General features: G+C 35.6%; 17 protein-coding genes, 1 long non-coding RNA gene and 1 pseudogene across 26 annotated transcripts in view; 7 read left to right on the forward strand and 12 right to left on the reverse strand.

Annotated features, from left to right (window-relative positions):
• Nucleotides 1–1,477: 1,477 nt before the first annotated feature.
• On the reverse strand, nt 1,478–4,024 carry LOC132166897 (probable L-type lectin-domain containing receptor kinase I.6; annotated as a pseudogene).
• Nucleotides 4,025–9,017: 4,993 nt separating this feature from the next.
• Nucleotides 9,018–10,263, reverse strand: LOC132165635 (protein yippee-like At4g27745). Its single transcript, XM_059576281.1, has 3 exons — nt 9,996–10,263; nt 9,773–9,894; nt 9,018–9,431 (listed from the first exon to the last, which is right to left on the reverse strand). The coding sequence occupies exons 2-3, from the start codon at nt 9,863–9,865 to the stop codon at nt 9,204–9,206; spliced, it is 321 nt and encodes a 106-aa protein (XP_059432264.1). The 5' UTR covers nt 9,866–9,894; nt 9,996–10,263; the 3' UTR covers nt 9,018–9,203.
• Nucleotides 10,264–11,693: 1,430 nt separating this feature from the next.
• On the reverse strand, nt 11,694–14,109 carry LOC132186847 (protein yippee-like At4g27740). Of its 3 annotated transcripts, none has more exons than XM_059600948.1 (3): nt 13,735–14,109; nt 13,540–13,643; nt 11,694–12,138 (listed from the first exon to the last, which is right to left on the reverse strand). In XM_059600948.1, exons 2-3 carry the CDS (start codon nt 13,630–13,632, stop codon nt 11,914–11,916), a joined length of 318 nt encoding a protein of 105 aa, XP_059456931.1. In that variant the 5' UTR covers nt 13,633–13,643; nt 13,735–14,109; the 3' UTR covers nt 11,694–11,913. The 3 variants fall into 3 exon arrangements, with proteins under 3 accessions (XP_059456931.1, XP_059456939.1, XP_059456947.1); XM_059600956.1 differs by having other exon boundaries at nt 13,731–14,109; XM_059600964.1 differs by lacking the exons at nt 13,540–13,643; nt 13,735–14,109 and adding an exon at nt 12,822–13,532.
• Nucleotides 14,110–16,914: 2,805 nt separating this feature from the next.
• Nucleotides 16,915–25,603, forward strand: LOC132180823 (RNA-binding protein 1-like). Of its 2 annotated transcripts, XM_059593801.1 has the most exons (7): nt 16,916–17,127; nt 21,068–21,189; nt 21,293–21,530; nt 21,640–21,701; nt 21,778–21,859; nt 23,263–23,383; nt 23,505–24,945. In XM_059593801.1, the coding sequence occupies exons 1-6, from the start codon at nt 17,034–17,036 to the stop codon at nt 23,364–23,366; spliced, it is 702 nt and encodes a 233-aa protein (XP_059449784.1). In that variant the 5' UTR covers nt 16,916–17,033; the 3' UTR covers nt 23,367–23,383; nt 23,505–24,945. The 2 variants fall into 2 exon arrangements, with proteins under 2 accessions (XP_059449777.1, XP_059449784.1); XM_059593794.1 differs by lacking the exon at nt 23,263–23,383 and having other exon boundaries at nt 16,915–17,127; nt 24,939–25,603.
• A 3,081-nt stretch (nt 25,604–28,684) lies between these two features.
• Nucleotides 28,685–32,621, forward strand: LOC132184492 (oligopeptide transporter 6). The gene is made up of 6 exons (XM_059598146.1): nt 28,685–29,340; nt 30,023–30,120; nt 30,213–30,782; nt 31,299–31,557; nt 31,652–31,834; nt 31,921–32,621. Exons 1-6 carry the CDS (start codon nt 28,864–28,866, stop codon nt 32,530–32,532), a joined length of 2,199 nt encoding a protein of 732 aa, XP_059454129.1. The 5' UTR covers nt 28,685–28,863; the 3' UTR covers nt 32,533–32,621.
• Nucleotides 32,622–32,955: 334 nt separating this feature from the next.
• Nucleotides 32,956–33,614, reverse strand: LOC132184502 (uncharacterized). Its single transcript, XR_009440566.1, has 2 exons — nt 33,390–33,614; nt 32,956–33,269 (listed from the first exon to the last, which is right to left on the reverse strand). It is a non-coding gene; the product is annotated as an uncharacterized LOC132184502 (long non-coding RNA).
• A 277-nt stretch (nt 33,615–33,891) lies between these two features.
• LOC132167131 (U-box domain-containing protein 44-like) lies at nt 33,892–40,501 on the reverse strand. 2 transcript variants are annotated; one of them, XM_059578031.1, is made up of 5 exons: nt 40,284–40,501; nt 38,097–39,331; nt 37,537–37,840; nt 35,586–36,076; nt 33,892–35,294 (listed from the first exon to the last, which is right to left on the reverse strand). In XM_059578031.1, exons 1-5 carry the CDS (start codon nt 40,474–40,476, stop codon nt 34,299–34,301), a joined length of 3,219 nt encoding a protein of 1,072 aa, XP_059434014.1. In that variant the 5' UTR covers nt 40,477–40,501; the 3' UTR covers nt 33,892–34,298. The 2 variants fall into 2 exon arrangements, with proteins under 2 accessions (XP_059434014.1, XP_059434015.1); XM_059578032.1 differs by having other exon boundaries at nt 38,097–39,406; nt 40,284–40,374.
• A 14,812-nt stretch (nt 40,502–55,313) lies between these two features.
• Nucleotides 55,314–70,595, forward strand: LOC132176371 (MAG2-interacting protein 2). Of its 2 annotated transcripts, none has more exons than XM_059588563.1 (12): nt 55,314–55,513; nt 55,635–55,683; nt 56,665–56,838; nt 57,624–57,825; nt 58,002–58,225; nt 58,808–59,810; nt 60,689–61,695; nt 64,048–64,136; nt 64,531–64,890; nt 66,001–67,240; nt 67,421–67,686; nt 67,791–70,595. In XM_059588563.1, exons 1-12 carry the CDS (start codon nt 55,427–55,429, stop codon nt 70,380–70,382), a joined length of 7,293 nt encoding a protein of 2,430 aa, XP_059444546.1. In that variant the 5' UTR covers nt 55,314–55,426; the 3' UTR covers nt 70,383–70,595. The 2 variants fall into 2 exon arrangements, with proteins under 2 accessions (XP_059444546.1, XP_059444553.1); XM_059588570.1 differs by having other exon boundaries at nt 67,424–67,686.
• A 1,172-nt stretch (nt 70,596–71,767) lies between these two features.
• On the forward strand, nt 71,768–74,778 carry LOC132162294 (uncharacterized). The gene is made up of 3 exons (XM_059572548.1): nt 71,768–71,997; nt 73,564–73,723; nt 74,396–74,778. Exons 1-3 carry the CDS (start codon nt 71,919–71,921, stop codon nt 74,640–74,642), a joined length of 486 nt encoding a protein of 161 aa, XP_059428531.1. The 5' UTR covers nt 71,768–71,918; the 3' UTR covers nt 74,643–74,778.
• Nucleotides 74,779–76,188: 1,410 nt separating this feature from the next.
• Nucleotides 76,189–82,456, reverse strand: LOC132183179 (uncharacterized). The gene is made up of 8 exons (XM_059596588.1): nt 82,187–82,456; nt 81,060–81,204; nt 80,803–80,971; nt 78,122–78,392; nt 77,306–77,571; nt 77,004–77,219; nt 76,807–76,909; nt 76,189–76,553 (listed from the first exon to the last, which is right to left on the reverse strand). Exons 1-8 carry the CDS (start codon nt 82,335–82,337, stop codon nt 76,492–76,494), a joined length of 1,383 nt encoding a protein of 460 aa, XP_059452571.1. The 5' UTR covers nt 82,338–82,456; the 3' UTR covers nt 76,189–76,491.
• A 3,989-nt stretch (nt 82,457–86,445) lies between these two features.
• On the forward strand, nt 86,446–89,145 carry LOC132167955 (rhodanese-like domain-containing protein 14, chloroplastic). The gene is made up of 6 exons (XM_059579008.1): nt 86,446–86,826; nt 86,943–86,989; nt 87,653–87,745; nt 87,980–88,118; nt 88,222–88,324; nt 88,722–89,145. The coding sequence occupies exons 1-6, from the start codon at nt 86,619–86,621 to the stop codon at nt 88,834–88,836; spliced, it is 705 nt and encodes a 234-aa protein (XP_059434991.1). The 5' UTR covers nt 86,446–86,618; the 3' UTR covers nt 88,837–89,145.
• Nucleotides 89,146–89,500: 355 nt separating this feature from the next.
• On the reverse strand, nt 89,501–96,170 carry LOC132167954 (vacuolar protein sorting-associated protein 26A). 2 transcript variants are annotated; one of them, XM_059579006.1, is made up of 12 exons: nt 95,984–96,170; nt 95,282–95,330; nt 95,070–95,144; nt 94,425–94,499; nt 94,214–94,286; nt 93,121–93,165; nt 92,801–92,912; nt 91,855–91,921; nt 91,336–91,380; nt 90,785–90,840; nt 90,359–90,534; nt 89,501–90,071 (listed from the first exon to the last, which is right to left on the reverse strand). In XM_059579006.1, the coding sequence occupies exons 2-12, from the start codon at nt 95,282–95,284 to the stop codon at nt 89,890–89,892; spliced, it is 909 nt and encodes a 302-aa protein (XP_059434989.1). In that variant the 5' UTR covers nt 95,285–95,330; nt 95,984–96,170; the 3' UTR covers nt 89,501–89,889. The 2 variants fall into 2 exon arrangements, with proteins under 2 accessions (XP_059434989.1, XP_059434990.1); XM_059579007.1 differs by having other exon boundaries at nt 95,070–95,170.
• Nucleotides 96,171–97,632: 1,462 nt separating this feature from the next.
• LOC132167956 (AAA-ATPase At2g46620-like) lies at nt 97,633–99,792 on the reverse strand. Its single transcript, XM_059579010.1, has one exon. The coding sequence runs from the start codon at nt 99,278–99,280 to the stop codon at nt 97,835–97,837; it is 1,446 nt and encodes a 481-aa protein (XP_059434993.1). The 5' UTR covers nt 99,281–99,792; the 3' UTR covers nt 97,633–97,834.
• A 4,871-nt stretch (nt 99,793–104,663) lies between these two features.
• Nucleotides 104,664–108,930, reverse strand: LOC132167957 (uncharacterized). The gene is made up of 5 exons (XM_059579011.1): nt 108,607–108,930; nt 107,274–107,574; nt 106,287–106,445; nt 105,817–106,112; nt 104,664–105,066 (listed from the first exon to the last, which is right to left on the reverse strand). Exons 1-5 carry the CDS (start codon nt 108,802–108,804, stop codon nt 104,845–104,847), a joined length of 1,176 nt encoding a protein of 391 aa, XP_059434994.1. The 5' UTR covers nt 108,805–108,930; the 3' UTR covers nt 104,664–104,844.
• Nucleotides 108,931–111,405: 2,475 nt separating this feature from the next.
• On the forward strand, nt 111,406–115,329 carry LOC132167958 (metal-nicotianamine transporter YSL3). Its single transcript, XM_059579012.1, has 8 exons — nt 111,406–112,233; nt 112,323–112,710; nt 112,842–113,014; nt 113,205–113,302; nt 113,395–113,529; nt 113,627–113,816; nt 113,911–114,022; nt 114,103–115,329. Exons 2-8 carry the CDS (start codon nt 112,344–112,346, stop codon nt 115,038–115,040), a joined length of 2,013 nt encoding a protein of 670 aa, XP_059434995.1. The 5' UTR covers nt 111,406–112,233; nt 112,323–112,343; the 3' UTR covers nt 115,041–115,329.
• Nucleotides 115,330–119,599: 4,270 nt separating this feature from the next.
• LOC132167959 (cytochrome b5) lies at nt 119,600–121,506 on the forward strand. 2 transcript variants are annotated; one of them, XM_059579014.1, is made up of 4 exons: nt 119,600–119,708; nt 119,975–120,067; nt 120,886–120,952; nt 121,048–121,506. In XM_059579014.1, exons 2-4 carry the CDS (start codon nt 119,981–119,983, stop codon nt 121,296–121,298), a joined length of 405 nt encoding a protein of 134 aa, XP_059434997.1. In that variant the 5' UTR covers nt 119,600–119,708; nt 119,975–119,980; the 3' UTR covers nt 121,299–121,506. The 2 variants fall into 2 exon arrangements, with proteins under 2 accessions (XP_059434997.1, XP_059434996.1); XM_059579013.1 differs by having other exon boundaries at nt 119,606–119,713.
• A 2,306-nt stretch (nt 121,507–123,812) lies between these two features.
• LOC132186291 (rab GTPase-activating protein 22-like) lies at nt 123,813–129,071 on the reverse strand. Of its 2 annotated transcripts, none has more exons than XM_059600187.1 (5): nt 128,745–129,071; nt 127,214–127,349; nt 127,042–127,091; nt 125,507–125,560; nt 123,813–125,349 (listed from the first exon to the last, which is right to left on the reverse strand). In XM_059600187.1, the coding sequence occupies exons 1-5, from the start codon at nt 128,906–128,908 to the stop codon at nt 124,107–124,109; spliced, it is 1,647 nt and encodes a 548-aa protein (XP_059456170.1). In that variant the 5' UTR covers nt 128,909–129,071; the 3' UTR covers nt 123,813–124,106. The 2 variants fall into 2 exon arrangements, with proteins under 2 accessions (XP_059456170.1, XP_059456178.1); XM_059600195.1 differs by having other exon boundaries at nt 128,464–128,832.
• A 5,313-nt stretch (nt 129,072–134,384) lies between these two features.
• Nucleotides 134,385–136,840, reverse strand: LOC132176044 (probable 6-phosphogluconolactonase 4, chloroplastic). The gene is made up of 3 exons (XM_059588160.1): nt 136,412–136,840; nt 135,740–135,875; nt 134,385–135,036 (listed from the first exon to the last, which is right to left on the reverse strand). Exons 1-3 carry the CDS (start codon nt 136,774–136,776, stop codon nt 134,572–134,574), a joined length of 966 nt encoding a protein of 321 aa, XP_059444143.1. The 5' UTR covers nt 136,777–136,840; the 3' UTR covers nt 134,385–134,571.
• Nucleotides 136,841–137,764: 924 nt separating this feature from the next.
• Nucleotides 137,765–139,042, reverse strand: part of LOC132176064 (probable 6-phosphogluconolactonase 4, chloroplastic) — a 1,380-nt gene continuing 102 nt past the window's right edge. Inside the window, exons 1-3 of the mRNA XM_059588183.1 lie at nt 138,958–139,042; nt 138,578–138,713; nt 137,765–138,418 (exon numbers count right to left, since the gene is read on the reverse strand). The exon at nt 138,958–139,042 is cut by the window's right edge and continues 102 nt beyond it. Of these exons, the coding sequence (XP_059444166.1) occupies nt 137,909–138,418; nt 138,578–138,713; nt 138,958–139,042 (731 nt within the window). The 3' untranslated portion in view covers nt 137,765–137,908. The remainder of the gene's footprint in view (nt 138,419–138,577; nt 138,714–138,957) is intronic.

A 139,042-nucleotide genomic window follows, 5' to 3' on the forward strand; every position in this document is an offset into this window, starting at 1 on the left:
TATTGGAATAACTGCATGTCAGAGGCGTTCGGGAGAACAGAGTGAGGAGAGAGGTATGAGAAAGAAGTTTGCTTTAAAAAAAAAAAACTAAACGCTTATTTTACACTTAAACATGGCCATTGTCAGCATAAAAGAGCGCCACATGTCACGATATTAGTCTCTCTTGTCTAAAACTCCCCTATTATATATATATATATATATAAGATAAACGGAACCCTTTTTTTCTCTCAAGAAGCACAAAAAATAATAATAATAATAATAATAATAATAATAAAATTGAAGAACCTTAGTCACATGTACAACTACGCCCTATCCCCAAGCCATCTTCATCCACATGCCATTGGAGAAACAGAGTGAGGAGAGATGTATGGAAAAGAAGTTTGCTTTAATTAATGTTTATTGGATACACTGTTTTATTAGAAAAATTATTTTTAAAAAATAACTAAAGGCACAATGTTTAACCAGAAAAATAAAATAAAATAAACACTTGTTTTACACTTAAATATGGATAGATGATATGTATATTAGATTAGATTAGATATTAGATTAGATTAGATACTTGTTTTATTAGAAACGTTGTTTTGAAAAAAATAACTAAAGGCACAATGTTTCAGCATAAAAGAACGCCACATATCACGATATTAGCATCTCCTGTTTAAAACTCCATTATATATATATATATATATATATATATATATATATGAGATATTAGATATGATTAGATTAGATATACACTTAAATATGAACATATGATATATATATATATATATATATATATATATATATATATTAGATTAGATATACACTTAAATATGAACAGATGATATATATATTAGATTAGATTAGATATTAGATATGATTAGATTAGATAGTTGTTTTATTAGAAACAACATTTTAGCATAAAACAACGCCACATGTCACGATATTAGGCTCTCTTGTTTAAAACTCCACTATAAGTTTTATCTCACACGCATTCGAACGAGTCTATGTTCTGTTGGAACGAGCAACACAGCTTTGTTAAACCGACTTATTTACTATTACTACTAGGGTTAGGAGTTTGAAACCTATAAATACATGTTTTATTGACCAAAACATAGCTTTGTAATAATTATCCAATTTTTTAATAAGAAAGCTCAGAGTTTTAGTTTCTTTTATGTTTTGTCCGTGCATCCTTAGTAGACTCAATATTTTTAAGAAAAATTGTTACTTGCTTATTGATTGTCTTTGCGACTTACGATGTCATGTTGCATCAGGGAGCAGCACCCCAAGAAGTTTAGGATGTGGGATTCACCAGTTTAGGACAAGTGAGCCCCGCAACCTCTTCTCGCTGCCTAAATTTCACAATTCAATGGAAGTTTTCTGGATGCTTGAATAGAGGAATTATCCTCAAGGTGTGCCATAGTGTAACGAATTGGGGGTTGAAATATGCTAGTGTTAAGAGGGGCCTTCAGATAAGTAATTTTTTTTTTTTTTTCCTTTGATTAAAAAAAACGAAAAACTTGTACAGAGTAATAATAAAACTTGATGAACCACTCAATCTGGTTTCAGCAAACACTACCCAAAAATGATCTACCGACTTATTGGATAAACATAAAGCAGACGTGATCAACAGAAACAGAGCAATAAATGATAAGAAGCAGACATGTTTTCCTTAAGCAGCAGACTAAGGGATAAGGAAATAAGGAAAACAATTGATAACACGATACTCTTGACATCAACAAGCTTCATTATATATTGATAATCCAGAACTTTGATGGTGATGCACTTTGACTTCGTCTACCCAAAGCATGAGACACCCTATTCAACGGCCACTTTTCAGGATTGAATCAGTTGTAGACATGGAAGGAGCAGAAGCCTGGGTAAAAGGAAATGACATGAAATCAGATGATCCATAACTTGAAAATGCACCAAAAGCACTGTCATGTGGTAATTCCGGCAGTTTAGCATCACCATCCAAAAACTGCATCACTTGCCTCATGCTAGGCCTAGCTTCTGGCATTGAATGTGAGCAAAACAGGCCTAGTTTCAAAACCAATTCCATTTCCTCAACCACATAATTATCTTCCAATCTGGGATCACTAGCATTAAGGATAACTTCTTTTCTCCAGCACTCAGAGACCCAATCAACCGAACCAACCCGTCCAGGCAGTTCCCGTACCTCTATAGGCCTCCTCCCACAAGCCACCTCGAGCATGAAAGCCCCGAAAGCAAACACATCAGTGCCAGTGGTTGCCTTTCCTATTTTAGTAAGCTCCGGAGCCAAATAACCCACAGTCCCAACCAAATGGGTTGTTTGGGGATTGGTGCCGTGGTCGTATAATCTTGCAAGGCCAAAGTCTCCTAGCCTTCCATTTAATTCAGCATCCAATAGAACATTGCTTGCTTTTACATCTCGGTGTAGAACAACCTGCTCCCACTCCTCATGGAGGTAAAGAAGGCCAGACGCTACTCCTCTGATGATTCTAAATCGTTTAACCCAGTTAAGGTTTGGATTTTCATTGCTATATAAGAACTTGTCAAGGCTTCCGTTGGGCATATAATCATACACCAAGAGGAGTTCCCCCCTTCGCCGGCACTAGCCAAGAAGCTGCACCAAGTTCCTATGCCTCAACCTTCCCATGCTAACGATCTCAGCCACAAATTCCTTTATCCCTTGTCTGGAATCATGGGAGATTCTCTTTACTGCAATTAGTATATTAGACGAAGGAAGTATTCCTCTGTAAACCTTTCCAAAACCTCCTTCTCCTAGAACCTCCGTGTCTTTGAAACCTTTGGTTGCTTTGTGGAGATTCTTGTAGCTGAACCTGTGGGGGCCATACTCCTCTTCCCAATCTTCTCGTATTTCTTCATATTTCTTCCTTCTCCAAATGTAAGCAGCTCCAAGGACCGTTATCAGAAAAACTGCTACTGCTATGAGAAAAGCCAAGATCATCGGTTCTGGTTTCGCTTTCATTTTCCTCTGTCGTGGAATTTGAGGAAGGCTTAAAACATCAAGGCTTTGTGCTGACCCACTTCTATTAAAGCTCCATCCAAGAATGTACTGGTAACTTGAAACTACACCCGTGGATGCAGAGAAACCAACATACATGGATTCCAAAAGAATTTGAGACAGATCAATGGGTGTTGACAAGAGAGGCCGGTCCGGTTTTGAAATTGTTGTCGGGGCGAGTGTTACATTGAGTAACTTTTCCGCTTCATCATAATCTATCCAAAGATGCATTGGATTCCCACTCAGGAGATCCAAGCTTATATTCTTCACTTCCTTATTGGAAAAATACATTGCAGGAGCTGATTCATTTGATTTTATGCCGTTCACATCGATTCCCACATGATTCTCTTTAATATCTCCCAATTGTGGGTTCGAACTAGGATCAAGCTCGATTGCCAAGATGTGGTTTGCAGGAAGGCCGTTACTTGAGGCATTGAAGAGCCCCAGATACCAATTTTCTCCAGAATGGGTGAAGTTCCTCGAGGGACTGATGGTGAAGGCGATGCCTAAACCACCTTCAGTTGGGAATTTAGGAACCATGGCAAACACAAAGTTGGTAGAAAATGAAAGAGATGAAGCTGTGTTGAATTTTATAGGAACTTGGTAGAAAGCATGACCAACTTGGTTGTTTGAAAGGTCGGTTAGCTGCAGCAGGCCATTGGGGTGGATTTCTGCGATCTTGGCTTGGTTGAAGCCATTGTAGATGAATTGGTCTTCATCTTGAGCCAGGCCCAACAGAGTATTGGAAACATAGAGAAGCATCAGAAAATGAAGAAGCGATCTGAGAACTGTAGCCATTGGGAGAAAAGGGAAAAGCTTTCTTTTTGTGAAGTTTCTCAAGCTCATGTGAAGTGAGCCTTTTGTCCTCTGTCGATGGGTTAATGTTTCCGTGTGTGGCAGCCAGCAATGTTGCATTAAATCCACCTGCTTTTGTTTCGGTGTTATGCATTTGATGCACCTGTATTTTTGTCGCTTTACAATTTACCGTGCCAACCAACTACTGGTTTTGCTTCCAGAGTTTGTCTGGTCAAAGAATTTAAATTGGTCTATATTTTCAAATGAGGAGGAGGTCGGAGGAAAAGCTTGATGCCCCAAAAGGCAACTTTGATCATCCTTATCTTTTTATCAGTACAATGAAAAAAATGATTCTTGAGCAACACATGGAGGAATATTGCAGGTCTACTGTTTTTTTTTTTCTTTGTAAGTCTACTGGCTGCTTACCTTAGTCAATATATGTTGAAAAATGTTTGAAGTATTGCAATTTTTACTAGAAAATCATTTACAAATTGATAGGGGTCATATGAAAGTTCATAATTGGTGAATAATAAAGAGTTTATGCTTGATTTTATAGTCTGCTACACATATTATAAAAACTAGCTTAGAACCCGCGCTATGCGCGAGATTATTCATTATAATTTGATTTTAAAACTTTTTGATAAGTAAACGAATATAAAAAGAATAATTTGATTTTAAAACTTAAAACACGTTTTCATTGTATTTTTTATTATAGGTCAAATCTATTATGCCTATTTCAATATAAAAAAAATAAAAACACAAAAGGTTATTCAACAGCATATTGTTGAACATAGTGACACAATTACACAGAAGTTTGCATGAATATATAAATCAGATAAAAATATACTATCATAAGAACCATATATAATTTTAGTTTTAATCCATATAAATTAAAACATATTAAAAAATTCTCATATGTGTAATTTAAAACCAGCTAGAATGAGTTAAAACATAATACCCTTAAATCATAAGACCCATAAAACATATTAAAATATTTTTTCTCATAGGAGTAGTTTTATTTATTTCATCAAAGAAAGAGATAAAAAATCGTAGAAGGAATATTGGAACACAAAAAAACATAATGAACAACAAAGTCAATTAAATTTACAAAAGAACAATAAGAAATTTGAATGAAAAATAATATATAAATTAGAACAGTAACCTTAAATCCTAAATCCTAAATCCTATAACAATATATTGAGAATGGTAGCAAAATTGAGAGTAACCCTAAACCCAATAGGTTTTTGTGTAATACCTATTATATTTCAAAACAAATAAAACTCAAAAAATTCTGGACATTTAAAAAATAATACAAAGCAAAATAAAAAATCTTTTATTTATTTATTTATTTTATGGATACAAAAATAACAAAATCTTTCACTCAATATTTAATGCAGTCAAATAAATCATTTCAATCTTCCCTTAATCTAAAAAATAAATTAAAACAACCTAAAATTCGTCGCATATGTGTAGTTTAAAATGAAAAGCATAAAGAAAAAATAAAATAAAATAAAGGAAGGCAAGAAACCATGAATTTTGATTATCAAAGTATTAATATAAAATTAGCATAAAATTTTAATATTTTTGGTGTAATACCTATTATATTTTAATACAAATAAAACTCATAATTCTGAACATTCAAAAAAGCAAAGCGGAAATATATTCTACATAATCTCTAATTTAAAACGGTGTTTGGTACAAAAAAAATTCTCAAGAAACAAACTAAAGATCATCAATTCACAATTGCTAAAAATTTATACATAAAAGTACAAAGATACATTCATCTCGAATATCTCATACTTTAAATTATAGTTCGGAGTCACATATATTTTCATAAAACTGATCAAATAAACTTTCAATCTTATTGGAAGAAAAGAAAAACAGAGAGCATACCTTAGAGAGAACGTTGTTTCCGTCGTTAGAGAGAAGGAAGAAACGGCGTCAAACTGAACCGGTTCAATTTTTTTAACCGGTTCCGGTTCATACATACTGAACAAAAAATACAAAATTTTGAAATTAATGATACAAAAGAAAATAAATAAAATTTTGAACCTGAAGAAATAGTTGAATCGGTTCAATTTTTTTAACTGGTTTCAGTTCATACATATTGAACAAAAAAAACAAAATTTTGAACCCGCAAATCTTTTAATAAATTAATGATACAAAATAAAATAAATAAAATTTTGAACCTGCAAATCTTTTAATAAATTAATGTCGCAAATCTTTTAATAAATTTCCGGTTTATACATACTAAACAAAAAAAAAAAAAAAATTGAACTCGCAAATCTTTTAATAAATTAATGATACAAAAGAAAATAAATAAAATTTTGAACCTGCAAATCTTTTAATAAATTAATGTCGCAAATCTTTTAATAAATTAATGATACAAAATAAAACAGCAATTAAAAGATATGGACACGACAAATCTTTTAATTTATTAAAAGATAAGCTTTAGGTTGAACTGCAGATTTCCAGTTTTGCAAGCATCTTAATACAAGTTTGCTCAATTACTGTTTAGGCAGTACTTATCAAAAAGAAAAAAAAGAAAAAAAGGTGAATGATTGCTTGCTCAATTGCATGAGAGAAAGGTTGTTCAATTAATTGCATAAGTTAAATATGTGTGTGATTCCTTTTCCTTTAAACTGATGGTAGAGTTCTTTTGTTTTTCTGTTTTTGTTGATCCATTTTTATCCAAAATATAAGGTTATCATAATTTTACTTTACTGGTAATAGGATGGCATCACAGATATGGAAAGCACTGCAAAGCTTTCTTCTGATCACGAGTTCATTATCCAGCTAGGAGTTATGTCGCTTGAAGTTCACGAAGGACTAAGTCATAGATTTAATATTACTGGTTCATGACGCACCAAATGAAAATGAATAAATTTATGATTTCAGAATGAGGTTGGAAAGTGGTATCACTTATGTAAGAATTTAAATGTGCTCATGTAAGGATTTAGATATTAAATTTTGCTAGAAATGATTTTTATATATGACATTGAGTTTTTAATGTTAAATATTGCATAGATATATTTTTTACCATCAAACACAGGGAATCAAGCACGTGCCTTCCCACTAGTAGCGTTAAAAATACAATTCATGTGAATGGGGTTTGGTGTTACAGTAAAAAAAAAAGAAAAAAAAAAAAAACAGAAATTACTTTTGTTAAAAAAAAAAAAATAAGAAAAGAATAATTAGGGTCGAATAGAAAAAATATGAATATATATATGCGGTAGTTTGCACTACCGCATTGAAGCCAGTCCCACTAAAGAATATAATTATAAAACAATTCAAATTTATTAATTGTAATATTTATATAGAAAGGAAATCTATTGAGAAAAACGTACACAAACAACATTAAGCAATTAATGCTACAAAACAAAATAAAGGTATTAAATAAAAATTCAAGAAGAAAAATTAGGATAATTTGAAAAATAAAATAAAATCAAGACAAATATTACTATAGTTTCAGAGACATTGTTTTTCGAACAGTTTGTGTAAATATTGTAGCCTCCCTTGAGATGCTCAATATTGGAATAACTGCATGTCAGAGGCGTTCGGGAGAACAGAGTGAGGAGAGAGGTATGAGAAAGAAGTTTGCTTTAAAAAAAAAAGAACTAAAAAAAAAAAAAACTAAACGCTTATTTTACACTTAAACATGGCCATTGTCAGCATAAAAGAGCGCCACATGTCACGATATTAGCCTCTCTTGTCTAAAACTCCCCTATTATATATATATATATATATAAGATAAACGGAACCCTTTTTTTCTCTCAAGAAGCACAAAAAATAATAATAATAATAATAAAATTGAAGAACCTTAGTCACATGTACAACTACGCCCTATCCCCAAGCCATCTTCATCCACATGCCATTGGAGAAACAGAGTGAGGAGAGATGTATGGAAAAGAAGTTTGCTTTAATTAATGTTTATTGGATACACTGTTTTATTAGAAAAATTATTTTTAAAAAATAACTAAAGGCACAATGTTTCACCAGAAAAATAAAATAAAATAAACACTTGTTTTACACTTAAATATGGATAGATGATATGTATATTAGATTAGATTAGATATTAGATTAGATTAGATACTTGTTTTATTAGAAACGTTGTTTTGAAAAAAATAACTAAAGGCACAATGTTTCAGCATAAAAGAACGCCACATATCACGATATTAGTATCTCCTGTTTAAAACTCCATTATATATATATATATATATATATATATATATATATGAGATATTAGATATGATTAGATTAGATATACACTTAAATATGAACAGATGATATATATATCAGATTAGATTAGATATTAGATATGATTAGATTAGATAGTTGTTTTATTAGAAACAACATTTTAGCATAAAAGAACGCCACATGTCACGATATTAGGCTCTCTTGTTTAAAACTCCACTATTATATATATATATATATATATGATAAGATAAGATACGTTAGCTTCCATTTTTTTTTTTTTTTTTTAAGGAAAAAAATCAAATTCCTCCAATTAATGTCACGCCACTCTTGTTTTATTTTATTTGACATGTCCACACAAGGGAAGGGGCTGAGAGATTCGAACTAGTAACCTCTGCTTCATAAGGCGTGGTCCACAGCCGATTGAGCTACCCCTTAAAGACCACACGACTCTTATTTGACATATCATGTACCAACTATATATGTCACGTGACACAATTATTTTAAATTATAAATACACCCAAATGTCCCCAAGAGTAGCTCAATCGGCTATGAACTACGCTTAATGAAGCTGAGGTCACTAGTTCGAATCCTCCTCCCTCTTCCCTTGTGTGAAGTAAAAATAAATACACCCAAATTAGTGCGGGTACCTCTGTCTAGATGAGGGGCGGCGACCCCTCTCCTAGGAGGGGTAATTATTATTTGTTTTTAGTGATCTGTTAAAATGAACCACGTCAAGAAACATCAGAGAATAAATCAAAAGACCAAAAAGAAATGGGTAGTTTTGGAGGGATCGGGATCGGGATTGGATGCAATTCGTGCCGACGCAAGACTGCAAATGAAAGATGACTCTTATAGTTTCAACCATATCACATGGGGTTCAATCTTGTAATCTTTCATTGCTATAAATCTTCATCACAATCCAAATCTGATGTTATTTACTGCATTACCTTACCTGAAAAGATATCTACCAATTGACCCCAACCCAAACATTTGGAATGCATATTTGAGCAACTAAACAGACATGAAAATGCCATACTTTTGAGGAATACCACAATTTTATTAACATGGAAATTGAATATTCAAATTACAACTTCCAGACAGAAGTATTTTGCAAGAATGAACAATGAGAAACAATGACAAATTTCCAAATGGGTGAGAGCTTCCTTTACAAGAAGAACTTGATGAAACATTACAAAGTTACCTTAACTTCATGAATGTATTGCTACCAGTTCTCCTTAACTATCTTTGATTTCTCAAGTATGAACTTTCCTTCCTTGTACTTCTGGGATGCCTCGTAAGCTCGTTCATACTTCCACCCCAACACCTCATTGCAATCAGAACAATGGATATCAGCAACAGTGTGAAGGCCAGTAATGAGATGTCTGTCTTCTCTTGGCCCTGCCACGATGTTCATTGCGTGGGAGAACAAAAAGGCTCGGCCATGTCTTCCCTAATTAACACAATTATGGAAAATAATGTTGGAATCAAAATCTGCCCAAAACTTATTAGCAAAACCAACATCGCCTTCAACACAACCAGTCAAGAACAAAACAACCCATTTTTTTTTTGTTCTTTCTTTTTATTTGGGTCTGAATTCAACAAATATAGATGCTTGGGGATATAGGTTCCCCAATCAAGAATTGGTATATGTATAATTTGAGAGTTTTCCATTCATGGGTACCTCATAATTTCCAAGAACAATCTGCTACACTTGAATCTCTCTACTGGGGATTTTCCTATTACCAAAAGGTCAAAAAAGAAAACAATATGCTGGAGATTAACAAGCCTCACCTGGAAAGCCTTGGAAATTATATCATCGTGAAGCGAAATATGGTTCCCACAATTACCACAGCTGTACAATCGAGGCCCTATGAATTCCGCCATCAACAAACGATTCAGCTCCAAACACCAATCTGCCAACCCAAGAAAGAAAAAATCAATAAGAGAGAACAGAAAGCTTAAAAAGCTGAAACCCAAAATATGGATGAAGAACAGGAGAAGATAACTTCTTTACCTACAACAAACTCAGCGATGACTCAAAAGTCTGAAACAAAAAAGATAAGAACACCAAAGGTTGTTAGCGTGCAGGATTATACCAAAAAAGTGGGTTAGAAGGTTGAGTAAAAGATTCCACAAAATAAAATTGAGTTTGAATAAAGAAATGGGTATGAGAGAGACAGAATTCTTATTAAAAGGAAACAACAAGGACTTGAAAAGTACACTAAATAATTATTGGATATAGAATAAAGTTGAAAATATTATTAAGAACCCATTGCATTTTTAGATAAAAAAAAAAAACCATGGAAAGAGAAGGGAGAGAGGAGAAGCCTTCTTTGAATGAATAATGAATATGATAGTGCAAAATGGATAAGAACCTGAGCTGTAAAATCAAGTATTATTGAATTGACTTGAGAAAGTGTTGTTCTTTGCTTACAGAATGAAAATTATAACTTTTATTGCTTAATTACCAGTTAACCAATAAAAGAAACTGATTAAGAAAATAAATAAATATAAAATTAACTTTTCCAATTTTTATTTTATTTTCAGTGCTAACCTGACCACTCTGACTCAGATTCATTGTATTTGTGGCTATCCCCCCATGATTTATAGCCGGTTTGTTAACCATTTATTTTCTTTTTTATATTAACAAACAATTTTCTTTCATTTAAAATTCAAAACTTCATTTATCTTTATATTACATCAATCAATTCTTCTCTCCATTTTCCTCCTATGCAATGAGTAAAGCTATCCTCCTATGCAATGAGTAATGCTATAAATGATATTTTGACGTGTCAACTTTGAAGTTCCTGTGGGCAGATACCATGGTCGAAGTTTTGCTCTTTTGGTTTGGTAAAAAAAATAAAAACTATGGGCACACACAATTGACTTCATAGACATAGAAAGGAGTAAAAAAAAGACAAAAAGGATATCGTTCTCCCTTATCAATCTTTTTAGTTCAATAGCTGCATAATTATTTTCACATTGTATTATTATCAAGTCAAAAATTTAAATTTTTAGTATTATATTAAATTACTAATTTTTTTTTAAAAAAAAGTTACTTATTAGGATAATGACATTATCACGTCAGTTTAATAAGATAAAAATATTATCTCAAAAATTTTAAATAATAAGAAAAGATAAATTTAATTATATTATATGAAAGTTGATGATATTGACATCAAACAAACACCAAGGTAAAAATCATATCAGGGACAAACTTTCAACCTAAATTGCCAATCTACTACAGTGGATTGAATTTGTTCAACCAAGTAATCTGTTTCTTCAACAAAACTGCATACTAGTCAGACACCACATCAATCCAATCTTGGAAAAACTTCCACCAATAAAAAGGATGAAATTATTGTTCATGATGTGACTGGTGTCAATGTCCTGTACCATAGAAATTCCAAAGCAATGCCCTGCCAAAAGAGGAGGGGGAAGGGGAATTGTAGAAAACATGTGTGAAAGGACGGTGAGCTTCCTCCTCAGACAGAGAGACTTTGACTGGGGAGGGGATCAAATTATATAGGGTGATCCAAGGGGAATTGGGGGGATGACAATTATAAGGAATTCTTGTCAAAAAGATGATAGGAAAATGTTAATGGAAGAACAAAATGAAGGATTCTTTCACCAGATTTTAAAAACCACCATCCAACTAGGAAATCAAGTTCCCTTCCTGAGATCTTTCTGGTACCATCTAGCAATCCTCACATGGGAATAAGAGTATTCTTATTGATTTTAGTACAAAGGAGCCACAAGAGTTTACAGTATCCAACACAACTTTCAAGTTTCAAATACAGGCATGTATATAGTAACTTAACAGCAGAACATGAGGAACTAACATGCTTAATTACATTTTACTGGGACAAATGAAACAAGGGTCTTTCTCATAATGGAATTATTATTGATATTGAGTTATAATAGTGGGATTATTAATATTCCTTGGCAATCTTCGCTCTCTCTATTATGAACTTCCCTTCCTTGAACTTGTCTCTGACCTCATAAGCCCGAACATATTTCCAGCCTAATGTCTCACCACAATTGCTGCAATAGATGTCTGCAACAGTGTACAGACCAGTCAAGAGCTTCCTGTCTACTTTTTGCCCCACAATGATGTTCATTGCATGTACAAACATATACGCTGGCCCACTTTTTCCCTGAACAAAGTAATGGGAAAAAAGTTGGGGACATATCAACTGAACATATAGATATAGACCAATATACATGAAGAAATGTAACCACAAATTTAGCAGGTGATTCAATTTCAGAAAATTCAGCCTGACTTGAATAAATCATTGTAGACAACATGCAATCTCTAAACCAATTTTCTGTACAAATGCATATCAAGAGAAGAGTGTGGTTCTAGCAAAGGAGCAGTCCAAATAAATATCACTACAAGAATGATTAATCAAAGAGTAGGACTGTGCAGGCGAAGGCAATTCCGACCACTGATCCGCCACTGACCCGCACGGATTGGCTTCCGGTGGCAGGCAGAGGTAGGGGAGGTCTATTAGTGTTTCCAACGAAAGTTGGAGGCCGGAGTGGAGGTTGGTATCCGTTTCCAACGGAATTTAGATAACAGTAATCCATTCTTTTGCAGCCTCTTACATTTTGCTCTAGGCTTTATAGTATTCAAGATGATATAGAGTTTGAGACAAAAAGATCACTGAATGCTTTTCTAGGAGAAATCTAAACCAGTATGGCCATCAACTACTTACTACTTTCAATATATTATCCATAAACTAAACTATGCAACAGATTTGAGACTATAAAGATTAAACATAACATCATATTGATATAATCATATATATTGAAAGACAAGATCTACATTACTATTCACCAAAAAATCTTTGGAAAGCAGGTCTCTGCGCAGGGCAAGAGGATTTCCGCAATTTCTACAGCTGAACAAGGGTTGATCACCAAGTTCTGCCATCGAACTGAGAACTTCGAACCAGAATATCAAACGTGCTAGATGATTGTTAGGAATAAGAAATGGAATAGGACTATGGACTCATCAGAGATGAATGATGACCCAAAGTTCTGCTCCCAAAGAGAAAGCTGGAGATCTCTGGGCAGGGCTTGATCAAAAGCCAAGGTTAGACAGTTGACTAACAAAGAATTGGAAAATGAATGGAACTTTTTTTAAAAAAAGAGGACAGATCACCAAAGAGATTCCAAACGACAATAAAAAAGTTAACCTTTTTTAATGCATTATTTGATTGACTAAGATCTCTCTCTTCCTCTCTCCCTCCTACCCTCCCCCAGTTTGGTTACTTGGCACATAAGCATGCCAAGAATTTCTCTGGGTCATAGGTTTCAGATGATTTTGGCACCAAGAAGAACAAAACCTCTGCTATTGGCTATTGCCATGGTTTTCTTTCCATTAAGGAAAAGTTCTCTTGGAGACCAAATAACTAGTGTGGCAAATGGCAATCAAAGACTGACTGCTTCGAACATATTGATCAATAGCTCATTTCACATGAAAAATTAGAGACATTTACAAAAAGATGATACAAAATGTCACCAACAAAATTTAAGTAGAATGAGTAGTAATTTACAATAAAATTTTTGGAGAGAAGGTCAGTGCGAAGGGCGATAGGATTTTGGCAGTTCCTGCAGCTGTATAAGGGACGACCAGTATAGTCCTCCATTGAACTGACAACTGAGGACCCAAGAAACAAAAAACAAAATCAAATAATAAGCGAATGAAATAGAAGAAACTTTTCTTAGAAAAGTGTATCAAATTCACCTACTTGAAGGATGATTTCTGCTCTCAGAGATAAGAAATTACAGCGTGGGGTGAAAGCTATAAGAAGGGTATGATCAGAGTAACAATTTCAAATGGCTGACGTATCCAGAAGAAGATAGTGTTAGGCGTGGGAAGACCAATGAGGTTGATAAAGACAAGGCTAGGTGGGGGAAGAAACAGCAGAGAAAAAGAGGTGACAAGTTTTTAGAAGTGGCAGCCATTGAACCACGGATCTAATTGGAGATGAAAATGGAATTCAAAATTTCTTGTCTTGTTATAAACTATCTACTCTAACCTAACGAATTTGGATATGATCTACAGCTTCCTTATTCTCTCAAGGCTCCAAACTTTCTTCCCTTAGAACCCTAATTTCTTGCTCAGAAAAAAAAAAAAAAAGACAAAAACAAAAAAACACCCTAATTCTCTCTTCTTTTTGCGCTTTTTGATGAAGGGACTGAACTATATATATATGGGTACTGGATCAGCCAAATAACAATGAAAGCCCCTTTAATTAAGAAATACAGTTCAGGCCCATGAAGACAAGGCCCATATAAAAATATTTGTACAAGCCCGTGAGAATATGATTGATGTCCAGTTGTTAGAAGGATAAAAGCCACGTGCTGAGTGAATGTGGCCGAGCATGAAACGCCACTAGCACACGGCTGCTACAACAGCCACAACCGACGATCCCACAACAGTCACGATCCATGAATCATGATCTTAGCATCATATGAATCGGACTCCTCGGGAACGTGAGTGCCGACAATTTAGGGGATGATACATGACGGTTGAGCAGTGATATGCAGCATATTGGTGTGCATGAGCATGTTAATGTTGTAAATTTTTTATTTTAAAACCGACGTGACTGTTTATGCACGTCCATGTGATATATATCACTAGTTCATGACGGTTACCGTCTATACCTATAAAAGGTAAATTCCTACAAGGTATATGAGTAAATTACTCTCTAAGAAAACTTCACATTTCATATATGCAAAGACTCTTATAACTTGTTTGAAATTGTGTTTGAGGAGTCTAACAGTGCTTTTAACACTCAAAAAGTCCGTTTAAAAAAAAAAAGTAGTTATTTGGTAAAAAAAAATTAAAATCTATTTTAAGGGTTCAAAAAACCTAAAAATAACCAAAACGCACTTTTGGCAAAAACTTAAAAATGAAACTTTTGCTCAAAAACTCTTTTTGACTTAAAAGCTCTATTTCTCAAATTTAATCCCAAACATGCTCTTACTGACTTAGGTATCAGAGCTATCCGCTTACACACCCGACAAACTCTTATTCTATCTTCTTCCTATTTTGCATTTATTGTCACTCTCGGATCACTTACATCGCCCATCTCGAAAACTATTATAACAACTACCCTGTTGTGTATATACATATACATGTCTTCGTCATAATGGAAAGTTGTTATAACTATGTGAACATACCTAATTAAGATTAATCAAGTAAATATTTGAAGTAATTTCACTTTAAACTCATAAATTACTACGTAATTTGATAAGCATTTCTCAAACTTCAAAATTTTAAAATTTTGATCATTGAGCTTTCAATTGCAGTCAATTTGAAACCATCCGTTAAATTTACCCCTAAAAATACCAAAATATCCTTGTTTTTTCTTTAACTTTATTTTTTATTATTTTTTAATTTATAATTAATGGTAAATTTGGAATTTTATAAAAAAGTTGGGTATAAACGTCATTGTCTCACTTTTAAACGTTTAAAATCTGATGAACGGGTTCAAATTGATTGCAATTGAAAGTTCAGTAATTCAAATTGAGAAGTTTTGAAATAAGGAAACTTCTTAAATCGCTTGATAATTTAGGAGTTTAAAATGAAATTACCCCTAAATAGTTTGTTCCATGTTTTGTTTATTTCTTCTGTTTCATTTTCTATAACACCACGTGTAAATTGTGTAATGAACTACCTCAGCCACATAAACAAAATCTAGCAACTACACCAAAAGAGAATATGGTATGATGTTGATGATCTACACCTGCTTTAATTGAATAAAACTACGCTAGAACAGCAATTGTTGTTCCTTATTGCTTCAAATAAAATTATAAAATAGCCTATTGCCTTTTTCCTCGACAAGGCACCAAAGATAAAAATATTTTTTTTTTAAAAAAAAAAAAAACCACACAGATCATATATGGACAAATTTTACGCTCGATCTATTTCATATATTTTTAACATCTATTAAGGATTATATGTGAAAATACCAAGTTTTAATAATAAATATGAGTCTAATAAACTGAATTAAAGGAAAATATTGTCCAAGACATACCTTTCTTCTTCTTTTTTTTTTTTTTGTCCATGACACATTCTTTCAAGGCACGGTTGCTTTGTGTACACATTTTTGTCAAGCAAATCCCATAACTTGTGCAAAGTGCCCGCTCTACATAAACCGAATAAGACTCCGATTTAAGCTGCGGATGTGACCCTAAAGAATTGTTTACATCTAAGAAATTTTGAACCTTAGACTTGACCGCGTGACTCCAAAAAAATTGCTTACAAATAAGGAGATTCGAACATTTAGACAACCCCAGTTTACGTGAGACATACTTATCGCATTTTTCATTTTTCCTATTTGCTATGTTCAAAATTTATTTTCCTTCCTCTAACAACTATAATAGAAAATTATTTTCTAAAAAGACATGACACTAAAAATAACCTTATTTTGAAGCACCCGAAATTAAATATAAGAATTTTCTAACCCTCATGGATTTAAATTGACTCGATTAAAATGTTGCTATATAAATATTTATAGCCTTTGTTTGTCAAAGCTTTTTTTTTTTTTTTTTTGTATTTTTTTTTTTCTAAAGCTTGACACATAATTTAATACGAGTAATGCTATGAATCATCTTTTTATCCTCTAAAACTGATATGGTTTCTAAAATTATTATTAAATTTTAGATGAATCATACTTAAATTTTGATCAAATGGTAATTTTAAAAATTATATCAGATTTAAGAGAATAAAAAAAAAGTTCATAACATTACTCATTTAATACACGAAACTATGACGGTAGAACACTTTTTTTGAAAAATAAAAATACAAATACCAGTTTAATTTAAAAATAAAAGTTCGATTATTTGAAAAAGTTTACTTAATCGATATTTATTAAATAAAAAACAAAGGGAAAGTACAACCTTATAAAGAAGAAACAAAATCTGTAGGCTTGGTTGTCTTCTCTACGCTTTGCCGCTTCTCCCTTCTCTGATATTGTTCGTGAAAAACATTTCTTCATCTCTTTCTCTCTCTTAGGGTTTCTCTTTCTCTCTCTAACACATGGCGGACGCTTATTGGAGGTACAGCGACTCACGGCAGCCTCCGTCGCAGTCGATCTCTCAGCTTGTCGGAAAACGCTCTCGCGCAGACTACGGTAAAACTAATTACCTCCGATTCACCTTTTCTTGCTCTTGTATTGCTGTGTTATGAAATTAGGGTTTCGGTAATTCCGGTTTACTCTGTTTGGTGGCCAAAAAAGCGGGAGAAAAGAAAATAAAAGACGATAAAACGGGGGATTTATGCGAACGTTTGATTTATGTAGAAAATAGGAGTTCTTAGCTGAAGAAAACCATTGGGGGTTGACAAAACTGGAAGTTTTTGATAAGAACATTTATAACTTTCATTTTCTTACATTTTTTGGGCTACTATGCAATTGGTGGAATGGGTTTCTTTTATTATTTTAGATATCGTCATTTAAAAAAAAATAAAAATTCATAGGTTTCTATGTGGTTCACTTTTTTCGAAGTTTCATTTTTGTTGTGCTGTCATGTCCGAGGTTATGCTCTTCTATGGTTGCGTAAAGAACAGTATGAGAGCATTGTTTTAATGGTGTGTATGATATTGGAGGATTAAGTACTAGTGCTAATTTCCGTTTATGGTAAGAAATATATCTTTTAAGGCGTAAATGAGTAATATGCTATGATTTCTTGCATTCTTATCTATATGGGGATAGATGAATCCTGTTAATATTGGAAATCCATCATTGGTCGAAGGACTGCCACTTTGTGTAAATTTTTGGGCTATGTATTGTCTAGTCTTGACTGCTAGATTATCTCTGTTGTCAATTATTTTCAAAGGATCAATATTGGGCTTTGTGTTATTTAGACTTAATGACAGCTCTGCACTGCTTACTTGCTTTTTTAATTGAATGAATTCCTTTGTCTACTTGGTTGAATTGTTATTGGATGAGAGTTAAAATTTTGGAGATGGTGATGGGATTGTTGTGGATAAGGGAAGTGGATATAGTTTTTTGCGAGGTTGATGATTTTGATTGATTATGAAGAAACAGATTGTTTAGGTCTTACCTTTTATTATTCCTTTACTCCTTTCTTTTGGCTGGCAAGAAGGAATAATAAAAGTTAGTTGGAGTTATGTTGTTTTGTTGATTTGGAGTTGCTATAAACCAAGACTGCAAGAAGTTGTCAATACTTTTCTGTTCGTATTCTGGATCACATATTGTTTTGTGTATGTGTGTGTTTCCAAGTCATTGCATATGAAGTTAAAAGCAGTTTGACTGGTACCCAGAATAGTAAAATGGATGTTCTTGTCTATTACATGTTACTTGGAAAATAGATTAGAATTTCATACCCTGTGTAGTTTTGTTGGTAGGTTTTCTTCTGCAAATGCATTGCTTGCAATATTTCTCCAAAGAACATAGTTATTCTCCAAATAAACTAATCTCAAAGTGTCATAAGTATCCTCCAGTTTTGCCTTTTTGTAATATGAAAAAAATTCTCCAGTTTGTTCTTGTCCGAATAAACTGTGATAGAAAAGGAATGGAAGAAAAAAGGACTACTTACAAATGTAGTTGAACAAATACACTGCATACTTTTTGAACAAATGGAACCAGATGGAGAAACTGAAGAATTAAAGTATTAATAAGTGATTTGCCTTATGGAACTTGTATTTGGACTTGACTTTGTTTGGAATTATCTGCTTCAAGGGTATTTAATTCTTGATTGTGGAGATCATATCTAATGCCCTTTTCATGGAAGACATTTTAATCTGACTTGGAGCCTTCCAAGTTCCAACATAAAGTAGCTGGGGGAAGAATCATGCCTTCCCAATAATGATAAGAGAAAGAAAGTACAGAAGAGGAAACTAACTCAGTGAATGCATTGTCAAACTTACTTTCTAGGTACTCATGAGAGATTTTAACGTGTCTTTTTGTCTTGTAAAATTTTTGAAGTAGGTTATCGCACTGCGCCATACTGCCATTACCTGTACATTGTAAGTAATGTCAAGTCAGATCATAGATGTGCCTTATGAGCTGAAGGCCCCTTTTGTCCCATTTGTAATTTTATTACCTACCCACAGAATAAAAAATAAATAGAGAAAGGGATAGCAGTGGCAGTCAATTTTTGGAAGGGATGGGTGGCCTTAGATATGCTCTTCTTATAAACTGCTTTATATGGGATGACATATGTAACAGACCCTGCCACTAGTCAATTCTTTCTTTTTCTCTTGGTAGTATGAAGACAGTAGGCATACATATTAAAAGGCCATAACTTCGTAATTTGAGATACCTTATGTTTTTAAACAGTGTTGGGGATAAACTTGTCTAAGTCAAAGATTGTTCCCGTAGATGATATGGGGATGTGGAGGGTTTGGCTTGTATTCTTGGGTGTAGAGTGGCTTCGTTGCCGATGAAGTATTTGGGTCTTTCATTGGGTGATCACTATAAGGCTTCTATCATTTGGAGTGGCATTATTGAGAAGATGGAGCATATGTTGGCAAGTTGGAAGAGGCTTTATTTATCAAAGGGAGGTAGGTTAACTTTGATAAAAAGTACTCTTTCTAACTTATCAATGTATTATTTGTCCCTTTTCCCTATTCTGATAGAAGTGGCTAATCGACTAGAAAAACTTTAGAGGGGCTTTCTTTGTTTTGCAGAGGTATGCCACAAAGAGGGAGCCTTTGTGGAGAAAGGTGGTGGATATTAAATATGATAGTATGAGGAGAGGTTGGTGTTCTAAAGAGGTTGGTGTCGGAGTGTGGAAATGTATAAGGAGGGAATGTTGGGAGTTTTTTTATTTTTTTATTTTATTTTTTAACACGTGAGGTATGAGGTAGGAGATGGATCTAAAGTGCTGTTTTGGCATGGTGTTTGGTGTGGGGAGTAGCCTTTGAAGTTCTTATTTTTCGAAATGATTCACTATTGCTTGTGGTAATGATGCGTGGGTGGCGGATCATATACAGTTCCAGAATAAAAACATTAATTGGAATATTATTTTTACTAGACTTATGCATGATTGGGAGGTGGAAGGGGTTTCTGGGTTCTTTAAGTTGCCTTATTCTCAAAGAGTAAGACATGGAGGCGAGGATACAATTTGTTGGATTCCTTCTATAAGGAAATCATTTGAAGTTAAGTCTTACTATCAGATGTTAGCTAATCCGGTAAGGTCTCCTTTTCCTTGGAAGAGTATTTGGAAAGTTAAGACTCTCTTGAGAGTGGCTTTCTTTGTGTGGATGACGGCTTTAGGGAAATCTTTGTTTTGGATAATTTACAAAAGAATGTTATTGTGGTGGAGTGGTGTTGTATATGTAAGAAATGTGGGGATTCTATTGATCATCTACTCCTTCATTGTGAGGTTGTAACATAATTGTGGAGTGCGCTTTTTTAGTTGTCTGGTGTTGCTTGGGTTATGCCTCGAAGGGTGAGCAAGTTGTTGAGAAATTGGAGGGGACAATTGGGAAACTGTAATGCTTTGAAAATATGGAGGTTGGCTCCTTTGTGTTTAATATGATATCTTTAAAGAGAGCAAAACACAAAGAGCTTTGAAGATCATGAGAATGGATTGTTAGAGATGAAGAAGATGATATTACAATCCCTTTATACATGGAGAGTGCATGGAATAGTTTGCTTGTTTCTTTTTTTTTTTTTTGGAATTCTGTTCTTCTTTTTCTATTCTTTAGGGGTTTTCTTGTATACTTCTTGTGTACTAGGGTTGTGCTCCTCTACGCATTGGGTTCTTTCTTACTTTTTAAAACTTCATCTTCCCCTAATAATTTGGGTTTGTGCGTAATTGGTGATGCAAGTGGCCCTTAGCAATTTCCGTGACCTGATCATGAGTGATGCGGTAGTCTTTGGCAGTTGGGGCAATCACATTATATGAGAGATCAACAACTCTGTATTAGGTTATTCATAACGGTTACCAATTATTTTTTCTAGTACTAGACATATCTCTAGCAGATTGACTTCCCACACAAAGTAATGTGCTCTTCTTCTGCCTTTAGAATCATATGTCTTAACATATTGCTCCTTTCTTTTATCTTTTGTCTCATTTACTGAAAGTACATGCTTGATCTTGAAGATGTCCCTGGTGGTCATGAGCTGCCCAGTTATTATGCTCGTGATGATGACAGAGGAACACTTCGTGGAATTAGAGATACTGACTCCATTGGAGCATCTTATGATCGTTACCTACGCAGTGCGGTACCTATTTATTTCCAGTGTTTTTGCATCTCAGATACATTTTTTTTTTTCACTCTCAATTTAATTTTATGTTAGGTTCTAATGTTATGATGCTATATTTCAGCAAGTTTCATCTTATGGTGGGGGACAGTCTGCTAGATCCATTGGTGGGGGAATATCGAGTCGTGCTGTTGATGATCCGCGTATTGTGGGTATTGGGAGCATGGATCCAGGTACAACTGTGAAGGACAGAACTATGGGATATGGAGGTGGAAGGTCTGAGGTTCCCCTTCCTCCTGATGCTTCCAGTACACTGTTTGTGGAGGGATTGCCTGCCAACTGTACACGACGAGAAGTGGCTCGTATCCTTCTTTAGGCTTCTATTTTCTCAAGCATTGCTTGCACTTTTCTTTTATCTTCATTGCTTGTAGTTTTACATTCCTAGTCTTGTTCCTTCACTTGCTGTCATAGATATCTTTCGCCCTTTTGTTGGCTACAAAGAAGTGAGACTCGTAAGCAAGGAATCGAGACATGTAAGTTTATATTTGTTATAAGTGCATTGTCAATATTTAGTACATTGATGGATTCACTGATGATCAATCTGTTCAGCCTGGGGGAGATCCACTGGTACTTTGTTTTGTTGATTTTGTAAGTCCAGCCCATGCTGCCACTGCCATGGATGCCTTGCAAGGTGAGCTTATCTTACCCCTTAATTTATAATAACTTTAGCATCATGCATCTTTGCCAATCCATTATGTTGCTTATCTCTGCTTTCCTTTTGTTGTGCTATTAGTGGAGTTATTAAACATTTTCCTTGATTTTTTTTTCCGCTTTCCTATAAAGAGGGTCGGCTAGTTACACTACACGGTATACCAAAACAAAAACCTGTGTGACATTTCTGATTTACGTATGTGTGTGTCCAAGTGTTGGAGGGGCTGAGTTGTTGATGTCTAAACTTATGATTTGGCATGGTGTTAAAAGATATCTATTGAAGGGGGCTGGCACTAAGAGTTCGTCGCTACTGGGAAGTGAAATAGCAACTCTGTTAATTAAATCTTTGAATTATTGAATGATAAAAAATGGTGAAATGCTAATTTACAAAATCAAGCATTATTTTGTTGTTATGCGAGGAAAATGAATGTTTTCTATAGTGACAGTTGCATACATATTTCATGGGAAAAAACGTAAAGCGGATTTTCGCAATCTGAAAGCCTAAGCTTCCAAAGGTTTGCCAAAATTTTTAAAATTTCTCGAAAGCGCAGCAAAGCTTAGTTTGGTGGCTTATATATCTCAAATGAAGGTGAGAAACTTACTTTGGAGGGCTTGGAAGTTCTTTTCCTCTATGATAATCATATGATATTCGAACCGACCCTTATAGGCATTTGCCAAGGTCACCTTTACTGCTGGTGCCTATGTGTTTTATACTGCAGGTTTGCTCTTGTCTGTATCAGGTTTGTACTTAATAATTATGAGTGGCAAAACTTTGCGTTTTCTTGGGTTCAACTCTCCAGGCCAACAATTTAAAAAAAGAAAATTAAAACATTGGACCTGGTTGATTTAATTTACTTTATGGATTTTCTGCTCAACTGGCCAAATAGGCTACCTAGACCAGTTAAGGAGGCTGATCTAGTCACATGGCTGACCAACCATGCTAAGTAGTTCAGATGATGGTTCCATAAAGAGCTCGTGTTTTGGCTCACCTTTTCCTAATCCACTCTAGACCAATGGAAACCTCTGACTAACTAAAGTAGAAATAATTGAGGCAAAATATCCCTCCAGTTTCACTGTATCCGTAAGCCAGAGACTGGAATCTTGATGACTGAGCTTTACCTTGGGAAGGTGGCAGACTTTCTTTCTATGTCCTTATGGGGTGCTCTTTTAACCGTCAGGATATGAGTGGTCGATCTGCATCTGGTTTTTGGGTGTTATGGAAAGTGATTGACTGTTTGCCAGGTTTTTTTTTCGAGTTTGCTATGTGTTTAAGTTGAGCTAATGTTGCACGCGTCTTATATCATCTGTCTGCTGATGCCCCAATTAACCGTTCAAAACGTGGCTAGATGTTCAGCGTGAAATAGTAAAAGCTCGATTTTGCAGGTTATAAATTTGATGAGCATGACCGTGACTCGGTCAATCTAAGGTTGCAATTTGCTCGCTATCCTGGTGCGAGGTCAGGTGGCGGGCATCGTGGCAAGCGTTGAATTATGCGGGTTTGCAGGTGATTAACGCTATATTCCACCCGTTCGACTGTTTATGTTCATGACGTTAGGTGCTGACTAAGAAAACTTCATTATAAAACGATGAATCGCGCTAAATCATGGAACGCCACTTCTCTGTAGGATTCGCTCAAATTGGAGAGGTTATGATAATGAGGGGCGATACGACAGACTTGCGGTTTCGTGAATTACAGGCACTTTCGTTAGGAACAACTTGAACTGTGTGGATTTCATTAATTCGGGCACGATTGCTAGAGATTGGAGCGTGCTTTTCTTTTCGAGTACTGTGAATTATTTCTGCCTTTAGTCACTTCGGTTTGTTTCGCTCTGCATTTGACTATATTTATCCTTGGAGATGGTGTAAACTTATGCTTTTCCTACCTTTCGGCTTATTCTGTTTTCAAGATATATCTCTAGTGTAGTGAGAGTCGAAGTAGGTAGGATAAAGTTGACATATGTGGTGTATTATTCAGTTCAAAATTTTCCTCGAATAATTTCTTGGATCTCTATCGTAAAACCCTTTTTTATTGAGAAAGGAAGAAAACTGGTGTAGCATTCAGCCTATGCGTTGCATACTCTAGATCTTTGGTTTCTCAAGTTTTCACAGGCACTGAAGAAATATCTTTTTAGCCTGATCATTAATTGGATTGTTTTGGGGTCTTAGCAGCGAAACGCTATAATGCCTTCTTGTGGGTTGATTTTTTGAGCATTCTGGCTGTCTCTTTATTTTCGATAGGAGATGCTAGGAAGCCTGCTTTTGCTATGAGCCAAAAGCTAAAGCCACCTACCTCTCATGTTTATAATGTGAAAGTGCCAAAGCCTGCCGGCTATTGTTGCCTGAACTGTTGCCATTGTACCAGTAATGTTATGCCATGATAAATTGATGTCACGTACTAGGCCTGTAGTCTGTAGGTTGTTTTCATCTTCCTAGCGTGGGGGATGATTTTCCTTAGATATTTTCCATGCGACGGTGTCTCTGGATTCCCAGATTGCATAATGCATTCATAGGGTGGAAATTTCCCCACAAAAGAGCTGTTCTCTTAAGTCGAGATTTGGGCAGACCTTATTGCCTTTTGTTGAGCTATTGATGCCTGGTGTATTGCATATGTTTCTAGATTCATGGAGATATACAACAACATATATGTTATCATACGCTTGCATATATACACAACATTTTAGTCTCCAACAATTATTCCATTAATTACATATCCGATTGACCAATGGATGAATATGCAAGCATATGTTTAATACCTTGTTGAAGTAAATAGCAATGAAGATGATGCCATTCGATTGTTGAGGAATACTCTTTGACCCTTTTAAGCACCAACTGTTGGCCTCTTGAGGACTGCATGCTGTATTGCCCATATTATTGCTTCCAGTGCTTTGAATTAATTAATCATGCAGCTACTTGGATAGGGATAATTTTTCTTGTGTATTTGTAACCATCCTTTTAGTAGAAGGAACTTCCTGGGGCTGGCCTGCATATAATGAAATATGTGGAGTTTTGAGCTTCACATTTGTTGTTTGGATCATAAAATTTATTAGAAAGTGCTGTAGTTGTTCTTGGCCAGGGCTCCGTTTTACACTACGAGCATGCTGTAGAAAAGTGGATTAGCATGGCATCTTTCGGCGGATATGAGCATGGTTCCTTTATTTTTTGGGTCTTCAAACGGCTAGAAATATTGCATATTCTTTTTCTTTTCCGAGCAAAGATAACCATGACAGAAAAAGAAAAAAGAGCCATAAAATAGGAGGTGGTGGGAAGATGCGTTATTTGAAGGAAGAGCTGGATCTGGAAACCACCATAGGGGGGTGGCATGGGCCGCTTGTGGGCCTTATGCACCAGTGGAGAGGCTAGATGGCAAGTGGGTTGGGGGCGTGGAGGCTAGTGGAGGGTTGTGTGCGCAGCTGAAAAAAAAATAAATTGAAAGACTAAAAAAGAGGAAATTTTGAGGAGGGGGTTGATGAGAGGCCGACTTGTGGTGGGTCAAGGGGAGGGGAGTGTGCATGGTGCTGGTAAATGGGCCGCAGTAGATGTAGCTTCTCAGCTTTCACAAAAGAAGAGGAGGTAAAGATAAAAAGGATCTGGAATGGTTGTTTAGAAGCAGGCAACAACATGCACGGCAACCTACGAAATATTACATTTTCAGATGGCAAAATTCATGTACCAACACTTTGCAACTCTTTTAAGCCCTAAACAATGTGATTGGGGTCTTTAATTAGCTCTTGTTGCTGGCAAAATCTTGACTTTTTGACTTTTAATTTGAGCCACTCCCATCACTTCAAACGAATGCACAATAGAGTGCACAAAAAAAGATAAAGAGGGCACAAAGACCAAAGTGCGTTACATCATTAATTTGAAGTGCTTAAAGTTTGTCTTTCTCAATAACTCTGCTTTCCTCGTAATCACACATGTTTTGTCTTCTCATTTGGTTTATGCTCAAAGTTTTTTGGGTACTTTAAATAACACCTAAGACTTTTTTTCAGTTTTGATTTTTTTATTTATAATGAGAATGATATTATAGTCAAAGAGTTGGTTCGCAGCAACCCAAGACCTTTTTTTTCGGTTTTGATTTTTTATTTATAATGGGAATGATATAATAGTCCTTTCATGTTATTTTTGTTATTTATTTGAGAAAAAAAAAAAGGTCAGAATCACTCAACTTATTTTACAAATATTTTCAATCTCAAGATAACAAAAAAATTAGGTTGTTCGAATTTCTTAAAAGATGCTAAAGGTCCGTTTGGGATTACGATTTCAGTAAGTGTGATTTTAAGAATTGCGTTTTTAAAATTACGTTTTTGAAATTGCTATTTTTTATAATCGCAAAGATGTTTAGTAAAACATATTAAAAAGTTTTTTTTTTTTTAAAAAAAAAAAATTTATTATCAAATATTTGTTAAGCGAAATCGTGATTTTAATTTAAATTGGTGCCTTTTTCAAATAAGCATTTCGTAGCCTACTTATAGAAATTGTAGATTTTTTTTTTTTTTTTTTTAAAAAAAAATTTAAATTAAACGTAGATTATTTTTATAAGAGGGAAGTTGTCCTCAGTGTTGCTTTAAGCAGATATGCTCGAAGTAGGTCCTACAACTTGCTATTATAGATTGCATCAATACTTGGAATACTCCACTCACAAACTATTGTAAAATATTTTTAAGCTTACACTTGTTTTTCATTCTCATTTATCCACACCCTAACGAGGGAATGAGGTTGCACTGCCACATCATATTTTTATTACTTTCATTAAAAACAAAAACGAAAAAATTTGAAACCTACGTCAAAAGGGACTTAAACAGCATTTTATTTCTTGCTTGGGAATGATTACTTTTACTGTACTAAAATAGAAGGATTTGGTGATGTGAAAGCATTAAGCTTAAGCACCTTTCAGTAGCTCACACTCACATCGCATCTCCATAGGTGTCCCTCGTGTGGGTTTGGATAAGGTCCTGCAATAAGTGGAAACCACACCAGGATGTCTTGGAGTATTCACATCAAATTCCTAGCAATTTGAACAAAAAAAAATTATGCAAATTTTTCTAACTGATACAGTGTAAAGAGATGTGAATTCTTTTTCGAGTCTCAAGACATAACTTTTCTCCGGTTCTTTTCTCATTCTCCCAATTAGTGGCCGGATTAGGGTGTGTTGGTCCGGCCAGATCTCTAATGTGTGAAAAAAATATCACATAAGCCAAAAAAAGATTATGCAAATATTTCTATTTGAAACAGTGTAAAGACATGTGATTCAATTTTTCTCATTCTCCCAACCACTATTAAATGTGGAGTTTATGTAAATTTCGTATATGAGCCCACAAATTTATTGATGAATGACAAAATTGAAGAAAATGGGACAAAGACAAAGACAAAGAAAGGAAAGGAATACTTCTGCTTTTTTATTCCATATCCTCCTCGTAGCCTCTACTTATCTTCTCCTATTGATTGAAGACAAACATTGCCACTCACACTCACTTGGGGCCTTCCTATCTGCCCATATTTATTATAATAAGAGTTACAACACAGATTAAGGTCAGATTTTCCTCGCAGTCTCTACTTATCTTCTCCTTTTGATTGAAGACTTTGAAGTCAAACATTGCCACTCACACTCACTTGGGGCCTTCCTGTCTGCCCATATTTATTATAATAAGAGTTACAACACGGATTAAGGTCAGATTTTCCTCGCAGTCTCTACTTATCTTCTCCTTTTGATTGAAGACTTTGAAGTCAAACATTGCCACTCACACTCACTTGGGGCCTTCCTGTCTGCCCATATTTATTATAATAAGAGTTACAACACGGATTAAGGTCAGATTTTTCTCGCAGTCTCTACTTATCTTCTCCTTTTAATTGAAGACTTTAAAGTCAAACATTGCCACTTACACTTACTTGTGGCCTTCCTGTCTGCCCATATTTATTATAATAATAGTTACAGCACGAATTAAGGTCAGATTTTTTAAAATATAAAATTCTCGAATTTTAAAATTTAATCCTTCATTAGATTTAATGGTTTAAATAAATATAAAGATTTATGTTATCGAGAAATAAGTAATTTTAATTTTTAATATGTCAAATTTATCTGTCTCGATAAATATAGGATCCAGATCCTATATTTAATTAAAAAAATTTGAGAGGATCGGGGATGCGATGGTACATGAACCAATTCGTCAATGGATTGCATTTAAGGAAACGCCAACTGTGATTTGTAAAGACCCACAAAAAATAATTATAACGAGTTGAGAAACGAATCAAAAAATCCCATGACTAGTCTGTTTGCCTTCAATGCAAAAAACCCTTTACAGATTTCGTTTGGGTTTAGAATTGATGGCACCTTAGCTGTCTATTTCGCTTTTCTCGCTTTCTTTTAGATTTGCTTGGGTTGGTTTAAGAGTGCGTTTTTTTAAAAAAATAATTTATCTTTTTAAATTAAATTGTAATTTTGGTGTTTAGGATTATGATTTTAAAAACGTAAATTTTAAAATCATGAAAAAATTCATGATTTCTATAAGCTGATTAGAGAGTGTTTATTTGAAAAAGTGCGAATTTAAACCAAAATCACGCTTAAAACAATATTTGGCGTAATATTTACCTATTTGATCATGAAACCGCAATTATATATTAATGTTATCCAAATACTCAATTGATAAAAAAAGTACTTCTTAATCTGTTTTACCAAACGCCTATGCAGTTTTAAAAAGTAACAATTTAAAAATATAATTTTTAAAAACGCAATTATTAAAATCCCACGCAATCTCAAATATGCCCTTTAACTTCGACTGCACAAACATATAGGGAGTATCCTGGAATGCTGTTTGTTAGGATTCTATCTCCTCTTCTTTGAATCTCCCTCTCGGATTCCAACTCCTAAACATCTTTACTTCGAATCTCTCTCTCTCTCTCTCTCTCTCTATATATATATATATAAAACTCAGGTATTACTGGTGGAGTATCTGAGAGGAGGAGGATTGGGTTTGCAATATTATTGAAATGGGTGAAGTATATCAAGTTGAGAAGGTGGATTCCTCGGAGGTTAACGAGGAATGTCCTATTAAACAAGTCGATCTGACAGTGCCCAAAACGGATGATCCGACCATGCCAGTGCTCACATTCAGGATGTGGGTTCTGGGTCTTACTGCATGTGTCACACTCTCCTTTGTGAACCAGTTCTTTTGGTATAGGAGGCAGCCATTATCGGTCAGTTCAATATCTGCGCAGATTGCTGTGGTGCCCATTGGGCACTTTATGGCCAAGGTGTTGCCAAAGCGTCCCTTCTTTCAGGGCACATGGTTTGAGTTCACTATGAATCCGGGGCCCTTTAATATCAAGGAACACGTTTTAATCACGATTTTTGCAAATTCGGGTGCCGGATCGGTTTATGCTGCTCATGTTTTGTCTGCAGTTAAACTCTATTATAAAAGGGCCCTCACTTTTCTTCCAGCCTTGATTGTTATGCTTACAACTCAGGTTCTTTTCCCATGTTTCTTCTTTTGATTTTGGTTGGATTCTTGTTGACTTTTCAAGAGTTAGATGAAGGCTTATTTGATTATGTGATGATTATTATTATACATGCTGAATTTTGGAATATTTGACTATTGTAATTTTTTTATGCTTTATGGGGTACTATAATTCATATATACTAACACTTCAAAAATTGAGAGTTATGTGGAAGTACCTCGAATGAATCCAAAAAAAAAAAAAAAAATCCAAATCATAAGTCTGTGGGTTAGCAGAGTGATTTTATGGAAGAATAATGCATTCATGATTGTCACTCCATAACTGTCTTGGAATTATAAGGGAGATAATCTCTGAAATCTTTTGGGCTAGTCAATTTGATGAAAAAGAAAAACTTGGGATCCTTTGGGAAGAATAATTTTGTTCATGCTATTTTTGTCCTGTTGTCCATGCCTCTTTTCATACTACTATTGCAAGGTCAAAATAAAATATTAACATTAATTTTATTACATATATTGTGATATGCTTATTAAAATGCTACTTTTGAATCTTCAAATCCTGCACATCTTTAACAATGGATAACGTATCCAACATGTGATTTCCTACATGAGTATTGTCCTTGCTGACATATAGTTACCATTGGATTACTTACAAGCAGTCTCCAATGATGTAGTTTTTCTTTTTTAAATTGTAGGTGTTAGGGTTTGGTTGGGCTGGACTTTTTCGAAAATATCTGGTTGAGCCAGGGGAAATGTGGTGGCCTTCTAATCTGGTTCAGGTCGCATTGTTCAGGTAATTTTGCATTTGAAATATTCGTTCAATAAAACAAATAGGTACACTCAAACTTTGCCAGTACCCTGAATGATATAATATCAACATTACAGGGCTCTACATGAGAAGGAAAAAAGACCTAAAGGCGGCACTACGCGCACTCAGTTCTTTCTCTTGGTCTTGATCAGTAGCTTTGCTTACTATGTGTTACCTGGCTATCTTTTCATAATGTTAACAACTGTCTCTTGGGTCTGCTGGATCTCTCCTAAGTCTGTTTTTGTCCAACAACTGGGTTCTGGCTTACAAGGCCTTGGAATTGGTTCCTTTGGGATTGATTGGGCTACGATTTCCGCTTACCTTGGGAGTCCATTAGCTAGTCCATGGTTCGCCACTGCCAACACTGCTGTTGGATTCATCTTTGTAATGTATGTGATGACACCCCTAGCTTACTGGTACAACATCTACGGTGCCAAGACTTTCCCAATATATTCTAACAGCCTTTTCACATCAAATGGTTCTGAGTACGACATTTTGAGCATCATCAACTCCAAATTTCATCTTGACCGGACTACTTATGCACAGATGGGGTCTATACATCTCAGCACATTCTTTTCCATGACTTATGGTGTTGGATTTGCTACACTTACTGCTACACTTATGCATGTTCTGCTATTCAGTGGAAGGTAATAACTGCTTGAAGCATTCCATGAAAATTTCCCACTCCTCATCAAGGGATTAAAATATATAGATAATGCACAAAAATGATCATATTTTTGCTGATAGACTATACATTCTTTTTTCATTTGAATTTTTATATATGCGTGCGCATGTAGATATGCATGTTTCTTCTTTTAAACTTCTTATGATTATTTTGCCATATGTTTTTGAGCATATTTTCTTCCTCTCTCTTTGGAGATAGTAACGAAGTTAACAGTTGAATGTGGCAAGTTTCCTCTAATGAGAATTAATTGTATTGTTTCAACATTTATTCATCCTGTTACAGTAGAAGTTCCGCTTTTTTTAGTTCAAAGTAAGCACTGGATATCTCTCCTTTAAATTTACCCCCAGTGGTTGAAGTACATATCTTCGATCTTCTTTAAATGAGTTCTTAATTGTTGATCTATGTGGTGTAACATGGCACTGTTTAAGCTCTTATAAGACTTTCTTAGAACTTAACTTCATTTGCACCCCACTTGCAGTGACATATGGAAGCAAACCAGAAGTGCCTTTAGCGGGAATGGAAAAGAAGATATACATACCAAACTTATGAAGGTGTACAAATCCGTTCCTATGTGGTGGTTTCTTGTCATTCTTGTGACGAACATTGCTCTTATAATGTTTGCTTGTGAGTATTACAACGAGTCACTTCAACTGCCTTGGTGGGGTGTGCTGCTAGCTTGTGCCATTGCCGTTTTCTACACTCTCCCAATTGGTATCATTGCTGCCACCACAAACCAGGTAAATATATTTCAAATTATAAAATTTAATCCTTTGTTAAATGGAAGTTCTGCTAAAATGTATCACTCATGTGCATCTCTTGCTGGTGAATCAGATGCCAGGTTTGAACATTATAACAGAATACATTATCGGATACATGTACCCAGAGCGCCCTGTTGCTAACATGTGCTTCAAGGTGTATGGATACATCAGCATGACCCAAGCTCTAACCTTTCTGGCAGACTTTAAGCTTGGCCACTACATGAAGATTCCACCAAGGTCAATGTTCATGGCACAGGTCAGTTTTGTTTTCTGTCTCAAATTCATATATAAGAGCACAGTATAGTACTAAAATATTCAAAAGCTAAAATCGTGACATTGCAGGTGGTTGGAACTATCGTTTCGGTAATTGTATACACGGGAACTGCATGGTGGCTGATGGAAAGCATCCCACACCTTTGTGATACCTCCCTGCTACCAAAGGGCAGCCCCTGGACTTGCCCGATGGACCGTGTCTTCTTCGATGCATCCGTCATCTGGGGACTTGTCGGACCCCGTAGAATCTTTGGCAACCTAGGTGAATACGGGAATGTCAATTGGTTCTTTCTTGGTGGAGCAATTGCCCCTCTCCTAGTCTGGCTTGCACACAAGGCATTCCCTAACCAAAATTGGATTCGCATGATTCACATGCCTGTTTTGTTGGGTGCTACGTCAATGATGCCCCCAGCTAGTGCCGTAAACTACACTAGTTGGATCATCGTAGGGTTTCTCTCCGGATTTGTGTTCTTTAGGTACCGGCCAGAATGGTGGAAGCGCTACAATTATGTCCTTTCTGGTGGTCTTGATGCTGGAACTGCTTTCATGACGTTGTTGCTGTTTGTTTCCATGGGATCCACCGGAATTAGCTGGTGGGGAAACGATGTTGATGGGTGCCCCTTAGCTTCTTGCCCAACCGCAAAAGGAGTCATGGTTCAAGGTTGCCCAGTTGTCTCTTAAAACTCGTATGTTTTTCCTATATTTTTCAGGTTGTATGGAACCACTCTCTCATAACTTCATGCTTGTAAATAGATTTCAATATTTCTTTTGGTATTTGTTTTGGGATTTAGATCCCCACATTTTTTATAAAATATGAGATTTTTATATTCTAAAATTTGAGCCATCCATTTCGTATAACGATTTAAACAAATGCAGAAATTTGTGTTACTGAAGCAAGTGGGATTTGACATATTAAAAATTAAAATTAATTACCTCAGTAACACACAAATTTTTGTATTTGTTTAGATCATTAGATGAAATGGAGGGTTCAAATTTTAGAATATGAGAATCTCATATTTTAAAAAAATATGAAGGGATCTCAATCTTTTGCTTTGGGTTTAGATGATGCTCTTTGTGCTTTCCAAAATAATGATGCCATTATCATTCATTATAAAAGTTTAGTTGCATTGCCCCTAGTGGTAGATAATCAAATAAAACAGTAGAAAGACTGTTCACAAAAAGATCATTTAATCCATCACACTACTTTTCCTCTCAGATGGAAACGCAATACAGCTTCACTAGTTTGCTCAAGCGATTAGTACTTTCTTCAACTACTTTAGCGAAATGGCTGCATTATGCTTTGTCAAAGCCGCCACATAAAGCAGTGAGCGGACTGGCACTAATATAATGCTAGCTTCGATTGAGTAGATGGAGATTGAGTAGTCTAACCTGTTTAATCAGGGTTGATGGTTACGAATCTGAAACACGAATCCAACATATGAACTTAGCGGATTAGGATCGAGGGTTTGACTTGTTTAATTAAACCGATTGAATTAAGACTAATCTAATAAATCTGCACCCAGAGCATTGTCTCTCACCTGGGCAAAGCATGAAGAAGGCACAGACTCATTTGAAGGCTTGAGATCATGATACCCCTTTGCATCAGCAATCTTCTACACATGCACGCGCTTCTATGAATTTGCAGAAGAAACCTTTTCTCGCTCTACCCTTTTTCAAAAGGAACCTCGTTAAACGACATGGGAAGACCACTTTATTAAATCTTATCTCTACCTTCCCTTGCATTCATTTCAGTCCAAGTTGTTGGGTTGAGATAAGATTACGTTGACAAAGTCATGCTTGACGGCTTGAGCCAAAAGCCCTTTACACCAATGCCTATTTAAGGAATTTTAAAGGCTCTAAATATCTTTTTATCAATTTTGCATAGAAATTCCTGTTCACTTCTATTTTTTATTGCTAACAGAAATATTTTTTATTTGGGCTTCTTTAAATAATTATACCACTGTATTCATGGTCCAAATACATTTGCTCGGAGAGGCAGATAAATAGGCCGCGAATGGAGAACAGAAATTTGCCCGGAAATTTTAGTATGATTATGCAAGAATTTATAGTGAAAGCTTTGCTCACCTCTTTATACATCCTAAAAGAAAACTTCAATCATATTTTCTGACTACAACATGTCAACATACAACAAGAAAAGGGGGAGGGGAGTGGCGAATTTGTCCTCTCTTTCAAAAAATTGATCTGATTCAGAACCACAAAAATCTGTTCTTATATGCATGTTCAGCAGCTTCTGCACCTTAAATCTATTTAATTTCCGTGAGTAACTTTTGTGCAGCCTTCTGTAATGGTTGAGTAAAAAAGAATTACAGGAATATACTTCGCCATTTTTCTAGTTGTAATCGTCCTAGCTTAGATTGCATTCTACTGAGGACTGATGAACATCATATGCTTCTCCATTCACGGGCTATTGCAAATGAACAATGCCATCACCCAAAATAGGAAGACTGTTGACCAAGTAGATTCAACTGAACAAGTACCTTGGCAGCAAGAGATTTCAAATGGCTATTTTTCTTCTGAGCAATTTCCACCAATGACATCTGTGCTGAACTTCCATATTTTTGCTTTAACTCATCCAGCCGAAAAATTCTTTCTAAAGCAATTAGAGTTTTCTCCTGCAGTCTATCAGAAGGTGAACCCAATAACTTTATAATTGGAAGAATGGCATTTGCTTCTGCTAGCGCTTTAATGCCGCTCCGTCTTTCACCATCTATCAAAGTCAATAGTGCATCTAAAGAAGCTTCACAGGACCCAAGTTCGGACTCCCCAAGCATCCTTACCAGAGGTTCCAAAGCATTAGCCTCAAAAATGCAAAAAGAAGACTCAACTGTACACATGCCTAAGTGTGCAGGGCAGCCAGTATCAGGTGCAGCCGAGCAACACTGGAAGATCCCATGCCTCTTTATCGGCATGCTCAAGCCAAAGGAACTTTCTGAAAACTGCTTGAGTGCAATGGCTGCATTTTGTTTTGTCAAGGCAGTTCCAGATACCAGAAACTGAACAAGTACAGGGATAATGCCAGCGTCAGCTACTCTCTTCTGCCATTCCTGATTTGTTGAGACAGTGAAACGGCAAATAGCTCCAACAGCATTCTCTGTTACCTGCCTATTGTGTAAGGCATATTTACTTCCATCAGTGAGACATCCAAAAATGGTTTCAACTGCCCCTGCGTCTACAAGCCACTGATTGAGTTGTCTCTCCTTAGGAAGGTTAGAGATAATACCCATTGCAGCAGCAATCTCTTCTACATCATTAGAAGTTTTGATGATCCTGAGCAAAGTCTCAGTGCATCTCTGACCCACATGCTCCAAAAAGGTGCTTTCATCACCATCTTCTGTCAAGCAAAGGAATAGCTTCACAGCATTTGCCCGTACAATAGGGTTATCAGCCTCGCATAATTGAACCAATACTTGAACAGCAGAGAGCTGGGAATTACATAGACATTCCAGTTAGTGATTGCTTCCAATAAATCGCTTCAGCTAGAGATTCTGAAGTCAATAAAAAAGGATAAGAGATGTTCCATCTGGGAGGGTTAAGGGTAAAAATTCCTTAAATTCTAGTAGGGACCACTATACAAATGGGAAGACACGAGACATCAATATACGTACAATAAAATTTTAGTCCAACAAAAATAGTGATCATGTTTGAGCTGTATTTTGTTATGATGGTTTTTTCATTTTCCAATAGAATCCTAGGGATTTAACAAGGATTTTTACCTGCCTCAACTTCAACCTGATGTTAAAACCAGATGGAGATTGGCACATTGCGTGAAAGCTTTGGAGAATGCTTCTTTGTATGTCTGGTCCTGTTAAGGATATAAGTGAAAAAAGCTTAAAAATATCCTCCTCAGATTCCAACAAGAAAACCTGCTCCTTATCAGCTTCTTGGAGAGTGGTAGATGTTGCAAGGTGCATGATTGTGGCAGCTACCTGCTCACGCAAAGTTGGTGATGATAAACTGTGACGATACAGAAGTTCAAATAGTGGCCCAACTGCACCTTCTCTGATCATCTGGAGGCCATTTTCTGGTACATTAGAGAGGTGCAGAAGAGCTTTAACGGCCACTTTCTTCATCTCTAAATCACCATTTGAGAGCAATTGAAGAAGTGGCCTCAACGCCCCATCTTTCAATATGGACAATTTGTTGTGATCAGTCAATTCAATTTCTGACAAAGTTTTAACCATGATCATTCTAACATTTTCTGGTCCTGCATCAAGGCAGTAGTCATTACATAACTAGGTAGTAAGAACTTTATACACTTTCCTGCTTACAATATACAAGTTAAGTCAGATACCACAGGTTGTATGGATGGATATTCAAACTCATACAGACATTTGCGTATTGTAAATTCAAAGTCCACATAAAGCTTGACTCTAATGTCGGGCCAAACTACTGTCTATGTGTGAATTAAACTAATAACTCAATCAATATGTGTGAATTAAACTAATAATTCAAGCAACAAGTAGAAGAAATATCACACACAAGCAATTACTCAAACACCAAGAGAGCAACACAAAAACACGCAAAATTTACATGAAAAACACTACAGTATAGAAAGAAATACCATGGGGCAAATCCGATCAATCTACGATAATAAAATGAAGAATACAACACTCAAGTTTATGCCCACAACTTGAGGTCACAAAAAATAGGGAAAATACAACAATATCAACTCTTTAGGAAAAAATATAATCTCACCACAAACCACCTTAGTCTGGAAAAAACAACATTGCAGCAAGATTCCTAGTATTATTCATTCTCCAGAAGATTCCTGTGTCCAGCTAGCATACCACAATAACGACAACTGTTTTGTATTTTTTCTATATATTGTTTTGCATTCTGTCCATATATTATGTATTCTTTAGAGAAATGATAAAAATCATTCTCCATCCCATATTTCACCCATCTCCATATAGTGAATGGGTGAACCACCACTAAATTTTTGTGAGACCCACATGAGTCTACAAATCCAATAGTGGATCCATTAGATTTGCAAAAATAAATGGTTGAGAGAATGGTGTGTAATATGCCTCGATTCTTTATGTTTTGAATTCTTTCCTATTTTTCTGTTCTCTAACAACTTTTGTATGTATAGACATACTGGTGGTCAACATTTTCAGCCAAAATTGTCATGTTCAACTTCAGAATAAAAAAGCCTACATGGAAGGACATCTTGCCAAAACAAATAGGAAACAACAAGTTTGGCCCTACTATTCCCACCCTTCACTCTCTTCAGCCTGCATTTTAATTTGTGTCTTTTCTCCTTATCTCTCAGGGACCTTTTGTGATCTGATTTACATGTATATGAAGTTTTATACTGGCTTAAAGAAAAATTAAATAAATAAAGTGGGATTTAGGAGTATCTTCTTTCATTTGTATTCCTTGCTCATCCAAGTCACTTCATAGAGTTAATTGAAGAAAATGGTTCTAGATGATGACATATAATGAGTTCAAAGTTCAGAAATGTGGCATATTCCTTAGTCGGTATTTTTACTGGAAGGAAAAAGATCATCGAGACTATTACGCAATGTTAAACATTAAACTAGTTTTGAATTTGAACTTTTTCTGAGAAAATAATTGCATCAACTCACAAAGAAATTAATGCTAGTCAAACTTTAAGCTATACAAGTAACGCATCTAATGATCTGATCAGAATTCCCAGCATACCTGAAGAAAGACGCTGCAACAAAGGTTTAAAATGATTTGCCTTTGCCATCTGTATAACGTTCTGATCAAGAACATACAAGTTCTCCAGAAGCTCTTGGGCATCATTGGAAGCTTGAATATCATCACTGCCTAAATTGGTCACCAAGAGAAGTATGCAGCCCTGAACTGCTCCAAGAGAATCTCGTATGCCATTATTTCTAGACAGTTCCAATAACAACTGCAATGCCAACTTAATTTCACCAATTTGGCGTGCAAGTAAGTGAACTATGGATTCAAGTGCATTCTCCACTTTAGCAATTCTTTCCTGCCAGAAGAGGATGATTAATTTAAACAGAAAAAGTGTCCCTCTCATCCCTAACTAATAGAAACCAGGAGATAAGCTCATCTCCATTGTAAAAACGCTATGTACAGAAAGCAGCACTCTAAACCCGACATATTGAAGCATTTCAAACCAAATCCATGCATGTCTATATCATATCCAGATAAATTACTATAGCATGAGGAATAAATTAATCTGTTTAGCCCCATTAACCACAAAAGAAACTGGAGTTTGAAGGTACCTTATTGTCTTCACTATCTTTTGCAAGCATAAATAAGATGAAGAGAGCTTGAGTTCTTATTTCACGATTATTGGCACTGAGAAGTCCAATTAGAACTGGAATGTAGCCCTCCATTGTCATCCACTCCCGGTGTAACTCTCTTTGTATGCAAATATCTCGCAGTTTGCATAAGGGTTGAAGCATTTCTTGCTCTTCACTTGACTGGAGTCTGGGTTTGATAGAGGCAATGGTAATGATGGTGTTCCTGTTCTTCCATTCTTCAATTGATTGTCGAAGACTTTTGTTGGGCCGGAGAACCGAAGTGTCCAAGGGGATGTGGGTCGAGGGACAAAGATCATTCCCTTGAGCAAACCACTTCTCTATGGCACTCCTCTCAAATGTCCGACCAGATGAAGCTTCCACGGGGTCAACCATAACATCCATATTGATGGGGCAATAAAATGAATGCAGAGGTTCCAATGGTTTTCGACCTAAAGAGTTCCTCTTTTCAAAATATTCCTTCTCCCTGTCCTCGGGAGGTGTTGTGACATCAGTCTTTTCAAGCAATGCAATGATCTGTTCCATTTGTAAAGCTTCTGGGAAGTCATTGTGCAGTGTGGCATCTTCTCTTTCCCTTTTGAATTCTTCAAATTCTTTCTTCAGTTCAGACTGCTCAGTGGATATCCCAACAGCCTCAGCAATTTGAACTAACAAGTTATTTGCATATGATCGATCACCATTCCTCTCTTGTATCCCTAACTGAATCTTTGCCAAAATTTCTTCCTCGGTTACAGCTGCCCGATACTCAGAATCCAGCATATCCTTGGTGAGCTTGCTAACCTGGCTTTTTATACCTGACGAAACGTCCAAAGAGGCCAAAGGGATGAGGCTTACCGCTCGACTAATATCTTTTGTACTGTCCTCTAAAAGTTTAACAATCTTCCTGCAATTGATTAAGAGATAAACCTTGTTTCTGTTTCTGCAGTCAAGTGCTAGCTGCTTAGCAACTTTAATCTCTCGGTTAAGAACCTCCAGAGCATTTTCTAAGCCCTTGGAGTGGTCTATGTTTAGCTCCGACAATTCTTTTAAGATAAATGCAATCCTGTCCAAATAAGTCGAGAATTTCAAGAAATTCTCCTTCTGAATGACGACTTCCTTGGCAGCATGTACAGTATCAAATATGGGAAGGACAGTCTGGGAGAGTAACTCAGATAATGGAACCACTGAGGTACTAATAATCACGTCCTTCGACATCTCTTTACTCGGAGAAAAATTTATAAACAATGCTAATCAGCTCCATTAACCACATAACAACCACGACATACAGATGCCTGCCCAAATTAGTTGGAAAACAAGACACATACCCAATTAAACCCGGTTACAGTGCCTAATTATTTCGACTTATAAAAAGAAAGAATCAATTAGATGCTATTAATTGTCAATGACCTACGACTTGTGATGATATAGATTAAACAGATAAAACTACAGCAACCGTTATAAGCAGATGAGATTACCTATCTATGGTTGCTGAGTAGTATTGCGGAAATATAAGAAAACAAAAAATTAAATTTCATGTCCTATGTGTTGTAATGTCCTATTTGTTCTATTTTTTGCTCAGCAAACTAAACCAGGCCAACTGAGTAAACATTCTATTATTATCAGGTCCAAGAAAATAAAAAGAAATAGAATCTTAGAGATTCAATTTCTTTTCTTTATCAGCAACCAAACATGTAAGTTAGAACCGCTAAATCACTATTTATCCCAAAAGCTTAAGCTTAGAGGAAATGATTGATTCAATCATTTAATTATTATTCGAAGAGGAGCCAATCAAAAGAACGACAAAAATTAAGGGTGGTCAAACCACCATTAGCGTGATGAGCAAAAAGGAAAAATGAAGCTTAGAAAAATACCCTATCTAAATTCCAATATATTTCTTCATGTTATATACTTATATTCCGTTTGGTTACTGAGAAAATGCAGGAAAATAAAAAATCAAATAGACTCATATCCCAAAGCATCATTACGCTGACTAAGCTGAGTGTTCATTGTTTAGAAACCAAAACAACATACAGAATAAATTCTAATATTTCATTCTGTTTTAATTTTCCTCATTCTTCCCAGCAATACAGAGTGAAATCATATATTGCTTAACAAAATTCAACAATCCAAATTCCAAATTATGCAAATGGTAGAGAGAGAGAGATCGACCTGACGCAGGAGTCAACGAGTCTCCATGTTTCGGTAGGTTTCCCAGGAAATAAGCAAAACTTTCGCGGGAAATGTACCCGTTTGGCTCCTGAGAAAAATGAGAATAAAATGCTACTTTTCTAAGAAAGTGAGGAAATTTAAAAGTCTTTTCTTGTCTTTTGAGTTCCGTCTCCCACTCGGTCTTGTTGAACATGCCGGCTACAGTGGACGTGACGGTACCGTTTTCGGAAAATACAGTGATTATCGACTAAAAAAAAGAAAGAAAATACTGGCTATAGAATAGTCTTGAACCAACTGTGCTACGGCTCAGTATGGTGATTAATGTACACAGCCTTTTTTTTTTTCCGCCACGTCATCTCTATGCGTATAATTAGTCTTAGTGTCCACGTGGTGGAGTTCTGACCAGGTAGTGCACAAAGGACGGTACTCTGACGGAGTACCGTACTTGGACCCGCAAGTCTTGAGAACTTAAGGTGAAAATGGCGCCAATTTAACGGTTAAAAACATTAATAGGCTTATTTGAACATGGCAGTGCCATATCCATGTTAATAATTGCACGTTCTCTTCTATTTTTATTTCGTTATACTTTTGCTTTTTAATACTTAGGTTTTTAGGCTTTTATGTTTTTTTTTTTTTTTTTTTTTAGGTCCCAATTCGTATCACAGATAGTATATAACTTATGAGTAAATACCAATTTAGCACTTTCATCATTATTATGTCAGCAAAACTAACGAACTACAATAAAGGTGGTTTCAGCCACCCTCTTCGGCCAATCTGGTTGTGGTTCAACCACTCCTATAACTTCTGGGGGTGACTCGGCTACCTTCAAGGCTTTTGAGAGTGCTTTGGCCGTCCCTTTTTGGCCATTAAGGACTTTAGAAGTGGTTTGACCAACCCCAAACAGGCCACATAGGTGACCGAAACCACCCTTATAGCAATCCATTAATTTGTTTGGCCGAATGGTGACAGAGATATTAAACTGGTATTTACCCATAAGTCAAATACCATCTCTGATACAAATTGAAACTTATATAAAAAAAATTTAAAAAAAAAAAGGTGAAATCTTAAGTACTAGAAAGGTAATAACCTTTTTTTCTTATTGAACTTTTTGTTTCATTCAAGCTGTGGCAAATCTAAAAGGTTATCTTTTGAATTACCAAAAAATAAGAAAGTTATATCTCTCTTTCAATAATCGAATGGTATTTCTCATCCCCTCAAAAAGAAATTTTCAGGTTTGATTCTTTATAGATAGATGGAAGGTTGTAGGGGTGAGTATAAGTGAAATCGGTAGCGGTAGAGGGATTTTTGCCCACCATTCCGTTAGAGTCAATAAAGTTGGTAATTTTACTTCCTTTATCTCGACCGTCACCGTCACTGCCGTCTGCCAAGTTGGTGGCGGTGACAGTTCGTAGGCGATGACCGTTGGGCTTTTTTTTGGGCCATTTTTTTGCCAAGGTCCATCCTTCCATAAAACTTTTGGGTAAAAATTTGTTGGTGTCCAGTCCACTGCCCCAATTAGCTTAGCTATAGGGCCAAAAACGTATTATAAGGTCCTGAGATCAGAATACCTTTCGCACTATGAGCCAATTTGTTGACTGTTTACTTTTCCTTGAAAGATTTGGGCACCAATTAGCTTAGCTATAGGGCAGAAAACGTATTATAAGGTCCTGATATCAGAATACCTTTCGCACTATATATGAGCCAATTTGTTGACTGTTTACTTTTCCTTGAAAGATTTGGGCATCAATTAAATTTACAGTGACCCATTTCCACACGCTCCCACAAAGCATTACTGTCTTCTCAAGTAAAACTGGAATAATATTCTAGGAGACAATTCAGACAAGAATGGAAGAAGACAGACAGAAACATTAGTTGAAACTTTCAAGGCGGCACTATAGGGATTGTGAATTCAATTTTCCAGAAGACTGGTTCAACTTTCAAGTAATTCTACAAATTCCTTATTTTTGTGTTTCTTAAAAAAATGATATAACTCTTAAACTGTTAAGGGATATTGATACTTCAAAGACTTAAGATTTTTTTTGTGATTGAAATGAAAAAGAACATAAGGGATGAGAATTGTTTCAAATCTTAAACAGTTAAACAGGTAATTAAACAATTAACACAGTAATGACTACACACAGGTAGTCTCAAAAACAATAATTAGCCCATAAAGGTCAACACAACTGTCAACTGCACAAAACAAAACAACTAAATCGAAAGTTCGAAGCCAATCACCATTCCATGAGCCACCAACAAATTACTGATCCTTCAATTTAATCCCTTCAATATATAGCCAAATAAATCAAAATATAAACATAGTGATCAATCAAAAATATAAGGTGTATACGGCTACGGGTCTCAACTATTATGCTTAATCCAATATTTAAGCCTCAGCTTTCGAGTTTTGGGCCTTTTTCTTCTTTTGGCTCATACAAACATTCATAATAAGCGCTGCAACTTTGGTGTAGCGTGATGTAGTGGACCGTTAAACAAATCAACACACAATTCATTATTCTTTCAAAACTAAGAATAAATTTTTTTTAAAAAAAAAAGTACGAAAGTGTTTCTTTTCTGAAAACCAATGAATAATGAAAAAAACAAAAAAAAAAACAAAATTGCGGCTACAATTGCCCATAACAAGTATTTACAATAATCAAACTCTCAAACCTACTAAAACATTAAAATAAGATCAGTTTGGCCATTTCGCGCAATCTTGTTCGGGCAAAGCCTACTTTTATATATATATATATATATATGAACAATTCTCATCATAATGTCTTACTCGTTCAGACAAGAATATGATAAAAGCTGAAAAAAAAAAAAAAATGGACATTTTGGTCCGAACATGTTACCAAATGAATTTTTTTATCAAACTTTTTGAGTAATATTTTTGTTTTTTCCCTGGATCACTCATTTTGACTTAATAAATGTTGAAATTAGAAGGAAAACCTAGAAGCCGTCTCTCACCGCTTCTCCGAAGAAAACATATTTGAGACATGTTCAAGGACGTTTCTGAGAAACAGGAAATGTCAGAAGTACTAGATCCAAATTGTCTACAGTGTACAATGACAAAAGACATGTTCTTTGTATAAAATATATGTTTTCAAGGCTCAGAAAACTTCCAGTGAACTTCCTCTTCATTTCAAGGACGTTTCTGAGCCTTGAAAACATATATTTTATACTAGAGAAACAGGAAATGTCAGAAGTACTAGATCCAAATTGTCTATAGTGTACAATGACAAAAGACATGTTCTTTGTAATAGTTCTAGACTTCATTCAATTTGAAAAGTTCACATATAATAATAATAATAATTTGTGTGCCGGTGACAGCAAGGATTTGGAAGATCTCCTCTCCACCAACCTTCGAAGCCCTAGGAAGATTGGTAGAGATGGCCGGTGGATCTTCAAAATCCTTGCTGCCTCTAACGACCACACAAATTATTAATTAATATCAAGGACTTTGACCTTATAGTGAGAAAAAAGGTGAACCTAGCTTCTTTCTTGCTTAGATTCACTATTGATCGATGTTATCATGTTAATATATATATATATATATAAACATTGAGATTCTTCTCAAAGTTTCGTGGAAGTTTTGTGGATCGGAATTCTCCATCAACTTAGGATACATATGTTGACGATAAAGAATTTATAGAGGTGAAGGAAAATTTTATTTTCGAAGAGGAAGAAATAGTTCATTTTTGAGAAATTTATATGCCGCATGAATGGGAGAAGATAATAAACGAATACCATGTAACAATTGAAGTATCTTAATATGATATGAAGAGTATATATATATATTAATTCCCTTATAAATTTCAGTATGATCAATAATATACCTGCTGGCTTTACATGGAAGGGAAATTTGAGATAAAAGGGTGTCACCAACATCGCTGACTTTGCAAGAAACTTCTTGTGATGAAGACAAATTCCAATTATTTATCCTTCCACTTCCACATAATTTAATAGTTTTGGTTGAAACAAATTAAAGGGTAGAAATAAAATCTGAATCCTGGAACAAATGAAAGTTGGATCTGCAAGTGTGTTGCCAGGGGCAAACTGTATAACTGTGACTAAAATTGTATAAAATTCATTGCGCTGTGCATGTCCCAAAGCAAACACAGGCTTAGTTATTATATTATGAGTAAAATCAGCAGGTTTTCTATCCCTCCTCGTACATGTTTTATTTTTTATTGGTGTGGACCTATACCGTTTCAACTGCATTATTAGAATTCAACTCTTTTATTTGGTACATAGAATTTAACCCCCTTTGGCTTCAATCAATTATATTCATCAAATCTAGATGTAGATCGATTTAATGGTATTTTATGTTTCTTGAAAGCATGCATAACGTTAAACTTAATCCATTACAGTATTGCTTCTTTTTTCTTCTTTTCTTTTTCTGATCAGCAAATAACAATTACAAAAAAAAAAAAAAAAATGGTCTTAGCTTGCATCTACCATATTGGTGACTAAAGGGATGGAAGGAGAGAGCAAATGGGATTTTCTGCATGTACACCTTTTTGGCCAAGAGAAATTAACTTGAAATGAGGGAGTTAACTACTTATGTTTGTGATGATCAGTTTGATCTTCAATTCCACAGAGATAGTCTGGTCATGTATGACTTTTATGATCACGTACCCTTTTATTTCAAGATTGTTCTTCAATCATATGGAAGCTGGGAGAATGCCCAATTGTGCAGAAAACATATATGGCAGGTTTACTATACTATATATATATATCCTTGAAAGCTTCAATTAGGATTAGAATGCAAATATAAGTAGTCAAAACAAGTCTTTATAAACAAACTGATTGAAAGAAACTTTAGCTTGGATGCATTGCCAGCAATCCTAGGTGAATTTACGTAATATATATGACATCAGGACAGAGGAGTACTGGCAACAAATTAAGTGATGTAGGTGAGGTTTTTAATTTTCTTTTCTCTTCTTTTTTCTAAGATGATGAACAGATGCTGATTATTAATATACAAGAAGATGACTATGACAATAACAACATAATTGCAGCATATATATGCAATATTGAACAATGGAATTAAGCATTATGCATAACCTGCGTACTTTTAGGAAAGATGAAATTTGAATTTGGCTTCATGCAGCGTATGTTTTTAGGAAGAAATTAAAATAAAATCAGACATGTTTATAGTTTAAACAACGACAAAGATAATTAAGGATGAGAAAATTATAAACTGATCATGAGAATCATCCAACAGAAAGGACAAAATGAATGAAAATTAATAAAAGAGGGTATAGTTGACTCTAGAGGGTACCATGATCATCAAGCATATATACGCCTGCAGGTTAAAACGAAGAGCAATGCAGAGAATTGAAGCTAGCATACAAGAGTGATATTGGTTCGGCTAGCTCATCAGATCATCTCATATCTTTGCAATTTGATCGAGACGAGCCGAACCAATATCACACCATGTCTACTTCTCCAAATATGGCTTCTTAGAGCTAGCTTCCTTGTGCAGCAAACTTCAATGAGATATTGGTGCCAAGAAGGCTCGGAGCTTCTGCCTATAAATATGAGTTTTGAGTCTCATAATTGCTGCAAAAAATGACTAAGGATAAACAAGGAAATTAATTAATTAATAAATAATCATATATATAAAACATTATCATAATGAAGCTATACGAATCCCACTAGCAGTCCCTTTCATTGTTTAGGAAACCTGTACAGTTCTCGCATGTGATTAGTACGATTTGCAAGCCTCACCACCAATGGTGGAAGCATGCACGTGTCGGCTAGTGGAGCATTGAATCATTCAGCCAAAATAACCATAGTACGTTAACATTATCATCATGTCTTGTATTATTTCAGACTGTTAAACCATACCCATTAATTAATTAATTACTTGAAAGATTAAGGAAAAGAGAAGTCTACATATTGAAAAAAGAAAAAAGAAAAAAGAAAAAGACATAAATAGATCGACCATAGGATTAGTTACTTTTATGAAAATGCTGCTGCAGTACCAGCTTGCTGTTGCATATATATTTATTAGTCCTAATTACAAGCAAGGTTATCTTAATTGGTGGATATTTTAATTTTGTATAAACCCTAGAAAGCATGTAGAATAAACAATTAATAGGATTGATTTTAGGATAACATTGTGACTTACAATGTTGTCTTATACGCTCAGGCATCACGAGCAATTAATGTTGGTCTTTATGCGCTCGGTAAAATACAGCACTTTTTATTTATTTTTTAAAATTTTATTATTATAAGTTTTTTCAAATTTCAACTATGTGGATTTGATTCCAATTTTTTCATGAGAAAAAAGAGAAGAACTGGTAAATTTGGATAGTTAAAAACATTATAAAAGATTTATAGGTTTAATTCACCCATTTAATTAAATTAGAGATAACTTATATATTCCTATATCCATGCATCGATGTCAACATAACTTAAACTTGACATACGATATTTATCGCTGACAATTTTTTATACAATCTGTAATTTAAGATGAAATTAACCTGTTATGATTGAGAAGTTTGACTTATTTAATTAAATGAATCGAATTATAATTGATCTATATATTCCTATAACAATATTTCAACATAACCCGACACACAAACATGAGTTACCGCTAGCTAATTAAGCCTCATTTTTTATGCAGTTTTTCTTTTGTATTTCTTCACTCACTTTCTCCCACTATGAGTCTATGGCTGAGAGGGATGTGCGTAATTTTCTTCAATATAAAAAAGAACAGGGAAATCTAATCCACTGGACCTATTGAGGGGAGGATAATAGAATCTTCTGCTACCTATCATGGATATTCGAAGGTCCCTCTGTTTGTTTATTCATTTCCATTGAGATATTAACAATTGACTCAATCAAATAACAAATCCATGTATGTGTGTTGAAAGGTCCCTAGTCTTTCTTTACTTACTTTATTGTTTTTTAAGGTACTAGATTCCTTAAGGATATTAATAACATTTATTCGAGCACGTTTCCACATTAACTGCCATGCCTCTAGCTTGACAATATTAATGGAGATCGAGAGACTCAGTTTTTTTTTTTTTTTTTTTTTTTTTTTTTTCAGATTGTTAATAATTCCATCTAAGAGAGTTTTTATAATGTCCACTTGTCCGAACAAGTCTCAAACGAAATAGGATCCTTTCCAATTCGAATGAACTGGATAATATATAGTTAGTTATAGTTGATGGACATTTTTGTCTTTTCACTTTTTGAGAGGACAAAAATACTCATTCACTATAACTAACTGGATATTTTCCAGTTCAAATGAAATTGAGAGGATTCTACAACTGCTCACTTATTAGGACATGTGAATTCTACCATTTATTATTCAGATTGTGAGCAATTCAGACAGCAAATTAATGAGAATCTGAATCCCACTATATATAATAATAGCATAGGTCAAAACCATTCTCGGGCGTAGGGCATAAATGGTTTCTTATAAAGAAAAAAACTTTAAATTGGGTTTGAGAAATTTCGTCAAATTCAATTGTGTACGTATTTAAAATGTATATGATTCTTATATTAATAGACTGAATTAAAAAAATAAAATTTTAACTCAATTTAGAGAAAACTGTCCTAATTAAAGAAAGTAAATCATTGAGAAAGTTGCTCTAGCAGCAAGCATGTTACTGCATACTGTTGTAATATTCTAATTAACTTGGTAAAGTTAGTTTTTTTTTTTTTTTTCAATTTAAAAGGTGGGAATGGGCGACCAGGGTAGTTTCCCCCCTTGGACGTTACCATCGGAGTTCCCACCCGCTGTGGAATGTTCGGTTTGAGCCATAGCTACTGCTTGGGAAGGCGAGCCCGTCACCACAATCCCACAAAGATGTGAGCCAGTAAAGCCCCTTCAAAGTAGCATCTGGTTCACGCATCTACTACCACAAGCGGATTCGAACTAATTTAAAGTTAGTTGAATGCTTGAAAGTAATCATTTTGTCATTAATGGTAGAGTTTGACTCCAAATTAAACTAGGATAGATACTCATCCTACAGGGATGCTATAATTCTTAGTATCCAGCAAAAGTTAGTTTAACCTAATCAAAGCTAGAAGAGTCATGGGCTTTTCATCCAAGGGAAGGTGAAACTTGTTTAATTACTTTGATGTAAAAGTTGTTGTAATATATGTGTGTTACAAACAAATTGTTTTCTTGTTTTCTTTTTCCATAAGCTCTTTTATTCTTTGTTTGATATTTGCTAGTGGCTTCTTTGAGAAATAATTTTTTGTGACCGTTTGGTCATTAAGGGCATTGAGTTTCTCCATACGTTGATTTTCACTTTTATTGTTTCTATTGATTTTCACTTTTATTGTTTCTAGCCGTTGGCCATTAACAATTCCATGGTTTTAATTGTTCAACAGTTTTGACCTTTGACATTAACAAGGTCTAATGATTTTTTTTATGGTTTCCAAGCATTTTTTACCGTTTGGTCATGAAGTCATTCAAGGCTTTGGATATTAAAAGATTCTCTTTAAGAAGGAAAACGTGAGCTTCATTTCTATATATTAAGCCAACCTTCTTGTCAATATAACATACACAAAAGAGCATTTGAGATATATATATATATATTATTTCTATGTTTTCAATTATGTATTTGTTGTTCTACAAGAAAAGATTTGGGTTGTTCTATTACTCTTCGTTATTGGAAGTGCGTCCTTAACGAAGGTAGACGCTATAGTCTAATCCTGGGAGGTTGCGTGTCAAATGATCCGATCGCACCGAGTTATTCACTCCGGGAGGCACGAATCAACCTTTAAGGACAACGCTCTTGCGTGATTCTATAGCATTGTGAGATCTTTCCATACTCTATTTTCATCTATTGTATTTTATTTATTTTATTGTTAATATTCATATTGTAATTATTTTATATCAATGAGAATTTGTGCACCATCCAAAATTATTTCCAACAATCTTAAAGGTTGATCATGATGGTTGCACAAATATTTTGATTAGTATCATAATAATAGTATTTAAACTTATAAGAAGGCAAATACTATAAGAGTTTGTAGTATGCAATTCGTATATGAGAAAGATGAAATCAAATATTTGAGTGGAAAGATTTTGTATTCATTTATCAAAAAAGAAAAAAAAAATTTAATTTCTTGTGTAGTTGTTGAAAATGAAAATATTTTGATTGTAAGAGTTTTCAATTATTTGAACTCAATTCATTGATTCTCAAATAATCTTTTGTTGTTGGGTTACTATTCTTACAATAAAAAGAGTTAAGCCTTTTATGGATTTTTTAGAACTTAGCATTTTTTGTTATGTTGTGCTAAGCTTGGCTAGAAAACATCAATGTAAATTAATAATAATAACTGTGAGTGATTATTCATTTTTGTGATGGAGAAAATACATAGACGTTGCTAATTGTGTGCAGAGAATACTACATTGCTAAAGATTCTTGCAGGAAAGCATATGATAGGAAAATGAGATATGGTGCGCGTATTGAGTTGATCGGTTCTCACGACACCTAATTGGTATGTAGTGGCGACAATCTATTTTGGAGGATATTGGTAAAATAGTTGGCTCCGCTGTGAGTTCTTAAATTATGATTCATAGATCTTGATTTATTTTTTTCAAGATATAATATACAATTTCATTTATTAAATAAAAAAAAAATTTTTGAAGTTATGATGGTCCTCCTTGATTGAATTAAAACTGGTGCAAAATTTTATAATTACATGAATTTGTATATGATAAGCGGTGGCTTCTATTGATTCATCTATTTCAAAAAAGAAATAGTATCTAGCATTTATGTTAGCTATGACATGCTATATTAGCATAAACACTATAAGTTATTTGGTAATTCCTCATATATATTATTTAGCTTTCAAATTTCTCTGATATGATGATTCAAAATAAAATATATGTGATTATTGATGTTCTTATTAAGGTTCATTTGGTATTTGAGAAATTTATCATGTCATAAGAATGATACCAATAACATATTTATGACAATGAGCCAATAATAGTTGATTATTATTTGGTTGGGCTTGATACTTTGCATATTTATTGGAGCTTTAGTTAAAAAGATTTTCTTTTAATATCTTGATAGAGCTTGTAATATGCAACTTCTATTTATAAGACTCATGTCTAAAAATCACAAGTGGTGATTACTATTTTTTTTAAATAGCTTTAAAAAACTGTCAATTGATAGAAAAAGAAATAAGAGTAAATGACATATCACACTTAGAGAAAAATGAGCTCATGGAAGTCATTTCTTAAAGCATTTGTGTGCTATTAATGAAAATCTATTTTATTGTGACTATTTGGTTTATTCCAAACTTTGGGCTATTCACCAAAGTGTGGGGGGAAGCCATTATTTTGTTTGTCACATTTATAAGCATTGTTTGGAGTACCTCGAAGTGTGGGGGTGTTTGGCAAATGTTATGTTACTCAAACTTAAAATGTAGAAACTTGGTTTTAAAAACCTATGATTGTGATTTTATTGGTTTTGGATGTAATAGTTCATGCTATAGATTCCTTATTATCAAAAGTGATGTTTTAGATTAAAATACTATTATTGAATCTAAAAATGCTATTTTTCTTGAGCATGTGTTTCCTTTGAAAAATAAGGAAAAATTATTTCATAAATTTTCTGTTGCTTCTAATAAATTGTTGATGATGTATAAGAATTGAGAAAAAGCAAATGAGCTAGAACGGAAGGAATCTCGGTAATGATTTTATTGTTTATATTATTGATGATGATCTGACATGTTATGATGAAACAATTAAATCTCTAGTTGATGCATTTTTTGGTTAGAAGCAATAAATAATAAATTGGAATAAATTATGTCTAACCATGTTTGGGAACTCGTTGAGTTACCTTCTAAGACCAAATCAATTGGTTATAAATAGGTGGTTAAGAATAAGCTTAAACCGGATGATACAATAGATAAGCATATGGTAGACTTGGTAGCTAAAAGCTACAAGTAAATGCATATGTTGATTATTTGATACTTATTTTCCGGTTACTAAAATTGCATGTATTAGAATGTTATTTGCCATTGCTTATATTTATAAACTTGTTGGACATCAAATGGATGTCAAAGTTATTTTTCTAAACAATGAAGAGATTTATATGGAGCTGCCCAAGGGACTAGTAATCCCCGGTATGGATTAAAAAAAGCTCCTAAACAATGGCATGAAAAGTTTGACAAGGTGATATTGTTTAATTTATATTTGATTAATGATGCAAGTAAATGCATAGCAAGTTTTACAATAATGAATGTGTCATTATTTGTTTATATTTATGACTTGCTTATTTTGTGAACTAACATTGATGTTGTGCATGAAGTTAAAAGATTTCTTGCATCTAATTTTGATAGGTAAGACATAGGTAAAGCGAATGTCATGTTGGACATTAAGGCTATTAGAGATAATTATTACATTATTTTATCTCAGATATATTATACTCGAAAGATGCTTAAAAGATATGAGCACTTTGATTATCCGCCTATGTTTACACCATATGATTTAAAAATATATTTGGTTAAGAATCACGGTGATTGTGTTTTGCAAGAAAAATATGCACAAATCATTAATAGCTTGATGTTTTGACAAACTGTATATGCCTTGATATATATTACATATATTGTTAGTAGATTGAGTAGATATACTCATAATCATGGTATTGAGCATTGAGATGTTATCTCTAAATTGTTGAGATACTTTAAAGGCACAATTAATTTTGGTTTGTCATGTTGTGATTATCCTGTTATTTTGAAAGGATATTGTGATGCTAACTGGATTTTTGATTCAGATAAGCAAAGCCTACTAGTGGCTATGTGTTTACTTTGGCTAAAAGAGTTATCTCTTGGAAGTCCTTAAAAAAGAATTGCATAGCAAGGTTTACTATGGAGTCAGAGTTAATTGCCTTGGAGAAGGCAGAAACTGAAGATGAATGGCTAAGAACCTATTGGTTAATTTATTTGTCTTTATAAGCTAACACAGTTCCACCTATGTGTTTATTGTGATTTTCAGGCTGCCAAAGCTCGAGCAAATAATTTATAATAAGAAAGTGCACAATATTGTGAGGCAGCTTATTGAGACCGGTATATGTCCATGGACTTTGTGAGGTCATAAAAGAATTCTGCAGATTCTTTGACCAAGCCACTAGCAAGAAGGCTAGTGAGAGAAGCATCGAGGGGGATAGGACTGATACCCAAATCATGACACTGTGATTGATACCCAACCTCTGCGATTGGAGATCCCATGAATGAGGTTTAATGGGAAACGAAGTCACAAGTGAAATGAGATATGGTACTGTCAATTTATGTTTATTAACTATCTTGTTGAAAAGATTAGTTATGAGTCCATCCCTATGGTGTAAGACAGTACAAGATGCAGAGTGATTAAGGATGAGCTTAAAGCTCTTAATGGATCCATAGTCCCTACCTGTTGGGATGGGGTGTTCCCTGCACACACTCTTGATGGATACCACCTATATGAGTGTGGAGTTGCTATCTCCTATGAGACTTGGGTAGGTCTCTAGAGCGCTCATGAAAGCCATTTTATGGTGTAATAACAAAAGATGCAGAGTGAGTAAGAATGAGTTTAAAACTCTTAATGGGTCCATAGTCCCTACTTCTTGGGATGGGATGTTCTCTGCACACATTCTTGATGGACGCCACCTATGTGAGTGTGGAGGTGGTGCCGCCTCCTATGAGACTTTGGCAAGTCTCTAGAGCACTCATGAAGCCCAGAGGCGCATGGCCTGTATAAGGCGCCAACCCGCTATAGAACAACCCAATTTTCTTGATTTGATTTGATTTGACTTTTGTTTATTTGATTTGATTTAATTTTTTGTTTTTGGAGAAAGTTATGTGGATGATAAGTTTGTTTAACTTGTGGATTTGGTTAAAAGAGTTTAACTCTACCATGATTCATTAAGTTCCTACTTATTTATCCTAGGTGCGGTTAAAACCTTCGGGTACCACATCGATGCATGCTTTCAATCTCCTTTATTTTATTGTTTGTAACATGTGGGGGATTGTTGTAATATATGTGTGTTACAAACAAATTGTTTTCTTGTTTTCTTTTTCCATAAGCTCTTTTATTCTTTGTTTGATATTTGCTAGTGGCTTCTTTGAGAAATAATTTTTTGTGACCGTTTGGTCATTAAGGGCATTGAGTTTCTCCATACGTTGATTTTCACTTTTATTGTTTCTATTGATTTTCACTTTTATTGTTTCTAGCCGTTGGCCATTAACAATTCCATGGTTTTAATTGTTCAACAGTTTTGACCTTTGACATTAACAAGGTCTAATGATTTTTTTTATGGTTTCCAAGCATTTTTTACCGTTTGGTCATGAAGTCATTCAAGGCTTTGGATATTAAAAGATTCTCTTTAAGAAGGAAAACGTGAGCTTCATTTCTATATATTAAGCCAACCTTCTTGTCAATATAACATACACAAAAGAGCATTTGAGATATATATATATATATTATCTATGTTTTCAATTATGTATTTGTTGTTCTACAAGAAAAGATTTGGGTTGTTCTATTACTCTTCGTTATTGGAAGTGCGTCCTTAACGAAGGTAGACGCTATAGTCTAATCCTGGGAGGTTGCGTGTCAAATGATCCGATCGCACCGAGTTATTCACTCCGGGAGGCACGAATCAACCTTTAAGGACAACGCTCTTGCGTAATTCTATAGCATTGTGAGATCTTTCCATACTCTATTTTCATCTATTGTATTTTATTTATTTTATTGTTAATATTCATATTGTAATTATTTTATATCAATGAGAATTTGTGCACCATCCAAAATTATTTCCAACAAAAGTTGTCCCCTTCAAGTTGTCTTCGTTAATATATATATATATATATATATATATATAGTAGAAGAACAATAGCATCCTCTATATGTAAATCCAAAATCACAGATGTTTTTTTATGACTGGTCCGACTAGAGCTAGCCTGCAATTTTTGTCTGAGGAATCTACATTAAACACTACTACTGTACTACAGTAAATTGTAGATTCTGTTTGTTTTAACACATGCATATAATATATGTTGATGGAAAATTTTCCTAGGAAAAATACTTTTCTGAAAGGCTCTATTTATGAATTATGAAGGGCGAAGAAAATGAATAATAATAGGGATCAGCTTAGAATAACTATTGGATCGAAATTTAACAATAATTCATCCCAAATCAAAATTGAATATGGCTAAAAGTTTTCCTGAGGGGCTACTTCGAGTTACCAATGCACCATCTTTGTTTGAATTCAACTCTTTGCTCGGTGCATTCATTAGCAATTATATGACCAACTCAACCAGGTTTGGCTTATGCAAATTGTGCACTATTATCCATCTTTATAAAATTTATATTCAATAATAATAATTATTTACCCAAAAAATAAAACTTTCATATTAGGCAAAAAAACAAAGAAAGAAAGTAATATATATATATTTTTTTTGTTTGTGTGTGTGTGTGTTTTTTTGTGAATATCCTTGTGTTGTATTAAGCAACAATGCACCATAACAAAGGCTCATCTTATAGCTAAAATAGAAGTAGAATTAAACTTCCAAGTCCATTTCCAGAAAACGCTTTACAACTAATACTCATTTTGAGCCGCCCTGTAATTTCGTAGGTTAAAAGTATTTTTTTTAACAAAATTCTGAAAAGTGTTTCGTTTAAAACTTAAAAGTGTGTTTTTAAAAAACAGTGGTTTAAAAATATAAAAAAAATTGACGTTTCCAAATCCCAGACAGATAAGCTTTCTTAAAAATGCACGATTATAAAAGCTGGACCCTTATTTTAAACACCCTAAAAATTTATAGAGATCTTTTGATCCAAAACACTTTATAAAAACTTTGGCAACTGAATTAACTGACATATCGAAATAAAATTTAAAAAACATAAAAATAGAATAGGGATCATTATGGGCCTCATCATTTCTTTTCATATGTTTCAAATGTTGGGTTAAGGCCCAGCTGAATTTTCCGCGGGCTACGGGTTCCAACCCGACCCAAAATTGTGAAAGAGTTTGGTTGTTGTCTGCCTGAACCAGTTCTCTCTCTCTCTCTCTCTCTCTCATTCTTGAAATGTGGATGCGTTGTGTATTTTGAGGTCTAGGGTTCGAGATCCGTGCGCGGGAAGACAAAGCACGCAGGCAGACGCAGAAGCAGTTTCACTTGGGACCATGGAAGAGCTAAGCGTACGGCAAGTGCTTTACGAGACGCGACATCACGCTTCGAGGCCGTACGCTCCCAATTACCCTCCTCAACAGGTTTTGTTCTTCGTTTTCCATTTTTTTTTCTTTGTCTTCGTATTTGAATGTACTTTTTATCTTATTTTTTATTTAAATTGTTTGATTTTTGTTTCTTTTTTAAATTTTACACTGAATTCAGGCAAATGATGGTGAGAGAGGGAGCTTCCTATCGTTGTTTTCGGTACAAGGTACGTCGATTTTTTGTTGTTGTTGCTGAGTTTTCTGTTAGTTAATTTTGGTTAAAATGTTTTACTGGTTACTCGTAGAGTGATAATACTTTATCGAGAATGTTTTACGAATTGGTCATTGATTATTATTTTTTTCTTTTCTTTATGTAATGCACATTGTTTACGTGCTTAATTGGTTGGAGGCATTGGCTTTCAGGGTTTTATAATGGATTATGATTTTTTTTAAATAATTTTTTACGGGGTTTTATCAAATTCGTTTCTGGATAGCTTATTAATTAAAATGAGAAATAGGCTCTAAGCGATAATATGTTATTTTGATTGTTAGGAATATTTGCAAGACTCTCTTAGGTACTTATAAGATTTATTTATTTATTTTTGAACTGTAAAGGTGTTGAATGAGTGGTTAGGAGTGAGCTAGAAGTGTCAAGAGTGTGAAGCTGTTTGCTTGTACTGAACTTCATTGCTTAATGGAATGATTTATTCATCCAAAAAAAAAGATTGTTAAAATTGGGTTTTTATATTGGCTATTGTTAAAAGGTTGTCTTGATTGATTATATAGCAAAACATATGGTTTGGAAGTAATGGGATGTTAGTAATACAAACATTTTAGTTATTTTCTAAGAGTTCAATGTGGATGGGTATCTGCCATCATCTGCTAGTTTTGGTTTATACCTTCCATATTTAACAGTAAATGTCGAGGTGGTACCATTATTGATTTGCTAATATTTTTGTAGAGAAGTGTTCTGTTCATGCTTTTGATGTTGTGATTTATCCTAGTTTATCGGAGGTAGTATTCATAAAGTGAAGTTGATTGTTCAGGTTGTGTCTTACAAGAAGAAGGACGTGCCTTGTTAAAGAATCATAATTACTATATAAAACAACAATGGTTTTTCTTTTTCATGATTTTTCAAATTTCACTCGGAAATTGGTAAAGTCTAGCAGTCTGTCAACTTTATGATTCTTTCCCTTAATACCTTGTAGGTGTAAGTCAACTCAAAGAGAAATGGAGTGATTACAAGCAACCGAAAAAATTGAAAAGATTGATATCCTTGTTTATCTCCCTGAGAGGCGAACGTGTGGCTGTCGCTGCTGGAAATCAGATAACAATTTTTCAGAAGGATGATGACTACATGGAGCCCTGTGGAACTTTTACTGGTAAGATCCATTTGTTGATTCATTTAGCTATGTTTGTGATATCTTGGTGTCAACTATCACATTGCATCATATGCTAAACGCTTTAAACTGACAAATTTGTTTCTATTTACTTTTTAGATCAACAATTTTTCAAATTCACTACAGTCACTAGCCTTGAAAATGGCAGTATCAGTGTAATATAAGTATAAGTTTTATATAAATACATGTTTATTTATATGTTTGTGGTGCCTATGTTGATTTAACTTAACTAAGAGATTTTGTTTTTGATAAGTAATGTTGTATATGACAAAAAGAGATTTTGAAGGCTTAATTCCTATTGATGTCAGCATGTAGGAGCATATGAAAATGTCAAGTAACGCATAATAACATATAATACAATGCTTATACTTTGCTGCATAGCTCTTTAACTATTTTATCGTGACTATTGAGGCATAACTCTCTGGTTCTTTTACAAATACAATGAAAACATAGACGTCTTACACGCTGCATGATGATATATAATCTTCTGTAAATATCTTAGTTTAATGGAGTAGCCCTGTCAGCCACCTAACGTTTGCATTGAAGCCTACTGTTTACCTTTTAGTCCTTTGATTCTAGATAAGGATAAAAAACCTCTGCAAGTAGAAGAGGGTGGGGGAGGAGTGGGGGAATTGATTGATCTTGATGGTATGATGTTAATACTATGAAATGCATTAGCTATATGAACTATACGCTTAATCTTTCTCAGGTTTGTATGTCACTGCATTTTTTCTCGCTGTTGTTTCTAATTTTGTTCCATGTATCAGCTGGAAGCCATGCTACATTCACCACGGGAACTTGGTCTGAGTGTCATGATGTTCTTGGAGTTGCTGATGATACTGGTACGCTATATTTTATCAAATTAAATGGGGAAGAGATAGCAAGAATTACAAGGAGACATTTGAAAATCTGTATGCCAATAGTGGGCCTGATTGCTGAGAATGATTCTGATGAACAGAGATCTTGCTTGTAAGTGTTTTTTTTTTTTTTCCTACAGCCTCTGCTTGAAATTTGACTAGAGAATTTTACAAAAAGCAGTTTCCTGTCAACATTGAGTTTAGGTTGGGGGTTATGGTTTTGTTGTTTGACCAGTCCTGAAGTTTAGGCAACTTGACATCTGTTTAAGTTAATGGAAATGTTTCCAGGTGCAGCTTCACTATTGTTACATCAGACGGTTCTTTTCAGCATATTGAGATTAGTCAGGAGCCAAGTGCCTCTATCTCCTCTGCACTCACCTCTGATAATGGCTTAACCCCGAAGAGGCAGTTTAATAACAATGTCTTCTGCTTTGATTACCATCCAGAACTTTCTTTGCTAGTTGTTGTTGATGGTTCTGACAGTATCTCATTAACCTCTGGTGGGAACTCCGGTATGTGTTTATGTACTATTTTTCCATTCAATTTTCCTACAGTGAAGATTTTGTGTATATGAGTCATCGTCTAACTCATATTGTTTCTTGTATCTTTGACATGCAACTATTAGATTGGAACCCTCACGCATGCACAAAAAGAAGAAAAAGTGTGTGTGTGTGTGTGTGGTTGGTGGTTGTTGAAGAACACCTACTATTTATCAAAAAAAGAAAGAAAAAGAGCAGCACCTACTAGTTCTGCATGGTAAAATGTCTAAGATGATAAGATGACAGTTGATCATTGCTTTAAATAGTGGGAAAAACCTTAAATCCTTTCATCCATTATGGTTCATCAGATTGTGCTGCCTTTGACATTCCATTCTTTAACATGTCCTCAATGTGTATGTCAGCCATATGAAAAAACCTAAGGATCCATGTTCTTGGTTTGGGGGTCATCATCAGGCAGAGTCTTATTCTGTCTAGTAAAAGTTGTTTAGATTCAATTATGAATTTTTATCACTTTCTAGAAACGTGGAAAACTATATTACAGATAAAGTTCATACATTAAGTATTTAATAATTGTTTTTGTAATATATTTTCCAGGATCCTGTAATATTTCTCTTTGGCGTAGAAGTAAAATTCAGGATATAGAGCAATTGTTCTCTACTCAGTTTGATGGCTTATATTCTAAACCAAAAGGTTATGTGGGTCAACTAGCATTTCCAAAGGTGGCAATCTCACCGCAAGTCAATTTTGTTGCTACACTAGATGTTAGAGGACGCTTGCACATTTTCAAGCTGGATAAAGAATGCTTTTCACTTTCAAGTTTTGCTTGCAGAGGGATATATGACTCACAAGTGACTGATAGTTTGTCAAATGGAGGTGGAAATTTTGTAAGCGATGTTGTGGACTTTACTTGGTGGTCTGACCATATCATTGCTTTTGCAAAAAGAAGTGGCATTGTCACCATGCTTGATATTCTAAGCGGTTCACACTTTCAGCAGGATGACACTGTATATTCCATGCTCATGTTAGAAAGGGTACAGAAGTTTCCAGGACACATTTTTCTTTTGGAGAGTACATTATCTGAAGAGAGATACAATGTATCAAATTCTGGGAAAACAAATGACTTGCATCGTGTGGAGCTGATTACTGAAGATAGATTTAATCAATTTGATATTTCTAGATTGCAATGGAGTTTGATATCATTTTCTGAGAGATCTGTCCCTGAAATGTACAATATTTTAATTAGCAAGCAAAAGTATCAGGCTGCCTTGGACTTTGCTGGTTGTCATGGGCTGGATAAAGATGAAGTTGTAAAGTCACAGTGGTTGCATTCTGGCCAAGGCATAAATGAAATAAATATGTTTTTGTCTAAAATTAAGGATCAAGTTTTTGTAGTTTCTGAATGTTTAGATAAAGTTGGGCCAACAGAAGATGCTGTAAGGGCTTTGCTTGCATATGGGTTGCGCCTAACTAACCAATATAGGTTTTCAGAAGCAGAAGATAATGAACGTAGTCAATTTTGGGATTCCCGCATGGCTAGACTTCAGTTACTGCAATTCAATGACAGGCTGGAAACATATCTTGGGATAAACATGGGCAGGTATTATGCTCTGCAGAATCTATGGTTATTGTTGTTTGCAGAAATAACATAATTTTTGAAGTATTAGAACCATATTCTATTAGGATAAAAAAGAAAAAAAGAGGAGAGAGAACAATTATTTAACCAAATATAGTGTCTATCGTAAATGTTTTTTTTTTTTTTTTGGTTTATTTCTTTTAATTGAAGTCTCACTTAACTTTATTATAGCATATTTAAGACAATACAATTGCCATGCAGTGTTATCGAAATGGTTGTTGTGATATATTTTGGTATCTATGTCTGAGCAAGATGTCTCCATAATCTGTGTGTATGCATGTATGTGCATAGAAAGGTTGCCTACTGATATGGGAGACAAGTATAATTTTTTTTTTGGTGATGAATAGGAGGCAGGATATATTTATTAGGCAATTTTCTTCATATAGTATTCCAACATCATTTTCATGAGCTAATCCTTGTTTGTGTTACTCATTCAACAATCTCATCAATCTGCAAGTTCTTTACCATAAGGATTTAATTCCTTTCGTACCTTTTGCAACATCTTAATATCTAGAGCAGTACAGCAGGATGTAAGCTCATATAAAAAAAAAATGAAAATATGGATTAGACATGATATCGGGCTCCTAGAGGCAAGAAATCGAAAATCACTTGCCAAAATTGATTGGATTTACTTTATATGACTATTGTGAAGAATTTCATTAATTTTATATTCTTTAATATCCCTGGAAAACCTTTTTTATGCTGCATAGAGATAAAAATGTAGATAATTTTTGCAATAATATTTAAGATTATCAGTGATAAATTGTTTTATGCTTTGATTTTTATTTATTTCTTCTGATTGTTTCTACTGACTCACAGTTTAATGACATAGTGTTGTGCAGGTTTTCTGTGCAGGAGTACAGAGAATTTCGTGTGATGCCTATTAATGAAGCTGGTGTTAGACTTGCTGAAAGTGGAAAAATTGGTGCCTTAAACCTCCTATTCAAGCGTCATCCTTATTCGCTGACTCCTTTCATGTTGGAGATTTTAGCTGCTATCCCTGAAACCATTCCTGTACAAACATATGGGCATCTTCTTCCCGGGAGGTTGCCTCCTACCAGTGTTGCTGTGAGGGAGGAAGATTGGGTTGAATGTGAGAAGATGGTGAGCTTTATAAACAAATTGCCCAAAAATCATGAGATTGGTATCCAGCTCAGAACGGAACCCATGGTCAAGCGATGCCTAGGATCTGTTTGGCCATCAACTGTTGAACTTTCGCGATGGTATAAGAATAGAGCTAGAGATATTGATAGTTTTACTGGTCAGCTAGATAATAGCCTCTGCTTGCTTGACTTTGCTCATAACAAAGGTATTTGTGAGTTGCAGCAGTTCCTTGATGATGTCTCATACTTGCACCAACTTATCTATTCGGATGACAGTGATGGCGAATTGAGTATCAGTATGAGTCTTGTGGACTGGGAACAATTATCTGACTATGATAAATTCAGGATGATGCTTAAAGGAGTTAAAGAACAAAATGTGGTTAAACGATTACGTGATAAAGCAATTCCATTCATGCAGAGTAGATTTAAGAATGCGGCCTCAGTTTCTCTAGGTCAGGTTCCAGATAACCATCTTTCTGCAGATGAGAATAACAATGAGTCATTTCTGGTTAGATGGATGAAGGAAATTGCTTTGGAGAAGAAATTGGACACATGCTTGATTGTAATTGAGGAGGGTTGCAGAGACATGGTAGTTGAGGAAGGGTGGGGAGAGTTCCAGAGTAATGGTTTTTTCAGGGATGAGGTTGAAGCTGTGGATTGTGCCCTGCAGTGCATATATATGTCCACAGAAACAGATAGGTGGAGTACCATGGCTGCCATATTTTCAAAGCTTCCACAAATACAAGGTGATTTATGCTTTATAAGCTTGAAAATTCTCATCTTGGTAAATGAGATCTTAATATTTGTCAGATTTTCTAATGGGCATGGTTAATTATCATATTCCACAGAGGCCTAAGCTTATTTGACTTGGAATTGAGTTATGGATATCTTTTTGGTTATCTCTATTTGATATCTAACTATGATTTTACTCTCTCACAACCAACGATTCTGCCTTTTTTTATTTGGTTGTTGAGCCCACTTTACTTGTGAACCCTGATCTTTCCATTTTTTACCCATTTCTTAGGGGGAGTCTCCCAACTATATTTGAAAATGAATTGGTTATCCATTAAGACAAAGAAAGCTTTCTTGTAGTTCTGCCTTTTGCTCTAAAAATTCAGAAAGACTTGTCGGAAATCGCTGGTTGGGTTGGTCCAACCAAGAAAGGCATAACAGAAATAATTGAATCTCCTCCATGTTGAATAGCTTAGGAGTAATTCAACATACTTTAATAGCTTAGGAGCAATTCAACATACTTTAATAGCTTTAGGAGCAATTCAACATACTTTAATAGCTTAGGAGCAATTCAACATACTTTAATAGCTTAGGAGCAATTCAACATACTTTGCTTAAGGGTGACTTAACATTTGATGGAGCAGGTCTGTGAGAGAGAGAGTTGCTGTCTTCTAAAATAGATACCTATGCATCAACTGGTATAAGAAAGGGTTTAGAGTTTGTATGTTGGATAGGTTTTGAAACGATTAAATCTTGAAGGCTATAGAAGCTGAAAACTGCGAATTCTGCTTGCTGGATGACAAGAATCAAGATCGTTCTTTTGAGGCTGATGGCTGAAAGTTGTTGGTAATTTTGGGGTTTTAGAGTTTCAAAATGTATAGGAGGGATGTGAATTGGGATTGTAAAGAGAGAAGTTTGTGGTTGTTCGAAGTAACAGCATGCAGTAGACAAACATGTCTCAATACTCAAAACACCTGATGTTACTATAGTCAAAGTCAAATGCCTCTAGTCCATTGAAGCATATTTGTAAGACCTTTTGACCTTCTTAATCTATTAGGATTAGGTCTCCTTATTGGACTGGTAAACCAAAGACCTAATAAAACCCTATAAAATAGTTTTAATAGTATTTGAATTTAGAATACTTACAGACCAAACGCAGTTATGAAATTCGTGATCTTCCTCTGTGCAAAAAAAAAAAATCTACAACTCTTAAAGTAATTACCCAAATTAAATACTAAATTAACCCTAGACTCTTAATCACTTGGCCTTCAAGAACAATATAAGACTCATCTCAATCTAATGTTGCACTTGATCCCCACACATGGAAGCTTTGAGTTTCCAAAATTGAAAATTACTCTGACAGCAATTTGACCATTGTTCCAAGGCTGCATCCTTGAAAACCAAGCATTACTACTTTGACTTTGTCGATATGTCTTTTTGGCAGTATGTTTTTTGTTTTTTTTCCTATGGACTAATTAACTTTAAATTTCACTCAAAACATGTGCACTTAAAATCAATTTTGATTATGCAGATGCATATAATCATATCATTTTTGGGTAACTCTATTTCCACAACTACTTTTGCTTGATTTACTGCATCCAAACAAAATTTTTTCACTTCTCTTGCTGATTTTGGCTTTAAAATTGAGTTTATTCACGGTGAGCATTTCATTAGAAACTACTTATATATATATATAAAATTTCATTAGAAACTACTTATAAAAAAAAGCATTTCATTAGAAACTCAAAAACTGACAATGTTATTGTAATGCACTGGCAGATTGAATTATGTGTGCAATGCTTCAATGTTTGAATGAGCTTGTCATCTTTCTGTACTTTGTTTGAGTGTCTGCTCACATGTGTGTTGTTAAGTTGGGATGAGCCATGTAGTAGGAGTCCAGTAGTCCATAATTGTGATGCAGTGTGCACCCAATTTTGTGTGTTCTAGAAAGCATGGCATGCAAGATATGTGTTTCTTATAACATCTTATCCCCCACCATAGGTCTTATATATATATATATATATATATATATAAAATTTTCTTTATTTATTTATTTATTTTTATGTATATTGAGATTTGTTTGAAAAGCTAGATAAAGAATTAGCAAAGTTATAACTATTAATATTCCATCCTTTCATTGACATCTTAAATTGAAATAATTGAGGGGTAATCAAGATAATCTGGTGGTAGATGCCAAATAGGAATCTTGGCTTCCTTAGTGGAATAGATATCTGTAATTGCAAGACTAAAATATACTTTCCTGCGCTGGTGTTTTTCACATTGTGCATTTTTGTTGGTGAGATTATTATGGTCATCTTACTGGAATTTTTTTTCTTGAGAATAATTGAAATATTTTGCCTGTGCAGATACCGGAACACGTGTTGAGGGCCTTAAGAGAAGACTCAAACTGGCAGAAGGCCATGTTGAAGCAGGGAGGCTTTTGGGGTTTTACCAGGTTTGTATTCTTTATTGCACAGAGAATGCTTTTGTGCTTTGATGACCTATCATGGGCATTAAACAGTTTGAGCTCTCCTAGGAACAAAAATAATGGAAGAAAAATGAAAGATAGAAATTAAGTTTCTGGAGGCCCCACCCCTTTCTTCTTGGTGGCCAAGGTTGGCAACTTGCTGTTTTGTTTACTAGGAAATATGTGGAAGCACTATGGATTATGAAATTTTTGGCCTTAATGAGCATAAGATTAAGATATGGAATTCTAGATTTTTTTCCAAAAGGAAGATTAAACTGATGATATTGACAGTAGATTGCTTCATTCCTTTTTCTTAATTTTTTTGCATTTAATTGATTGTGAGAGGTAAACTTAGATTTTAATGGTACATGTTTGTATTCAGGTCCCGAAGCCAATGAATTTTTTCCTGGAGGCTCATTCAGATGGAAAAGGTGTAAAACAGATTCTTCGCCTGATACTTTCGAAATTTGTTCGTCGACAGCCTGGTCGTTCTGATAATGATTGGGCAAACATGTGGCGTGATATGCAGTGTTTGAGAGAGAAGGCATTTCCTTTTCTGGACCTAGAGTATATGTTGATGGAATTCTGCAGAGGACTGCTGAAAGCTGGAAAATTTTCTCTTGCAAGGAATTATTTAAAAGGTACAAGTTCAGTTGCTTTGTCATCGGAGAAGGCAGAAAACCTTGTCATTCAAGCTGCAAGGGAATATTTTTTCTCAGCTTCAAGTCTTACTTGTCCTGAAGTAAGTATATGGAAAGCTTATGTTCTTTGATCAATTAAGAGTGAAGTAAGCATGTGGAAAGGTTTTGTTCTCTGATCAATTAAGATATCTAGGAGTGGATTAATTCATTCAAGATTCTTACTATACCCTATTAATGGCTAGCTACTTGATGTTCGTCCCTCCTTATGGCCCTTGTACGTTACAAAATGCATTGATCAGGTGACATCAAACATGATGTGAACTATTTGACATAATGTCAACAGTGAGGCGCAATGTTGATTTTATAATAACTTACACGTTCAAAAACATTTTTTGTTAGATGTCTAACACAAGCAGCATTAACATAGACAGGCATGAGAACTTGCTGCATATTATGTGGGGATCGAGAATTAGTAACTCAAGCTAATGTTATGAAATAACTTATCTTTTTTTGTTTTGTTACTACTACCACCCAAGGCAAGGGTGGGCAGTCTCCTTGCCAAACATTTGCCATCAACTACTCTAGTCCAGATTGGCTGGCAAATATGCTGCAATAAGCTTAAGGGTCCAGGTGGGCAGTGTAAACTAATATTTGAACCAACAATGTTTATAATCTCTTGATTTTTATATATAAATTTTGTTGTTTCAGTATATTTCTCTTTCTTATGTGATATTTTTTTTTGGTAAGAAATGAAAAACTTTATTGAAAGCATATACACAGGGAGCTCCCACAAGCCTGAAACCCAAAAAACAGCAAAAACACCCTCAACCCAACCCACCCAAAGAGCCCACAACCCCAACACCCACAAGACAACAAAGCCTAAAGCCCTCAAACACTAACAAGCGTGAGCCTTGCCTTTCGCATGCCTAGATGATGATCCCTTCGCATGAAATAATTAGATCATACGGTGACTATGTAATGATTTTGCTTTTTATTAACACACTCAAAGCCGAACTCGAGAACTTATAGTTGCTTCTCAACCAGAATGAACAAGGCCTTAATGCCTAGAATGGGTTGGCTGGCTATCTAAGAGTTTGCCATTAATATTAATTTGCGTATAATGCTTGATTATGTCCAAGTTCATTGTGGAAAACAGATTCTGTAATATTTGTATTTAAATCCATTGATTGCATTGTTGAAACTTGTTTCAGATCTGGAAGGCTAGGGAATGTCTGAATTTATATCCAAGCAGCGGAAATGTTAAAACAGAGGCTGATATTATTGATGCACTTACAGTTAAACTTCCAAACCTTGGAGTTACTCTTCTACCCGTGCAATTCAGGCAAATAAAAGACCCCTTGGAGATTATTAAAATGGCAATCACAAGTCAAACTGGTGCTTATTTACATGTTGACGAACTCATTGAGGTTGCCAAACTTCTTCGATTAAACTCTCCAGAAGACATATCAGCCGTTGAGGAAGCAATTGCTAGAGAAGCTGCAGTTGCAGGTGATCTTCAATTAGCGTTTGATCTCTGCCTTGTTTTGGCTAAAAAACGACATGGTCTCATTTGGGACTTATGTGCTGCAATAGCGAGGGGTCCGGCCCTTGAAAACATGGATATAAGTTCTCGAAAGCAGCTACTAGGTTTTGCTTTGAGCCATTGTGATGTGGACTCCATAGGTGAATTGCTCCATGCATGGAAAGATCTAGATATGCAAGGCCAATGTGAGACGTTAATGATGTTGACAGGGACAAATTCTCCTAGTTTTTCAGTTCAAGGTTCCTCAATTACTTCACTTCCAGTCCATAATATTCAAGATATTAATCACTTGAAAGATTGCTTTGAACTGGTTCAAGGGATTGGTGGTGATGATCGAGAAGTTCAATTTGACAGCATAAAAAATGTAGTATCTGCTGTTGCTAAAAGCCTGCCCATTGAGAATGGGAACAAGTGGGAATCTGGTCTGAGAGAAAATGGGAAATTTTTGTCTTTTGCTGCTTTACAGCTTCCATGGTTGCTTGAATTGAGTAGGAAAGCAGAATATGGTAAGAAATTGATTTCTGGCTTAATTCCTGGAAAGCAGTATGTTAGTATAAGAACACAGGCTGTGGTGACTATTCTGTCCTGGTTGGCGAGGAATGGATTTGCCCCTAGAGATAATGTGATTGCCTCTCTGGCAAAATCAATTATTGAAACTCCTGCTACTGAAGAGGAAGACATTGTGGGATGCTCTTTTCTCTTGAATCTTGTGGATGCATTTACTGGGGTTGAAGTTATAGAAGAGCAGTTGAGAACAAGGGAGGATTACCAAGAAATTTGTAGCCTCATGAACGTGGGAATGATGTATAGTTTATTACACAACTCTGGGCTCGAGTGTGTGGGGCCTGCAAAGAGGAGGGAGCTGCTACTGAGGAAATTTAAAGAAAAGCACACACCACCTAGTTCTGGTATTGGCAAACTTGGTTATTTGACTCCTAAACTGCATAGAATGCTGTTCTATTTATAATGTCATTTAAAATAAGAACTGCAAAAAATGTTTTTTCTTCTCTTTCAATTTTTTAGGGGTCAACTTCGTTTCTGTGTAATGAGGCTATTCCCTTGTTCTTGTTTTATTTTCTTACTTTCAGAAGAAATAGAAAAGATTGATAAAGTACAGTCCACATTTTGGAGAGAATGGAAACTGAAATTAGAAGAAGAAAAGCGTGTAGCAGACCATTCTAGAGCACTAGAGAAAATAATTCCTGGGGTTGAAACTGAACGGTTTTTGTCTGGGGACATCAAATACATTGAGGGTGTCATTGTCTCCCTAATTGAATCAGTAAAGTTGGTGAAGAAGAGCATTTTAAGTGGCGTATTGAAAATAGCTGATACCTATGGCTTGAATCGTACTGAGGTATGTGGATGTGCGTGCATTTCTCTTAAAAGCAGTAATATAGAAGGCAAATGTATGCCCACTGGACCTATTAGAATCTAATGTCTACCTCTTTTTCCTTGCAGGTGCTACTGCGGTGCCTAAGTTCTCTCCTTGTTTCTGAGGTTTGGACAAATGATGATATTATGGCTGAAATTGCAGCATTCAAGGGAGAACTTATTGATCATGCTGTAGAAACTATCAAAACTATTTCCTTGATTGTGTACCCTGCAGTTGATGGGTGTAACAAGTTGAGGCTTGCTTATGTGTACAGCCTGCTCTCTGACTGCTACTTGCAGCTGGAAGAAACCAAAGGTTCATTGTCGATGATACAAGCAGACCAAACAAATATTTCTAGTCTTGGGCTTGCTCATTTCTACAGGCTAATTGAGCAAGAATGCAGAAGAGTTTCATTTATTAAGAACTTGAACTTTAAAAATATTGCTGGATTAGGTGGTTTGAACTTGGAGTGCTTCAGCACTGAAGTTTACACACACATTGATGAAAGTAGCTTGGAAGCTCTGGCAAAAATGGTTGAGACCCTTGCCAGTATCTATACTGATCCAGTGCCTGAGGGTCTCATATCGTGGCAGGATGTCTACAAACATCATGTCTTGAGTTTGTTGACAGCCTTGGAAACTAGAGCTACAGCTGATTCTAAAATTAATGGCCTTGAAACCGTTCAGGGCTTCGTAAGTCAACTTGAGCAGAGCTATGATTTCTGCAGAATATATATCAAACTACTTGCTCCTTCTGATGCTTTGGACATTATGAAATGGTACTTCAGAGTAATCATCCCGATTTATGGTTCTTATGGGAATCTGCGAGATAACTCAGAATGGCAGAACTGCCTCATCATCCTTTTGAACTTTTGGATTAGATTGGCTGATGGAATGAAGGATATTGTAGCCCATGAGAGTTTGGGAGGAAATCTAATGTTCAATCCAGAATGCATAATGAGTTGTCTAAGGGTTTTTATGAGGTTGGTGATGGAGGACATTGTATCACCGAAACAGGGTTGGGGGACCATTATCAGCTATGTCAAATACGGTTTAATTGGTGATTTTGATGTTGATATTTTCACGTTCTGCAGAGCCATGGTTTTCTCTGGCTGTGGATTTGGAGCCATTGCAGAAGTGTTTTCTGTATTCATATCACTGCTGCCAAGTGGTTCCGCAGCAGCCAGTGACACTGAATGTCACGATCTTCCCTGTCTGTATTTAAATATCTTGGAACCCATCTTACAAGATTTGGTCAATGAATCCTATGAACATCAGATTTTGTTTCATCTATTATCTTCTCTGAGTAAACTAGAAGCTAATTTGGAGGACTTGAAGAGGGCCAGGTGTGCAGTCTGGGAAAGGATGGCCAAGTTTTCTGATAATCTGCAGCTGCCAAGTTCGGTTCGTGTTTATGCTCTAGAGCTTATGCAATTCATCACGGGCGGAAATATCAAGGGTTTCTCTCCTGAGATACAATCTAATGTTCTACCGTGGGAAGGGTGGGATGAGTTGCAATTTACATTTAAAAATAGTGAGACTACTACTAATCTGGGGTTGCCAGATCATAAGGATACTTCTAGCAGGTTTACAAGTACTTTGGTTGCCCTCAAATCATCTCAGCTTGCAGCAACCATCTCTCCTAGCATAGAAATTACCCCTGATGATCTCATGAATATGGAGACTACAGTTTCTTGCTTCTTAAATCTGTGTGGAGCTGCTACTACAGATTCCCATGTTGATGCTTTACTTTCCATTTTGGGGGAGTGGGAGGGGCTTTTCATCATTGGTAAAGATGAGGAAGCCTCTGCAGAAGCCTCTGATGCAGGAAATGACTGGAGCGGTGATAATTGGGATGAGGGATGGGAAAGCTTTCAAGAGGTAGAACCTCTTGAGAAGGAAGTGATAAAGAACCCCTCTATTCACCCTTTACATGCCTGTTGGATGGAGGCTTTCAAGAAACTTATAATGCTGTCCCGGCTACGAGATCTGCTAACTCTGATTGACCAGTCCTTATCAAAATCTAATGGATTATTTCTTGATGAAGACGATGCCAGGAGCTTGTGCCAGACCCTACTCGGAATAGATTGTTTTGCGGCTTTAAAGATGGTGCTGTTATTGCCTTATGAAGCATTATGGTCACCGTGCTTGGATGAAGTTGAGGACAAACTGAAACAGGGAGGCATCTCAGACACAATTGGCAGAGATCATGAACTTTTGATGCTTGTGTTATCTTCAGGGATCACATCAACTATCATCACCAAATCTTCCTATGGTACCATTTTCTCATATCTGTGCTATATGGTTGGAAATTTATCTCGCCATTGTCAAGAAGCTCAGTTGCCAAGGTTTGCACGGAAAGGATCAAACATCTCATTCCTCTTCAGAAAAATTATCTTCCCTGCATTCATATCAGAGCTTGTGAAGACGAGGCAGCAAATTCTAGCGGGGTTTCTTGTTACAAAATTTATGCACACAAATGCCTCACTCAGTTTCATCAACATAGCGGAGAGCAGTCTTGGTAGATATTTGGAGAGGCAGCTCAATGTATTAGAGCGTGAAAAGTTTGCTCTTGAGGAGACATCTGAAACATTAAGGAATACCGTTTGCAGTTTGAGAGGCAAGTTGGGAAATCTGATCCAATCTGCGTTGCCGTCGCTTTCTAGTAATGTTGGATGAGGATGTTTGAATTTTTTTTTTTTTACAGCGATGCAATTTAATTAGGAGTAGTTGTTGTATAAACTGTTATTTAATTACTTTTTGTTTAGTTGTGGAAAGAGGGAGACAGAATTGTATAGGGAGTACTCTTGATTTTTGATTTTACAGAAATATGTTTAACGTGGGTCAAAGCAACCCATATGGAAATCGATGTGCAGTTTTATTGCTTTGTAAGATCATTCCCAATGGAAGAGCTAAATGTTACTTTTATTCAAAATGGCTCTTCAAATGTTTAAAAAACTCCCTACATTAGATTAGCCAAAAGAAAATGTAAAATAGATATTTGATTAGAAGAGCTAAAAAAAAAGTTAAATGTAGCAGCACTTTTCAAGGAAGCTATTTTATTTTTGATTGTTTCTCACATATTCTCTTTTTCTTAAATATTTTCCTACTTTTTCTCTGCATGTTCTCTTTTTCCCATTTTTTCTCTCACATGTTCTCTTTTTTTCAAAACTTTTCTTACTTTTAATAATATTTTAATAGAATAAAAAGAAATATAGCTAATCGGATGTAGAGAGATTTAAAAATGGCTTAGCTAAACTAGATAAAAGTGAATTTTTAGAAGCTATTTTATATAAAAATATGACTCTTCTATTGAGAATGCTCTAAAGTGTTGAAGTATAGGTTATCTAGCAGAGATAATGGAAAATTTATGTGGACTTTACCAACTTACCTGAATGATTTCCTAGGCTTTGTGCAAATACTGAAACAGTGATGGGCTGGTTCTAAGGCCATGAAATAGTTAGTCAATCACAGGCCATTATGTACCTGTGTATTAATTTTGGTGGATTTTGACATGGGCTGAATTTAGATTTGAATTGGGTGCTGTGACAATTACAATTGAGGTGGTCGTCCCCCCTCCTAGAGCACTTGGAGGGTGGTCAGACCACTCCTTGAGGGCTTAGGGAGTGCCTGACCATCCCTTCCCTTCAAAGGTTGAAGAAGTGTTAGGTCTGCCTCAACAAAGCCTTAGTCAACCACAAGTGAGGAGGTGGTCAGCCACCCTCTCAAAGGGGGTGACTGACCACCTCAATGAGTGGCTCAATCATTCTTTTACTTTGTCTTCTGTAAGAATTTTTGGAATTGCATGGAACCTAATTCTATTTAGATTTGTTTTACCCACCTAAACCACTAAACCAGCTCCAAATTCATCACATTTTCATATTTGTTCAACTTTAGACACGTCGTTGGTTTTAACTGTAGCTGGACATTCCAATAAGTAATAACCGAAGCAGTAAAGGTACGGTAGTTAGACGCGTGGGCTTCAGTTCCCAGAGCAATTGGATATGTAGCGACTATACAACTTTTGCTTACTCGAGCGAAATTCATTTCGAAAATAACTAGATTTCAATCAACAAAGAAAGTGAACAAAAACTGTTCTTACAAAGAAGCGCTCTCTGTGTCTCTCTCTCTCTGATCACAACGCACACGCACACGCGCGCGCGATCCGACTTTTCCGAAAAGATGCATTGAATTGAAGTGAGGTTTGAACAAAATATGGAGAGTTTGCCTGTGGAAATCTGGCTTAAGATTTTCTGTTTCTTGGATTACCAGAACCTTGCAATTGCACACCAAGGTTGGTAACTTTTAAAGTTCCCTATCTCAGCTCTAATTTTCTTTATTTCCAACCAAGGTTTTGGTTTCTGTTTTTCCCTTTTTGCTGCTGAATTCTGAATTTTGGATTAAGATCTGAACTGGGTTCTTGAGAATTCAGCTCGAGCTATGCTTTTTTCCTCTTTTTCAAACTGAAACGTTATGTTTTGTCTGTGGGATTATTGATTCGTTATAAGATCTGCAGTGGGTTTGTTGAATTCACCTTTTGAGTTCTTATTTTCATAATATTTGTTCTTTTCTTTTTATCATGGGAATTGCTAATTGTCAACGAGGTGTGTGATAATATCATCTACCACCCTTTCGATTATATGCTCAGTGTGGATCAGTCTCAGAGCTTTTGCTTGTTAGTTGTGTTATTGATACTATGGTCATGGCTGATTGACCTTTTGCAGTTCTCATTTATGATGCCTGGGGCTCAATACCGAATTGGCAAAAGAAAAACTGAAACCTGGTTGTAATGTCAGATCGCAGATAGAGGAATTTGGCTAGTTCCAGTTACAGCTTTTCAGTTGCCATAAAGGACTGTTTTTGAATTGAAGTAAAAAAAAAAAAAAAAACTGTTCCTTTATTTTCCAAAAAAAAAAAAATGAAAAAGAAAAGAGAACCTTGTTAGATACTTCAATTATAATGTTTTGAGCCCAAATTTGAACAGTTTGAAAATAGTAACAGCTTCTGTTTTTCCAACTATGACATTGTTTAACCTTTAATCCATTATGTTTAGAAAGAGTAATGCTAGAAACTACATTTTTATCCTCCAATTATCCAACAATGCTGACGTTACAGTGCTAACCAACCCTCGGATCAATCATTGTTTTATAAAAAATAAAAAAAATAAGGGTTGGTTAGAATTGCCACATCAACATTGTAGGATGGATAGTTGTGAGATAAAAATATTGTATATAACATTACTCTTCTTATAGTAATAGTGTTGGACACTAAGCATGTAATTATTATTGTGTTGTAAACTAGACAACTATTTAGGTTAGGAGAACAACCATGTAAATCCCTTGACATGTCATATTGCTCTGATTCTATGGTACATTAACATTAGGCACTGCCTGACATTTTGTTCTTTGAACAAAGAAAATTTATTTAGTAACTGCATGGTGTGTGAGATGAGGCTAAACCTAATATAATAGTTGCAGGATTTTGATGGCATCATTATTGTATAAAGGATAATATATTACAAACGGTTTGGTATTAGATCAGATTTTTCTATAATTAGTTTCTCAGTCCTCCATGGTCCCTTTAATTGGTAATGGTGAACAAAATTGCAAGAATTGATTTACACGGATGTCTAAGTGCTTAGCTTAATATCATACAAATCACCCAATGCAGAATGCTTGATTACTCCCCTGAGATGAAGTAGAAGCATGAAAAAAAAAAAAAAAAAAGTGGTTAAAAGTGATTTAACAGATCAAGTTTATAGCTGTTGCCGGCTTTTGCTGCTCTTTTGCTTTTTCCCTTGATTCACAGCTTGAGTTACTATGTTTAATATGTTATGAAATGGGAATTTTCTGTTCTAAAGTTTGCAGGAAGTGGAAGGGCGTGGCCTCCGACAACAATCTATGGTCTAACCTATTCAAGGAAAGATGGGGAGAAGATCACGCCATGTTCTACGCCCCTGTTGGTTCAAAATCATGGAAAGATGTGTATGAGGTTCAAGATCGTTGTCATAGAGTTGGATTGTAAGTTATTAGCCCTCCTGGTTAATACGATTAATTTCTTGCAAATTCATCATCTTCACCCCTCATCCCTCTAAATCCCCCCCTCCCTTCTCTTTGCCATATGCACGGTGCACTCCAGCTTTCTTACCCTCCACTTTCTCACATGCCCACGTGCATTGGAAGGTTACACTCGATGTTACTGTGTTTGCATTGCCTGTAACTCAGAAGAGCTTCAAAAGTTGAAGTTCTAGAAAACAGACTATAAGTCTTGATACTTGGACAGGATTGTGTTCAGTATAGTAGAATTGACTAGAAGAGTAAACTATAGCCCTTGTTCATTCTAAAAGTCGTTTAAAGGCCGAGGTTCTATTGTACTTTGCATGATTATAAAGTGTCGATCATTTGTCAAATTCTTATCGATTAAAGTGCTCATGTTCTTAGTACGTCTTCAAAGGTAGGTAGATCATGCAAAAGCTCTAACCAGCAACTGTACATTGGTTGTGCTATAAGCAGATTCATTTAAAACGCAAAGCAAGCATCAAAATACTTAACAAAAAATAAAAAAAGCAAGCATCAAAATAGTTTGATCTTTTTTCGTGTTTTGTGCATATCTTCTTTGACACGATCTCAAGATTTGGTTAGATTGAGATTTGAGCATGTCTGACTTAAGAAAGTGCTTGTTTATGTTACCAGGGGCCTGAAGATAATAAGAGAAGGTGGTGACTATTATCTTGTTCACCAAGGTGAAATTCAACGCTATCTGGGTTCAAGGAGTCAAAGGAAAGGGACAAGTAGTTGTACTCTGAATACAAAAAGAGAGTTCAATGATGAAGAATCACAAGAAGAGGAATCCCGTAGAGGGATTTTAGACAAAATTCTTTTCTTCATTGGGGATTTGGAGGTTGCCTCCACAGATGCAAAACGTTGCCGGGAGCTATAAATGGATTTCAAGGCATCAACTCAGAACACTGTAAAATTTCTGTATGTATATATGTGTTGCTCTGGAACATAGTCATTGTGGTTTGAATAATAATAGGTTTGGAGGTAATGGAGGGTTCATATTTTATTCATTTTCACATTACATCTTATATGCGAAGGTCTGATATACATCCCTTTCTTTTTCTGTCTAATCATATACATATATTGTGAAATGCAACTTTGACGAAGTTCATCCTGCTGTCAAGTTAATGCAGAAGATAAAGCTGGAAGCTTCTGTCATTTATTAGAACACATCTTGTTGTCAGCTAACGTCTTAATGCCAATTTTTTGGGCCTTAAAAGTTTGGATCTGGATCCCCTCCAATTGGGGAGAAATTGGAGAAATTGGAGACTCTCCAATTGTTAATTGTTGCCCTTCATTTTAAATTCAATGGTCTATAAAATCATTTAAACCTCGGCAAAACAAAAGTCAGCATTTAATGTCTCGATTATACAAAAGTAGCTGGCATTTTATAGACCATTAAATTTAAAATGAAGAGCCACAATTAACAATTAGAGAATTTTCAATTTCTCCTCAATTGAAGAGGATCTCAATTCTAAAAGTTTCCTAGGCACTCGGAAAGATTATTTAGTAGGGCAGGCACTTTTTGACACTACTCGTGATCTCAACATGAAATTAATGGGTTATAGTTAACCTATATAGTCTTTATACCGATACCTTGATATGACTTGAATCCGACACACGATATTTAGAACTAACAATTTTTTTACATAACCATCGAACCCAATACAAAATTAGTGAATTAGAGTTTAGGAGTTCAACTCGTTTAATTAAATGTATTAAGTTGAGACTGACTTATATAGTCTTATACCCATATTTCAACATGACCCAAACTTGTCATGCAAATATAAATTGCCATCCCTAAATTATGCTATACTATTGCTCTTTCACAAAAGTACCCTTCACAACATAATTTCCAAATTTAATAAAGTGGCATCATAGTAAAAATAATAATAATAATAATAATTTTGTTTCACCTTTTTCTTTCCTTTCCTTTCCTTTCATTAGCCAAACAATGGATGACTAGTTAACATTCCATCATGAACATTTGAACAAGAAAAGAGGCATTCATTAAATATCATTTCCATTTCCTATAATAGGGCTTAACCTATCCATTCTTCTTGAAAATTTGCAAACAAAATGTAAGAAATCAGCATTTTCTCATATTTACATCTTTTGAATGCATCCTCCTGGTCCTTTTCCTACTGTTACCGTTGTACGTGCCGCGAAGGCCATCAAAGTATTAGATAATTAATTTCAGCATTTTTAAGCATTGAACTACTATTAGAGTTCATGAAATGTTTTTGGGCCAACCAGAAGCTTGTTAAGGTTTCATTTGACACTCCAATAATCCAATATCACATTTTGATATCTCTTCCACCTCCAAAAAAGAAAGTTATGTGCAATGCAAAAACGTATGGTATCTGACATAGAATTGAATCCATCTACACATTGTTCAAGGAAAAATAAAATTGAAAGCATCAAAATTCATGAATGCAGCTTCAATCTGTATTAAGAAAGCTGATCTTTTCTCCCAGAAGAATAGTTGAAGATATATCTAATGCACTACATTGTTGTTTTAATGGCAGCCAAAAAGCAATTACAGAAAAGATTAACTAGCCCTTCCCCTCGCCCTCAATCTTCCATTGTTGGGCAGACCACCATCTATCTTATACAATATAACCTTCTATTAAAATGAATACAGCCTGAATCAAATAGTATATGGAATGAACCCGGTGGCCGGTTTTGACCTCCCAAAAATTCCTAGTAGTCTGTCAGCTCTACATCAATTAGATGTTTAATGGCTCTGCCTCAGTATCCTTCTCCTTCGATGATGCCCAATCTACTGTCTCTGTAACATATACAAAGTCAACTATAAGCACCAAGACACCATGAAAAGAAATGGGTATCAGATGATCCAGGTGCATATCTTTAGAGTTTGGATAAGAATTCAGGTCATATTGTAATTTATGGATTGAAGTTCGATAATTAGAACCCTAGTTGTTTCCAATGCAATGGTACATAAACCTGAATCAAGTATAGTGAAATTCAATTCAATTCGAAAGCTGAATATAAGTAGCAAGACTATAGTTCAGGGATTATACTTGGCTTGTCTGAAATCACCATGAGCCGCCTCTGCAAGAAACATGCCACGAAGAGGAAAATTGAGCACATACCAAACATAATAGTGATTGGGAACGCATCAACCTTCAAAGACAAACCAAAAGAACTAATTAGTCTCAGACCAATAAAATCTCAAATTCAAGCAATTTACTTAAGTATTTAAAGGAATGCTACCTACATTGTACAACACAATGCACACAAAAATATTGAGAGGAATGCGGAAGAAGTTCATGATGGTACTCCTGGACTCCTCAGGAATGTACTGGGACCTCATTTTCATAATGGACGGCCAGAATAACCCCACACAAGCCTCAAAAACACAGAACCCAAGAAGTTGAATACAACCTGTAAATGAGATGCTTCGACTTTTCACCTTTGAAGGTGTTACCAAGAACTGTTCCAAATTAACAAGTTAGAAGAAACCAGAAGAATATAAGATTATATCAAATATCAACAAGGTATGAACAAAAACAATCATACATTGGACACAATGGGAAGCAGAAGAGAAGCAGCGGAAACTGCAAAAACAATCTGCATGTAGCTCTCTACTCTAGCTGATGAGCGGGCCATCAACCGAGATGCAAGGGAGCTTCCCAACATTGAAGCCAACATAAATGTCGCAAAGATGAAACCATGAGGGATCTCCTCATCATTTGGGCTCAAAGCTGGAGTCCAGAGAAACACAAAGGTGTACATTGAACCTTCAAACAGCGACTGTATTGCACCAAGCAATGCAATTTTCTCATCTGAACCACACAAAGGTAATATGAAATGAGGTGACAAACATAATGAAGCACAACAAAGAAAATTTTTTTCAAGGAAACAGATAAATACACAATAAGGATGGCAAAAGAACAAGCAACAGGAAGAAACCAAAATTGGCCTGCCAAATGCCACCCAAGAAATCTCCTTGGACAAATTAAACCTTGTAAGGGATTTACTGAGAATCAATTTCTATAATTCCCAATATCTTGGATCAAAGAGAAAGTGCACATTTCACGAAAAGTATTATGAAATGCATACACTTGCTGAACAACACCAACAGGAAAAAACAGCAAGCTAATTGCTGTCAAAGCCAGCATAATCGACACATTATACAGGACCATCATATCATGTTTAAGTATCAAAATTATAATGAATGGAATAGTAGATCGCTAGGTGGAATCACCAGAAGATAATTCCACCCTGATGCAGGCCTGAAGATATGTAATCTCAAAGGTCTATGTTTAAGCATCCACAGGCAGTGATATTATTCAAAAGAACGAAATAAATGTATGTTGGACATTGGGACTCTACCAGAAGCAATGGCAACAGCAGCACCCTTGAATTGGGTAAGCAAGTCCTTGCTCTCAGAAGTATCTCCATAGTTCTCTGTCCATGATGATAAAATGATGGCCATACCAATGGCAAGAAAGCAGGAAGCAGCGTCGAAGGGTGCCACAGGGCCAAGAGACAAGGTGTCAACAAGTAAATTACCAAACAACCCAGCAACAATGGCAACAAGGCCATTGCCAAGAAATACTGCCTTTGAGAATGTGATCGACAACCATTGTTGCTCAAAGCCCCTCTGCACAGATTATAGGGACAACACAATTAAGATTTATTAATATGAGGAGATAAAAAGTCATAGAAGATATCAATATTCCTCGTTTATTAATACTTCAGGTTGCTTTTAACAAAAACGAACTGAAAATGTGATAAACTCAGAAAATGTGCTTCACACACCTAAAGATAATTCGTAAAGTACATAGAATGGAAGCAGGACACAGTGGACACTTGCATTGAAAATGTGATATTCAGAAAGAGTTTCCAAATAACTACAAAAGTTATACATAAACCTAAAAAGAAAGAAGTATTCTGAAGTTCAAATTAGGACAGACGAAGCATTTAATTTTAAGAAACCATCAAATAGTCCCCTGTTCTATATAACAAAATTGTGTTTTACTTATAAAAAAAAATAGTCCCGTGTTCTAGGTTTCAGACACCCATGACAGAGAGCAACCTTTCTTTTTTATTCACTCCATTACTTGTTAAGTGCTAAAATATTCACATTTTCAGCCCTTAACTTGCATGTTTTAATCCTTTGGTTTTAGTTAATTAAGTCATTTTAATTCATTTTTGTGTTTTTCATACTTTTGTAGGCTTTTGGAAGAAAATGAAGTAAATCTGAAAGATTTTGGCTCAAAAAGAGAAAAATTGGAGCCCCTGACACTGCGATCGATCACAGGGAACCTGTGATCGAGCGCAGTACCAGAAGACAAAGCATGAAGCAGGCCACGAGCGCACAATAGAAGAGGCTCGATCGCAGACCTGCGATCGAGCGCACACGGGTTGCGATCGATCGCACCCGTGCGCAGGAGACACATCAAAGCTGCAGCCAGATTGTCATTCTTTCCATATTAGGGTTTTTCAATTCCCAATTGTAATAGGTTTTGAAACCTTACGAAAATCCTAGGTTTACTAGTTTGTCAAGGACTTCTAAAGCCTATAAATAGACCCTTAAGTCTCTAGAGTAGGAGACTTTGAGAAGGAGAAGAATTGGAGCTCTTCTAGTTCAAGTTTCGGGTTTATTCTTTTCTTTTCTTTTCTTTTATTTTATTTGATGAACATCAACTTTATGTGTAGCTAATTTATTTAGTAGGGTTAGATTGAAGCCTTAGTTATGTTTAGTTAATATTTCAATATTGGCGACTTTGTAATGATTTTGTTGTGCTATTTAACTTGATTAATACCTGCTTGCATGAATTCCTCATATGTGTATGCCTGATCAACATATGTGTGTGTAATGGACTAGTTAGTTAAATCAATTTGAATGGCCGAGTCCTGGGTTTAAAAAAAGTAACAAAAGAATCCACACAGCGGTTCTTGGGTTAATCAACATGGGGAACCGGGAGTATACGCCCATGCCCTAGGCCTCATGTGTTTGTCGATTTCCATAGAGTATATGCTCTCCTAAGGAACAACTTAGTATACACCATGCTAAATCCCTTAGAAAAGAAAAGAGTTAGAGTATACGCCAAGCCTAATTCGTTGCTTAGGAAAATCTATAGCTTAAGGAGTATATGCCATGCTCTTAGGTTGACAAACATTAGATATGCATAACATGATCAAAGCATTGACATATTGTTATATTAGCTGAATATAATTAGTGGTAAATATCAAAGCCCTACCTTTTATTATCATCACTTAAACAATCAATCTTTGTTTTACTTAAGAAATTTATTTTTAAGCAAAGTTCAGCAATCCTCGTGGGAATGATCTTGTACTTGCACCATATACTACTATGTTGACCTTGTGCACTTGCAGGTAAAACGTACAATTATTTACCTATTAATTTATGTAAATATTTGGACAACATTACTTTCTTTCCTTCTTCACAGAGTATTATTACTATTTCTTTTCCTTCTAACAAATACAATCTAGAGTAGAAAGCAACTAGAGGGCATATGGAATACTAATATAATTTTCTATGGAATGATTATAAGTTACATAAATATTTATTTTCTGCTAATTATATTGGATGAATCAAACTTTTCATTGATAATGTCTCTCTTTGGGAATTTTACTGCTGAGTACCTCATCTGGCCAGACACTTGGCTCAACTACAGACATGTTTTGTATAATCAAAATTTTATATCAACACAGGTTTTTGTTTCGAAAGGACACAAAAAGTACACTCCTACCCCCGCGGCCCACAACCCTTTCCGGGGTAAAAGTCTGTTACTCTATGCTTGGTCAGCTAATTATAAGTCTGTTGGTCAGCTGTAAGACCTGGAGACTTCAATTACATAGATTATCCTTTAGGTTATTAAATGCCTTCAAACGTAAAGAGACTATAATGACCGCACAGTACCAGTTGCCAGTGTCTAAAGACTCTAAACAGTCCCCAAGAACATTTATATCAATAACACTTCTGAATGTAAATTTGTCAATTAACAATAACTACTATAGTGAAGGTTAAAGCAACAATCACTCACCTTGTTGTGTTCTGCTACAAGCCATGACTCAAAAGCTGAAAATAGGAGAGAAGTGGCGATACCTCCCAAAACACGGCCCAACATCAAAATCTTGTATTGAGGAGAATGCTTTGTAATGCAGCTCAGTATGTATGCTATGCAGTATGTCACACATGCCCTCTTTCGACCCCTGCATCCAGTGCATGAAGGTAAAACAGTGAGGAAACTAATTCAATCAGCAAAGAACGATAAAATCACAGCTTCCGAGAAAATCTCACTGTTTGTCAGCCAGAGATCCAACAATTGTCCCAAACAACATGGAGGACCCAAACCCAGCAATGAAAAGCTGTCCAATGTCCCCTTTCCCAAAACCATACTGACTATAAAGATAGTAGACATAAGGACCCTGCAACCAATCCCCGGCTATTGCCGCATAAACAGAAAAAGTTAGACAAAGAATTACAACTATCACTAGTAACTTCATTATAAACAGCTTTTGCCCTTTCCAACTACAACCAGAATAAATGTCTATAATTACAGGAAAGATCAAGTTATCATTCACCTTGATTTCCATATTGATGAAGATACAGTTGTGGAATCTACCAATACAATTATAAGATGCAGTCTCAACAGTTTTGGTTAAAACTGAGTATACCGACGGAACCCAACTAGATCCAACCGACAGTATCAATCACAAATCACAACATAGTCCTCTGATTAGACACCACGCCTAACAGAGGATGTGAAACAACAGCACTCCTTTTGGCTGCCAAGAAAACAATAAAATAGAAAACAAATTCTGAATGTTTTGCTTCGCTCGTGTTTGTCCTTAGAACTGAAAAGATTAAACCATTAAACCACGTAGTCGTCCAAAGCTCACTTTGAGAAAGACCGTAAGCTCTCTCAGTTCTCAAATTATCAAACAACTAACATAAAACATTGATTTGTTTCCTTAATACACCAAATTCTATCTATTTCACGAATGCAATCCAGATCCACTGGTGTCAATCACTTCAATATCAAAGCAACAAACCTTTAATGAGTCACTTTTAACATCTAAAATCAATTCAAAGCATCCCTTTCACCTCTCTTCTAATCCTTTTTTTCAAAAGCAATCAAAGCACTCCCAAAATGGTCAATTAACAGAACCCAAATCAACAAAAACAAAACCAACATAACCATATCGAGAAAACAAAGCAAGATCCCAGGAAAACGCATTTCTCATTCCCCAGATATCAGATCAGATCTAAATTCACCAAACCCACATACACACAGACACACAATCAAACATACATATAGATAAAACCACACATTGAGAGTTCTAAAATAGATCCAAGGTGATATTATATTTGTACGAGTTGTTCAGTATTGTGGGGTTGGGTGGGGTTACAATATGGTAGCATACCCATCATGAGAGAGTAAACGAGAAGGTAATTGTTCTTGAAGGAATTGAAAGCAGATGAGGTGTTGGTTCGGTCCTTGCTTGTTTTGCTCAGCTCCAGCGCTGCCACCACCGCTCCCAAACCCCCAAACACCAAATAGTAGAACATCTCCATTTTCACCCTTCTCTGTTCCTTCTTTGGGTTTTTGCACTCAGTTAGAGGCAAAGAAATGAGAGACCAAAAGGGTCCTCTGCAATCTGAGATACTGTGAGGTACGTGCAGAGAGAGTGAAGCATATCTATATATATATATATATATTACACTGCCCTTTTTTTATCTTGTGCAAGTTTTTATCTTTTTCCGATACAGAAACTTTTTTGGTTGTTATTTTGGTTTTATTAAAAAATTGATTGAGCGTGACGTGTTTTTATTTATTTTATTTCATTAAAATTAATTATTTAAAAAATAAATAAAAGAAAAATCACCCCAAACACTTGTGTAAAATATGTATGAATAATAACATTATTCATATAAAAATAATAAAGTTTGAGGTCCTCATCAAGGTAGGAACCTATGATCAGGGTGAGTAAGTGAGAATGTTTTTAGTTAGGATAGAGATTTTTTTTTTTTTTAAGAGAAATGCTTCTTTACATTCTGGCATTAATTTTGTGTATATCTTCATTGAATTGACATGCTTAATCTACCCATAATTAAAAAGAAAAAAAACATTAATGGTTGATAGAACATATCAGCTCAGTAGAGATATATGCCAAAAAACGGACATCATAATGCAAATAAGCAATTGGTTGCTCGAATTACCATGTTTTCGATTAGGATAAAGATATTTTACAACTAGTTGTCTGAATAGCTAATTATAGAACATCTCAATTCTTCCGGTTTTTAAGGGGTTGGATTTGACCAATCTTGCCAACCAACGTATGGGAGTTTCCCTAAAATATGGTGAATGTCCTTGAATTTTTTTTTTTTTTTTTTTTTTTTTTTTTTTTTTTTTTTTTTTTTATGGCTAAAGAGTGACATTTAGTTCCTCAATTTAGAGTTAGGATCCTCAATGTTAATTTTATAAAATAAAAAATAAAAAACCCTTCAAAAAATTTTCCTAAACTTTCAAGCGTTTTGATAATCTTTGGTGTTACTTTTAGCTATATGCAAGTGAAACTATATATATATTAAGGTTTAATTATGTTAAATTAAGTTGATCTCTTGATGTGATTTTATCTAATCTACACATGAGATTTCATCATATGGTAGTAGAAAATTTAAGATTAGTTCAAAGTAAAAATTTTCTAGGACAACATTTTATCTCAAACTGAGTTGGACAAATTATTATTATTATTATTATTTTGTCGATTTATTAAATTAATGTGTGTCAATTTAATAGAGCCGCAAAATGACAACCGTCAGATGCACAGAATTGCATAAGTGAAAGGGAATGGCGAAGCAGACGATACGAGCACGAAGAACGCGGTTTCACCTTGCTGTAATCCAATTCGGCATTGGCGTGCCATGTGGCAAGATCTAGGTTATCTGATTCATTTATATAACGGTAGATAGTGTTGGTAGTTGATGGGCCAATACGAAATTCCAAAAATAGCACGTCTTAATGGAATTGAAGGAGACACTTGACCCACTTAGTGAGTATGGGACCGTTAGATCATGTATAAAGAATAATTCCAATGAGCCGTTAAATGTCGTCAATTAAATTATATATATATATAATTGGTCAATCTAAATTTAATTTAATTGACGACATTATATATATATATAATTTAATAAATTGAATTAAAAGAAATTTTTTCAACCTAAATTTTTATATGTATAAATAATTGCAAAAAGAGGTGGGGGCATTGATTTGGAAAGGGTGTCATTGTTACAGCATTCATCAAGATTCAAGAACCAGCTGATTTTTTAGTGTCGGCAAAATGGTCAATATGATAAGCTGCCTGCCTGGCATAATTGAGCTTTTAGCCAAACCCCGATTGATTGCATGGTACCATAAGTCTCAATAACACCATTGTAGATGGAGACTCAAAGGGTAATTGTCTATGCTTCCATCAATCAGGTCCTCCTGATTGAATGATTGGCGACTGGAGCGGATGACAAACTTGTCGTCGTTAAATTTTAAGGTTAATTATCATTTTAGTATCTAGGTTTTTACGATTTTTTTTTTTTTTATTAATTTTTAATTTAGGTTTCAATTTATATCACATATGGTACTTGACTTATAGGTAAATACTAATTTAGTGCATTTGTTACTATTACGCCAGCTAAACTAACAAACTGCCATAGAGGTGATTGAAAAACCACTCTTATAACCTGTCTAGGGGTGGCCGAACTACTCCTAAGGCACTTGGGGGTGGTTCAACCACCCCCAATGGCCAAAAAAGAGTGACCAAAACCACTCACAACCAGTCATAAGGGGTGACTGAAACCACACCTATTGCAATCCGTTAGTTTAGCTGGCGAAATAGTGATTACTGTACTAAACTAGTATTTATTCATAAGTTATATACCATATGTGACACGAATTGAAACTTATGTAAAAATTTAAAAAAAAAAAAAAAAAAACATGAAAACCTAAGTAATCAAAAGATAATTAACCATTTATTTCAATCAAAAAGTTCATCACAGTATAAACTGAACGGCTTTCGAAAAGTTGGTTTGCTTGTTTAGAATCACCCCCAGCACGTAGATTGATGCTCTTTATGCAAATTGAATAATTGTACGAGTGATGTTGACTTAGAAGGGGTGAGTTTGTTGTCAAACAATAATTCATTTCCACCGCCTCTTTCTCCCCTCTGCACTATTCCTTTTTCCAGTGGAAACGACCCTCCCCAGAGGCCCCCTTCTGTTTATTTTGTTTCTTCTGTTGTACTTTAAAAAACAAGGTGGTGACCAATGACCACCGACTTTGTTCAATTGCAAGTTGCAACGATGTCGGCATCTCAACGTTTTTGACCTTTAATGGAACCATCGACCATGGCCCATGGACTACTACTAATCACGAAACAAGGGACTTTTAATTTTTGCTTATTTGTTTTTATCTCGGTTAACTTTTTATTGATACATAATATTTTTACAAACTGGCCTATACGATATGACACGGGACAATTTATTATATTGATCGTTTCAAGGAGTTAATTTGGATGAAATTTCTATTATTTTTAAATTTTTTATTTGGTCTACGAGTTTAATGAACAATTATTATTTTTGTAATTCAATATTGGAAAAGGGTTACATGAAAGCAAACATGAGGGGGGCAAACAACCGAAAAATTGGTCATAAAATGACTTGGTCCAATGTTTCTTGGATAAAACCCCAAGAAAATAGCCGCCTTAAGAGACGGTTGTAGATGTAGACCATGAGAGAGCCTGCTTGCTATTGCAGTAACAAGAAGTTGCGTGACTTGATGTTGAAAGAATTGTAAAAATTGTTAAAATGATATGATCATAATCATTTGATATTGTCTGATGTCATGTTAGAGTCCAATAAGAATATATCTCCATAGATTTTATAGTCCAATAAATAGTTATATTCATTCCTTAATAGAGTCGTCCAATTAAGTCTATTATGTAATTAATAGTATATTATATCTCTATTTAAAGGGAAATTATCAGTATGAGTTGATTATTGTTTTAGAATATAGTTTGTTGTTTTTTGGAGGTCAAGGCTCCTTAGAAGAAGTCATTGGAGATCACCGCTTTCTCGAAATAGTCGATTTATCATTTCCTATGCTTTGTTATTAGTTGATTCGCATCAAAGAGGGGTTTCGAACTAAAGACCCACAAAAAGGATGCCCGACTGCTTGAGCTCAAAGGACTTCGATTTATTATGTCTCCACAACAAAATATAGGGCATATATAACAAAGGAGACAAAAGCCAACAAAAATAAAAAAAAATAAAACAAATAAAGCCAGCTTCGGCAAAGAGGAAGAGTATAATGAACAATTTGAATCGCGTGTAGGTCATACGGTGCGTTTTTTGTTATGGTTAACAGAAAATGATAGCGAAAAAGAGAAATTTACAATTTGAAGGGTTTGATTGTCACTTTTTAAAAGTTTGATGGGGCTATTGGAAATGAGAGATTTATTTTAAGCCCTTTGTGCAAATAACGCTATCTTAAAATGTAGAAGAGCAAATTGAAAGACCACAGCAGCCAGCTCGGATGAACGATCATTTGAAAGCCTGCAAGAAAACAAAGTGATGGGTTGAAAGATATCCAAATAGGAATAGGCCCTTTAAGATATCCACCACAAACTCAGATTCTCACACAACTTAATATCCAAAAGTGCCCATATGACCCACTCCACTCACCTTCCCCAAGTGCCCAAAAAAATCTATCAACACAACAGAAGCACAAGTAGATCAAATGATACAATTATAAACTATTAGCAACTAAAAAGCTACAAATTTCCAAGCTGCTTGAAGCTTTCAAGAATGGCTACCATGACTTCAATTCCCCTGCCCTCATCTTCATCCTCTTTACATCTTAATATTTACTCCTCACTTCCAACATTTTCTCCAAAACATACCCATGATCATGTGCCCTGCTGGTTCAGACCCACGAGGCAAAGATTGTCATCAAAGACTTTACCAAGGGGCCTGAGAATCAGAAATGCAGCCACTAAGCCTGCAAAATCACCAGGTACATCTGAAATATTCTGTATGATCACTGACATAGCTATTAAGTTGTTTTGATATGTTTAGCTCCTTAATTGACACTGATTTTCACTCTTTCTACTCTTCTCTTGGAGGGGTTAGCTGAAGAAGACTGGAAGATTAAGAGGGAATATCTGCTACAGAAAAAGGTACTGCAGCTCCATCTCTCTCTCTCAAAAACACACACAGAACACAACTTTTGTGGCAGAACCTGCGGTAATCACAAAATTAGTGTCTTGCCGAGTTGTTGATTCTGTATCACGTTCCTTGATTTGCTTAATCTAAGTTTAATATTGCATCAAATAGCACTGAAGGATTTTAGAGGACACAGATTATCAGAACTGGATCGAAAAGTAATGAAAGGAAACAATACATAGAGTAAGATCATTGATCATGGAATGAAGAATGGATGCTATGTTAAATTATCACTAGTCCCAAAAGCTTAAATGGATGGATGAATTTAATTGTTTAACTTATATTGTAACAGAAATGGATTACTCTATGTGGCCACTACAATCTTTCCTATCTCTAATGTTCTCGTCCATGCTAAGTCAAGTACTAGTCACGTTTACGCTATCACTTTGAAAGGATTAAAGGGCTAGTTAATTTGAAGTTCCTAGAATCATTTAGTAAAGAAACAATATGAGACTTAACATCTATAAGTTATTATATAATCTACCCACTTGGTGTGTTATTCATATTTCCAACATGGGATTGGGGTGTTACAGTCAAGCTAGACTAAAACCTGACAGAATGTGGTGATGCTTATTAGAGCACTAGATATATATTCTAAGTATATTTCTATTTTGCAGGTAAGGAGTGTGGATGTAAAGGAAGCTCTGCGCCTTCAGAAAGAAAACAATTTTGTGATTCTTGACGTACGGCCTGAAGCAGAATTCAAAGAGGTAATCCGCTTACTGTATGTCTGTGACTTCAAATTATTGATGAATCAAGATTTTTACTGACCAAGTTAAGGTGCCTTGGTAAAGACTAAAAGGACTCTTAAGTAATATCTCTGGGAAAAGAGTGGAGAAGACTTGATAATTGCCTGATTTGAGCCTGTTAATTTCTCAGAAACACATTCTTCACATCTTTTTCTTTTGATTTTAAGCATTTAAGTAATGTCCTTTTGCATGTAGGCTCATCCACCAGGTGCTATCAATGTGCAAATATATAGGCTTATAAAGGAGTGGACAGCATGGGATATTGCCAGACGTGCTGCATTTGCATTTTTTGGCATCTTCTCTGGCACAGAAGAGAATCCTGAGTTCATACAAAGTGTGACATATTTACCTAATGATGCTTCTATTCTGCTGCATTGATTTTTTTAAGACTATCGAGAGTTGTTTAGAAGTAACTGAAGTTTGACATATGCTAACAGGTGTGGAATCAAAAATTGATAAGAATGCAAAGATAATAGTAGCCTGCGCAGCTGGGGGTACAATGAAACCAACCCAAAATCTCCCTGAAGGTCAACAATCCAGGTGGTTCCAGTCCTTTGTTTTATATCAATTATTTCCGTACTCTTCTCTTCTCCCTTGAGACTTCATTTCGGATAGAAATCTTAAGCACTTTTCCTGTCTGAATTGCTATCAATTTGGGCTGAAAATATGAGAGAAAATTCCTATAAGACCCATCTGTCCGAGCAAGTCTTAGATAGCTCACTCATTTATTGAGGCAGGTAACCCAATAGAGATTCTCTCACATCTAATGGCATTCAAATGTGGAGAGAAACTCGTAGAAGTAGTGTCTGGCTATATGTAGCGGGTAAAACATCAGATGATGCTCATCTGCCTGGCCAAGCATGTGGGTCAAACTTGTTGCCTGTTAGTGCCCAACCGAGAAAACTCAATGTTTAACATATGGTATTACTTCATGCAGGTCACTGATAGCAGCCTACTTGCTTGTCCTCAACGGTTATGCCAATGTCTTTCACTTAGAAGGGGGCCTTTACAAATGGTTCAAAGAGGAACTGCCATCAGTTACAGAAGAGTAAAGAATTAGACGGTGCTTCCAAAGTCGCTCAAGTTTTGTCCCAAATGAGACTATCAATGTACTCTCATCGTGATTCACTCTACTTTTCTCCCAAGTGAATCTTCTTTGTATGAAGACCAAGGTGTAATTATATTGGAGGCTTTAATTGAGGTCTTAATAGGAAATGCTTTGGCGTTTTTTTGTATTTAAGAGGTAGAGTAAAAAAGGGTCTATAAAACAAAAATGAAATGCTTTTAAATTATATCAGACAAGCACCTGATCAGACAAAGGAGAGAGAATCCTCATGCATAATGGATTGGCTTCCTGTAAATTTGCAGAACACCTCTTAAACTAATAAGGCTAAGGCTGATCTTCATTTTTCTTGAGCAATAGTTGTTGGGATATTATGAAGAAAATTGGTGGAGATCCAAATAGCATCACCAAGAAAATCAATAATAAAGGGCAGTTGATTTCCTACATCCTTTTGAATATTAACAAATGGGTCTTCCACCACATCCCAAACAACTTAAGTAAGCAGAAAGAAATACTATATTTGTACTGCATTTACCATTTGGGCTCTGTTGTTGGGGTGTCCTCCCTTTTTGTGTTTGTTTTAATCGTGTAATCCCTTTTCCTTGCTTGCTTAGAAGAAAAAAAAAAGAAAAAAAAAAGAGGGGGCAATCACAAGTAAAAACAGTAATAATTGCATCCCGATGGAAAAACCAGTCACTTACAAAAATACAAAAGATAAAAACAGAAGATGCTAAATAGTTCAAACAAAACAGAGAACTTTGCTGCAATAGTAAGCCACAATGGCTGATTTCAGATTACAGTGTCATAACAGTGACCACATATCTTCACCGCCCCAGCATGGTCCATGTACATAATTTGCAACAACGTCGTATGAAAGCTCCCACTCAGCAGGAGTGCCAAGCCATCCTAGCCCTTTATAGAAACAAGTTTCTCTGACTATCAAAATGAAAACTAAGAAAGCTTTACAAGGCTTCGTGAGGCAATTGATCGTCTTTTTCCCCTTCAACTGGGATCCAAATCTGATACCATGTAAGATAAGTAATCAGGAAGTTTCCTCCTGAAGCCTGTATATGGTGATTTCCTGCTGCTTAAAGTACCGTCGGTCCTCTTCATCGACTAGAACAAGATTCAAATAATACTTCACACTGAATTTGTTATTGATGTTTCGATATGTAGGTGTCAGTTCATAAGGGCTAAGGAAGAGTCTGATTGGAATTGATTCGCCTGTAAAATAAGGACAAGATGATAAGCCACCACAGTGATGGGCAATCAAATAACATGACTGTCATTTGTAAAAGCATAAACTAATTAATTGTTTAGAACTTTTGTTACCTTTGACCTGATAATCTCAATAAACTAAACAGATTCAGTCAAATTTTATGTTTGTCATAAAAAACAAGTGTCTGTTTATTGTAAATATAACATAGTTGTTCACTTCTATCTCCCGTCTCTTTGTTGGTATTATATTGGCTGGGATATAACGAGAAACAGAAGAAGAATTTTGAGCATACCTCTAACTGGAGCACCATCCATCAACTCAAATTTAGCAAGCGTCTCTGTCTCAACATGGGTATTGGCCCCTGATCCTGTTGATTCTCGTCGCCTGATCTCCAGATCCATATTCTTTAACTTGATTCTTACAAGAAGAAAGTATATCTTGCCGATAATAACATCTTTCAGATGATACCTGTACATTTTTCAACACCAATAAGCAATGACAAACATGCTCCCTTCCAACTTATGCTACACAAAACAATTAAGTTTCCTCTGTACTCCTGAATAGTTAGACCAAAAGGCTATTATTTATTGACTGAACTGGCAACAATGTACAACCGACCCACCCTATACACCCAGGTTTACCCAGATCTAAATACAGTCGGTCAGGCAATCTTAAATTTCAACTGAAAAATCCCAACTATAGTACATGTTCGACATACTTGCTTTTGTTATACTCAAACTCGATGTGTAGGCAATCTTCAATTCCAACTTCCATCTGCGTAGACCATGAAAATTATGAGAATCCCCAGTTACATCAGTTAAACACAGTGACGTAGACAAATGAACATAACCCCAAAATGATATCCAAACAAATGGGTAATTGGAAGCAAGAGTCTTCACTCTATCAATAAGTATTTTAATGACCCCATTTTTTAATAAATTTTTTTCAATATGATAAACCAAAAAGCATTATTCAAGGTCCTTACAAAGGCAAGTTGAGACAGCAGTAAAGACACAAAAGGTTCCCCAACAGTTAAACACAGTGAAGTAGACAAATGAACATAACCCCAAAATGATATCCAAACAAATGGGTAATTGGAAGCAAGAGTCTTCACTCTATCAATAAGTATTTTAATGACCCCATTTTTTAATAAATTTTTTTTCAATATGATAAACCAAAAAGCATTATTCAAGGTCCTTACAAAGGCAAGTTGAGACAGCAGTAAAGACACAAAAGGTTCCCCAACATATCATATATTACTGCACTCACCTTAATGCTATTGTTAATTGACGGTAGTGGGGAATAGTTGCGAACCTGATGCATAGAAAAGGCATCAATATAAACAAGAAAATGGAATGCTACAGTAGTGAATATAATTTGCCCTGGATAAAGTAATTTTGTGTCATTAGTGAAAAATTCTAAAGGAAACAAACTGGAAAAAATACATAGGTATAACTTGTGTATCCGCAAATGTAAAACTAAACATAAACAGTACACTGGAAAATATAAGAAGTGAATAGGAAACAATGTACAAAAGTGAAGTTGAAAGCAACTGGTGCATGACCAAGAAAAGACAGGTGGAATATTACTTTCTAAATTACGTTATCACAATCAGCTGGGAAATTATTACATACATTTTTCAATAAAAAGAGAGAAATATAAGAGGTTCCTCTTTCAAGAACATCACTCCCGAAATTAAAATTAGATAAAAAAACTAAGAAGCTATATAATAGCACTTTTTGCTAATCACCAATTACTGATATACAAAGAAAAGGAGAGAGAGAGTACCACAAAATCTTGGTATTCCACTATGCTACCAGCATAACCACGGCTGATTGTGACTTTCAGGACATACCTGGAAAGAGGAGATTCCAGAATATCATAAGTTGTCGATGCTAACATCATACTCCCATTCGACTATTGCCATTATAATTACAAAGCAATATACTTTAGTCGATTTAACAAACCAGCGTGCACTTAATCATAACCTTTAAAATGAAACAATAAAGACACCATAGATATCAAGAGCAGGCAGTGATCCCCGAAAAAGTATCACAAAGTTATCAATGTTAACATCATGATTACCATTAGACATTAAAACTAAATAGCAACCCTGCAATTGGCAATTAATTATTAACATTGCTAATTACCTAATAAGGGTTTACATAGGTATTCTCTCCTTATGCAGCAAACATTTAAACACACTAATATGTTAAAACTTCAGGAAATTCCAGAAGCAAAGACTGATACACAAAAAGGCTGGAAGGAGTGCTGAAATAGTAAAGAATCAGCTGAATTCTGCATCATATGGATGTGCTAAGATATATTAGACTTCAAGTGCAGGAACATGAACAAAAAACAGGCTTTAAAATGTTCAATCACATGAAACCTATACTAAAAAGTATCATTCATGTCTTTTAATAAACAGTTAAAAACACAATTAAAGGGATGCTGCTGCATTTGATTATCTCTTAAGGGGTGGGGGAAGGGTCTGTTCCTAACCTAACATTATTCACGGTTTAAAATGCAGTCATAAAGCAGGCAACTACATTTAGGACCAAAATATAGATGATGCATGAGCAATTAATATCTTACTCAACATCTCCAAGTACTCGGATCATTTTTATAGCAACAAGTGGTCAATCGTAAACACCACAACCACAAAAGAGATACTACGAGAAAGTATGAATACACTGGCCAGCAATGAAAGCCTACAATAAGATAAATAGCTTACCTAAGCCTCACATTCGCCCCATTGTATGTCTCGTATGGCATTTCAACTGTAGAGAATTCAAATGGATATGATTTCTTCTCATATATATCTCCAGGAACATCCAGCTCGCGAACTAGAAACAAGGGCAGTAAAAATAAAAACCAATTCAAATTGATATGTCTGCCCATTCTTAAATCTTAGAATGACAATTGAAGGCACAAAACAGATTGCAAGAAAAGAAAGTCTTTTGTGTGTGTAATTTGGGGGGGGAATTAATTAGAAACAAAATCAATGACACCTTATAATCAAAATTAAGGACAATGAAACTGAAGTATACTCACCAAGGGAAGTAAAGTCATAGAAGTTGCCTCTATCAAAGTACATCTCTGCAAGCAAGTGAAATTTTATTGGAGATTATATAAAAGTAAGAAAAAAAACTAGTCCTATAAAGTTCTATCTAACAGCAACTACGGAGCAAGATATATATACACAAAGGGAAACAGAAGAACAATAAGACTAAAATATGAATAAGCTAGTGGAGTAGGTGGTCCCTTCACTGCCCGTGACCAGAATCTTTTGAAGTGAACCAAGCATGGACGATTGCTATCATAGAGAGGAATTCCTTGTAAGAAGCTAACCATAGAAGCAATAGAAGCACAATCAGAGTATTTACAATTCTTTGTTTTTCCCCACACATTATTTTCAAGTACTCAGAGGTTAGGACCATCTCCAATCAATCCCACAGAATAGTACCAAGGAATACATAAGCACAACGACCTAGAAGACAAAATGTCAAAAGCAACTACATAAGATGATATATATGCTATTATTCTGTTGTGCAGGTCCGCTGCATAAACAGACACTGCAAACATCTTTTTTTTTGATAACTAGTAGTCATGTTTTATTGAGACACTGCACACATCTCAACTAGAGAAATACGACATATCATACTTGTTCAAATCTTAGTGGTTGAGTGAATATCTTGATCGTAACAGGTCTAGTCCAAATTCTCAAAAAAACAAGAGTAATGCTAGAAACTACATTTTTATCCCACAATGTTAACGTGGTAATCCCAACCAACCATTGGATTAATCATTGTTATAAAGAAAAATAAAGAAATAAATTTTATAAAAAAAATCCAAGGGTTGCTTGGAATCCACGTTAGCATTGTGGAATAGTTGTACGATAAAATGTAATTTATAGCATTATTTTTTAAACAAAAGTGTGGTATTTAAAGATTACAATAGTGCACTTGCTAATAAAAAATCCTTTGGCTGTTGTACTCTTAAATTTTCAAATATTTCTTAAAACCAAGAATTCCATAAATGCCAGGGGTTTAAAAGGAAAATGTTATCCTATGTTTCTCTCACAGAACTTATCCTTTCACAAATCATTGATGATGTAACACATCGAAACTTTGCAGCAAAAACACACCTATCTGACCAAGGAGCTCAACTTTCACTCCATTGTGATCAACCTTCTTTCCTTGAATTGGTTCTATCGAAATCTGAAAATAAACACATAAGATCAGCTATAACTGTATTGACCAGAAATTTACATAGAAAATATTTTTTTAAGTAATGCTTTTAAAAATCTCTAATCCTTAAGCAATTCCTGTAGCATAAATAGTCTATCTATCAAATACCTTCCCAGCAATGTTTTCTTGACTTTGGAAAAGCGGGACCATGACTGTGTGACCATTTTCCTTCTTAATAGGGACCTACGTAAGCACATAGAGAACAGCAAAAAAGTCCATTGTAAGACCATAACCAAAACAATTTTTATCAAATTCAATTTCAGTAGAAATTAGGTTGTATGTATTCACATGGACATTAAAGTGTCCCCACAACCCCCCCCCCCCCCCCCCCCCCCCCCCAAAAAAAAAAAGGTGTTATAGCCACCAATTCAGCAGTAATTGGCCAATATTTTCCTAAGTAAAACTCCCATGCAGTTGCAGAAAATGTAAGCTTATTTGATACATGAATCATTCCATAGACAGGACAAGTAACATCTTTAAAATTTACATCATAGATACTATAGTTACATTCTCCAAACCACAAAAAAATCAGAATTGCGAACAGTCTATGTATCATCATTACTAATTTCATATCCATGTCATGTCAAGCCTTAAGATCAGCACCGAGAATAAACTAATTGTTCAATACAGTGACTTATTGGAAACGTCTAGAAACTGCCCTTTTTTACCCAACTTTTTTCACGTCCTTAAATGAAGTCAAACTTGTTGGTACTAAAAATGGAATACTGTACATAATGAAAATCAATAAGCTACCTGCTTGCGACTTTTTCCATCGGAGAATGTGATTGAAATGTTGCAGGATGGCTTGAAAGCTCCAATTAAGTAATTCTGAGACAAAGGAAATTGTAAAAACACTTTTTTTTTTAAAACAAAAAAAAAATTGAGATCAGTGCGACATTGAATCAGACAAAATAAAAACAACAAAAAAATACTGGATATATGTTAAGCTGGTCATGCAAACTTACCATCCTTATCACAATCAAATCCCAAATCCTAAAGCCTTACTCTGCGCACCTGCAAAATTCAGTGTTGATTTTAAGCTGAAAAGCAGAGCAACTACTATAGCTAAACTTTCACAATCACCAAATACCAAGTTAAAGTTCCTCAAAAACGATGCCTTTTACAGCCAAAATAGAAACCCTAAAACGAACGACACACATGCTATAAGCTCACAATCAATGCGTGCACATCTCTCTATGTTCTATGCACAAAGCATAATGTTACAATATCAGAACTAAATTAGAGAATCCAAACTCAAATTACGCTGAAAATCCACTAACTATACAGTACATACAGTGGTCAATCACCAAAAATACTTTCCAAAAAAAAAAGTGGTCAATCACCCAAAAAACCCAAACCCAGATCCTAGATATATAAAATCTGTGTATGTGTGCGCTTGTCTATGAATGCGTTGACATATCCAATTCCCAAATTTTCCTGCATATTCAAACCCTCTACAACACATTAACATAACAAGCTCTGAATCACATTCGTTTCGTCTCTAAGTACACCTGGAACTAGATGCCCAATCAATCATGCAAATACGGAGGGGGAGAAACAAATTCGGACCAAATTAAAACCCAAAAAGAAATTAATTAAGGATCAATTTGCAATTCGAATAATAAATCAGATTCAGAGTTGGACAGTTAGAGAAATCGGTTACGTACCTTAAGAGTTTGGGTACCAAGAAATTAGGTACGGAAGCGAACCCTAGATACGGGGATTGGGAATTTGGGCAGTAGGAGAAAGATCGAAGCTGTTGATCGATGTGAATTTGACAGTTCAGGAAATGGGGACGAAGAACACTACGATGACTAGTCCTCAACGCCCATTACCATTAGACAACCGAGGTCGTTCTCACGTGAGATGCACGTGATAACATGTGGAGTATCAAATTGAGAATTCCACAAGGCTGGGCTAGGCCCGACTTTATGTTTTGATATGGAGGCCCGACCTGTGGTTCAAGGGCTTTAATTTGGAGTTGGGTTGACAAACCCAAACCCAAACGGATCAGGATCCTTGTCTGGATCCGCAGGTGGTCTCAATTGTTATTTTATGGTCTACAGACTATAATTTTATTTTGTTGTATTTAAGAGTCTATTTATTGTCATGTCATTTAAAATTTTTAAATAATCTGACTTCATATGCATTATTAAGTGCAACAAAACAAAATCTGAACTAAGAAATAGAACCTCTTTATTTCTCCCAACCCAAACAAACATTTCATTTAAGTTTGCGTTAATCTTTAATGTAATCTATTGAGAAAAAATTTATACTACAAGCCCATCAAATTCTGGGCCTAATGGCCAAGAATAGGCCCATAAAAATATGAATTAAATAGCAAGAGCTATTTAATTAATCAATAGATAATATATTCCAATTAGGATTACATTAGAATAAACAAGTTCAATTATAACTCAAGCTCCCATGAATTCAAGATTATTTATACAAGATCTACTCAAGATTATCTACATGATGGTTGTTGAGTTCTATCTCAACTCTAGACTCTCAAACCAATTCAAATAAGGAGAACTAGTTCAAATTTACTTCAACTCTCCAAGCCTATAAATAGGCCCCTACACAAGGTACTAAAACATCTTAAATAATCTACTATCTTCTCATATTCTCTCTCAGAGCTCAATTAGTTCATTTGAGCGCCTCGGGGAACACCTGTAGTGATTTGAATACACAACGACGTATTGAAGACCACCATGTTGAAAATTGTTCTAACATAACCTTAAATAGTAATAAGTGGAAATTTTGCTATATCAACATTCAAAATTTTCAAAATGTTTTAAAAATATAATAAATGAGAAAAATTGGGTTGGTAAAAATGATGAATGTTTATGTGAAAAAAAAAAAAAAAACATTTAATTGGAAACCAATGGTTAGGATTTAAGAAATTATACTAATAACCCAACATAAAGAGTGTAACTCATTTCTAATGCTTCTGCTTAGAGAACCATTAATGCTTTTGATAAGGGAATAAACTATAATGGAATAATAAAGCAAGAGCTTTGCAGTCTTTTATTTTTATTTTTTTATGGGTCAAATAAAATTGAAGTGGAGAATGAAGATGATCACAAGGATTTGAGGTCACTAATATGGACCCAAAAAGGAAGGAGTAAATGAAAAATGCTCTTGATGATGAGGTTAAAATTAGCAGATTGGATCCCTTCCTTATTCGAATCAGGCAATTTTGGCTAAATTATGTAAAAATATTTTTTTAATCAGAATTTTGCTGTCAAATAGAGTGAAAAATAAGCTTTCAAAGCTTTTTTTTGACATGTCCGCACAAGAGAAGGGAGGAGAATTCAAATTAGTGACTTCCATTTCATTAAGCATGATCCCAGCTAAATGAAGTACTTACAAGGATTTCAAAAAAAAAATCAAAATTGTATCACAAAGCATAACTTGGTATGCTGTTGAAGTAATTGTATACAATAATTAAAAACCTAAGACTTCAAATTTTACATATTTAAACAAAAAAAAAAAAAGAAAAAAAAGAAAGTGGGGCCTTAAACGTCGTGCCGTGAGCCTTCCTTCTCGGCCGAACTCAAATCCATCGAGTCGTCTTTCCTTCGACTCCCCATCTTCAGAAGCCCGTACAATTTCCGAAACTCCCTCACCGTGTGTACACTCTCTCGGCAAAACACGCTCGCGGGTTCGGTCGTCTCGTCTCCGGTCCGACCCGATCCGCTACCGCTCAATCTCGGCCCGGGTTTGCTCACTGCCCTCGCATCAGCGTTGGTTTGCAGAGCCGAGATGACCGATTTCAGAGCCCGACTCGGCGAAGCCCGGTTCGAGATCATGATCTCGCCGATCTCGGCGTGGCTCAGACTCGCCCCGGTGTGGAATATCTCCTCCACTTGAGGGAACAGCTTGTGCTCCTTGACCCCTAAGTAACTGCTCGCCAAGCTCTTGAACGCAGAGAAATCACATGCGGGGAACTCAATGTGAACGTCGATCCTTCCGGGCCTCATCACCGCCTGATCAACCTGATCCTTGCCGTTCATCGTGAACACCATCACGCGCTCCTCGCCGCAGCACGATACGATCCCGTCCATGAAATTCAACATCCCCGACAGGCTCACAGCCGTCGATTTATCAGCCAAAATCCGGTCAAGATCCTCGATCACGATCAACGACTTAGAGGTGGTCTGCAACAACAGCGTCTTCAAATCGGAGTCGTCCAAGACCTTGGACATGTCGATATCGTAGACGTCGTAGTTCAAGAGCTTCGCCATCGCCGCGATGAAGCTGGTTTTCCCGGTACCGGACTGGCCGTACAGGAGATAGGTCCGTTTCCAAACACGGCCCAACCGGTGGTAGTACTGCTTGGACTTGAGGAACTGCTCGAGATCGGAGCGTACCTTGTTCTTCAAATCGGCTTCCATCACCACCGTGTCGAAGCTCGCCGGGTGATTGAACGGAATCGACCTCCACCGCCCATCCCCCGCCTCCAAATTCATGTACAGCCTGATCTCCTTCTTACGCTGCTCAATCTCGTCGGTGACGGAGAGAATGTGCTGCAGGTACTGCCGCAGAACTCTACGCTTGTCGTTTTTCCTAATCTTTAGTACATACGATCTACTCCTACTACCATCTCTCTCTAATTCGTTGGTCCACGACACTCTGGCGCTTAAAAACGTGTCGTAGACGGTTTGGTTAGCGTCGCAGTGGAGAAAGATTTCGCTAGCCTTAGGACCAGAGAGGAGGTTGAGGTTCTTGAGATCTGAGTCGTCCAGAGAGGCCAACGAGTTTAGATAGCTGGAAACCTTGCGGTAGAGGTGGTTTTCTTGGTAGTGCTCGTTGTACTGCGGGATTTTGTAGGTTTGGTATACGTGAAACCGGTCCCCAAAAGATCGCCACCATATCAAGAAAATGTGAATTATAGACGTCTTGGACAAGAGCCTGAGAATTATAAGAACAGAGACGATAGCGAAGAAGAAAATCAAAAACATGTTAAGGCTAGGCAACACAGTACCTGGGTCTGGGTGTGTTGAAAGATTTCTTTTGGGTATGAATTTGGATTGAGAGATGAGAGGCAAAAAGGTAGGTGGGTGGTGGAGAATGAAAATTGGGAAGCATGAGAAATGGGGATGGTTTTAATGGGGGTAGGAGGCTTTCGATGCCGGCTCGATCCGCGGTGAGTTTAATGGGTCAAAAAGCGGCAGAGGAGAGAGACAGAGAGGGGGAGGAGATTTTGGTCTTTTAATGCTTTGCTGTGAATATACGACTAATGACTATGGACCAACACCACACCAACTGATGAGAGGAGGGGTTGATTATTATTGAAAACTAAAAGTAGCGCATGTGGGCAAATTATTCAATTGGATTGACCAAACGGCGGGGGTCGATTTGTCCAATACCTAATACATGGCTTTCTTCTTCGTTGAATATTTCCTAGTATTATATTTTGGCTCTTTTAGATTTTTAAGCAACCAGGGGACATGCTGACTGAGTTAATTAAGTTGCTGGCTATAGTTTGATGTTTGAAATTTGAAAATAATAACATTTTGTTTCATACTTAATTCGTAGATTTCTACGTTAAATAATAGTCTTTAGGATTGTTTTTCTAAACCTTTTTTAAGTTATTAAATTGACGCGTTTATAATATAAATGATTTTTACGTACATTCTAGATTGAAAAAAAGTTGTAGACAAAAGCAATTGCAAGGAAAATGATAAATTACTGTTCAATTCAACCAGACCTTTTTGGAGGGTAAGAGACAAAAGAAGACAACGGAGCAATCCATTTAAAAAAAAAAAGTCTTATTAGCTTTTATTGCTATCATTTTCACTCTTTTCGCGTGGAAAATGTAGCAATCTACATAACCATAGTATAACGGAATCTGATTTTGCTAAGGTTAATAAATGTGAAAGAATTCCTATAAATTCAACAAAAGAGAATTCTAGCTCTCAAACGTTGGGGGCTTTTTCTTGGAAGAAACATTTGATAAAAATAAAAAAAATAAATGTAAGTCCAGTTTGATAATAGCATGACATGCAAATGCTATATTTGAAGTTGCTGCCTTTGAAAAAGTAAACTGAACTTTTCAAGTTCTTTATTGAGCATATTGTCTTCCATGTCTTTTATACATATTCATAGCACTAGTCTATTCAAAGTTAGCTCAACCTTTAATGCTCCATGATGAGACCAATCTGTATTTTGACATTTCAGTTGCCAAATATGAATTCTGGAGGTATAGATTTTGATTTATATTATTCCACCTGGAAATCAAACCAATTTTAGAATTACCCATTTTTAAAAAAAAATAAAAAATAAAAATCCAAATTTTAAGAGTAATATTATATATAACACATTTGTTATCTCACCAACAAATCCTTGAAAATTGATTTTGTTTTATTGTGTGTGATGCTTTTTAATAAGTTTGATTTTGGGAAATCATGACCTCTAATAACGGTATGAGGAGCAAGTGTGCGGTGGTTGTTTGTGGACGGAAGTATCCGGTGATGAAGTACCACAAGTTTATGGATGCCTAGAGATGCAACCGGTTGGTGTGATAAACTTGTCTTTATGCCATGATGGAATGATCATTGCAGCCTCACAAAATCCGTTGACAACGATTTGATTTGTAGGATCATATAAATTTGATGGCTCCCTTTCATGAGTGTACACCGATTCCTTTGCCACTTGATGCTGCAATCTGTGCCATGATCATATCCACTAATCATACTGGGTTATGTATGGCTCATACGAATTCATGGTCCAAGTTTTACATATTTTTGGGGGATTTTTCTCCATAAAATTGTTATCTTCTTAGGTTTTCAAATAAAAAAAATTAAAAAAAAAATTGTTCCATACTTCCATATGTATGAATAAATTGACCTAAGCATCCAGATTCCTTATAATTGAGGATCCCAAAAGATTTCTCCCTTCCATTGTGATTGGATGGGAAGTTATTTCTTAGAATAATGATATAGAGCACACCAACGTGAGTGAACAGTGCTCACACTGGTGTACTTTATAATATTATTTTTTTTAATATTACTGTTCCAATATTTTTTAATATTACTTTTTATTATAAAGTATATCAGTGTGAGTGACTCACGCTAGTGTACTCTATATCACTACTCTATTTTTTAATGAGAACTGCGGTTTCTTTGCCTCTTCTTCTTTGTATAGGAAATTATAGTAAATTTTTGTCAATCTGTTACAATCTTGAGGTGATGTAAATAGAAAGTTCTTCCCGTTTGACAATATTTCAAGCTATTGAAAATCATTTCTTCCAAATTGTTTTTGTGGAATTTTTTTTTTTTTTTTTTAAAAAAAAAAGTTGTTTCGTCAAGTAATAGTAGTATAACCCAGGAATCTGTTAACCAAGTAAAAGTATATATAACTTTCGGTACTGGCTTTATGGTAAAAGAATGTGAGACCCACGGGGAAAAAAGGCTTAATGACAAGGAAGCCTTACTTTATTGGCTGGACCTGCCAACCTTTTAAGGAAGTATGGCCTTGACGCAACACTTCACTTGAAACCCAACCAACCATACCCATTCTACTGCCAGCTACAAAGGCTCTTAATCATTGGTAGGGTAGGTGTTGCAACTTTCTAACCAAATAACCAACACAATTTAAATTAGAATTAAATACTAATTTTTTTTTTTTTTTTTTAGGGTTTAAACTCTTTATTTTTCATTTTTTAAATTTTTATTTTTATCATAGGAAATACATGTTATTTTCATAAAGATAAAAATAGTGCTTCTGTTAAAATTCTGTCCAAAATTTTACGGATCGTCACGCCAGCACCAATTACTAGCCATGTGTCATATAATTACTTTTTTGATTTTTTTTTAAATATTAAAAAATTATATATATTTTTTAAAAAAGAAAAAAAAGCCACCCCTTTGCCATGGGTGGCCGGGCCACCCCCATCTGGCCTGTTTGGGTGGCCGGGCCGCCACCGTCACCTCTGTCTCCTCCGTCAAGCGCCACCGGACACCACTTAAAGTTCCTCCATTGCTACTCTAGGTTTTTAGATTTATTGTCTTTTTCGCTCTACTGTCTAACTCTCTTTCACTTTCTACTTCTCTCTCCCTATTGTTTCCACCGGCAAAGATTTCTGGAAATGCTTTGTGGGTTTTAGATTTTGCAGATTGTTGAATTCGCGGGTATTAAGATTGAGGAGTAATCAGTTGTTCGGGTCTATACCAAAGGAATTACTAGTAATCAGTTGTTCAATTAACAATTGCTTGAGCAAAAGCTTTCGAACAAATAAATGTGATGAGATTGATATTTAAGATGGCGTCCGACGACATTGACGGAGGAGAGAGGGCGGTGGTAGTGGTGGGTCTGTAGGTTCTATCTAAATGAGGACGATGGGTTTTAATTGTTTTTTTTTTTTTTTGAAAAAATATAATTTTTTAATATTTTTAATATTTTTAATTAAAAAAAAAATAGTTATATGACACGTGGTGGCTAATAATCGGTGCTGACATAGCGATCAAGATGTACTATTTTCGAGGTACCTCATGTAATAAAAATAAAAACCTAAGAAGCAAAAAATAAAGAGTTCAAACTCTAAGAGGGTTTTTAGTATTTAATCTTTTAAATTAGAATTAAACTTTTTTTTAAAAAAAATTAAAATAATTTTACTGTTTAAATTACTAACAATTTGGACAATAAAGGTAAAAAAACCTACAAGAAATTGATCCATCCAAATACATTTTTCACATTTCTTGCTTGAATTGCTAACCATCCGGACAATAATTGTTGGAAATCAAGATCGTAACCAAGGCAGTTAGGAGAATGAAATTATACTGCAAATCAAGTGCCGTGGAGAGATTGAATGGGTTGAGGTCGTAGCAAATCAATGCTTTTTTTTTTTTTTTAATCAAAGCGGGAGAGTGGGAAAAGGGGAAAAATCAATGCTTGATGGACATGTAAACCTGTCTTTCCTCTAGAAGGCAGAGTTGTTGGGTAGATCCACATTAAAGTCGTAGAAAAATGTTTTGAATTTGCGTGGTCCAAGCTATAGAAAGCTAGTAAGCTCTAACCCCACTCCAAACCTACCTCAAATGAGTAAGGAAGTAAATAACTGAGCAATGGTGACTAATATAGATTAAATATTGAATTGAAACACATTTTAATTAAATGTGTACTAATTATAGACTTAATACATCATAATCTCAATATACCTAAAATGGAACTAGAATTTTAGGTAAGATGTCACATCATCACCAATAATATTGTAATACGCCTCACTCATGTCTCTCAATAACTAAACAAATAAATCTAACGGATCCTTCTGTCATGCACGCCTTCAAGAACAAAAAGGACAAGGATATCGCCAATATGAAGGCAACCTTCTTTGTAAACAACGCCACTGCTACACTCACCATTAGGATGGTTGTCCTTGAGGAGGCATAGGGGGCAAAAAGAACAAGGATATCGCCAATATGAAGGCAACCTCATTTGTAAACAACGCCACTGCTACACTCACCATTAGGATGGTTGTCCTAGAGGCGGCATAGGGGGCAAAATTAGAGGTGGGCAGATTAACCAGTTATCGACCGATTACTGACTTTAACTGAACCGATATTAACCGTAACCAATAGTTATCGGTCGATAATCGGTTAAAAATTTTATATCGATAAGCTTATCGGTCGATAATCGGTCGGTTAAAAATTTTTTATCGAAAAACCGATATGACTGATAAGCTATTTTAATTTTTAATTTTTTCAAATTTTATATTTATTTTTGTAATGGATCAATAAAAAAAAAAAAATTATTTTTAATTTTAATTTTAATTTTTTTTTTAAAAAAAAAAAGAAGAAGAAGAAGCTATTTTAGCCAAAAATATACTCTAAAATAACTAATTTTTAATAAGCTATTTTAAGCTTTAGCCCAACAAAACGTATTTGGGCCTTCAAAACAATTAATTTTTGGCCCAATTAGCAACCAGTAAAAGCCCAATAAAAAGCTCACAAAAGCAGAAACCCATTTAATCGACCGGTTAACCGATTACCAATATGACCGATAATTTTCGGTTAATACTTCTTATCGGTCGGTAATCGATTAGAACTTGGTTAACCGATAGCTTATCGGTTAACCGACCGATAAGCCTATTAACCAGTCCGAACCGACCGACACCCAGCCCTAGGCAAAACTAACGAGGACGAGCCACCAGGAGTGGGTGAGTAAGAAGGGGCATCTTATTAATTATGACATAGTTTTCTGTGGATGTTTTTAGACAAGAACAGACTTAACATTTAAACAGACTAATCATTTATTTCATGCTTAAGACAATAACAATCTTTTAACAAATCCAATTTAGCTTCTAAAAGTTAAAAAATAAAATAAAATAAAAAAATGCGGGAGAGAAACTGAAAACAGAAGCAAATTGTTGCAATTGCTATATTAAAACATGAAATTTAAATAGACATACAAAAATACAGTAGCCCATCAAATAAATTTCAGATACGTATATGGCAAATTCTCTATGACAAACAAAGTTACTGTTGATCAAATTTGCTTCAACGGACCCGGTTTCAATGTCAAAATTTCACTGGTCCGGGGCATCTGATTGAATGTTCAATATTTGAGAAACTACAAGCTTAGAGAGCTCATTTATTGCAGCTTGAACCTGATAATCAGCTGGGTCCCTATTCCTCGACCACCCTGCTGATGGTGAGGGTAATCCAGTGTATTCACTAGCAGCTACCCTTGTCTTTATTGATGTGGCAAGGACTTTCTCCAAATCTGCTTGAGACAATGGTCTCGGTGCCTGGAACATTAAACATATACAAGAGTCGGTACCATGCAAAACACAGCCCCATAAAATAATAACTGAAATTTTTTTTTTTTTTTTTTCATACTAATGCTATATGAATAACACTACATTTCTTCACTCTTCATGCAAATTTGACTTCTTCAACATGTAAATATCCAGTGGAAGGGTCAAGAGAAAAGTCAATTGATGCCCTTCATTTTTAGTTCATACATTACAAAAAGTTGTCGGTTGCCTTTCAACCCTACGGACACCCACTTAATCAAGAAAGCAGAATTATGCTTACCATCTACAAAGAAGTCACTAGTATATAAAAAGGACATAAATCTCTTACAAACTAACCGTATGCTTCCTTTAAGCATGTGAGAAAGACAAAGACATTCTTATTAATACTATTAAAAAAGCATGTGATAGTCAAGATAACAGCAAAAAGATTCTTAGATATTCAAAAAATGATTGGTAACACGGATATGAGATATGAAACTTTGCATACAAAGCAAAAAGAGAAGTAGAATTTAAGGTTATCTTTGAAATTAAATAACCAACATCATATACAGTCTTCAAGAAAAATTTATTCCATGTTGCAAGAGAAACCCAAAGATTTCAAATGACAAGAGATGCCATATATTGTCACAAGGTTCTGCCATACACAAGCATGCAACCAAAAGGAATAAATTTTTTTCATTCAAAAAAAAAAAAAAAAAAAAAAAAGCTAAATATGGGAAGAAGAAACTAATAGGCACTCACAGAAGATCGTTTCCCATTCTTCTCTTCATCTAGTAGGTCCCTGATAGGAAAATATGCTGCTTTCTTACAGAGTTCAAGAAGATCTGAACCCGTGTAACCTTCACACAAGCCAGCTAGGCGATCATAGTCAATGTTGTCTTCGACACTCTCACCCTTCAAAACCACCCTCAGTATCTCAGTCCTCTCCCTGCGGTCAGGTATCCCAATCTCAAAAGCCTGAGGAAGACGCCGGAGTATTGCTTCATCAAGTTCTGATGGACGATTAGTAGCTGCAAGAACCATCACTCGAGCATTCTCTAAAGAACAATATAAAATCATCAAAAACTAAGACATCTGACAAAACTGGTTTAACTAAAGAAGACTATGTACAGCTCATTGTTACTACAGATCCTTTTTACAACCAACATTCGACTCGATTCTTTAAAGAGAAAATCACAAGACATAAATGCCTTTAAAGCACATAAACTCACGATCTGTGGTGAATCCATCCCATAAAGCCATGAACTCAGTCTTCATGTTTGTTAATGCTTCATGATCTGTATTTCGCCGCTGTCCCAAGAAACTATCGACCTCATCAATAAATATGATAGCTGGCTGGAGTTTATAAGCCAAGCTAAATACAGCAGCCACTGCAGAAATAATGTTTGAACCAGTAACGATTGACAAATTAAAGCATCACACTTGGTGGAAGACACTTAGACACAACAAAGAAAGAATAAATCTACTTCATCTAAGCACCACACTTGGCAGAAGACACGACTAAGAAAACATAAAATCTACTTCATCTAAGCACCACACATGGCAGAAAACACATTATTAACATCACAAAAAGAGAAAAATTGCAAAAAATTTTAAAATTAAAATCATTAGACAATCTCAAACCTATGTCAGAATCCATTTAGATTAAATTGCAATTAGTTTGACTAAAGTGAAAATCTATAACATTAGAACCAATGATACCTAAAATATTCTCACATAATCCTGTACCAAAAGAAACAGTGTATAAACTGTCTTACTTTTTTTGATAAGTGAATATTTAATTTAAATGGGGTGATTTAACGGAGTCAATGTTTGAACCTAGGACCTTTGGCTCTAATACCAATGTTAAATCACCATTTATCCTAAAAGCTTAAGCTCAAACCGTCTTATTAGTCCTACTATTGTGTTCAGCTCGATTAACCCAAAGGATAGGGACATAAAGCCATGTGTTCTTAGTTGATCTTATCTCACTTCTATCATCAAAGGTCAAACTAAATTTGATTAACTATATGTAATGAGGCCCGTACTTGTGTACTTCTTTCCTCTTACTTATCAAAAAAACAAAAACATGTGGCCCACCTCAAGAAAAAAAAAATTGGAAGGCCACAAATACTTTATGTAATTATATATGTTTGGAAGGGGCATGAAAAAAAATCCTCAAATCCAAGACAGGAAGTATAATTATAATCTTCACTCACCAAGTTTTTGTGCATCACCGAACCATTTGCTCATCAGATTTGATATCCTCACATTGATGAAAACAGCTCCAGACTCTTTTGCGATAGCTTTGGCAAGCATGGTCTTTCCAGTACCAGGAGGTCCATATAACAAGACCCCCTTCTGGGGACCCAGAAGCTTCCCGTGGGAGAAAAGGTCAGGCCTTCGTAGTGGGAGAATCACCAGTTCAAATAAAGCTTGCTTGATAGTTTCCAGTCCTCCAATAGAGTCAAATTCCACATCAATGTGGTCAGGATTTATAACATCACAGGCTATGACATCCTGTCAATAAAGAGAGCCATGAGTCAAGCGAGAAAACAATGACAATTCTAACACTTTGTTCCTACATAAATTCTAAGACTTTTATTTTGATAAAAGAGTCTTCTGAAGAATTTGACATAGAACAAATAAGTTAAAACCAGTTCTCTATGTAGATTATAATATATCGCTCAATTTGCTGGAAATGCTAAACAATCTTTTGAAAAGAGGTTAATGGACAAAGAGTCTTCCTAATGCTAGTACTGACACAGACATCACTACCAGCCCGCCTTGTCCACAATAACCATAGTGAACCCTCACAAGGACATGTCTGTTCATTGGAAATTATTTCACAACTAAAAACCCCACACTTTAGTCAAATAAGGGCGTGTTTGGGCATTCCAGAGCATAGTCCTTTGTGCTCTTTTTATAGATTTCACAAAAACCCGTTACCAGGATCAGAGCAATTAAAGATTACTGCAACCTGGAAAGGAAATACCAGCTTCATGAAATCCAAAAGTTGATCCTATGCCGATGGTTTCAATGAGGCACAATTTTTCACTTCAATGGCCCAAGCTGGATGATGGGTTTTTATCTTTAAAAAAATAACTTAATTCCAAACTACAAACCCTTTATCCAAGTTCTGCTAAACCTACTACATTCTATTCTTCATGGTGCTCTTCTATACATTCCCAAAAGGAAAGTCGTTTAGCTGAACAAGGAGGTAAATCCGCTTTTCGGTACTTCTCTCTACAACAAAGAACAGCTCGTTGCTGTTAAGCCTCCCCATAAAGAATGTTCACCATAAAAAAAAAAATAATAAATAATTTTAAAAAAAATCCCAAAAATAAATGAACCACAGAAGGATATTAGCGACACAATTACTCAATCACTCAGTAACCAAAAGAAAAACAACCCCGCGCAAAATTCGATTTTTTTTTTTTTTTTTTTTTCAAATTCCACGGAATTGGGAATTCCAAACCCTAACAAAAATAACCAACCAGAAGAACAAACGGCGCGCGAAACGGTGGCGTTCTGCTGGAATGAATTACGCACCTCGTATGGGTTGGTCTGGATAAGGGGGCGACCCAAGCGCCTGGCGATCTCCTTCTTCTGCTCGACCGCTTTCTTGGCGGCCTCGCGGTTCGGGTCGAGGTGTCGGAGCCCCGCGAACAACACCAAGCAACTCAGAGCCGCGCTCGCCGCATACAGCACCAACTCTTGCAAGAACTTCGTCTCCGACGAGCCCCCCATTTCTCTTTCCTTGTTTCTTCCTTCTGTGTGAAAATTATCGGTTTAGGGTTTTTGGAATTTCGTAGTCGTAGAGAAAAAAAGGCAATCGCTTGGGGATGACGAAACGGTGGACTGTGGATTCTGGTAAGTTCTTATTTTGTCAAAGAAAGAGTTTGGGCTTCATTGTGGGCTTGGTTGGAAATAGAAGGTCTAGTCCAATTCTGTTCAGACGCAATCTGATTGCTTGAGGGAGTGACATGTATACGACCCATATGGACTCATCGGACGGCTAGAGAGATTGGATCATCCGTTGAGAAGTTCTTGGCCCAATTTACCCGTGTCCCTCCTTTTTGGGCTCCACGTATGTGAGTGAGGTTTTTGATAGAATCCCGAACGGGTTCCACGTATTCAGGTTCTTGATACTGAACTAAGATAAATATATATAATACACACTTTTTTTTTTCTTTTTTTTTTTAATATTACACACACTTTTAAATGTATATTCTTTTAATTGAGTGGTGGCCGGCCACCATTTATTTATTTATTTATTTTTTAAAACTTGGGATGAGGACATTTTGGGAAAAAAAAAAAAAAAGTCAGAATGGTCAAATTGCAACAATTTGAAAGTTTGGGGGGTAAAGTGTCACCTTTTAAACATTTGAGTTAAAAGCGCAAATGGATAGATAGTTCAAGGAGTAAAATATATTTTTCCCAAATTGTATAAGAAAACATTGGGAAAAATATAAAAAAGCCCCCCAAACTATCAGCCGTTTTCGATTTAGTCTCCTAATGTTTCAAAAGTGATAAAGTAACCCCCCAAACTATCAAACTATTGCATTTTGGCCACTTCGTTAGTCAAAACCGTCAGTTTGGACGGAAACTGAAAACGACGTCGTTTTGTTGGGGGACTACTTTATCACTTTCTGAACATTAGAGGGCTAAAATGAAAACGGCTGGTAGTTTGAGGGGTTTTTTTATATTTTTCTCCAAAATTTTTTTTTTCATAAAAGAGCATTGTAGTAACTTACCTATAACAAAACAACGTCGTTTTGTAGTTTCCATCCAAACTAACGGTTTTGACTAACGGAGTGGCCAAAATCAAATAGTTTGGTAGTTTGAGGACTATTTTATTACTTTTGGAACATTAGGGGGCTAAATCGAAAACGACTGGTAGTTTGGGAGGCTTTTTTATATTTTTCCCAAAAACATTCTATTTTAAAAAGATTCTTTAATGGCTTTTGAGGGATGTTTCACTGCATCAAAAAACTTTCACTTGTGAACAAAGTATCAAATACTCCATCTAGTCACACAGAGCAATAACATGAAGGGAGAATTTTTATTTTATTTTATTTGGGAGGTGGGGTTCAATCCATTGCTTTACTATGCATTAAGGGGGAGTAAGGGGCCTTTTCTAGTGTGAGCAATAGACGAAAGGGTAAAAGGCAAAAGAAAATCATGGGTTTGGGATAAGGATTGAATTTTAAAAAAATTGAAAAGGGTAATGAAGAAGTCATAATCGATCAAAGATATTGAAATTCAATCTGATTTCCAACTAGTTGCATGAAAATACTGTGTATGCACTTGGCTGATTGTGACAGAAGAAAAAAAAAGCTCCAAATTCTTACCATTATTTATTTACCAAACAAATCAAGAGGTGAGAGGTCTAACCTCTTAGCATTAAAGTCTATTGGTTCATCATAGTTTTGGTTCACTAAAGAAAGTTATGGCACTATAGTTTATAAAATAATGTTATCCGTCACAATTTATTTTATTTTGCTGAAATAACGCTCAATCAACCTTTAATTTATTTTATTTTATTTTTTTATTTTTTTTAAATATAGATGAATTGACAATATTATGTTAACAAAATAAGATAAAAGTATAGTATATAACATTCATTTTAGTTTATATGAATATTAAAGAGACGTCTAGAGTATTACGAACTTTACTAATGGTTGTTGCATTGTTAAGTTAGGCATATCAATTTCACTTACCTCTTGCAAGGGATTACTTCATCTAATAAGGTTAACATGACACTCTCAACTATATTTGGATTAATTCTTATTAAATAAAATAATTCATCGATTAATTTAGAATACCACCTTAATATTGTTGAACAATTACAAAATAAAAATATAACATCTAACATTACTTTTTTTTTTTTTTTCTATATAAAATTGCAAACTAGAAAGCAACCACCCACCATGGGGTATCTTCTTGTTGGCCTAAAAGCAACCCAACCAATATGAATCTGCTTACATCACCTTTACATGCCTTCTAAAGACAATTTAAAATCCCAAAGAATTCTTCCTTACCATACAAAAAGAAAAGAAATGAAAAATGAAGAAATAACTCAGGAACATTTCACTTGAAATTAAGATGATCCTGGTACCTTGTCCGTGACGTGTAGGGTCAGCATTTATTGTAATTTGCCATTGGATCAAATAAATATAGTTAGATTCCACTTCAAGCACCACAGCTTTTGTTAGGCCCACCTGACAGGCAACTAGCTCTCTTCTCTCTCAAAAAAAAAAAAAAAATCCCAAAAAATAAGAAAACAGTGATTCATAATTGAATTCTAACATCATAATCTACGAATGCGTTTTTTTTTTTTTTTTTGGTGATTGTGCGAACGTTGACCCTTGAAGAAGTTCAAAGGAGTTGCTCGTGTTCCTTGCCGGATGCTCCACTTTTCCACGTTTGGAAAAGTAAATTTTTTTTGTAGGAACATCCAACTCAACGCTATGTTCAACCACTTCCAAGTCCTATCACCCCTACCTAGATCTCTATCTCTCTCTTTTTGAGAGAGAGAGAGGGGAGTCAACGAGGAGGATTTGCCTTACTAGCCGAACATGTGTTCAAATGCAATCGAGCTATAGTTGGAAAATTGCTTTTGTACTACACACATTCGGTCTTGTATGTACTACTTCTTTGCAGTACATGCAAGGGCCTGCTCCTGGTAAGCCGGTGATGGCTTTTAATGGTTATCGAAAAGATATAAATATAAGTACAGGATCTTTCTGCAAATGGGTGTCATTTAACCTTGCCCTGACTTGATTTCTGGCCTGAATTCGAGAGACCCACTTGGGGATTTGTGCGGGTTTTCACGGTTTTCGATGTGGTGCTTTTTAACACTTCTTTGCTTGAATTTGAAGACCCAATTGGGTCTTGTGGGCACGGTTTTGTTATTTGTAAGGCTACTCTGAGTCAACGCTCAGGCACACGAATACCCCATCTGGTGGTTTGTAGTTTTTCGTTTCGTGTGGAGGTTTTCAAAGTGTATAGATCGACGAAGGTGACAAAAACTCATCATTTGTCTCTATTTTAGTTCTGCAGAAAATTCTTGTTTTAATATATCGAAGTAGATTTCAAAGAAAGAGTTTTGAGGCCTTATAATCTCTCCAAAGTTCTGGCCTTTTTGTACTTGAGCAACGAAGAAGAACTCTTGAGGTAAGATCATTTATGCGTATATTATTGAATGTATCCTCATCAAGTTGGGATTATGAAATTAAGATTTCTTGATAATTGTATTGGACTAGGTGGAAGATTTTGATCTTCAAATGGGAAACACGAACAGAGAAGAATTAAATGAGATTGAGAAATCTGAGAGAGTTGACATCGAAGAGATTCGAGAAGCGCCAGATGACGAGAAGAGAATTGCACCATGGCAGAGACAGATAACAATTCGGGGACTTATAGCTAGCTTAGCTATTGGGATCATTTATAGTGTGATAGTGATGAAGCTGAATCTCACAACCGGGCTAGTCCCCAACCTCAATGTCTCAGCTGCTCTCCTCGCCTTTGTATTCATCAGGACATGGACTACTCTGCTTGAGAAGGCCGGAATTGTATCAATGCCATTCACTCGACAGGAGAATACTATAATTCAGACCTGTGCAGTTGCATGTTATAGCATTGCTGTTGGAGGTTGGAGATTTTGATCCTTTTTTCTTTTTGTGTGTGTGTGGAGTGAAAAAGGTTTTCCCTTTTGTTAATTTAGATGTTTTACAAAATACTATTGCATGTATTTTTATTTAATCAAATTAATGGGTTTGCAGGTGGTTTTGGGTCTTATCTGTTGGGTTTGAATAGGAAGACATATGAGCAAGCAGGGATTGATACAGAGGGAAATACTCCTGGGAGCACCAAGGAGCCTGGGATTGGTTGGATGACTGGTTTCCTCTTTGTAAGCAGTTTTGTTGGGCTGTTGGCATTGGTTCCTCTTAGAAAGGTATGCTTTGTGTCTTCTTTGGTGCTTTGGTGTTTAGTTAATTATTCAAATGTTTGATGTCCTCCAAGTCTAGGTAATTCTATTTTGTCATTTTGGTTCATGATATTCTCAATTTCTGCCAAGTATTTTTTTGTTTCTTGTCTTTTGAGATTTGAAATGGTTTGGTCTTGAAATTTGTGTTCTTCTGCAGATCATGATAATAGACTACAAATTAACTTATCCAAGTGGAACGGCTACTGCTATTCTTATTAACGGATTCCATACACCTAAAGGAGACAAGATGGCCACGTACGCATGTATTTCTGTGATTCTGTCTTTCAGATTAAATCAAAACTAGTTGAATATGAAACAACTCAAACAACTTTCAATCCTACTTGCAGGAAGCAGGTTCATGGGTTCATGAAATTCTTTTCAATGAGTTTCGTTTGGGCTTTCTTTCAGTGGTTCTATTCGGGTGGAGAGCAATGCGGATTTGCTCAGTTTCCTACATTTGGATTGAAAGCTTGGAAAAATTCGTGCGTTCTTTACATCTTTTCTCTGCATTTTGTAGCCTTTTCTGAGAGTTATTATCTTTGATATATTATTAATTAATGAAGTTAAAAATTTTTGCAGATTTTACTTTGATTTCAGTATGACTTATATTGGAGCTGGAATGATCTGTTCCCATCTTGTGAACTTGTCTCTGCTTCTTGGTGCTGTGCTCTCTTGGGGAATAATGTGGCCACAGATAAGGGGACTCAAGGGGGAGTGGTTCCCTGAAACTTTATCAGAAAGTAGTATGAAGAGTCTTAATGGTTACAAGGTCTCAAGTCTGGACTCTTTAATGATATTATTCTATAGTGATTGTGAAGTATGAGAAATCCATCCATCTTATCTTCTCCTCATGCATGCTGCAGGTTTTTGTTTCCATATCACTGATCCTTGGAGATGGGCTCTACAATTTTCTCAAGATACTGTATTTCACCGCTACAAACATCCATGCCAGATCGAAGAGGAACCTTAAAACGTGTAAGTGTGTCATGTCTCTGCTGGTGTGCCTAGTTTCCTGCTATACATGTGCATAGCGAATTTAACCCTTAAACTTGCAGCTGCGGATAACCAGAATCATCCTCTTGATGATCTGCGACGAAATGAGGCATTCCTAAGAGAGGGCATTCCTATATGGGTGGCATGTACAGGATATGTAGGCTTCTCCATTGTATCCATCATTGTAATACCGCTCATGTTCCCTGAGTTGAAGTGGTATTACGTAGTTTTTGCGTATGTTCTTGCACCCTCTCTTAGCTTCTGCAATGCTTATGGTGCGGGTTTAACGGACATGAATATGGCCTATAACTATGGGAAAGTGGCTCTTTTTGTGCTTGCTGCGTTGAGTGGAAAAGATAATGGTGTAGTTGCAGGACTTGTTGGTTGTGGTCTGATTAAATCCATAGTTTCCATCTCTTCCGATTTGATGCACGATTTCAAGACGGGCCATCTCACTTTCACTTCGCCTCGATCAATGCTTGTAAGCCAGGCTATTGGGACAGCTATAGGCTGCGTGGTAGCTCCTCTCACATTCTTTCTTTTCTACAAAGCTTTTGATGTCGGGAACCCGGATGGCGAGTACAAAGCCCCTTATGCCATCATTTACCGGAACATGGCAATTCTAGGTGTTGAAGGCTTCTCTGCGCTGCCCCACCATTGCTTGCAACTCTGTTATGGGTTTTTTGCCTTTGCCATAGCAGCCAACTTGCTGAGAGATCTTCTCCCTAAGAATATGGGGAAATGGATTCCACTTCCAATGGCTATGGCTGTGCCTTTCCTTGTTGGTGCTTACTTTGCAATTGATATGTGTGTGGGGAGTTTGATTGTGTTTGCATGGCACAAGATAGATGCCAATAACGCCAGTTTGATGCTTCCTGCAGTTGCTTCTGGTTTGATATGTGGGGATGGATTATGGATTCTCCCTTCCTCAATCCTTGCTTTGGCAAAGGTACGCCCTCCCATCTGCATGAGCTTCTTTCCCTCCAAGAAGAATTTCTGAGAGAGAGGATAAACGGTAGGCAATCTCAAATCTTATTGCAGGCATAATTTGATGCAAGTCTTAGACTAGCATAGGACTCATAGAGAAGCTTCCTCTTTCACTCTATATGTAACAATGCAGCATCTTCCATAATTGTACCAGAGCTGCAATAGGATTATTATATATGTACATGAGCTTGAGTGCTGGGGAGCATTAATGGTCAGTGATCATAATGTAAACAAATAAGTTGTATTCTATATGAAATAACTCCCAATTTAAGCTCCTCACTTTTGTGTTTGACCTAAATGAGTTTTGGGTGTCTTCCTCTTCTTGACTGCTGTGAGTTTCGTTTACCATCATGGTGATGGTTCTATGATATTTCAATTTCTCAAATCTTTAGTATATTTATTCAAACAATGAATTCAAATTATGATATTATTTTGAATATTCTAAGAATTTCTCATCCAAAGACAACTAAGTATAAAGCTTTTCAGTCCCAAAGAGAAAAAGTAAAAACCAGAGAGAATTATATGTGATTTATGGATGGCATAGTTGGTTAATGGACCACTTCACCAACTAAGCATAAAAATATTTTCTCCCTTATATGATGTGATGGTGCCAAAGGTGGATAAAAAGAGCGAAGATCTTCCGTTTGTTAATGCTTTTTAGATGATGCGTTTTGTTTGAAAGTTGTTATTGTGTTTGTTTTAACCACAGAAAATAAAAGCAAAAAAGGAGAATGTTTTAACAAACAAAGCGAGAATTGCTTATTCTTTAAGCAACTATTCTACTTGAAATGCAGTAACTTTGTCATGTGGGCATTCTGTGCACCACACAATTTTCCAAAGGGCTATAACACAGCAGCCATGGACCAAACAAAGGGAGAGAATCATGTTCTTTAAGCAATCCCATTGACAGAAATCCGCATAAATTGACATCATCAAAAAGTATTCATGATTGCTGACATCCTACACCCTTAAAAGGTGATGGCCCTTTCAGGGGTTTAGGAGCTAAAAATTGTGTTAATTTTAAATTATTAAAAGATACGAGGCAACTGATTCCCATATTTTTAATTAAGCAAATAATCATGGTCGTCGTTTTACTCACAAAAAAGATAAAACACCTTCAAAAAAGTAGTGAATGTTCCACTTCTTCTTGTCTGACATCGCATAATTATATGACTACAAGCTAATAGGCACCTAATTCAGCTGAGAAAGGCGATCGAAGCACAAAATATTCAAAGTAAGTTTACATCTTTTTTATATCACATCAGAATATATATTTTAAATAATAAAAAAAAAATACCCTATAAAAAGTATTATCAAACGGATCAGTAATCACTTTGCCTGAGTCATAAGCAAATGTTTTCGACAAAAATACCCAACCTTTTTTTGTTTTTTGTTTTTTTTTTTTAATTTTTTTAATCAAATAAGAAAAAGGGTGCATAAGGTAGGTCGTTCCCATTTTTTATCCGAATGGAATAAATAATGAGAGACCAGTTGGGAATGCTTCCAAACTCAAGGTTGGAAGCTGCCCATCGAACTACATAATGTACACCGTTAAGAATATTATGTTAGGATTATTTATTTTCTTAGGTATTCTAGGTAATTAGGTTTACATTTCTTTAGTCTACTAGGTTACGTGCCTATCACTCAGGTTAATATAGTGTCTGTGTTATTAACCTATATATATAAAAGCCCCTTATGTACATTATGTGTGATTCAATATACAACCTTATTCTTAATATAGTATCAGAGCACAGGTTCTAAATCACCTTTAAATATTTTTTTTCGCATCCCATATTATTTTTCTAGTGGTAATAAAGTGCACTACAAATAAGGAAAATACCAAAAGAAAACAGAAAAGCAAGAGTACAGTGTTGAAAAGCTACCAAAATACCAACTTGTTAATTATTGAAAAAACAATATTTAGACCCTAATGCAATCACCTAGAGAAAATGACTATGTGATGTGCAGCAATAGTAACAAATTAAAAACATGCAGCACAATATATCATAATTAACAAACACATCAAACGTAAAAATAAACATTCACCAAATCAAAAGTAAAACCGCTCCGAATCAACCAAACCTTGAAAATCAATGCTAAAAATAATCTAAATACTAGGCAAAACTTACTTACAACGGTTCAAACAATTTTTTTTTTTTTTTGCATTTCCTTACCGACCTACCAGTGAACTTCAAACACTTTTAAGCATTAATTCAGCAGCCCACGCTGTTGATGGCTACCGATGCTGTTGAGGATAGCTTTCTGCAGTGGTCCTATGACTCGCACCAGGAGAAGTCAATGGGTAGAAGTTAGGCAAGATGGATACCCCCACCAAAACTCGTAAAATGTGAATCTATGAAGTGATAATGATGATGTCTTGAAACTTGTGTCAACGGCTACGCAAAGCTAGCAAGCGATGTGGCTCTTGTACATATCATGCAGACGAGACATAGTTGTCTACTATATACAACGCCACGGATATGTTCGATGTCATACTCAAGGAAGAGGGACTGAAAACACTAAAAAGGAGTTGGGAAAAAAAGAAAAGAAAAATAAATAAATAAATAATGATGTTACTATTCTTACCCATTTATCAATTGATTGATATAATGTGTTTTAAGTGTTAAGGAACTAATAGAGTCTGTTTTGAATTCACTCTTTGAATTTAAACAAATTCGAACCACTTTCAAGCATTATCTTTATCTTTAGCATTATTTCTAGCATTATCCTTATAGTTATTTTTATCCCTTCTCTTTTAGTGTTATAGTTGTATTTGTTTGTATCAAGTTTGGATTTGTCAAACTTGATTACAATTGTTATGCTTTGCCTATATATACAATGAGAACGAAGTTGAGACTTCATTCCGCCAAAAGCAAGTTTACTCTACTTTCTTTTATGGTATCAGGCCTATCAGTGGCTTACAATGTTAATCGCTACAAAAATAAAAGTGTAAATATGAATATGATGTTAATTGCCTAAAACCCCTTGTTGTTGTTATAAAGGGCTTAGATGTGGTCCAATACAATAGTAAAACCAAATTCCGAATCAGCCCGAAAATTTTGACAATGAACAAAATTCAACTCAGCTCGAAATCCATTTTTCGATTCCAACCCCCTTTGAGTTGGAATTCGAAACCCAACCCCATTCCTACCCAAAGGAGTAGGTAACCAACCCTAATTGAATTGATGAGAATCCGTAGTGAATCCCAGAATCCTTTTGTAAGGCGATGAATTAAGACACGTATTAAATGGTTCACCAGGCAAGCCCGCTTCACCCCAATATTCACTGCATTTATTGGACCGGCAGCAGGGCTGTGCAACATGATCGCTGTACAGCAGGCCCAAAGAATCTCATGGATCGTGACATTCATGCATTGGGCATAGCCACACTTTACCTACTTTTGGTGCATCGATGAGGGAATTTTAGGGGATAAATGAAGAAGAGATCCCTTTATTAAAAAAATCAAAGAAAAATAAAAATAAAAATTATTAACACTTCATTTTTTCTTGAGACTAATAGTTTTGGTGATAAAATATGGATTTTTTTTTTTTTTATTCAAAGCGGGAGATGGGGAAAAGAGAAAATGATAAAAATATGAATTACCCAACCATATATTCCGACACGTGAGTCTTATATTAACTTTATGATAATTGCAATCTTTTTTTTTTTTTTTTTATGAATGAATTTTCATTAACCATGAAAAAAGATAAATACAACACACTCCAAGAAACAACAAGCATCCTCATACACCCTCTATACTAATACAACACGACTCAAATATACAAACACTTGAAGCAATATAAAAAGCACCAAACATCAGCACCCTTCAATTGCAATAGAAAGCTCCAACCAGAACACAAGAATCTTGAACTCAACAACCAACATGCCACCAAAGTCTTCGTCTTCCGCCTATAAAATTGTTAATTTTATCGCTATAACCGCACTGAGGCAAACAAGCCTGAGGGATATGGCCAGTATGACCCATAGATGATCATGATAGAGCCGTGGGGTCATATAGCTCAAACATCTCACCAATAGTCTCAACGCTTTTGGGATCCTCACCTCCTTTTTTTTATCAGCATCCAATATTCGCAATAGGGCCAAGCCGCTATAACCAAATATTTTGGTATCACTCCTACTTGTATTTTACCTTTTAGTATCTAAACAACGGCAAGGATCCTGCAATGTAATTTTTTTTTTTTTTTTTTTTAAATAAAAAAAAGTGCAGTCGAGAGAGATTAATTATAGCTATTATACTTAGACGTGACTATAATAACACTTAAACCGTTAAAAAATGATTAAACAGTAAAAACTAGGAGTGTTTCTTTAACTAGACCTAATCCCAGCAAGACATGAATTCTATTAATGTTTGCAAAATGAAATAAAAAAGAAAATCAACCGTTGAAAAGTACATCATGATACACCCGTGCAGTCAAAAAAGTACAAACAAATGAAAGGCTGCTTTACACGTACCTACCTTGTGAGACGCAATTGCCCTTCAGTTCTCCACCTACCATATCCTCCTCTGTAATTGAATCAAACATGAAGGGCATTTTGGCATCCTCAGGATCCTGGACTATAAATTCATGGTCACCATTGCCCTTTCTGTCAGCTCGACAGATTTTGACAATAACAAGGAGAGACTGTTACAACCTTGATCTCACACTCTTCTCTCTAGTTGGTAAGGTAGATGCTGCACCATCTGTGATTTCAATTCAGAATCTCTTTTTTGATCCTTTCTATGATTTTTATAGATAAATTTTCAATTTTTTTTTTTTTGGGTGAAATTTGATGGGTTGTCTTTAATTTTTTTTGTTGGGTGTTTTTGTGATTGGTATTAGCTCTTCTATCGGTTTCTTTAGATCCATCCCACGTGGAAATTATTTGGATTTGGTTTGAAACTATTTATGGGTTTTTGAGTTTTGGTGTTTTTGTTGCTTGTATCAGTGAAAAATGGCTTCAGATCCGAAGGTTCACGTTTTTGAAGAAGTGGCTAAGCACAACAGCACCAAAGATTGTTGGCTTATTATTTCTGGGAAGGTCAGATCTTTATCATGAACTTATTATATTACACTTTTATGGGGATATCGTATGTTATGACTACTTATGAAGAGAATCGATCCTTTTCTTTTGGTCATTTTAAAGTTTAAACTGCCTTGTTTATGAGAAAAAGTGCTGGAAAATGAATCAAATTGACAATCAGTAACAGATGTTGTCTTATATGAACTAGTTGACCGTCTTTTACTTCATTGTGTCTTATTTCTCCTTGCCTGAATTTTGGTGCACTTGGTCCTTTGCATATCTGAAGAAATCTGAACGGCCTACGACCATGAATTCCCTTGCAATTTGTTGTGTTTTTCAGGATCCTTCTAATTGCAGTAGAATTCTTATTAGCTGACCTACGGGTTATCTAGCTCAATTGCAATGCGGATTCTGCGATTTTCTAACTCTTCATGGCCGAAGGGGCTACCTTTTGCTATTTATTCTTTTCCTTGTTCATCTCTTTTTCTGGGTGCTGCTTATATGAACTAGTTGGTTTAACTGTGCCTTATAGACAAAAAGATTACCTGTAGTCTGTGGTTGAAAACTTTAACTTGATACACGCACGATGAGGCAAGCCTGTGCCATATTGTTTAGAAAAGTAAGAAAAGAACTATCTGCTTCGTTGAAAAAACATTTTACATATGTATTACATGACATCATGTGAAGCTGGGTTGGGACATGTCTTAAAGAAAAATCTGCTGACAACGAAATTGGCCTACAATGAAAGCGATATTTTTTTTCATCTTTCTATTTCTTTGTTGTATTGTGAATTGTAATGTTTATCCTATTGACAAAAGTGTCATCTTTCATTTTAGGTGTATGATGTAACCTCATTCATGGATGATCATCCCGGAGGTGATGAAGTCCTCTTATCTGCAACAGGTAAGACTATATATTGCTACTTTCTCATGGAAGATAGTGACCATGATCCTCAATGAATACCATGTAAAGGATAATTTATGTCTGAGATGTTGCAGGGAAGGATGCGACAAATGATTTTGAAGATGTGGGGCACAGTGATTCTGCTAGAGAGATGATGGACAAATACTGCATTGGTAAGATTGATGCATCCACTGTTCCGGCAAGAAGGAATTATCTTCCACCCCCTCAAGCTCCTTACAGTCATGATAAGCCCCCAGAGTTTTTGATTAAGGTTTTGCAGTTTCTCGTTCCCCTATTGATCTTGGGTTTAGCCTTTGCTGTCCGACACTTCACCAAGAAAGAGTAGTAGTTCTGTTTACAGTGTACCCCTCTGAAGGGTGAGTCATTGTCCACATTTTGAGCAATTGAAAGAGACAGTTGCTTTCTCGTACGTGTTTCAATTTCTCTGTGATTTGTCTGTGTCAGCGTTGAGCAGTTGTGTTAGTGATCTGAACTATGTTGAACTTCATTGGATGATATGAGCAAGAGCGGTGGCTGTTTTCAGTCTTCGGCAATTCTATAGTTTTCACACCATAAATCACACTATGATAAAGTGACATGAGTTAGTAGCCCTTATCAATCTTGTTCAAAAGAGTAATGTCACTGGCACTCGTTTTACACCGCCTGAAGAAGTGTGTTTTTAAGTGGATTTTTGAGCGTCTTAAAAAAACCACTTAAAACACCTTATGTCACCGGATCTGAAGAGTAGCATTACTCTTGTTGAAAAAATAAACTAAAATTAAGGGATACTAGTCCTGCAGCCACCTTAGCACAGTGTGATTTTGGTGCGAATAATGGCATTATTCTTTTCTCAATGTTGTTTCATTTATGTTATGTTTTAGGCTAAAGGTCTATTTTGGATTGCGTTAAAAAGTACTTTTAGTATATAAAGAGTCATGCAAAGCACAAAAAAGTCCGTTCGGTAAAAAAACTCAAAAAATACTTCTTTTGACTTTTTTATTTAAAAAAAAAGTCAAAGCGTACTTTTGATAAAAAGCTTAAAACTAAAATGTTTTACTAGTGAAAGGGCAAAAGTTAAATTTTCACTTATAATAATAGCTCGTTATCGGTTTATTTAAAAAAGAAGAATAAGAAGCTATGATAAGAAGGCAAAACTACTTTCAAATAGTATCAATAGCAGTATGTTTTTAGGGCAAGTGATTTCCCATTGAGAAACCAGAAAAATTTGTCTTCAACCACTCTTGAGCAAGTTCATGTGCAAGGTGAAAGGCTAAATCTTGAGAGCTAAGCTAAGACTTCAGAGAAGAAACAACTTTATGTTTGTTGCCGCTTGTTGCATTAACTAAATATTATGCATTTTCTTCAAAGTATAATTTGACCAAAGTGTCATTTTGGGTCGAATATTTACTTTTTAGAAATCAAACAGGTTCTTCCCCCTTTCTCTCTTTTCAATGGCCATTTTCATTTTGTGAGAATTTTTTTTCTTGGACTTCATAGAAAATTTACAAGTATCCACCTAATTGTATGCGTGGAGGAGAGAAGAAGATGTCCAGAAAATGAGTGAAAACGAAGAAAAATATTGTAATAGTGTATCATTTTGACAAGCTCAACAACTTGTTTGTTCAATTTTTTGGCAAGTCCTGTTCTAGATTTTCAAAATACTCAAAAGCAATTAACCAACTACAAAGCGCAGACTTTCCAAGTATATTTAACTCCATAATTAATTTTCAAATCCCACTTGATGGTGGTTAGAGGCAGAAGTAAGTGGGAGAAGATGAAGACGAAGAAGAAAAGCACAGAAACGAGATTTAAGAAAAAGTTGAAGCGAACTTTGTAGATTTAGGAGAGAAACTGTACAAAAAAAAATGTCTTCTTATTTTTCCTGTTTAGTTTCCTTTGGTTTTCTATAGGATTTTCTTTAGAACAAATCAGAGGCTTATTTCCTTCCCCTCAAGTTTCCTGAGAAACCATTTTAGCCTTTAGAAATAGGAAGCCTCTTTTAGGCTTTAATTAGGTGGAGGAAGAAGATCACCATTTTAAGATGGTTAACTAACATTAGCTCCATTTAAAAATAGAATAAAAGGAGAGGCTCTTAATAGCGGCAAGCACTTCTTTTCCGGCTGTTAATGCTTTGGTCAATAATAGAATGCAGACTTTTCCACCCACCAAACCTCCATGCCCTCTGGCTGCACATGTGCTCCAAAAGGCAAGAAATATGCAGCATCCACACAAATTTATTTCTATGCAGACCTCAGCAGTCTTGACCAGGAGGGAGTTGGTGATGTGTTGGGAAGCCATTTGACTTTTTTCCATTCAAAGATATTTGCCGAATTCCAGATTGGCTTTGTGCACACTCCTTTCATCCTGCTGCCGCCACCGCGGCGTGAAAGCTCTGAATTCCATTTCTTTATTGCAATTCAATGCCCTTCAATTACCATCAAGAGTGATGGTTTAATAGCTCAAAAAAAATTTCAAGTAGTTAAATAAGTACAAAGATGTGGGTTTGAATTTCGGCAATAGAGAATTTTCATGCCTAATTAATATAAACTACATTGGTTCTCATTAATGCCTTAGTGAGGCGGACAATTAAGCTATGACTCGGCTGATCTTGAGGGTGCACCTGCGGTTTCTGCTGTCTAGGTCCCTCCTCAGCAGTCAATCCCCTGCGGATTGGTCATGCCCAGGTATAATAGCTACAAATAGTCTTCCCCTCCAACCTTTTTTAATTAGAAAAAATAAAAAATAAAATATGCCCTTCAATTGTTACGAAAAATTAAAGATATTTTTCTAACCTCAACATAGGCCCTAGCCCAAACTTTCAAAGCTAGTTGCGATAATAATAAAAATAAAAAATAAAAAATAAAAAACAAAAAACCCTATTTATGGGGATCACATTATCAAATTCTTTCCTTAGGAGGCTCAGAAAAAGGGGTGCATACAATGTAATGTAATACATCTAAATAATTCATCTATTAAATGTTTGCCACCATCACTAAACGGAGCCTTGAAAGTGAGTGAGCAATGTAACTTCCCCACTTGGATCCTCTACAGCACACCTCGGGTGCTTGTTTTCATGCAGAGCCTAAAAATACTTTTATCAAGATTCCAGAGAGAATCGCAGTCAAATAAATAAGTAGAAAATTTTGGGCAGCCATCAGAAGGATGTCTCAATCTTGTCATGGAGGTTCACCACCAAGTCGTGCGCATCATCTAGGAGCTTCCACACATCAAGATGCCCCGCCATGCTATTACACTCCCTTATAATCTCATCCATGCTGCTATACCTCTCAATAATCAACTTCCTCTTTTGCAATACAGAAGCTGCAATTGCATAAAGTAATAGCTCATCTGTAGGCGGGGCTCTCTGCCTTATCCTGCCCCATGCAGACTTAGCAATTCCAGCCCTGATAGCCGCCTGATCTGCCCACATTACCTCCCAAAGGCAAATGGTCTGTTCAAATGTTAATTCCCTCCTAAATAGTACGACCACCATCCTATAAACGAAAAAACAATCCTCAGCCTGGAGCTTCTCTAAGTGCCTGTAAAGATGAGAGTCCTTGCACTTGATAATCTTTGAAACAATGTTAAGTTGCCTTCGGATTCCCACCTCATCAAGCCTAAAATTATGCCGAGCCTTCCTCATGAAACCTACAAAACACCAGAATGCCTCATGATCCTCTGACATCACTGCAAGTATTGGAGAGAGAAGATCACTCATGCCCTGGCAGTAGCCAATTTCAGGGTCATACAGTGCATATGCTTCAAGAATAGCAACCAGTCGAGCAGCATGGAAAATCCTGCTTGGCTCTAGGTGATCATAATCCTTTAGCCCCACAGCCTCTGCTGAACGGCGTGCCCTGCCCTCGGAGATTGCAGCTTGAGATGGGGACCAAGGTATCCACTCTGAATTGGCACGTACAGCATCAAGGCGGATGATCCGCTGCCATGAGGAAAAATCTTCATTATTGTGGAGTTTTGAAGAGACCTCTGTCATCGAGGGAGAAGAATCCTCCTTGGAAGTCATGTCAGGATCATTCTCTTCCGTTCCTTCCATTGAGGGGAAAGTCTGACTCACTTCAGGTTCTTCAGAGGAGTCCGAGTCTGATGAGTCAGTGTCTAGTGTCGAGGCATCAGCAATTGGGATTTGCCTTGCACTATCATCTCCCAACCGTGCACTAGAGTGTCCGTCAGAGTATTCAATATCAGGGCTCCTTTCCTCACTAGAAAGGGACTCCCTGGCACTAACCACATCTTCAGAGCTAGGAGAATCTGTATCTTGAGTGAGAGTCCCACTGTACCCATCACAGCTGATTCTACCAACTTCATTCAAATTAAAGCCCTCTTTGCTATGTTTTAGAAGTCGTCGGCATCGTCTCCGAAGTTTATCATATTCCTTTCTGCATCCAAAGATTGTCACAGAATCACTGTGAAGGTTAGATGCCCAAGGAGAAGAAAATAAAAATCATCAGGCAGTGAAAAACTCACGCTTATCCATGTTACAATATAGTAATTGTAAATAATAAATCAAACTTCTAAAACAAAGTTGTTCCGTACCTTTTCTGAGTTCTTATATTATCTCTTTCTTCTTTTGAGCTGTTCAAATCATAGCTGTTGAAATAGAGAATTTCAGTCAACATTTACATGCACCATTTAGATACAAAGGCAACACAAATATAAACAATGGTGAATCAGTGCAGCACATCTAAAGAGGGACAAGACAGTCAAATGATGGTAAGTGACACATACTATAGTGGAAAGAACAAAATGTTCAAGTAAATGAATTCTTACGCCAATAATTTCAGAAACTCGTAACTGTAGTTAGGATAGGAAATAAACAGAAGTTTGAAAATTTTGACTAGTTATTGAACTTTTAACTCATAGAAATGTAATCATTTTTGAACCAGTATGGCTCATTAGCTCATTATGATACCAATTAATGCAGTCAATTCAATTGTCCATCGAATCCTAGAACTTTTAACTCTTCTTGAGTGTTTAATCAAGCAAACCTTAAGTTCTTAAGAGAACCTTTAAGCCAAAGACTAAATTTCTATTGACAATATAAAGTCAAGCTGTCTTAAAAAATTGTCATAATCTCTACTTCTAAGAGGATTGAATCCCACCTAGGATCATTTTTTTTTATAACTATAATGACATAATCCAACCTAGTATCATTAAATCATACCGCTTAACTAAATCTAATCCTTTTTGATAAGTAATCGAATTTCATTAAAACAAATCTAATCCTTCAATCCTTTTTGAATCCCACCTTAACTAAATCTAATCCTGACCATACACATCAGCTTAAATTAAAAATAAAAAATAAAAATAAAAAGGACCAAAAAAACCTTAAAAACCAAGCTAAACTTGCACAAATGATACTTCTAAACAACTGCTACAACACTGTGAACAAAAATTATTATTTTGTACTGCATCACTTTTAGAAGATCGTTTGAAATTTTAAAATTGTTACTTCATTTATTGATAGACACAACTTTCAATCATAAACATAGGTTGCGTATCCAAAACACAAGAACTGGACTTCAACTGATTGAAAATACAGCCACGATGGATTTAAACACAAATTAAAGTACCTGGCCTTCAAAGTAACTTCAGTAACCCAATTACTTAAGATAAGCAACCACAAAGAACTTCAAAAAACAAGAAAACCCAAGAAAAAAAAAAGGGATAGTAGCTCATGAAAATGGAAAGACTTTGTGTTTTAGTCTCCAAAGTAGCTGTAGCATAGGAAAATGAAGGGGTAGTGATTGAGCAAGATGAGAGCACATAGATTCATAGGGATTCCTGCAGCAGCATGCACATGGAAGGTCAAAACTTATGCATCAGCCACTCCAATAATCATCCAAACTAAAGGAGGAAAAGGCCATCAAAATTCTCCAAAAGGTGTTGCCAAGACCAAAGACCAAAGTTCAGACTACGAGAAATGGAGTTGGTGATGTTTAATAATTAGATTAGATAACAAGCTCCATCACACCATACAGGAGAGTAGTAATAGAAACAATACTTTTTTTCTCCACATGAGAGAGAGAGAGAGAGAGAGAGAGAGAGAGAGAGAGGTTGGGCATACTTACACTCCTAAGAGGAAAGGCCAAACATCTGCCCTAATACTTGGATCAACACCCTGCACCAGAAATTAGCTAGATAAATCATCCATAATAGAAACACAGAAACATTAGATACTTCAAACTCCATATTGTTGAGTGGAGCAAAGATATAGGATGAATGAGAAGAATGGTAACTCACTCCACTGCGAACTTTTTTCAAAAACTTAACTCCACCATCACGGAACTTCCCATCTGGTGTAAACAAACTTCTCCATTGCTGAGGTGAAAGGGCATGTTTTCTTTTCCTGCGTGACCATGGTGACTTGAGCCGACCCCTGAAAATGAAAGAATGACAAAGATTAATCATCGAAACAAAAGAGAATCAGCACTGATACGAAAACAAAAGTAGCGAACTATCACATAAAAAATAAAAAAGGATGGTTATACAATAGTTTGATTTTCCAGGCAAAAATATATCATAATGAGTGATCATGATGAGATGACCAAATTTGGATCGTATTGAACAAAATCTACCACATGAAGTATCCTAGTTCCAAGTGCTAGAATCCAACTTGCACAAATAAAGCGCTCATGTTATGGCAAAATGAAACAAAACTATTTTGGTAAGATTAAAAAAAGAAAAAAAGAAAAAAAAGACTCATTGAGTTCCAATGAGACATTCCCTAAGGTATGGCTACTCAAATCCCAAATACTTCGAATTGGCTACTCAGCACATTTCCACCAATAAATATTTTGCCTATCATAGATTAAAACCACGCAATGCAATCAGTTTCGCAGCTAGATCTTTTCTTTGAAACGTATGAGAGACGGCACAACCAGGCAGGAAAAGATGTATTTCATACAGATCTTGATAAATTGATAATCACATTCAGTCCAAACATTTTTGACTTTCGATTCAGAACCGCAAAAATATCAATGCAGTTTATAAGCCACTGCAGTGTTTCTATTTGGCCGCACAGAGTGCAAAGTGCAAACCATGTACAAGTCATTTACTCAAAAAAAAAAAAAGGCGCCGATACAGAAAAATCACAAGTATCACCATTATGAATGAATCCATTTGGCAACAATCCGATTCAACTATTTTCCAAACCAAGAAGAAAGAATCTAAAAAATATTTTTTTTAAAAAAATGAATAAAAAAAATCTAAGAAAATTAAGGAACAAAATGCGAGTGGACTAAGTGATTCAGAAGAGGAATTTAACTTTAAAAACAACAAAAAGAACCGCTAAAACAAGTAGATTGAGCTAACGATTTGTACTGAAAACACGATTTCGAGCTGTCGAGATCGAGATCTGAAGCGAAACAGTGAACTCTACAGAAATCTGAGCTCAATCAAAGAAATCACAGAAACTGAGAGCTAAAAACGAAACTTAGAGAAAGAGAGTTAAAGAAGAAGCTAGAGAGAGAGAGAGAGAGGGAAAGACTCACCGATCAGAGGAAGAACAAGAAGCCGGTGAGGAAGAAGCAACAACGAACAGAACCGAACGCAAATGAATCCACGATGAAGAAGGAGAGGAATTCGACTTCGAATTGGAATTCGAAGACGATGACGACGAAGTGTGACTTCGTCTCAGAGCTTTCATCTATTTCAACACTCACAAATCTCTACTCTCTCACTTTCTCAAATTTCATCTATCTAGGGTTTCGCTGCTATAGCTAGTATCCGTCAGAGTGGAATTGTTTTTTTCTCTCTTTGACTAGGCATTTACCTACGCGCAGTGAAAACTATTGCGGCGACCAAGGCCAGCCCCGCCAGCGCCGTGAAAACCACCGCCGCATCCCTCCCCGCCACACGCGCCATCATCCCGACGCCGCCGCCGCCCCCGCCGCCGCCGGAAATGGTGGGACTCTTGTTCTTGGTGGAGGGGAACATAGACGAAGCAGGATGTCAGAATTACCGAAATGCCCTTCTCCTCCTCCTCCTGCTCCTTCTTCTGGTTCCGAAGGAATTTCGAGGTCTTAAAGAAGACTGAAAGTGAGAGCGAAATGCTTTTGGTTTAGCTTTGGCTTTTGCTTTCTCTTTCTTCTTATAGAAGCCTTTCCTTTTGTTTGTCTCTCCCTAGACTCTATAAAGGGGCTGCGTTTCCCTACGACCTACTACTGGCTTTAGGAACTTTTCAAACGACGCCGTTGTTGTTGGTTTCTGCTTTCTTGGCCTATTTAGTGTTAATTCGATCATGTGAGGATTAATTATGCTGGTTTGAGTTTTGGTTAGGTCAGATGGGTGTGATTTGAATATTTAATGCGTAATTCACCCAATCACTTCGGGAATAGGATTCTCCCAACAAAAATCAATTTATCCTTAATATTTTATTCAGTTGTTTATTAGTATCACCTTATTTAAAAATTTTAAATAATATAATAACATATTTAATATAGTTAGTTATAAAACTGTAATATAACCGAAATATATGACAATAAAAATTAACTCTTAAATTAATATTTTTAAAAAATATCAGTAACTAATTTTTATTGCTGCGTCATCTTAATTGTATATCAATTTACTAAATAGCATGAGAAGCCCTTTTATAAGAATGTGGTATAAAACTTTATTTTATAGCCTTCAATATAAATTTGATACATTAAGTAAAAATATCAAATACAATGAAAATGAAAATAATGTGTCTTTAATTCAAATAAATCTCATAGACTTTTATTATACGTTCTAACCCAACGTCCACCACCTACCACCAAACCCTCCCTCCGAGCCCTTAACAGCATAAACCAACAAAGATGGTGGTTCTAGTAATTTTATCTATAAGGTATTTTGTCAAGAGAAATAAAATTATTTGGTGTGAAAAATTATATTAATTTTTTATGTTTCGTGTTAAAGTGTTCGTTTCATATTGGGGGGTACAAAATACTCAATTTATACCGGATTAAAGTTATTCTCAAATAGTATTACTCGAGGAACAGTTCAAATGCTCGGGTTTATTCCTGCGTTAAACGGATATAATATTGTAATTAAGTGTTTATGTGAAAGCTCTTTAATAAGGAAATTCATAATAAATAAAAAAAATGTAGTATATAATATCTAAAAATATTGTATTGTGGAAATGAAACTTGGTCAGAATGATTTACCTATCAAAATGATTTGTTTGGGTCAACCAAAATTTAATTCCAAGTTCGATACGCGTCAATGTGGGGTCCAAGTATAAGTTTAGATGCAGAACTTTGTCAAAGTGGACCTAAAACTCAACTGAAAATTAAAGATAATGTTTTTATATTTACAGACTGCTTAATTAAATTAAATGCGCACTAATGTTGGGATTCTTTTTTTTGGTGGGCCAAATAAAGTATAGTTGCTAGGTGACAATAAAAGCAATAACTTTAACGAAAAATCATTTAGAAATTCAAATGCAGTAACTTCTTTGTTTTTTTAAGTGTTTTTGGGCCAGAAATCAGCAACTCTGACTGCTACCGTTTGCCCTCTAAAGTGCTACGTCTCTCCTCTTCTCCATCTGCTTCACCAAGTGCCAACGTTAGCTAGTGCCCATCATCTCCTCCACTCCGGTCGCTACTGATTTGCTGACTGTGTTGTTTGTTTTGAATAATAATTTTCTCTTTAGATCTGCTCTCGTGACCGATTTACAAGGAAAACAATATCGTTTCTCGACCATTTTGGGTCGATGAGGAGTAGATCTAGTCTTCTCAGGAGCAAATCTGTGCTTTTATAGCTGAGGCTGGTTTTTTTTGTTTGTTTGTATTTTTGTTTGAATAAGGATTATCCAAATCTTTGGGTTGTAGATGTGATTTGTTTTCAGAGCGAAGAAGATGAGCTACCCATGCATTGAGTTGAGTCTGTTTGGAACAAATTTGGTGTTACAACTAAAAAGTAGTTATAGGTTAGCAGATATTAATGTCATAGATAGGTCTTGAATGTTTGATTTTTGTGTAAGCATCTATAATTTGTAACTTCGTAGTTTCGGCTATGATTTTTCAGAACTTTTTACTATGTGATGTAAGGGCGTTAACTATGATCGTGATCATTTTTTAATGAAACTGTAATTTTTTCAAAAAAAAATAAAAAAAATCAAGTGTGCTTTTAAAAAATTATGATTTAAAAATTTAAGACAATAAGATGCATTTAAAAAAAAAAAACAATATTTTAAAAGTTAAATTACAATTTTAAAAACTTTTATTTTACTAAAGTCTTAACTCTAATCTATCCTCCCACCCAACACCGGCAGTAACCTTGAATTCTGCATGTGTTTGCAGTGAGAGCTTGGTCAATTTTTCATTGAGTCATTGCTTGTAATCTGTCTCTTTTTACATTATTGTACTAATTACGGTTCCTTCAAGTTACCCTTTTCTTGATCATGAATTTTACTATTTTTATTATTTTTGGATATTTTGGATTTGGCTTGTTTATTAATACTTTTATTTTGAGAAGAAAAAAAATTAACACAGAGCATTTCTTTTTATTGAAAAAAAATAAAAAAATTGATGTAGCTTAATTACTAATGCTCCAAGAACCATTCAAAACGATAATCTAAAACAGTGCCAATTTGCACTTTTCTTAAGAAGCAATAATAAAGGAGTTTCAGCGTGCTTCATTTTCATGAAGACGGTGCGGTCAACTAATCACTGCTGTTTAAGATTTTCCTTTTGTCTTGGATTTTGCAATTGAAAACTCTGTCAACCTCAGTCAAAATTGGCTGATTTTTAAAAAAGGTTGTTAAACATTTCCGTTGTGTTTTTAAAACAAAAAAATTAACCGACAAACCTACAATACAAAACACTTAAAACTGTTTTTGTTTTTATGCCGCATCAAGATTTTCAGAACCCTTGTGGGTATATATGCAGAAAGGGGACAGACAAATCTTCATGAAAATTTTCAGTGTATAGTTTATTTGGGGTTGTGGGTTTTGATTAATGTTGTGCTGGGGTTTCGAAGATTTGCCCAGTTGCTCCTCCCACCCATATTATGAGTCAACAAAATTAGGCTGGAAAAAGAAAAGGAAAGAAAAGTAGAGGAGAGAGGAGAGGAGAGGGGAGGGGAGAGAAAACATTCACATGGGGCAAAAGTATGCACAAGTGGGATGAAATATAAAGCCTTTTGATAAATACAAATCTTTCTTTAACCTAATGACATGATTAACATGACATATAGACAAAGTAAACATAAAAAAAAAAAAATCTGAAAACAATAATAATGATAAAGGATTCTGTTTTACTGCATAATTATGGCCAAGGCAATGCAGAAGGGTCTACCATGCTCTCCTCTTTCTGCACAAAGTACACAGATATATAAATAACCCTAAAAAGAAAAAGAAAAAAACATACAAAAATGTCTTTTGCTGCAAGGTGGTGATTATCTAAGAACAAAAAAAACAAGAAGAAGATCTGCAAACAGTCATCACTTGGGAGATTACCTTTTTCCTGTGACATGAGAGGATATCATGTATATGTTTTTGTGTAGGGCCTCTTGCATGCTGCATGGCCTACATGAAAGGGATTCAACAGAATAAATGTGACCCAAAGTGAGCTCTCCCTTCCATGGTGTGCAGCCAACAGTGACAACACAGGCACTAAAGAGTGTCTCACAAGTCATGCGCCTCAAGAGTGCTGCAGATAAGATTATACACTTCTCTGTTTATTCTAAAGGGTAAATTTTTTTTTTCATCTGTTTGGAAAGCATGCTCTCAGGGCTGATCATTAACTAGCCTCAAAGGGGTTGCTTTACTGCTTTTACTTTTTTTTATCTCCATCTTGTAGGCCTTGTTTGGGAATGTTCCTAAATTTGCTTAACATTGGGATCGGTTGCAATTCTCTGACTAAATTCCGACAGTTCAAGGTGTAGAACCCACCCACTCGAACCGTTTTATGACATAATTACATATTATGTTCGTGATAAAATTTTCTTGCTCATTAAAATTGTTTATGCACTTTCTAGTTGGAAAATTTTAGCAAGTGATTAGAAGTTTGTTTTACCCACTAGGTTAATTTCACTTGGAAAATCGATGAACTTGTCGCATGTGGTAGATCCCAATATCAAATTTTTATGATAAGTTCTCATTTCTTCTCAGCCGTGGACGAAAATTAGCTCCATTATCCATTACAAGGAAGATAAGGAAGAGATAAGCTAAAAGATATTCTTTTCTTCTTGGGGCAAGCATACATTGCTTAAGAAATAAGGCATATATTTTTAGGACAAGTTTAGAAACCCAAGTCAACCTACTTGACTGGAAAATGAAAGATACAAATTAAAACCAGATCCCGATATGATGCAATGGGTTGGCACTTGGCAGCCTATAGGAACGGATCTCACTTGTTCGAATAGGTATTAAAATTCAGGCAGTTTTTCAAACACCTACCAAATAGGTAGAGTTTGCCCTTACTCTTACTCTGATAATAAGTGAATAAGACAACTCTATTGTACTGAATCTTGATAAAAACAAAAACATAATAAAGTTGGTGGACCATGATAGGATGGGAGGTGTTCCAATTGTCCAAAAAATACGCTGAAATTCAGGCATTTATTTTTCCAACTCCTTTATGAAGCTGTACATCAAGGACGTTCTTAACTTCTTATATGTGATTTCAACTCAAACTCAGTCAGCAGTTTTAGATTGACTAAAATGCAATTTTAAACATATACCAATAAACATAATTCACACAAGTAACTAACTATAACTCAATCTCATTTTGAGCAATTTTTGATTGACTACTAATACATCCATATTTATCTCTTTGGACTTAGCCCATTAAAAGCACTGACCAAGTTAGCCCAATAACATTGCCACCACGACTACAAGAGAACAGATTATTCCGAGAAAGCACTTGTTATCTTAATCTCGTTATTGTCAGCCAAATTTCTAGATAACCCATGCTAAAGCCAATTGGGGGACATCGCTCTTCCTTGGACATGGTAGCAGATATCATTTAATGCCAATTGAATCATATCAGAGCGAGGATTATCGAGGACATCTCCCATAATTCGTGACCACAAATCATGGACAACCCTCACGCAACCCATAAAAGGGTGAGACTTGGTAGAAGAAATGTACGAGGGGAGGATGGCCTTCGATTGAAAGGAAAGAAGACCAAAAAAGAAGGTAAGACACTCAAAATCCATTCATTGCTAACAAACTTTGTTAGATATTCGATCACTTCTCTCCTAAAAAGCATTTTTTTAGTAGAATCAACTTTGGACCCTGGCATCCCTAAGCCTGTAGTAAAACAAATTGTGTAGACACTTTACTGTTTGAAGACTGTTGAGTTTTCTACTCTAATTTTGCATCACAATTTGACCAATGATAAAACAGTAAATGAAAAACATTATTATTTATGGGATACAAAAAGAAGAAACGAAATAACTAATAACAAATCATATATCAAACCAGATATTATCCAAACCCTTCTTTTATTACCATCATAGAAGATGGAAAAACCTCACTAGTCATTACCAACCACAGAGAGCACAAAATCCAGCAGAACACCTATATGATCTGTGACCAAGCCACTTAACCACAGGACAAGATAACATGCCAATACACTATGTGGACCATCAGACAGATATAAACATTTCAACTCCTACAGCTTTGAAGCTGCACCCTTGTCCAAAAACCAAGTTAACTCTCCTTCAGGTGAAACCAATTGAACAGGCAGCTTATCAGAATTTTGACTATTTCCTAATGCTGTTTGCACTACTCCAGCTTTACCGGCACCAGCCACCACAAGGGCAATATATGCAGACGAGTTGACTACTGGAAAGGTAAAAGTAATTCTCTCTGGAGGTGGTTTTGGTGAGTCCTTAATGAAGGTGACCCATTTCTCATTCTCTTTGAGGAGAGGATGCCCTGGGAATAGAGAGGCCACATGTCCATCTGGACCCATTCCAAGCAGCACGAGATCAAACTTGGGGAACCCACTGGCTGCTGATAAATCTATCACATTGATCTTAACCAGATGTTTGAGACAGGTCTCATAATCATCAGCTGCACCCTCAGCTGACAGCGCATCATTGAGTGAATAAACATTACCGGGGAGAAGTGGTATCTGTCAAGAAAAATGTTTAACATGTGTAAACTGACTAATGACTATCACAAGTGGAATAACCATGGATTGAAAAATGAAAGTTAAGTCAATTAAAGAGCATCACACTGCCTTTTAATTACATATGATGAGAATACGCTTCCATATTGATCAGGGATAACCATCAGGAATTAGAATTTATAAATCTTCAGAAGATGGTATAAGACATCATTTATCATCAAACAATACCCAAATCTTTGCTCTTTAACTGAACCTAAACTAATCATAACCAAACTATGATACTGTATATTTGTTCAAAAGATATTGTGGCTCTATTTGTTAATGCATTTTGGGGGGTGTTTTATTTTTTGTTTCTGCCTTGAAAAAGTATACGGTAAAAACTGTTTTTTCTTATTTTAGGAGTGTTTCGTGTTTGGATTGTTCGTTAATTTTTTTGTTTTGTGAAAAGAAGACAAGACACAAGACATGAATGAATTTTAACAACTCTCAATCTCATGTTCTCTCTTGACCTCACTATTGTCCTTGCAATGCCATCAACTCAAGTAAAGACACACCTAAGTGGCTTTATGAGTTCCAATGAAATAAAATAACTTTCAAACACCGAATTTAGTATTCAAATTAAAACATTAAGGTAAAAAAATAACAGTATAATCTGAATATGCAATTCTATGAACATGGAAATGGGGAAAAAAATCAGCATCCATACCTTAGAAAGAAACCCATCATAAGCAAGCTTATAGTTGCTGTCTTCGTGATCCTTTGGCACTACTCTTTCATCTACCCAAAAAACATGCCATTTCGACCACTCAATCGAATCAATATACGGGGGTTCCAATAGTTTCCTGAAATCCGAAGATCAAGCAATTACCAAAAAGCATTCCTCATTTCATCAATAATCCCATACCACTGATTTTTTTACCCTCTGTTTGGCTACTCATAAAACCATGTTAAAGGAAAAAAGAGAGATCATTTTTCACTTGTGAATTCAGCACTTCCAGTAAATTGAACATCAAATACTCACCTCAACCAAGTAAAGCCGTTAGATACAACTTGAAATATGAAAAGTTTTGCATCTATTTCATTTGGTCCAAACCCATGATTCAGTTTTCAATTTTCTCTTCCATCCCCAAATTCTCTTTCCCACCAAACAGACCATCAAAAACTAATCCAAAAATCAAAAACAGCTTATCCAACCAAGCGATCAGGCACATACAGTTAATACATTGGTTTTTGTTATGAACCAAATTTCCCAATTTCTTTTTCATTTCCTTACGGTTTCCCATCAACTAAGTATATCATCTGGGTACATCCAAAAATGAAGCACAATGATAATAAAACGAAAAGCAAGACAAGAAAAACATGTTCTTTTTTTGTTTACCTGAGGGACTTGATGAGAGACCCACCAGACAAAACAACGGTAAAAGCCCCTCTCTCTTTCGAGAACTTCTCAGACAGATCGGCGGTGTACTTTGCCAGAGACACCGCAAGATCGTCCTCCGTATCAAACACCTCCACCTTCTTCTTATCCCCACCCTTCTCAGCCGTCGTCGCCATTGACGCCTTCACTCTACAGCAACCCAACTTCCTCTTCTCCACCAAAGACACCCCTTTTAGTCTGAAAGCTCTTCGGTGGCGGAGAGGTGGTAGAACGGAGTTCTGTGGTGCGACCAGGGGTGAGATTATGGGGGGAGAGATCCGTACGGACAAGGAGAGCGTGCGGAGACAAGTAGGTGCGAGGGCCATGTGCACAGTGTGTTCTGTTCTTATAGCATAGCAGTTGGGTGTTGAGAGACTTGGGGACACTCGCTTGGGGCTTTTATGAGATTTTGGGTTTTGGCCCTCTTGGTCTTGGGTTACCATCGATCGTGGGTGGCATTTTTGAGGCAATATTTTATTTTGTTGTAGTTATTTTAAAAAATAATAATGTGACATCGTAAATATGTTATTCCGTATTTTTATATAATATGACATTATATGCTTTTTTTTTTAAAAGTAATAAAATAACATTTTGACTATAACATTTTCCGGGGTTGTTCTAGTTTGAATTATATGAAAAACGGTGCTCGTTTGGTTTTGCAATTTTTATTTTTTATTTTATTGAACTGAATTCAAAATTATGAATATCGAAAAGAAAAAAAAAAAAAAAAAGTTAAGATTATATTTAGGTTGTTTGAAAAATATAAAATTTTCAATAAAGTTGAAAAATTTTGAGTTAAATTAAATGTTAATGGTGTCAAATCAACTAAAAAAAAAAAGTTGAGGAGAATTGGGAAGAATTGTCTTTCCAAATAAGACTAATTAAAATTACAATTTTTTTACAAACTAATTTGGCAGTTTTCGTTATCACGTCAGTCGCCAACTCTAAAACAACGTTATATTAATCAGTAAATAAATAAATTTATTTCAAATTTTATTGCTTAATTTTACTTACAACTTCTCACTCGTTCTTTTAGTAGACATTGAGTTAAAAAAACATTAGATCAAGTGTTACTTGATGATGATAACTTTAGAAAAGTTGACTGTATATCAAAATAACGGTCAGAAGTGCTTGTAAGGGGAGAAAAGCTATTAGCAAAAGAGTTTGTTGAAGCGAGGAAGGCAAAAAAATAACTCTAATACTTAAGTCGGTATCAATCAAGTAAAATAATTTTTAAAAAAGCAAAATAGAATCAGAAGAAATGAGACGAAAATCTTCAATTACCTAGTAATAGTTTCATCACACGGACCATAGTAATGATAACAATGACTATATATAATCAAAATATGAATAAAGTACATGGTTGATAGATCACATAGATGATAGAAATACTTAAGCGACACACAAAAAACACACTTTGATCAAAACATAAACAAACCATTCAAAACATAAAACCCATCAAACACACAAACAGCACTTTGAAACCCAACGAAACATCCTCTTATCCCTCCCTGAAGCAGCATCCCTGTCCAAAAACCAAGTCAACTCCCCTTCAGGGGAGACCATTTGAACTGGCAGCTTATCGGAGTTCTGTCCCTTTCCTAAAGCTCTCTGCACTGCTTTAGCTTGAGGGGCACCAGTCACCACAAGGGCAATATATGCAGACGAGTTGATCACCGGAAAGGTAAAAGTAATTCTCACCGGAGGTGGCTTTGGGGAGTCCTTAATGAAGGTGACCCATCTCTTGTTCTCTCTGAGAAGATGATGCCCTGGGAATAGAGAGGCCACGTGTCCATCTGGCCCCATTCCCAGGAGCATGAGATCGAACTTCGGAAACCCACTGGCTGATACAGCGAGCACATTGGTGTTGCCCACCAAACGCTTGAGACGGGTTTCATAATCGTCGGCTGCACCCTCAGCTGACAGCGCATCATTGATGGCATAAACATTACCAGGGAGAATTGGTACCTAACTCAACCAAAAGGGTCGTTTGAGATTGCGTTTAAAAAACCCACAAAGCAAAAATGAGTTTACTTTCTAACGGCCATGGACGGCAAAATGAAAATTGCTATAAATAAGTCGAGTAAATAAAGAATTAAAGCCAGAAAATGATATCAAGAAACATACCTTAGAAAGAAGCCCATCATAAGCAAGTTTATAGTTGCTGTCTTTGTGAGTCTTTGGCACGACTCTTTCATCTAACCAAAAGACATGCCATTTGGACCAATCAACCGAACCAATGTAGGGCGGTTCAACTAGTTTCCTGAAATCCCAAAATTCATATCATCAACAAGCTGCACTCTCACCCTTCTTTTTGCTGCCACTAACTAAAACCATGTAAAAGGGGAAATATATATATTATTCTAAATCGATCTTCTCTTCTTCCCCACCAAACAGACCATTTCTTCGCAGTTTCCCATCAACCAAACTTATCATCATCCGGGGTATATCAACGTACAAATCAAAAACAAAATAAGAAGGGAAAAAGAAAAAGACACCCTTTTTACCTGAGGGTCTCGATGAGAGACCCACCAGACAAAACGACGGAAAAAGCCCCTCTCTGTTTGCAGAATTTTTCAGAGAGATGGGCTA

This window comes from Corylus avellana, chromosome ca1 (genome assembly GCF_901000735.1).
Source record: "Corylus avellana chromosome ca1, CavTom2PMs-1.0".
Classification (NCBI taxonomy): Eukaryota; Viridiplantae; Streptophyta; class Magnoliopsida; order Fagales; family Betulaceae; genus Corylus; species Corylus avellana.

Coding starts and splice junctions, on each gene's coding strand:
- LOC132176044 (XM_059588160.1), bottom strand. CDS start 136,776: ATGGCCCTCGCACCTACTTGTCTCCGCACGCTCTCCTTGTCCGTACGG. Junction 135,876..136,411: donor TCTCTCATCAAGTCCCTCAG/GTAAACAAAAAA, acceptor TTCGGATTTCAG/GAAACTATTGGAACCCCCGT. Junction 135,037..135,739: donor ATGATGGGTTTCTTTCTAAG/GTATGGATGCTG, acceptor TTTTCTTGACAG/ATACCACTTCTCCCCGGTAA.
- LOC132167131 (XM_059578031.1), bottom strand. CDS start 40,476: ATGTTCAACAAGACCGAGTGGGAGACGGAACTCAAAAGACAAGAAAAG. Junction 37,841..38,096: donor AAGATAGTGAAGACAATAAG/GTACCTTCAAAC, acceptor CTCTTCTGGCAG/GAAAGAATTGCTAAAGTGGA. Junction 36,077..37,536: donor GTTGCAGCGTCTTTCTTCAG/GTATGCTGGGAA, acceptor GCCTTGATGCAG/GACCAGAAAATGTTAGAATG.
- LOC132184492 (XM_059598146.1), top strand. CDS start 28,864: ATGGGTGAAGTATATCAAGTTGAGAAGGTGGATTCCTCGGAGGTTAAC. Junction 29,341..30,022: donor TTGTTATGCTTACAACTCAG/GTTCTTTTCCCA, acceptor TTTAAATTGTAG/GTGTTAGGGTTTGGTTGGGC. Junction 31,835..31,920: donor GGTCAATGTTCATGGCACAG/GTCAGTTTTGTT, acceptor GTGACATTGCAG/GTGGTTGGAACTATCGTTTC.
- LOC132167959 (XM_059579014.1), top strand. CDS start 119,981: ATGGCTTCAGATCCGAAGGTTCACGTTTTTGAAGAAGTGGCTAAGCAC. Junction 120,068..120,885: donor GGCTTATTATTTCTGGGAAG/GTCAGATCTTTA, acceptor CTTTCATTTTAG/GTGTATGATGTAACCTCATT. Junction 120,953..121,047: donor AGTCCTCTTATCTGCAACAG/GTAAGACTATAT, acceptor GAGATGTTGCAG/GGAAGGATGCGACAAATGAT.
- LOC132180823 (XM_059593794.1), top strand. CDS start 17,034: ATGGCGGACGCTTATTGGAGGTACAGCGACTCACGGCAGCCTCCGTCG. Junction 21,531..21,639: donor TACACGACGAGAAGTGGCTC/GTATCCTTCTTT, acceptor TTGCTGTCATAG/ATATCTTTCGCCCTTTTGTT. Junction 21,860..24,938: donor TGCCATGGATGCCTTGCAAG/GTGAGCTTATCT, acceptor AAAGTGCTGTAG/TTGTTCTTGGCCAGGGCTCC.
- LOC132162294 (XM_059572548.1), top strand. CDS start 71,919: ATGGAGAGTTTGCCTGTGGAAATCTGGCTTAAGATTTTCTGTTTCTTG. Junction 71,998..73,563: donor CCTTGCAATTGCACACCAAG/GTTGGTAACTTT, acceptor TCTGTTCTAAAG/TTTGCAGGAAGTGGAAGGGC. Junction 73,724..74,395: donor CGTTGTCATAGAGTTGGATT/GTAAGTTATTAG, acceptor TTATGTTACCAG/GGGCCTGAAGATAATAAGAG.
- LOC132167954 (XM_059579006.1), bottom strand. Junction 94,500..95,069: donor ATGGAAAAAGTCGCAAGCAG/GTAGCTTATTGA, acceptor GTGCTTACGTAG/GTCCCTATTAAGAAGGAAAA. Junction 90,535..90,784: donor TTTGAGTATAACAAAAGCAA/GTATGTCGAACA, acceptor AAAAATGTACAG/GTATCATCTGAAAGATGTTA.
- LOC132167957 (XM_059579011.1), bottom strand. CDS start 108,804: ATGGGGGGCTCGTCGGAGACGAAGTTCTTGCAAGAGTTGGTGCTGTAT. Junction 106,446..107,273: donor CGGTGATGCACAAAAACTTG/GTGAGTGAAGAT, acceptor TTATTTCTGCAG/TGGCTGCTGTATTTAGCTTG. Junction 106,113..106,286: donor GGATGGATTCACCACAGATC/GTGAGTTTATGT, acceptor ATTGTTCTTTAG/AGAATGCTCGAGTGATGGTT.
- LOC132167958 (XM_059579012.1), top strand. CDS start 112,344: ATGGGAAACACGAACAGAGAAGAATTAAATGAGATTGAGAAATCTGAG. Junction 113,303..113,394: donor AAAGGAGACAAGATGGCCAC/GTACGCATGTAT, acceptor TCCTACTTGCAG/GAAGCAGGTTCATGGGTTCA. Junction 114,023..114,102: donor GAAGAGGAACCTTAAAACGT/GTAAGTGTGTCA, acceptor TTAAACTTGCAG/CTGCGGATAACCAGAATCAT.
- LOC132167956 (XM_059579010.1), bottom strand. CDS start 99,280: ATGTTTTTGATTTTCTTCTTCGCTATCGTCTCTGTTCTTATAATTCTC.
- LOC132167955 (XM_059579008.1), top strand. CDS start 86,619: ATGGCTACCATGACTTCAATTCCCCTGCCCTCATCTTCATCCTCTTTA. Junction 86,827..86,942: donor TAAGCCTGCAAAATCACCAG/GTACATCTGAAA, acceptor TGGAGGGGTTAG/CTGAAGAAGACTGGAAGATT. Junction 87,746..87,979: donor CTGAAGCAGAATTCAAAGAG/GTAATCCGCTTA, acceptor TTTTGCATGTAG/GCTCATCCACCAGGTGCTAT.
- LOC132186291 (XM_059600187.1), bottom strand. CDS start 128,908: ATGTTCCCCTCCACCAAGAACAAGAGTCCCACCATTTCCGGCGGCGGC. Junction 125,561..127,041: donor TGGCCTTTCCTCTTAGGAGT/GTAAGTATGCCC, acceptor CTATTTCAACAG/CTATGATTTGAACAGCTCAA. Junction 125,350..125,506: donor AATATAAGAACTCAGAAAAG/GTACGGAACAAC, acceptor CTTTGGATGCAG/AAAGGAATATGATAAACTTC.
- LOC132183179 (XM_059596588.1), bottom strand. CDS start 82,337: ATGGAGATGTTCTACTATTTGGTGTTTGGGGGTTTGGGAGCGGTGGTG. Junction 81,205..82,186: donor CGTTTACTCTCTCATGATGG/GTATGCTACCAT, acceptor ATGCGGCAATAG/CCGGGGATTGGTTGCAGGGT. Junction 76,910..77,003: donor TGTGCATTGTGTTGTACAAT/GTAGGTAGCATT, acceptor TTGTCTTTGAAG/GTTGATGCGTTCCCAATCAC.
- LOC132176371 (XM_059588563.1), top strand. CDS start 55,427: ATGGAAGAGCTAAGCGTACGGCAAGTGCTTTACGAGACGCGACATCAC. Junction 59,811..60,688: donor CTTGGGATAAACATGGGCAG/GTATTATGCTCT, acceptor AGTGTTGTGCAG/GTTTTCTGTGCAGGAGTACA. Junction 64,891..66,000: donor CAAGTCTTACTTGTCCTGAA/GTAAGTATATGG, acceptor AACTTGTTTCAG/ATCTGGAAGGCTAGGGAATG.
- LOC132186847 (XM_059600948.1), bottom strand. CDS start 13,632: ATGGAGGACTATACTGGTCGTCCCTTATACAGCTGCAGGAACTGCCAA. Junction 12,139..13,539: donor TTCTCTCCAAAAATTTTATT/GTAAATTACTAC, acceptor TACTTTGTTCAG/GGAAAAAGTGGGCCAGCGTA.
- LOC132165635 (XM_059576281.1), bottom strand. CDS start 9,865: ATGGCGGAATTCATAGGGCCTCGATTGTACAGCTGTGGTAATTGTGGG. Junction 9,432..9,772: donor TAATTTCCAAGGCTTTCCAG/GTGAGGCTTGTT, acceptor TGTGTTAATTAG/GGAAGACATGGCCGAGCCTT.